This window comes from Jaculus jaculus, chromosome 6, assembly GCF_020740685.1.
Source record: "Jaculus jaculus isolate mJacJac1 chromosome 6, mJacJac1.mat.Y.cur, whole genome shotgun sequence".
Lineage (NCBI taxonomy): Eukaryota > Metazoa > Chordata > Mammalia > Rodentia > Dipodidae > Jaculus > Jaculus jaculus.
The window spans coordinates 16,426,088-16,569,092 of record NC_059107.1 but is presented as its reverse complement, the minus strand read 5'-3'; the positions used below and the strand labels follow the sequence as shown (position 1 = coordinate 16,569,092).

The following is a 143,005-nucleotide window of genomic DNA, read 5'->3' as shown; positions in this document are numbered from 1 at the left end:
AATAAATAAATAAATATTTTAATGTATTTTTATTTGTGAGGAGAGAAGGAGGAATATGGAAACTTCAGGGCGTCTTGCTGATGCAAACCAACTCCAAATGTGCTACTTTGTGCATCTGGCTTTATGTACGTACTGGGGAATTGACCCCAGGGTGGCAAGCTTTCTTTGCAAGCAAGTGCTGAGCCATCTCCTCAACCTAAAATTATTTTTACTTATTTGTGTGTTTGTGGTGTGTGGTGTGTGTGTGTATGGGCATGCCAGGGCCTGTTGCCACTACAAACAAACACCAGATGCTTGTGCTACTATTTTTTTTTTCTTTTTTGGTTTTTCAAGGTAAGGTTTCACTGTAGCCCCAGCTGACCTGGAATTCACTATGTAGTCTCAGGGTGTCCTCGAACTCACAGCGATCTTCCTACCTCTGCCTCCCAAGTGCTGGGATTAAAGGTGTGTGCCACTATGCCCAATTTTTGTATCACTTTTTGCACCCGGTTTACGTGAATACTGGGGGAATTGAACCTGGGCCAATAAGTTTGCAAGCAGGCTCCTTTAACCACAGAACCATCTTTCCTGCCGCTCAGCCCCCACTTTTAATGGCCATGTTGCCATCTACCATATGGACACCTCACAACTTAGTCATCTTGTGCCCTGACAACAGACAGTTGGGTTAGGAAAAGGACACACATAAATAAGAAATACCACAATGTGATGAAAACTAAAACAAAAGCATTATTCAGCCAGGAGTGGTGGTGCACGCCTTTAATCACAGCACTCGGAAGACTGAGATAGGAGAGTCGCCCCGAGTTCGAGGCCACCCTGAGAATACATAGTGAATTCCAGGTCAGCCTGGACTAGAGTGAGACCCTACCTCAACCTCCCCACACAAAAAAAAAAAAAAAACAAACAAACTGGGGCTGGAGAGATGGCTTAGCAGTTAAGGCATTTGCCTGCAAAGCCAAATGATGTAGTTCGATTCCCCAGGACCCACGTAAACCAGATGCACAAGGGGGTGCACACGTCTGGAGTTCATTTGCAGTGGCTGGAGGCTTTCGCACGTCCATTCTGCCTCTCCCTCTCTGCCTCTTTCCCTTTCTCTCTCTAATAAATAAATAAAAATAAAACAACAGAAAACACAGCATTATTCAGGACCAGGTATTCACATGATAGTGTTATTTTTAGTGAATGGGATGAGGCTGAAGTTGCACGGTAAGTTCCACGTCATAAACTACTGGACGATAGTGAGAATTCTACAACATGCCACTAGCTCAGGAAAAAAATTCACAGTATAGGGCTGCGGACATAGCCCCTTGGAGACTGTGGGCTGCTTACTGAGGGAGATGCCGTGGGTTTGGGCACTAGTACTATACCAAAAAATAATTCCAGCCGGGTGTGGTTGTACAAACCTTTAATCCCAGCACTGGGGAGGCAGAGGTAGGAGGATCGCCGTGAGTTCGAGGCCACCCTGAGACTACATAGTGAATTCCAGGTCAGCCTGGGCTAGAGTAAGACCCTACCTCGAAAACCAATGTGTGTGTGTGTGTGTGTGTGTGTGTGTGTGTGTATTTCCCAAAAATATGGTTTGGCACCAGGCATGGTGGCACACACCTTCCTTCAATCCCAGTAATGGAGAGGCTGAGGTAGGAGAATCTCTGTGAGTTCAAGGCCAGACCGAGTCTACAGGGCAAGTGACAGGTCAGCCTGGGATAAAGTGAGAACCTGCCTCAAAAAATGAGAGGGGGGAAAAAAAGTCAAATAGAAAGTGCAATTGGTGGGCTGGTGAGATGGCTGGGTGGTTAATGCCCTTGCTTGTGAAGCCTGAGGACAAGGCGGCACATGAGTCTGGAGTTTGTTCGCAGTGGCTGTAGGCCCTGGCACACCCATTCTCCCTCTCCCATTCTCTCTCTTTGTCTCAAAATAAATAAATAAAACATTTTTACAAAGTGCAATGGTCTGGCTAGGGGCATTTTCCCACTTCTAGAGGTGAGTGGACAGTCTTTAAGATCCCCAGCTGCAGGATCTCCCAGGACCATCTCTGGCAGCACAGTGAGTCTCTGCTGGAAGAGGGCAGAGTGATACCAGGCAGGCAAGATCTCAAGTACCCACGATGACTTCTCAGGACCCACCGCTGGGTGTGCAGGAGGAAGACAGGGCAGCAGTCTAACAGCATCCAGGCAACCTCACCTTCCCAACTTACACCCAACACAAGCCATGACCCTTGAAAAGTGTTGCCTCGGGCCAAAGTCAGATGCCAAAAGGTCTTCCCACCCAGCAGGCAATTATTCATCGCCCACTCTCCTGCCGCTGGCTAACCGTGATTAATTCCTGTGGCAGCCACAGGAATCATGCCTAATGAATTTCTAATGAACTCATTTGGTGTTAATGCAGTGTGTAATTCTGCAGGACACTCATTATAATTTAGCCTTATTAAGCCTCGAGTTATTGGGAAGTACTATTGCACCATGCTCGTAAGCAGAGAAAAGTAATTACGCAGAGCAGGCAGTTTAATTATGGAAAGGATTGGACGTTCTGAAAAGGCCAAGAAGCAGACACTCTTGTTTTTCTCTCTTTGGGGTGTGCTGCTCTTAGAGGCGCGGGCTGTGCAGGCCTTGAGTGGGGGCCAGCATTCCCCCCTGACTCATCTGCTGTAATGGCAGAGTCCAGCAAGCTGTCCCTGTCCTGTCCCCAAATGGTCGTGGGCTGCCTAGGCCTGGCTTCCCACCACAGGAATGGATTCCTTCCCAACGGAGGTGCCCTTCCCAGTTGAAAGGTGACCTGCTCCACAGGTCACAGATAAGCTATCTCATCTGATCATCACCGCAGCCCCACTTAGCGTCACTGAGCCTCTGCGGTAGATAAGGAGACGGAGGGTCACAGAGGGGAAGTGACCGAGTTCCGGGGCTGCTGACACCAGGACCGGAACCCGGCCCAACCCCCGCCTGCTGGAAGCCCGGTGAGTTCTCTTTCCAGCACCCCTCTCCTTTGTTGCCTGCCACGCACACCTGACTCGCCCTTCCCCCAGATCCAACGTTTCTCGGGGTTGAAGCCCTTTCTAATACTTTTCAAAACAATGTTTATTTATGCATTTATCTCAAGCACGGCCGGGGAGGTGGGGAATGGGGCGCCAGGGCCTCCCGCAGCTTCACATGAACTCTAGATGGGAGGCAGAGGTAGGAGGATGGCTGTGAGTTTGAGGCCAGCCTGAGACTACATAGTAAATGCAAGACCCTAACCAAAAATTTAAAAAAAAAAAATTTTTTTTAAGTAAAAAAGAGAAAAAAAAAAAGATGTAGAGCAATTGAGGAAGACATCCAATGTTGATCTTGGGCCTCCACATGCACATGAACACACATGCATACTTACCCTGCACACAAATATGCATGTACCACACACACACCGTTTCTATGATTTCTTATGATTCTGTGGGTCAAGAATTTGAGCAGGGTGTGCTTGGATGTTCAAGTGCACCTCGTGGCATGGACTGGTCTACCTGCAGCTAGCAGCTGTTCTGAGCTGGTTTCCCCCATGTGTGCACACCAGTGATCCTCCCATCTCTTCACGTGTCTAGCCTGGGCTTCCTTCCAACATGGTGGACATGGTGGTTTCAGGATGGCTGGACGTGTTTTTTTTTTTTAATATTTTATATTTATTTATTTATTTGACAGAGAAAGAGGGAGGAAGAGAGAGAGAGAATGGCACGCCAGGGCTTCCAGCCAATGCAAATGAAGTCCAGACTCTTGTACCCTCTTGTGCATCTGGCTAACGTGGGTCCTGGGGAATTGAACCTGGTTCCTTTGGCTTTGCAGGCAAACGCCATAACCACTAAGCCATCCCTCCAGCCCTGGCTGGATTTCTTATGAAGCATAGGTGGTTTCCACTCAGTCCTTTTCAAGCTTTGATTCAGGAATGTCAGAACAGGACGGGAGAGATGGCTCAGTAGTTCAAGGCACTTGCTTTTGAAGCCTGTTGGCCTAGATTCAATTCCCCAGTACCCACATAAAGCCAGATTCAAAAAGTGGCATATGCATCTGGAGTTTGCAGTGGCAAGAGACCCTGGTCCAACCATTCTCTCTCTCCAATAAATGAAAAATATGTTTTAAAAAAAAGAAGGGTAAAAACATGGCTTCTACCACAAATATTCAAGAGAAGGGGGCTGGAGAGATAGCTTAATGGTTAAGGCATTTTCCTGCAAAGTCAAATGACCCAGGTTCAATTCTCCAGGAACCATGTAAGCCAGATGCACATAGCTCATGCATCTGGAGTTCGTTTGCAGTGGCTGGATGCCCTGGCATGTCCATTCCCTCTCTCCCTCTCCCCCTCTTTCTCTCTCAAATAAATAAATAAAATACTTTTTAAAAAGATGCCCTTGGGCTGGAGGGATGGCTTAGCAGTTAAGGCGTTTGCCTGCAAAGCCAAAGGGCCCAGGTTTGATTCCCCAGGACCCATGTTAGCCAGATGCACAAGGAGACGCACACATTTGGAGTTCATCTGCAGTGGCTGGAGGCCCTTGTGCACCCATTCTCTCTCTCTCTCCCCCTCTTTCTCTGCCAAATAAATAAATAAAAATAAAATATTTTTTTTAAAAAGATGTCTTCAAGGCCGGGCATGGTGGTGCACGCCTTTAATCCCAGCACTCAGGAGGCAGAGGTAGGAGGATCACTGTGAGTTGAGGCCAGCCTGAGACTACAGAGCGAATTCCAGGTCAGCCTGGGCTAGAGTGAGACCCTACCTCGAAAAACCAAACAAAAAAAAAAAAAAAAAAAAACTGTCCTAGAGGAAAGTTGATCTTTCCTTTAAAAAGAGAGAGAGAGAGAGAGAGAGAAGGGTGGTCACAGGGTGGATGTGTGAGCACACAGGTTTTCAGAATGTGTGTGTTTCTGTTTGTGGGCGTTAATGGGAGTGTGGGTATCAAGGAGTCTGTACGTGAATTTGCATGTCTCCATTTAACACGCACTTAAGGACTGCGGGCATCTACGTAGCAAGGAGGTATTGGCGTGTGCACAGGTCTCACTGCTGTCCTGAGTTAAGGGCCAGTAGTCAGTGCCAGCACAATAGGGGAAGTTCACAGGACTGACCTTCCCTAGCGTGGCTGTCGGTCAGCATCCCAAGACAGCAAGTCCTGCCTGAGGCCACACACTAGTTATTACTGGGATCTTGTCCTTCGCGAACTGTCCAAGCAAGGCAAAAGATGCGGCCCTGTCACAACCCACCGAAGCTACCCTGTGGGGACTGCATTTCTTTAAAAATGTTTCAATATTTTATTTTTTATGTATCTATTTGAGAGAGAAAAAGACACAGGGAGAAAGAGAAGGGCCTCCAGCCACTGCAAATGAACTCTAGACGCATGCACCACCTTGTGCATCTGGCTTACCTGGGTCCTGGGGAATCAAACCAAGGTCCTTTGGCTTTGTAGGCAAGTGTATTAACCGCTAAGCCATCTCTTCAGCCCAATTTTTGTTTTATTTATTAGTTTATTTATTTGCAAGCAGAGACAGAGAATGGGTGCAGTAGGGCCTCCAGCCACTACAGACTCCAGATGCATGCGCCACTTTGTGTATCTGGCTTTTCATGGGTGCTAGGGAACTGAACCTGGGTCGTTAGGCTTTGTAGGCAAGTGCCTTTACTGCTGAGCCATCTCTCCAGTCCTACATTTCTTTTTATTTTATTTTATTTTTATGTTAGAGAGAGAGAGAGAGAGAGAGAGAGAGAGAGAGAGAGAGAGAGAGAGAGAATTGACTACCAGGCCCTAAGCACTGAAATCAAACTCCAGATACTTGCACCACCTAGTGGTCATGTGCAACTTTGCGTTTGCCTCACCTTTGTGCATCTGGCTTATGTGGGATCTGTAGAGTCGAATGTGGGCCCCTAGGCTTCGCAGGCAAGTGCCTTAACTGCTAAGCTGTTATCTCCAGCTCCCTACATTTCTTTGTCTTTCTTTCTTTTTGTAATTTTGTTTTTGTTTTTTGAGGTAGGTCAAGCCATCTCTCCAGCCCATCACCTGGCTTCTCTTTTGTTCCCCACAGTGTATTTCCCAGTAAAGAACGAAACATGATGGTGCTGGGTGTAGCAGTACTGGGCTCCACACTCGGGAGCCTCGAGGCCAATCTGGGTGACAGAGCGAGACTTTGTCTAGAAGTGAGAATGCAACTGGGATTGGTGACGCGTGCCTTTAGTCCCAATGCTTGGGAAGCTGAGGCTGGAGGAGCTGCAGGTCAGCCTAGGCTACAGTGAGAGAGGCCCCGCCCTGAAAGCGGGGGTGGGGGAGTAGAAGGAGGGAGAAAGGAAGGAAGGAAAGTGATGGAAAGAAAAAAGAGGCCAGTAGCCAGGCGCGGTGGTGCACACCTTTAATCCCAGCACTTGGGAGGCAGAGGCAGGAGGATCACTATGCCTTTTAGGCCAACTTGAGACAACAGAGTGAATTCCACATCAGCCTGGGAAAGAGCGAGATCCTACCACAAAAAGAAAGAAAGAAAGAAAGAAAGAAAGAAAGAAAGAAAGAAAGAAAGAAAGAAAGAAAGAAAGGAAGAAAGGCAGACAAAGAAAAGAGGGAGAGAGAGATCCAGGCACAGCATTTGAGGGTTAAGACAGTAGGATTGCTGCAAGTTTGAAGCCAGACAAGACTATACAATAAGACTTTGTCTCCAAAAGCTAAGAAAGAGAAGGGGGGGGGGGAGGGAGAGAAAAGAAAAAGTACAATGGCCGGGCGTGGCGGCGCACGCCTTTAATTCCAGCACTCGGGAGGCAGAAGTAGGAGGATCGCTGTGAGTTCGAGGTCACCCTGAGACTACATAGTGAGTTCCAGGTCAGCCTCAGCTAGAGTGAGACTCTACCTCAAAAACAAAAAAAAAATCTAAAAAAAGAAAGAATGAATGAAAAAGTACAAAGACAATTTGAAGCCACTGCAGAGGAGGAAGAAGGCATGAAGTGGGCATGCCAGTATGCCAATCACTGTGTCCCTGTGGCCTTTCACTCAGATGCCATAGTGAACTCCCAGAACTAGGACTATAAGCATATGCCACCACGCGAAAGGTCATACCTCCTCGTGTTTTATTCTGTCTGTAAGTTTGTGTCTACAGGATTAAAGCCAGCCTCCACTGATGGTCAAAGAGAACTGCTAGATGCTAGTAGAAAATTTCTTATTTTGTTATTTTACTTTTCCTTTAACCCCCATTTCTCCTGTGTGTGTGGATGTATGCGTATATGTATGTGTGTATATATGTCTGTATGTGTGCTTGTATGTATGTGTATACGTATGTTGTGTATTTGTGTGTGTGCGTGTGCGTGTGTGTGTGTGTGCGTGTGTGTACTGATCATCCCACCTCCTTATGAGTTACACCACCCATCATCCCCACCTGTTGCAGTCCGGTTTGCATTGCTGGCAGAAATCACCCAACCAAGAGTAGCTTTTGGGAAATAGAAGTATTTATTTTGGCTTACAGACTCTAGAGGAAGCTCCATGATGGCAGGAAAAATGATGGCATGAGCAGAGAGTGGACATCACCTCCGGGCCAGTATAAGGTGGACAACAGCAACAGGAGAGTGTGCCAAATACTGGCATGGGGAACTGGCTATAACACCCATAAAGCCCGGCCCCAACAGTACCCGGCCTCCAGGAGGCGTTAATTCCCAAATGTCCATCAGCTGGGAACCTAGCATTCCGAACACCTAAGCTTATGGGGAACCCCTGAATCACACCCTCACAGCAGCAGTGTTTGAGACCCCGTCCTCCCCACCCTGAGGCTAGGCTTGAGGGGACAGAGGGTATTGCCTACCCAAGAGGAAAAGGGGAACCCTTCTATTACACGAAACGTCCCCCACGGGCTCCTGTGTTTGAACACTTGGTCCCCAGCTGGTGGCACTTTGGGGGGAAGGCTATGGAACCTTCAGAAGGCAGAGGAAGTGGGTCACTGGGGACAGGCGCTGAGGTTTTATAGTTTGGCCCATGTCCTGTTCCCTCTCTGTTGCTGCCTCTGGCTGCAGTGACACCAGCTAGCTTCCTGCTCCAGGTGGTCGAAGGTATCCCCTTAAAACTGTCAGCCAAGCCAGGCGGGGTGGCACACACCTTGAATCCCAACACTCGGGAGGCAGAGGTAGGAGGATCGCCATGACTTCCAGGCCAGCCTGAGACTACATAGTGAATTCCATGTCAGCCTGCGCCAGAGTGAGACCCTATCTCGAAAAAAACCCAAAAAAACCTGTCATCCAGGGAATGGAGAGATGGCTCAGCAGTTAAGGCGCTTGCCTACAAGGCCTAACAACCCATTTGATTACCCAGTACCCACCTAAAGCCAGATGCACAGAGTGGCAGGCACATTCATCTGGAGTTCATCTGCAACAGCTGGAGGTCCCTGTGTGCCCATTCTCTCTCTCTGTGTGTTTGCAAATATATAAATAAAAATATATTTTTAAAAAACTGTCAGCCAGAATAAACCCTTTCTTTCCTTAAACTGCTTCCAGTCAGGTATTTTGTCCCAGCAATGAATAAAGTAACTCATAGATCTTCCAAGAGAAGTCCACCCATCCATGGCCTAGGAAAATACAGGTGAGGCACCCGGGAACAGTCCTGTGACATCACCTGGTAACAAAGACCTTTCTGCAAAAGAAAAGAAAAGTTGTCTCCTGTGGCTTCTTTCTACCATATCAGAGAGAGTTGGGGTTTGGGGGTTCAAAGATTGGGGTTCTAGATCTAGGTTTGCACCTCAGCTGGATGGTTGGTGCTGTGGTGTGGATCAACTCCAGGCAGAATGCTGCCCTGACAGACTGAGCTCTGAGAGTTCAGGGAACCTGTCCAACGTCATCAGAGAAGAGGATTTTTTTTTTTTTTTTTTTTGAGGCAAGCCCAATAGACTGGCCTTTTTTTTTTTTTTTTTCTTTAATGCAAGAGAGAGAGAATTGGCATGCTAGGGACTCCAGCCACTGTAATTGAATGCTAGTCGCGAGCGCCACCTAGTGTGCATGTGCGACCTTGCACACTTGCATCATCTTGTGTGTCTGGCTTACATGGGACGTGGTGAGTAGAACATGAGTCCTTAGGCTTGACAGGCAAGTGCCTTAACCGCTCAGTCATCTCTCCAGCCCAGAAGTGAGGATTTTGTTTGCCTTGGTTTGGTTGTATTTTGGGGTTGGTTTTGGTTTTTCGAGGTTGGGTTTCTGCTCGAGCCCTGGCAGACCTGGAATTCACTATGTAGTCTCAGGATGGTCTTGAATTCATGGTAATCCTACCTCTGCCTCCCAAGTGCTGGGATTAAAGGTGTATTGTGGTTTTGGTTTTTGTTGTTGTTTGTTTTTGAGAGGGGGGTTCAAGGTAAAGTCTCACTCTAGTGATCTAGACTGGCCTAGAACTCACTCTGTAGCCCCAGGCTGGTCTCCTACCTCAGCCTCAGGAGTGCTGGGATTGAAGACACACACCACCATGCCTAGCTGAACTCAAGTTTAACACTGTATTTCACTTTGAGGCAGAGCCTCAGTTTGCCCCTCAGCGAGGAAAACCAGCCCTTCCACCTCAGGAAGCAAGGTGCTGGGTGACTGCTCAGTCAGGGGGCAACTGGCAGGGGCCAGGCGGGCAGGGATATGGAGTCCCTGTGTGGGGAAGACCGAGTCTCCTACTTCTTACAGGAAGACCTGTCTTTCCTCCGCAGGTGTCCCAGGAGGCCCTGGGCTGTGAGCTGCCTGCTGGGCAGAGACCCCACTGTGACATGTCTACCCCAAGGTGCATTTGCTAAAGGAGGTTAAGGTAGGAGGGAGAGAGAAGAGAGGGAAAGGGAGACCCCTGGAGAGTAGAGGAGAGACAGTGAGAGCAGAAAAGGATAGAGACGCAAGAGAGGAAGAAAGGCATGGATGACAAAGGCAGGCCCAGGCCCAGGTGGGCTGGGACTGCCCCTGAGCCAGATGCTGTGAACTGGAGCGCCCTCTGGTGGTCTCCTTCATATAGCCCAGCGCAGCAGGAGCTGCTGACCCAGGGGAGGGGACAGGGGGACTACCTGCCTCACTGCTCACTGCCGTCATTTCTAGTGGTTGGCATACCATCCGCTACCCCAAGGAAGCCAGTCTGATGACATTAACAACCGGACTCCCACAAGAGCGTAACAGAGATAGCTAGAAGAAAGCCAGCGCTCTAGAAGCCGCGAAAAGTCTGTTAGTGTCATGGGAAATGGGTGTACCAAGTCCCCAACGTCCTCAGCCCCGGGGAAAAATTTCATTAGCCTCAAGTGACTTCTTTCCAAGTCAGCAGCTGCTGCTTCCTCGTCCCATCGCTGCCGTCATCCCGTTGAGCAGACACCACGGAGCCAGACGCGATGATGTCAGCGTGGAGGTGCGCAGCCAGAGCTGGAGACCGTCGGAACACCCATTCATTCATTCACTCACTCATCTACCCCATCAATGCTTGCTGAGCCCCCACTGTGAGTAACACCACGGACTTAGAAGGCACAGAAAGGACAGAAAAGCCAGTGTGGTGACACGTGCTTTTAATCCTCGCACTTGGGAGGAAGAGGCAGGAGGATTGCTGTGAGTTGGAAGCAGAGTTAAGAGGATCACTGTGAGTTCAAGGCCAGCCTGAGACTACATAGTGAAATCCAGGTCATCCTGGGCTACAGTGAGACCCTGCCTCATAAAAGAAAAGAGGGCTGATGGGTTGCTCAGTGGTTAAGGCATTTGCCTGCAAAGCCAAAGGACCCAGATTCAGTTCCCCGGGACCCACATTAGGCCGTGGCGCACCCATTCTCTCTCTATATCCCTCTCTCTCTCTCTTTCTCTATCAAATAAACAAATAAATAATATTTTTAAAAAAGAAAAGGAGTCAGGAATGGTGGCACACACCTTTAGTCCCAGCACTCGGGAGGCAGAGGTAGGAGGATGCCATGAGTTCAAGGTCTGGGTTACAGTGAGACCCTACCTCAATAAAACTAAACAAAAAAGCAAGCAAACAAACCAAAAAAAAAAAAAAAAAAACCAGGGCTGAAGAGATGGCTTAGCAGTTAAAGTGCATGACCTGCGAGGCCCAAGAACCCAGGTTTGATTCTCCAGGAACCACATAAGCCAGATGTACATGGTGGTGCATGCACCTGGAGTTCATTTGCAGTGGCTGGAGGTCCTGGTGCATCCATTCTCTCTCTGTTTCTAGTAAATAAATAAATATTTTTTAAAAATAACACAGGGGGCTGGAGAGATGGCTTAGTGATTAAGGCACTTGCTGGCAAAGCCAAAGGACCTAGGTTCGCTTTTTCAGGATCCATGTAAGCCAGATGCACAAGGGGGCGCACGTGTCTGAAGTTTGTTTGCAGTAGCCAAAGGCCCTGGTGCACCCATTCTCTCTCTCTGTCTCGACCTGCCTATTTCTCTCTCTAAAATAAATAAAAATAAAATAATATTTTTTGAAAAGAAAGAAAAGAGAGAAGAAAAGGAAGAGAGAGAGAGAGAGGAAGGCAAGAACCAGATGTGGTGGAACATGTGATGGCAAGAAGAGACTAACCTAGGCGACACTGTGATACCATGTCCAAAAACAAAACAAAAAGGAAGTAAGGGAGGGAGAAGGGTGGATCGGAAGGAAGGAGCCAGGCAAGCATCTTGGCACTCAGCTGCCTTTCCAGCACGGTGATCAGGAGTGCGAGGCCACGCTGGGTAGAGACCCTGGTCACAAAATCGATGTTAGAAAAGGTTGCGGATTGGCTGGGCGTGGTAGCGCATGCCTTTAATCCCATCGCTTGGAAGGCTGAGGTAGGAGGATTGCCCTGAGTTCGAGGCCACCCTGAGCTGGAGAGCGGATTCCAGGTCAGCCTGGGCTAGACAGACACTCACGAAACAAGCAACAACAACCGAAAACGCTGGGGTGCAGCTCACTGGCAAAGAACTTGCGTGGCATGCTCAAGGCGGGTTGGACCCTCGGTAAGGAGGGGAGAGTACAGTGAGGCAGCATGCAGGTGTTCGACGGTCATTTTCAGACCAGGCGGGCAGGGAAAGGCATGTTTGCACAGACATCCTAACGCCGAGGGTGCGGGACCGGGAATAGCAGAGGCGTTTCAGGGAAGGTTCAGCTTGTACAAAAGCTGGGTGACAGGAGCTTAGCATATTGGAGGCACAGATGGAAAGACTGTGTGTCTGGAGCTTAGTGGGGAAAGAAAACTGAGAAGAGCCGGGTGGGCCACGGAGACAGTGCCAGAGACCAAGGCAGCCACTGGGTGGCTCTGAGCACGGCCTGTGTGCGTGTGTGGTGGTGGAGGTGGGGTCTGATTCCTGCCCGATGACACAGGACGCACGCCAGTCCTTGCCTTGCACCTTGTCTGAGGAAGGGTCTCTTGTCATTGTGTGTCCCGGGCTGGCCTGGCAGCTTCAGGGGATTCTCCAGTCTCCGCCTCCATCTTGCCTTAGGGTCACTGGGATTACAGATACTCCACTATCCTGTCCACCTTCCCACAGGATCTGGAGATCTAAACTCAGGGCATCATGCTTTTTTACTTGAGCAAGCACTTTATCCTAAGCCTTTATTTATTTTTATTTATTTATTGGTTTTTCGAGGTAGGATCTCACTCTAGCCAAGATTGACCTGGAATTCACTATGTAGTCTCAGGGTGGCCTCGAACTCATGGAGATCCACCTACCTCTGCCTCCCGAGTGCTGGGATTAAAGGTGTGCGCCACCACTCGATTAAAATGCTTGATTTGCATTTTAACAGAACTTTCCATCTGCTCAGTAGAATTTTTTTTAAGCTAGGTAGTGTGAGGCTGCAACTAGAAGACCAGGGAGGAGGAGGTGATGGCTGAGAGCCAGGTAGACAGAATCAGGTCCTGATGCATGTGGAGACCCAAGGTTGATGTCAGATGTCTTCCTTGTCTGCTTCACTTTACTTGTGGAGGGGAGTCTCTTTCTTGAATCCAGGGCTCCTGATTGAGCCAGTCTTGTTAGCCAGTGCACCCCAGGCATCCTCTGTCTCTATCTCCCCAGGGTGGGGGTTACAGACCAGACACCATGATCACCCAGCTTTTATGTACATGCTGTGGATACAAACTCCTGTCTTCACGCTTACACAGCAAGCACTGCATCCTCCGAGCCACCTCCCCAGGCCCAAATCCAGAAGGATTTTACCCACCCTTCCTTCTTTTTTTGCAGGGGGAAAAGGGTTTCAAGGTAGAGTCTCACCCCATCCCAGGCTGACCTGAAACTCACTCTGTAACTCCAGGCTGGCCTTGAGCTCATGATGATTCTCTTATCTCAGCCTACCCAGTACTGGGATTAAAAGCGTGCACCATCAAACCCAGCCTTTTGTTTTAACTTTCTTTCTTTTTTCCCCCTTTCTTTTTTTTTTTTTTAATATTTTTCATTTATTTTGCAAGTAGAGGGAGACAGAATACAGACAGATGGACAGAGGAAGAGAGAGAGAGAGAATGGGGGCACCAGGGCCCCAAGCAGCTGCAAATGAACTCCAGCTGCGTGCGCCCCAGTGAGCCCCTGGCTTGAAGTGGGTCTTAGCGTGGTTAGTCAAGTGCCTTAACCGCTGAGGCATCTCTCTGCAGCCCCTTATTATTATTATTTTTAAGGTAGGAAGAGTTTATTTTGGCTCATGGCAGGGGAAGGCATGTGACAGGAGCTTAGAGGGCTTTCTGAAGGGTTTTAAAAGCAGGGTGGACAGGACCTGGAAAGCTCCCTTGCAAGTAGACAGGGATCAGCTTGGGACATCTCTGAGATCACTAAGGACCCTTCAAGACCCTCCTTAGACCGGAGGGGCCATGCATCTTGTGTCTGTCCAGACGCAGGGGTCCTGGGGTCCCCAGGTGTTTTGAGACTCCAGCCATTTGAGTCCCTCTCTCCCTCTCCCCTCCCCTCCTCCTGCCGGGTCCTGCGTCCCCTCTTCCTGCGCCCTCGCCCCCCGCAGGCAGCCTCGGCTCCTGGCGCGCGCGGAGGCCGGCTCTGGGACGCGGCGGGAGCCGCACTGCTCCGGGCTCGCTGCAGCTTTCCTCCTCCCCGAGCGCTTGCCTCTCCGCGGGAGGCACATTTCTCTCCTGGGGACATCTGACAATTTCTGGACACGTGTTCGGTCCTTATTCCCGGCAGAGAGCTGGGCTGGGCTGAGCCCCGAGCCTGCGCAGGGCGTGCCCCAGGTCACCCGAGGTCAGCAGTGCGGGGCCGGGACCCCGCGCCGGGCTGCTGAGAGCCGGAAGGGGGTGTCCGCTCCTCTGGGCCGCTTCCGGGGGAGCTGAGCTTCTGTACCGACTCTGCACCGTCTTTTCCATTTGCTCGGAGCTGGGAAGTCATAGAGCCTGTGGCGTAGCTGGCCTCTCTCTAGTAAAAGGGGCTTTACAGCCCGTGTCCTTGTTGGGCAAAGGGGCATGCTGTCTCCAGTGCCAGCTGTCTTCCCGGGGAAATGTGCACAAGAGTGCAAGGAAAACTGCCTAGGCTGAAGTAGTATGGGAGGGGGTCCAAACTTCCCAGCCCCGGGGACCCTCTCTCGGAGAGCCTCTGAGGCCCTCTGTGTCCGTCCTGGCAGGGCCACCACGTGGGGCTGCACACGTCTAGGGACCGCCGCTCCTACTAAGAGTAAGACCGGGTTAGTAATCAATCAGGATTTTTGTGGGTTTTTTGTTTTGCTTTGGTTTGGTTTGGTTTTTCGAGGTAGGGTCTCACTCTAGCCCACGGTTAACCTGCAATTCACTATGGAGTATCAGGATGGCCTCGAACTCACGGCAATCCTCCTACCTCTGCCTCCCAAGTGCTGGGATTAAAGGTGTGCACCACCGCGCCCGGCTCAATCAGGTTTTTGGTTTGGTTTGGTTTTTCGAGGGTTTCTATCTAGCCCAGGCTGACCTGAAACTCACCATGTAGTCTCCGAGTGGCCTCGAACTCATGGTGATCCTCCTCTGCATCTCAAGAGCTGGGATTAAAGGCATGCTCCACCACACCCAGCTAGCGATCAGGTTTAGTCTCAGGTATGAACATGCGCTGCTTAGCAGACCAAATTCCAGGGAGAGTGAGGTCTGCCCAAAGGGCTAAGGGAATGCTGTACCTGTTGTCCCCTGTCCTAAGACATGATAGGAAATGGGACTGGACTAAATGTCTTGCCCTCCCCACACCTTGCAAGCCAGAGTGGTGCCTCAAAAGTGAAACTGTTGGGCTGGGGATGGGGCTCAGCAGGTAGAGTGCCTGCTTAGCATTCACCTGGTCATGGACATGTGGTGCACACCTGAAATCCAAGCACTGGGACATGGCATCGTGAAGATCAGAAGTTCAAGGTCTGCCCGGTATGGTGCTGGGATGAAGGAGGATCACTATGAATGTGAGGCCAGCCTGAGACTACATAGTGAATTCCAGGTCAGCCTGGGCTAGAGTGAGACCCTACCTCAAATCACTTTAAAAAACTTAAAAGCTGCGTTCCTGTCTTAGATCATTCTGCTAGCTAGAAGTCGAGGTTTTTTGTTTTTTGTGTTTTTTTTGTTGTTGTTGTTCGTTTGTTTTGTTTTCATTTTTTTTAACTTTTTTTTAAAATTTAATTTATTAGTTTTCTTTTCAGTAAATACAGGCAGTTTGGTACCATTGTTTAGGCTCATCTGTGATCTACCCCCTCCCATTAGACCCTCCTTGTTAATGAAAATGGGTCGTGCATTGTGGAGTTAGCCCCCAGTTATTGGTATGATAAATGTCTCTGAAAATCATGACCCAACATGTAACTCTGACATTCTTTCCGCCCCCTCTTCTGCAAAATTTCCCTGAGCCATGTTGGGTTCATTTTTGGTCTGCCTCAGTGCTGAGGTGTTGGGGGCCTCTGAGGCTCTGGCTCTCTGATTTGGTAGGAGTTGATTTTTCTCTGCGTTGGTCTCCTTCCCCTTTGTGCTGGTATCCGGTTCACAGGAAAACATCACCCTTGCTTATTTCGCCAGTTGTCCTTAGTTTCAGTTGGGCCCCTTTTGAGGTATGTTGGGGCAGCTCTCTTCTTAGGATCTGCATCTATCTTTTTTTTCTCCTTGTTGTCTGTAGTGCAGCTAGGCGGTCGCCATCTTGACCAGAACTCCTCTTTTTTTAACTTTTTTGAGGTAGGGTCTCACTCTAGCATAGGCTGACCTGGAATTTACCATTTAGTCCCACGCTTGAACTGTCCTATCTCTGCCTTTCAAATACTGGGATTATGTGCACAGCTATGCCCAGTTTATTTAATTAATGTATTTATTTAAGATATACATAGAATAGGTGTATCAGGGCCTCCAGCCACTGCAAACCAATTCCAGATACATGTGCCCCCTTGTGCATCTGGCTTACCTGGGTACTGGGGGATCGAACCAGGGTCCTTTGGCTTTACAGGCAAACACCTTAACCACTAAGCAATCCCTCCAGCCCTCTTTTTTGCTTTAATTTTTTTAATTTAGAAGTCATTTTAAAAATTTTTAATGGCTGGGGAGGATCCAAAGAAAAGTAAACTTTCTTTTTTTTTTTAAAATTATTTATTTATTTACTTGAGAGCGACAGACACAGAGAGAAAGACAGATAGAGGGAGAGAGAGAGAATGGGCGCGCCAGGGCTTCCAGCCTCTGCAAACGAACTCCAGACGCGTGCGCCCCCTTGTGCATCTGGCTAACGTGGGACCTGGGGAACCGAGCCTCGAACCAGGGTCCTTAGGCTTCACAGGCAAGTGCTCAACTGCAAAGCCATCTCTCCAGCCCAAAAGTAAAATTTCTTGACACCCAAGTCTTACAAGAAATCCAGGTGGGAATCCGGGTGTGGTGGCACATGCCTTTAATCCCAGCAGTTGGGAGGCAGAAGTAGGAGGATCACCGTGAGTTCGAGGCCACCCTGACACTACATAGTGAATTCCAGAAGAGCCTGAAACCCTACCTCGAAGAAAAAGAAAGAAAGAAAGAGAGAGAGAGAGAAATCCAGCTGGCATAGCTGGCGTGGTGCGACATACCTGTAAACCTAGCACTTGGGAGGCAGAGGCAGAAGGGTCAGGAGTTCAAGATCAGCCTCAGTTCCATAGCAAGTTTGAAGTCAGTCTGGGCTTATATGAGACCCTGTCTCAAACATCAAACTAAGGAGAGAGGGTGAGGAGGGAGGGAAGGAGGATGAAAGAAGGAACTCAAATGCAGTCACCATAAGTGAACTTCTGTGGAAATACATCTACGCTTTGTTCCTTTCTGTCTTAGCCAGATGCTTTTGTAAAAATGGTAGACTTTGAGTCCGTGTAACAAGATCAGGAGTGGCCAGCACAGCTCAGAACATTTACCCTCTGAACCTTGAGAGAAAACTGCAAATGTCTGCCAGAAAGTGCTGTGGTTCACCGATACCTTTCTCCCCAAGGAAGCCACAGGGTAAATGCCATCTGGGATAACATCTGAGTCCTTGGGAGGAAAGAGTTTTAAGTACAGACAAGAAAGAACCTTGAAGAAATAGAAATCCAGTCCAGCCCCTCCTTTTAGATAAGATCACATAAGGCCCAGAGGCCACCCAGCACGTGGCTAACAGCCAGAGCTGGTACTGCCTCCCTCTGGGGGGTAGACACAGACCAAAGCGGGGAGTCGCAGCATGAACCCAGGAGCTGGCAGCCTCTTTTGTTCAGCTGTGATTCTGTGAGGAAAGAGGAGGTACAGATTCCTCTCATGCTTTTTTTCTTGGCACAACACCCACGTAGACAACATAAGAAAAGCCCTCTATTTCTCTACTCCCCTGCCTCCTTCCGAAGCAGCCCCACGGTCTATCGCTCCATCAGCCTGCTACCTGGACATAGCAAATACAGTCTCTCTCTCTCTTTTTTTTTTTCCAAAGTACAAGAAGACAGACCCAGCTTCCCAGGGCTCTGAAGAAACATTTGATCTGCCAATGGTTAGGGAAACCAGCTTAGGGCTGATGAGAAACCAAGAGGAATGGCTGAGAAGATAGCCCTGAGGTGCCTCATGGCTCTTCACCCCATCCTCATCTTTTTTTTTTTTTTTTTTTTTTTTTTTGTGGTGGGGATGGTGTTCAAGGTAGGGTCTCACTCTAGCCCAGGCTGACCTAGAATTCACTATGTAGTCTCCGGGTGACCTGGAACTCATGGTGATCCTCCTACCTCTGCCCCCTGAGTGCTGGAATTAAAGGCGTGCACCACCACTCCTGGCTGAAAATTATTTTATTTATTTACAAGAGAGAGAGAAAGAGAGGATGGGCACACCAGGGCCTTAAACAAACTCCAGACGCATGAGCCACCTTGTGCATCTGGCTTTAAATGGGTCCTAGGGAGTTGAACCTGGGTCTCTAGGCTTTGCAGCAAGTGCCTTAACTATGGAGCTGTCTCTCCAGCCCTTCCCCATCTTGGTTTCCCCCCTATGGGAAAGCTGTTTCCTTCCTGGGTGTATAGAAAGGGCTGCCCTGGAAGAGTTCAAAAGGCTGCACTCTGTAGCCTGAGGAGATGATAAAAATAACTGCTTAGGTGGTGAGTTCCTGACTAGCCAGGGCCACAGTGACACACGGTCTCAAAACAAAACCAACATTTCAAGTTGGTTCTAAGGGAGTGGCTGGGAAGAGTTGGCACCCTCTGGATTCCCAGTTCCTCGCTAGAAACCTGCTGGATCCTCCCCTCCCGGTGTCTGGACATTCTCTGTCCTTTCCTGCTCTGAGACATGTCAGGCCCCTCTCTCAAGTTCCGAGTTAATTCCCTAGCACAATAACAACAAAAACAAACAAAAAAGCACCTCCCACGGCTGGAGGACCACCCCAAAGTCTGGTATATAGACCAATACTGGAAGTGCCAATCACACATTCCATATCAGGACAGGTTATGGGTTCCATTTGGTTGATGGACAGCTTTGTCACTCTTGAGGAAGCTGTATTTTGGGGTTGTCCTTGTTGCTTCCTCTTTGATAGTGCCTTTGTCTTCTTTGTCATTCTTGGAGACAAGGTCTCACTCAGCTCCAGGCTGACCTAGAGCCTTTTACAGACCAGAAATCTCAGCTAGTTTTGATCATGGAGCAATAAGAACATTCCACAACAAAAACAGGCTAAAGGAATATATGATCACTAAAGCAGCTCTACAGAAAGTTCTTGAAGTGGGTTAGAGGGACGGCTTAGCAGTTAAGGCGCTTGCCTGTGAAACCCAAGGACCCAGGTTCGATTCTCCAGGTCCCATGTAAGCCAGATGCACATGGTGGCACATGCATCTGGAGTGCGTTTGCAGTGGCTAGAGGCCCTGGCATGCCCATTCTCACTCTCCCTCTTTCTCTCAGTCTCTAATAAATAAAGAAAGAAAAAAAACAAAAGAAAGAAAGAACTTGAAGTGATCTTCCATGCTGAAGAGAAAGGAAAGCACACACATGAGGAAATAGGAAAAACTAAACCATACTCAAATAACAGTTAATGAAAGAGAGTAAAGGGGGCCGGGCGTGGTGGCGCACATCTTTAATCCCAGCACTCGGGAGGCAAGAGGTAGGAGGATCACTGTGAGTTCGAGGCCACCCTGAGACTACATAGTGAATTCCAGGTCAGCCTGGGCTAGAGTGAGACCCTACCTCGAAAAACCAAAAAAGACAGAGAGAGAGAATAAAGGGAAAACAGGAAGCACTATAAAACAAGAAGAATGGCAAGAATAAATACATACTTGTGGTAGTTTTAATATATGGCCCCAATATATTCAGTGTTTTATTAGCTTGTAGTTTTGATCTGCAGCCACTTGGCTGGAGGAGGTGTCACTGGGTGGATCTAACAGCCCTAAGGTGTGGTGGTGGGTTTGAGATTTCAATAAAGATATGCCAAGCTTGCCTAGCTGGAGTTCCTGAGGTGTGCTGTGCTGTGTGGCTTTTGGTTTTTGGCTTGTGCTTCTCTCTGTGATTGGTCCTGTGAAAGCAGGCCAGCTTCTGCCATTATGGAACTTCCCCTGGATCTGTAAACTTCAATAAATATCCCTTCCTCCATAACCATGCCTAGTCTGGAAATTCTTCTCCGTGAACCTGAAGCTGTCTGCTACAATACCTTCCAATAATAACTTAATATCAGTGGCTTCAGCGTCCCAACCAAAAGACACAGGCTTGCAGACTACATTAAAAGGCAGGATCCTTCTGTTTGTTGCCTCCAAGAAACTCTCCTCTCCATAAAAGACGGACACTATTTTAGGGTAAATGGATGGAAAATGGTATTTCAAGCAAATGAGCCTAGGAAACAAGATGATGTTGTTATCCTAATATCTGACAGGAGAGACTTCAAACCAACATTAGTGAGGAAAGATGAAAAAGGTCAATTTATATTGATTAAAGGAACACTCCAACAGGACATCACAATCCTAAACATGCATGCACTTAACATGGGGCTCCCAATTTCATCAAACATTATTAGACTTAAGGTCACAGATAATACCAAGCACAATTGTAGTTGGTGACTTCAATATCCCATTCTCATTAATTGATAACAGAGAGACATCTGGATTAAATGATGTTTTACAACAAATGGACCTAATAGATATCTACAGAACATCCCATCCAAATGCTACAGAATACACATTCTTTTTTTTTTTAATAATATTATTTTGTGTTTTAGTGTATTTATTTTTTAAGAGAGACAGAGAGAGAGAATGGGCACACTAAGGCCTCCAGCTGCTGCAAACAAACTCCAGAGGCATGCACCACCTTATGCATCTGGCTTATGTGGATCCTAGAGAATTGAACCTAGGTTCTTTGGCTTTGCAGGCAAGCACCTTAACCACTAAACCATCTCTCCATCCCAGAAAATACTTTCTTTTTAGCATCACATGGAACATTCTCTAAAATAGACCATATAAATTAGGACACAAAGCAAATCTTAACAAATAAGGAAAATTGAAATAATTCCTTGTACTCTGTCTGATCACAATGGGATTAAACTACACATCAACAATAAGAAAAACCATAGAGCATACACAAAGTCAAAGAAACTGTGTAGTATATTACTGAATGATGAATGGGTCATTAAAGAAATCAAAAAGGAAATAAAATATTCATATAATCAATGATAATGATAACACAACATACCATATATTTTGAGACACAATAAACGCAGTCCTAAGAGGGAAATTTATAGCTTTAAGTGCCTATTTTAAGAAATTAGAAAAGTCTCAAATAAACAACTCAAAGCTTCGCCTTAAGGCCTTGGAAAAAGAACAAGGCAAAACAAAATTCAGTAGACAGGAAGAAATAATAAAGATTAGGATAGAAATTAATGAAATAGAAACAAACAAACACACAAAACAGTACAAAGAATCAATGAGGGGCTGGAGAGATGGCTTAGTGGTTAAGGTATTTACCTGCAAAGCCAAAGGATCCTGGTTTGACTCTCCAGGACCTACGTAAGCCGGATGCACAAGGCAACGCATGCATCTGGAGTTCATTTACAGTGGCTGGTGGCCCTGGCATGCCCATTCTCTCTTCTTCTCTCTCTTTTTCTCTCTCAAATAAATAAATAAAATATATTCTAAAAAAAGAATCAATGAAACAAAGAGTTGGTTCTTTGAAAGGATAAACAAGATTGATAAACCCTTAGTAAATCTGACCAAAAGAAAGAAAGAAGAGGTACAACTAAATAAAATTAGAGAAGAAAACGGCACCACTCAGAAAATCATAAGGATCTACTTTAAGAAAATATACTCACTAAGTTTGAAAATCTGAAAGAAATGGGTGATTTCCTAGATTTATATGACCTACCAAAAATTACATCAAGATGAAAGAAACCATTTAAATCACCTATAATAAGTACAGAGATCCAAGCAGTTATAAAAAATATCTCAACTAAAAAAAGTCCAGGGCTGGAGAGATGGCCTAGCAGTTAAGGTGCTTGCTTGCAAAGCCAAAGGACCCAGGTTCAATTTCCCAAAACCCACGCAAACCAGATACACAAGGTGGTGCACGCATCTGGAGTTTGTAGCTGCTGGAGACCCTGGTGCAAGTATTCTCTCTCTCTCTCTTTCTCTATCTATCTATCTATCTATCTATCTATCTATCTATCTATCTATCTATCTGCCTCTTTGTCCCCCCCCCAAATAAAAATAAAATATTCACTTACCTGTGAAGCCTAAAGACCCTGGTTCCAGGCTTGATTCCCCAGGACCCACATTAGCCAGATGCACAAGGGGGTCCACACATCTGGAGTTTGTTTGCAGTGGCTGGAAGCCCTGGTGTGCCCATTTTCTCTCTCTTTCTATCTGTTTTTCTCTCTGTGTGTCTGTTGCTCTCAAATAAATAAATAAAAGTAAAAACAAAAAATTAAGCCAGGTGTGGTGGCGCATGCCTTTAATCCCAGCATTTGGGAAGCAGAGGTAGGTGGATCCCCATGAGTTTGAGGCCACCCTGAGACTACATAATGAGTTCCAGGTCAGCCTGGACTAGAGTGAGACCCTACCTCGAAAAACCAAAAAAAAAATAAGTCCAGGCCCAAGCCAGGCATGGTGGCACACACCTTTAGTCCCAGCACTTGGGAGGCAGAGGTAGGAGGATTGCCATAAGTTTGAGGCCATCCTGAGACTACGTAGTGAATTCCAGGTCAGCCTGAGCTAGAGTGAAACCCTACCTCAAAAAAAAAAAAAAAAAAAAAAAAAGTCCAAGCCCAGATGGATTCACTGGTGAATTTTCCCAGACATTCATGGAGGAATTAACACCAATGCTTCTTAAACTTTCCCATAAAATAGAAAAGTAAGGAATACTACCAAACTCCTTCTACAAAGCCAGCATTGCCCTGCTACCAAAACCAAAGACAGAAAAAAGAAAGAAAATTATAGACCAATAGACCAATCTCCTTCATGAACATAGATGCAAAAATTCTCAAAAAAAGATTGCAAACAGAATACAAGAACATATCAAAAAGATCATTCACCCTGATCAGGTAGGCTTTATTCCAGATATACAGAGATGTTTCAACATACATAAATTGATAACTGTAATACACTACATAAACGGACAGAAGGACAAAAATAATCACATGATCATCTCAGTAGATGCAGAAAAGGTATTTGAGGGCTGGAGAGATGGCTTAATAGTTAAGAACCCAGGTTCAATTCCCCAGGACCCACGTAAGCCAGGTGCTCAAGGTGGGGCATGCACCCTGGAGTTCGTTTGCAGCAGCTGGAGGCCCTGGCACGCCCATTCTCTCTTTCTCTTTCTGCCTCTTTCTCTCAAACAAATAAGCATATAAATAACTATTTAAGGCTGGGCGTGGTGGCGCACGCCTTTAATCCCAGCATTTCGGAGGCAGAGGTAGGAGGATCGCTGTGAGTTCAAGGCCACCCTGAGACACCATAGTGAATTCCAGGTCAGCCTGGGCTAGACTGAGACCCTACCTCAAAGAAGCAAAAAAAAAAAAAAAAAAAAAAAAAAAAAAACTATTAAAAAAAAATTCAACATCCCTTCATGGTAAAAGTTCTAGAAATAAAAAACTGGGAATAGAAGGAACACATCTCAACATAATAAAGGCTACTTATGCCGGACATGGTGGTAGGAGGATCTCTGTGAGTTCGAGACCACCCTGGAGACTGCATAGTGAATTCCAGGTCAGCTTGGATTAGAGTGAAACCCTACCTTTAAACACCCCCCCAAAATAAATAAGTAAGTAAAGGCTATTTATGACAAACCTACAGCCAACATACTAAAACTTGAAGCTTTTCCACCAAAATCAGGAACAAGACAAGGATGTCCACTGTCCCCATTTAGCTACATAAAAGGGATACCAATCGGAAAGGAAGAGATCAAATTATTATTGTTTGTAGTTGATATGATTCTATATATAAGGGACCCTAAAGACTACCAGCAAACTGTTAGAGTTGATAAACACTTTTATCAACATAGCAGGATATAAAATAAACACATAGAAATCAGTAGCTTTCCTATATACTAACAACAAACATGCTGAGGATGAAATCAGGGAATCACTCCCATTCACAATTGCCTCATAAAACAAAACAAAAACCTTGGAATAAACCTAACCAAGGAAGAGAAGGATCTCTACAATGAAAACTTTAAAACACTCAAGAGAGAAATTGCAGAAGACACTAAGAAATGAAAAGGCATCCCCTGCTCTTGGATTGGAAGAACCAATATTGTGAAAATGTCAAACTTACCAAAAGCAATCTATACATTTAATCCAATCCCCATGAAAATTCCAATGGCATTCTTCACTGAACTAGAAAAAAGAATCCCAAAATTAATTTGGAAGCACAAAAAACCCTCAAAAATCCAAAACAATTTTGAGCAACAAAAGTAAGGCTGGAAGCTGGGCATGGTGGTACATGCCTTTAATCCCAGCACTCAGGAGGCAGAGGTAGTAGGACCACTGTGAGTTCAAGGCCACCCTGAGACTACATAGTGAATTCCAGGTCAGCCTGAGCTACAGTGAGACCCTACTTAACAAAACAAACAAACAAACAAACAAAAGGGCTGGAGAGATGGCTTAGTGGTTAAGTGCTTGCCTATAAAACCTAAGGACCTGGGTTGGAGGCTTGATTCCCCGGGACCCACGTTAGCCAGATGCACAAGGGGGTGCATGTGTCTGAAGCTTGTTTGCAGTGGCTGGAGGCCCTGGTGTACCCATTCTGCCTCTCTCTCTCTCTCTCTCTCTGCCTCTTTCTCTCTCTGTAACTCTCAAATAAATAAACAAAAATATTTTTTTAAAAAGTAAGGCTGGAGGTCTCACCATACCTGATTTTAAGCTATACAACAGAGCCATAGTAACAAAAACAGCATGGTGCTGGGCATGGTGGCACATGTTTTTAATCTCAGCATTTGGGAGGTAGAGGTAGGAGGGTCCCATGAGTTTGAGGCCACCCTGAGACCACACAGTGAATTCCAATTCAGTCTGAGCCAGAGTGAGACCCTACCTTGAAAAAAACAAAAGAAATAAAAAGAATGTAAACCAAAAGAGGAAGGGCCAGACTGTTTACAATACAATCATTCAGACACTACCTTCACAAAACCCTCATTATAGGAGGAAACGATGATAACCCCAAAATAAAAGAAGAAATATGATGGATAGTGAATTTGTGAAGGGGAAAATGGGAGGGGGAGGGAATTATCATGGTTTATTGTCTATAATTATGGAAGTTGCTAATCAAAGTTTAAAGTGCTAGAACAATGGTTTAGCAGTTAAGGCACTTGCCTGTAAAGCCAAAATATCCAGGTTTGATTCCTCAGGACCCACATAAAGCAGCATGCACAAAGTAGCACATGCATCTGGAATTCATTTGCAGAGGCTGAAGACCCTGGTGTGGCCATATTCTCTCTGTCTCTCCATATATGTGTGTGTGTGTGTGTGTGTATGTATGTATATATATACATACATACATACATACATACATACACACACACACACACATATATATATATCTGCCTCTCTCTCAAATAAATAACTAAATAAAAAATGCTTTTTTGTTTGTTTTTTTGAGGAAGGGTCTCGTTCTAGCTCAAGCTGATCTGGAATTCACTATGTAGTCTCAAAGTGGCCTTGAACTCATGGCAATCCTCCTACCTCTGCCTCCTGAGTGCGGGGATTAAAGGTGTGCACCACCATGCCCGGCTAATAAAAACCATTTTCAAAAAGCTTACAAATAAAAAATAAGGGCTGGTGAGATGGGTTAATGGTTAAGGTGCTTGTCTGCAAAGCCAATGGACCCAGGTTTGATTCCCCAGGACCCACAAGAACCAGATGTACAAGGTGGCACATGCATCTAGAGTTTGTTTACAGTCACTGAAGACCCTGATGCACCCATTCTCTCTCTCTCTCCCTATACATATATATACATATATATGTATATATATATATATATATACATCCATACATATCTGCCTCTTTCAAATAAAGAAATAAAATATAAACAATACTTTTTAAAAATGGAAAAGTATGGCGTATGTATAATATTAATATTAAAAATAATTAGGCTGAGAGATGGCTTAGCCATTAAAGGCCTCCTGCTTGCAAAAGCCTGCTAACTGGGTTCAATTCCCAGTACCCACATAAAGCCAGATCCCCAAGATGGTCACCAGGCATAGTGGCACACGCCTTTCATCCCAGCACTTGGGAGGCAGAGGTAGGAGGAGGATCACTATGAGTTTGAGGACACCCTGAGACTACATAGTGAATTCCAGGTCATCCTGAGCTAGAGCAAATCCCTACCTCAAAAAAAAAAAAAATGGCGCATGTGTCTAGAAGTTGTCTGCAGTGGCAAGAGGACCTAGTGTACCCATTCTTTTTATCCTCACAAATAAATTTTTTAAATATATTAAAGCTGGGTGTGGAGGCACACACCTTTAATCTCAGCACTCAAGGAGGCTGAAGTAGGAGGGTCTCCATGAGTTCAAAGCCAACCTGTAGCTACAGAGTGAATTCAATGTCAACCTGGACTAGACTGAGACCCCACCTCAAAAGAAAATATATATATATTTTTAAATAGGGCCAGAGAGATGGCTTAGCAGCCAAGGTGCTTGCCTGTGAAGCCTAAGGACCCAGGTTCCATTCCCCAGTACTCACATAAGTCAGATGCACAAGGGGGTGCACTCATCTGGAGTTCATTTGCAATGGCTGGAGGCCCTGACATGTCCATTCTCTCTATCTGCCTCTTTCTCTCTCAAATAAATAAATTAATTAAATATTTAAGAAAATAATGAGATCTAGCTTGGCATAGTGATTCATACCTTTAATGCCAGCACTGGAGAGGCTGAGGTAGGAAAATAACTGTGAATTCCACATCAGTCTGGGCTAGTGAAACCGTGGTAAAAGGAGACACAGGTAGGAGGATTGCTGTGAGTTCGAGGCCACCCTGAGACTACATAGTGAATTCTAGGTCAGCCTGGGCTAGAGTGAGACCCTACCTCAGAAAAACAAAACAACGACCAAAAAAAAAAAAAAAAAGATAATTACTTCAAACAAAGCTTAATTGTCCCAAACCTATTCCTCCCTGGATTTCTATTTTTGTTTGTGTTTCAGTGCTGGGGACCCAACCCAAACCTTAGCACATGCTAAACCATCTCTCTACCATTGAGATACAACCCCAGTCCTTCCTTACTTTGTGGGGGGGGGAGGATAAAGTCTCACTGTGTAGCTCCAGCTGGCCTCCCACTAGAGACTATCTGCTTCCTCAGAGCTGGGATGCCAGGCATGTGCCACCACACCTGGCTCCAGGAATCTTATCAGTGGTGGAAGATCAAGCAGGAGACTGGAGGTTGACACCATGCTCAGACAGACCATCTCCTGTTCCAAGACTTGTTCCATGGGAGACTCGATCTGTGTAAAAAGACAGCCTTTATTCACCACATAGTTACTGACCTCATTGTCCCAAGCGTCTTGTTGGCACCATTCCCTAGAAGCCCAATTCCAATTCCCCATTCCTGCCTGCAGCACCTGTCCTTTCTTGAGTATGTAATCACACGCGGGGGTTCACCTGTTCATCTGCCTCGTGTCAATTCAAGGCTCAGCACAGCCCAGGGACCTAGAAAGGGTAGGAAGCCATTTTTGGCTCACCTACCCCACCACAGTCCCATCTTCTTCTAACCCTCCCCCCCAAGCCCCATTAAACCCCTTCCCTGCTTAAAATATTGGCAACTCTTGTCTGGGCGTGGTGGCGCACGCCTTCAATCCCAGCACTTGGGAGGCAGAGGTAGGAGGATCGCTGTGAGTTCGAGGTCAGCCTCAGACTCCATATTGACTTCCAGGTCAGCTCTGAGCTAGAGCGAGGCCCTACCTTGAAAAGCCAAAAAATTCAAAAAAAAAAAAAAAAATTGGCAACTCACTTTTTTATTTAACTGTGCAGACTGGAGAGTAAAACAAAAACTAAAGCCCAGTCACTTCCCACTGTGCTTAAAATAACAGCTCCGTGCCGGCCTGCAGGCCCTCTTCCATCGGGCTGGGCGCCAGGTCCCTCCCGGGTTCTTCGCTTCGCTCCTCCAGCCCCGCAGGGATCTGTCCCCGGGCGATGACCAGCCTGCACGCCTCTCTCTGCCTCTGCGGCTCTCTACCTGCAGGCCCCTTGTGTGATCAGCCAGTCTACCGGCAGTCTCCCCGAAATCCTGGGGTGGGGTGGGGGCTCGGGGCTTGTGGGCTGTGATCGTGGTTCATCACGGCGCTCAGTTCTGGGCTGTTGGGTGAAGGACAGAAATGTGTCGCTCTGTCATATGCTTGGCTCCAAGCACTTGCCCTGTATTATCTGAGTGACAGCCGCAGCGACGGCCTCCAGGGAAGCTGTAGCTCTGCTGGTTACAGTGGCCTGGCCAAGGTCACGCACCTAGGAAACGAAACAGCCTGTGTCCAAGCCAGCCCGCCTACCCCGAACCACGTGAGCAGCTGCCCTGGGGGAGCCGGGCTCCACCGTGACCCCTCCACTGAGTGGACAGGCGACGCAACACCCGGACCGGACAGCATGCCACCATGACGGATGCTTGCAGCTTCGAGCAGCTCCCGAGTCTGCTTTTGGAGTGGGGGAAGGAGAGTTACCCCACTGCGCACTGGGTGTAAGGTACTGGACCCCAAAGCTGCCGGCTCGGGGCCTGGGAGGCAGAGTGGGAACATCCCAGCGACCGTCGCACCCTGGAAGCCGTGTCAGGCTCTCCCCCCGGGGTGGCTCTGCTATCTTGTGAGAGCCACATCTCTGGCTGGCCGCCACCAAAGTGGCTTCGCTCATCAATCATGCCGCTGCGCTCTGCCTAGCTGAGTCTTGGAGGACGACCATTCTGCAAAAGATGGAGTAGGCCTCGTGCCCTGGGGGGATCCAAACCCCCTGTGAAGGAGGTAGCGGAGGTCCAGAAAGACTTTAGATCTGAGGTTTGGAAGGACCCTTCTTGCAGTTAGGAGAGGAGGCAGGAGCAGAATTGCCTTCTGCAAATCAGGGAGGGAAGAGATGCAAAGAAAATGGCTGGTGGCCCATAAACGGTGGAGGGGGCGTTGGTTGCCCATTGCAATAGAAACGCAGTCTCCTCTGGTGCCCAGCAGTTTCCCACAGCCCCAGAGAACAGGCTGGCAGCTTAGGAAAGCCAGCAAGTGTAGTCCCTGATTGATTCCTAACTTGCCAGCATCTGGGGCTTCCTGCATTCTCTGATGCCCCAAAACTTCTTTTTCTTTTCTTTTCTTTTTTTTTTCTTCCCAGGTAGGGTCTCGCTTTAGCCCAGGCTGATCTGAAATTCACCTATGTAGTCTCAGGGTGGCTTCAAACTCACAGAGATCCTCCTACCTCTGCCTCCCGAGGGCTAGGACTAAGGGTGTGTGCCACCAAGCCCGGCTGGATGCCCCAATACTTCGGAATCGAGGGCCTGAGCTTCTCCATCTTCCCTACTTCCTTCACTTTCTCACATCCAGAAGCTTGGGGATGGAATCTGTGCTCTGAAAAAGAGAGAGAGAGAGAGAGAGAGAGAGAAAGTATCCCACTGGCGGAGGGCAGGGGTGAGGGGGAGTGACGCCAAAGATGGGCGATGACAAGCCAGACTCATGAGTGACAGCCTTGAAACTGAGAGTCTCCAAGTTTACAGCTATGTGACTTTGGCCAAGTAAGGAAAGATACTCTTTAGACCACAGATTTTTGTGTCAGTATCTGGTCCTTGTATATTTACAAGTAAGAAACTTTTTTAAAGATTTATTTTGTTCATTTTTATTTATTTATTTATTTATTTGAGAGTGACAGACAGAGAAAGAGAGAGAGAATGAGCAGGCCAGGGCTTCCAGCCACTGCAAACGAACTCCAGACGCATGCGCCCCCTTGTGCATCTGGGAATCGAACCAGGGTCCTTAGGCTTCACAGGCATGCGCTTAACTGCTAAGCCATCTCTCCAGCCCTTAAGATTTATTTTTATTTATTTATTAGAGACAGAGAGAGAGGGAGTGAAAGGGAGAGAGACTGAGAATGAGCATGCCAGGGCTTCCAGCCACTGCAAACGAACTCCAGATGCATGTGCATTGGCTAATGTAGGACCTGGAGAATCAAAGTTGAGTCCTTTGGCTGCGCAGGCAAGTGCCTTAACCCCTAAGCCATCTCTCCAGCCCCATTTTCTTTCTTTATTTCCTCCTCTTCTTCTTCTCCTTCTTCCTCTTCTTCTTCTCCTTCTTCTTCTTCCTCTCCTCCTCCTCCTCCCCCTCCCCCTCCTCCTCCTCCTCCTTCTGCTTCTTCTTTTTAATGAGGTAGCTCTTTAGCCCAAGCTGACCTGGAATTCACTGTCATCTCAGGATGGCTTTCAACTCACAGTGATCTTCCCACCTCTGCTTCCCCAGTGCGCCAATGTGCCTGGCTCTAAGAAACTCTTACTTTTTTTTTTTTTTTTTTTTTTTTTGGATTTTTCAAGGTAGGGTCTCACTCTAGCCCAGGCTGACCTGGAATTCACTGTGTACTTTCAGGGTGTCCTTGAACTCTCTGCGATCCTTCTACCTCTGCCTCCCGAGTGCTGGGATTAAAGGCGTGCGCCACCATGCCCGGCTCAGAAATTCTTACTTTTGAATTGGTAGTACTCGTGTTAATATCAATATTCCAATATGGAAACACAAAAATTTACTGGCCGGGCATGTGTTGGTTTACACCTGTCATCCAGGTACTTTGAAGCAAGTGCCTCTAGCCACTGGACCATGTCCCTAGTCCCAACTCTAGTACCTGAGAGGCAGGGGGATTTCTACAAACTGACAGCCTGAGGAAGTGAAACCCTGTCTTTAAAATATAAAAAAGCCAGGCGTGTCACCTGTGGGGTTGTACCTGCTCCTACAGCAGCAGGTGGTAGCTATTTCCTAGCTTCTTATCAGGGTCACGTGGAGTGAGGGAATGAGGAGAGCCAGCAGGGGAGAGGCGATGCCGTGTGCAAAGGGACATGGGGAGCCAGGACGCTCACCCCACGTGATGGCCTCTGACTTTTAGCAACTGCTGTATTTCCTTCTCTTGGATCTGAAAGAGAGGCTGAGGTGATTCAGTGTGCTCCCACTCCCCTCAGAGCAGAGCTTGCCTTCTGTAGCAGGTCCCAGGTGTGCAGGGGTCTCTGTAGAAGCTTCTAGGTGTGCAAAGGCTAAAAGGAAGCACCTTAGTGGGGCGTGGTGGCGCATGCCTTTAATCCCTGATGCTCAGCCTGAGTTCGAGGCCACCCTGAGACTACAGAGTGAATTCCAGGTCAGCCTGGGCTAGAGTAAGACCCTACCTTGAAAAAACATTAAAAAAGAAAAGAAGTATGCACCTAACCCTGCTTTTCAGATATCCCAGAACATGTACAAAAGCGGGTCACTACTTTTGTGCACACTGACCTCTCATCTAGGTTTCTTCATCCAGAAAGAAGACAGGCTTGGTGTCATGTGCCTTTAATCCCAGGCAGAGGTAGGAGGAACACTGTGAGTTTGAGGTCAGCCTGGGCTACAGTGAGATCCTACCTCAAGGAAAAAAAAAAAAAAAAGAAAGAAAAGGCAGCCTGGAGAGGTGGCGCACACCTTTAATCCCAGCGCTCGGGAAGCAGAGGTAGAAGGATCGCCATGAGTTTGAGGCCACCCTGAGAATACAGAGTGAATTCCAGGTCAGCCTGGGCTAGAGTGAGACCCTACCTAAAAAAAAAAAAAGAAAAAAAAAGGAGGGAGAGGAGTACCCAGCACCCAGGCTTGACATGAAGATCAGTTAGACTGATAGTTTGCTTAGAATGATGTGGTACGTAAGCATGATATTAACTAACACTGGGGTTGTTCCTTATTTAATCTTTTCGTTTTGGTTTTTCAAAGTAGGGTCTCACTCTAGCTCAAGCTGACCTGGGAGTTACTCTGTCGTCTCAGGCTGGGCTCGAACTCATTGATTCTTCCACCTCTGCCTCAGGAGTGCTGGGATTAAAGGCGTGCGCCACCACGCCAGGCTTGCTTATTTAATCTTCAAAACTTTTGTGAGAAAGATGGAGGGAGGCTGAGACAGACCGAGAGCGCTGCTATTGTCGTAGTAACTGAAGCTGGAGGAGATAAAGTGACCTTTCCGAGGTCGCATAGCTGTGGAGATGGACTTCAAATTAGGTCAGTCTGATCACCGTGCAGCTGATCCAAATCATACTGGGTCGGCAGGCTGGAACCTCAGAGGTGTTTTGAGGCTCCTTGTTCACTGGGGGACACTGGGTGGTTTGGTCTGCCTACCCCTATGTCCTTCACCGCCCCCCCCCCCCAGCCCATCCCTGAAGACTAGGAATTTTTGCCTATAGTCTCTCTTGTATTAAGTATTTTGAGATGTACAAATTAAATTGATAAAACAGATTAGGCAGAGAAAAAAAAAGCAAACAATGAAAATAAACAGATTTAGGGCTGGAGAGATGACTTAGCAGTTAAAGTGTTTGCCTGCATATCCAAAGGACCCAGCTTGGATTCCTAGTACCCGTTAAAGCCAGATACACAGGGTGGTGTGCAAGTCTGGAGTTCCTTTGCAGTGGTTAGAGGCCCTGGTGTGACCATTCTCTCTCTCTCTCTCTCTCTCAATAAATAAATATTTTTTAAAAAATAAAAAGACTTAGGGCTGGAGAAATGGCTTAGCAATTAAGGCACTTGTCTACAAAGCCAAACGACCCAGGTTCAATTCCCCAATACCCAAGTAGGGCCAGATATACAAGGTGGCACATGCTTCTGGAAGTCCTTTGCAGTGGCTAGAGGCTCTGGTGTGCCTCTTTCTCTCTCTCTCAAAAAAAAAAAAAAAAACTGGGTGTGGTTGCGCATACCTTTAATTCCAGCCCTAAGGAGGCAGAGGTAGGAGAATAGCCATGAGCTGGAGCCCACCCTGAAACTACATAGTGAATTCAAGGTCTGCCTGGGATAGAGCAAGACCCTGGTTTGATTCCCCAGGACCCACATAAGCCCAAGATGCACAAGGTGGTGCATGCATCTGGAGTTTGTTTGCCCATTCCTTCTCTCTCTCTCTCTCTTTTTCAAATAAATAAATAAAATATTTTAAAAGTAAAAATAAAACAGATTTAATCATGTATCCACAGAAATTCATACAAAAATGTGACTCAGGCCAGGCATGATGGCACATGCCTTTAATCCCAGCATTCAGGAGGTAGAGGTAGGAGGATCGCTGTGAGTTCGAGGCCACCCTGATACTACATAGTGAATTCCAGGCCAGCCTGGGCTAGAGTGAGACCCTACCTGGAAAAACCAAACAAAAATGTGATTCAAAATGGCAGCTAGGAAGCCAGGTGTGGTGGCGCACGCTTTTAATCCCAGCACTCGGGAGGCAGAGGTAGGAGGATCACTGTGAGTTCAAGGCCACCCTGAGACTACAGAGTTAATTCCAGGTCAGCCTGGATCAGAGTGAGACCCTACCTCAAAAAACCAAAAAAAAAAAAAGCCAGGCGTGGTGGCGCATGCCTTTAATCCCAGCACTCGGGAGGCAGAGGTAGGAGGATCGCCGTGAGTTCAAGGCCACCCTGAGACTCCATAGTGAATTCCAGGTCAGCCTGGGCTAGAGTGAGACCCTACCTCGAAAAACCAAAAAAAAAATGGCAGCTAGGAATATAGCTTAGTGGTAGAATGTTTTCCTATTATGAATGAGCTTTTGGATTCAATCCTCACAATAAAAAAAGAGGATAGTTATATTTTGGGGTTCATATGCCATCTTGTTTTTAAAGGCAGGGTCTCATTCTAGACCAGGCTGACCTGAAACTCCCTCTGTACTGCAGCCTAGGCTGTCCTGGCTTGAACTCACAGGGATCCTCCTGAGCTTCCTGACTGCTGGAGTTTCAGGGGTGAGCTGCCACACCCAGCTTTAGGTACCATTTTAGTAAAGGAAGGGGTGGAAGAAAATAGAAATGAAAGACTTTTAGGAAAGATAAGTAGGCCCCGAGGGACAAGATAGGAGTCAACATGGTAATTTTATGACATTGTCTGGGTGTGGCGACTTCCAGTCTCCAGTTATCAAAGCCAGTCTCCCCAAGTTGTTCTTACCAGAAGCTCTATGACTTTTTGCTTTGGTTTTTCAAGGTAGGGTCTCACTCTAGCTCATGCTGACCTGGAATTCACTATGTAGTCTCAGGGTGGCCTCGAACTCACAGCTATCCTCCCACCTCTGCCTCTCGAGGGCTGGGATTAAAGGCCATCACCCACCATACCTGGCTTCTATGACTTTTAAGTTCTTTTGAGAAGCTCTGCTTCTAGATAATAAAAGATTTCAGGAACTCGGGCCTGGGCGTAACTCAGTGGTAGAATGCTCGCTTAGCATGTGCAAGACCCTTGGTTTGCGACCCAGCATCACAATGGGGAAAAAAAAATAAAAGGAACTCCAATGTCTTCTGCTCAAAGCAACTTTTATGGCACATTAGTACATCTGGACTCTTTCACTGAAAAGTCTCAGGATTAGATACTGACCATAGGATCCATTGATCAAGGATCCTTGAGCTCCCACCATTTCATCAAGCCTCAGGGCCCACTCCCTCTTTGTGTGAGTGTGTGTGTGTGTGTGTGTGTGTGTGTGTGTGTGTTGTATTGGCAATCCTCCTGCCTCTGCCTCTGAAGTGCTAGCATGTGCCTCCACACCCAGCAACTTTTTTTTTTTTAGTTTTCTTTTTGGTTCATTTTTTATTTATTTATTTGAGAGCGACAGACACAGAGAGAAAGACACATAGAGGGAGAGAGAGAGAATGGGCGCGCCAGGGCTTCCAGCCTCTGCAAACGAACTCCAGACGCGTGCACCCCCTTGTGCATCTGGCTAACGTGGGACCTGGGGAACCGAGCCTCGAACCGGGGTCCTTAGGCTTCACAGGCAAGCGCTTAACCGCTAAGCCATCTCTCCAGCCCACACCCAGCAACTTTGAACTTCAGATCCTCCTGCCTCCATGTCATCAGTCTGTGGTCCTCCCTCACCCTCTCCAGTCCTGCGCTGTCCTTCTCGGTGATGGTTTCACTCCTGGGCACTCTCCTCCCATGACAGGGCCAGATGGCCTCCAACACATCCTCATATGCATCAAGGGGAACACTTGGCAATTTTTCTTTTCACAGGAGTTCTAGTACAATTCCTTGGATCGGGTCTCACTGGACTTAGCAGGGGAAGAAATCTGCTGATAGGCCTGGCACTCCTGCCTGCTTGTTCTGGAGCCTGAGAATGGAAAGTCAAGGTCAATTTCCCCTGAACGCATGGACTGGTGGTGGAGGAGTGGCTTCCTGAAGGATAGGAGCTTGCCTCTGCGGAGCGAGCAGAGTGGGCGCTGGGCAAGGAACACCACGTCTCCCATAGAGAATTCTACAGGGGGAAAAGCTGAGTTATAATCATAGAGTTATAGTCTCTGATGGTAGGAGCTGAAAGGATCTCTTAAAAATAGGTTCATTTGGGGCTGGAGAGATGGCCTAGGGATTACGGTGCTTGCCTGTGAAGCATAAGGACCTAGGTTCGATTCCCCAGTACCCACATAAGCCAAATGCTCAAGGTGGCACATGTGTCTGGAGTTCATTTGCAGTGGCTAGAGGATCTAGTGAGGCCATTCTCTATCTGCTATCTTTCTCTCTCAAATTAATAAGTAAAATATTTTTTAAAAAATGGATTCATCTGGGCTTTTGTGCCTTTTGTGTGACAGCTACTTGCCTAGTGTCCGGGGAGCCCATCGGAGCCCTGGTTAATGCCCAGCAGCAGGGACTCCTTGACAGTTCTCCATCTTCCTCACTGTTCTTCACTGGAAGATTCTGGGTCACAGCTGCCCACCAGCTTTAAAAACACCGATTACAGAGATTGAAGACTGCCGGCTCGCCGTTAACAACCGACTGTGCTTGGCCTTCCCACTGTTGAGGAGAAGCTCAGCTCAAGCCTGTTCCCAGCTTTAGAGGTCAAGGCAAAAGGGTTGCTGCCGATTTGTGGCCAGCCTGGGCTACATAGGGAGTTCCAGGTCAGCCTGGGCTTTACTGTGAGACTCTGTTCAAATTAATTAATTAATTTGAAAGAAAAAAAAAAGCCAGGTGTGGTGGTACATGCCTGTAATCCCAGTACTTAAAAGGTAGAGGTAGGACCTCTGCCTCCCAAGTGCTAGGATTACAGGCATGTGCCACCACGTCCAGCAAGCATGTGCTTTTTTTAAAAAAAAAAAATTTGTTTATTTTTATTTATTTATTTGAGAGTGACAGAGAGAAAGAGGCAGATAGATAGAGAGAAAGCGAGAATGGGCGTACCAGAGCCTCCAGCCACTGCAAACAAACTCCAGACACGTGCGCCCCCTTGTGCATCTGGCTAACGTGGGTCCTGGGGAATAGAGCCTTGAACCGGGGTCCTTAGGCTTCACAGGCAAGCGCTTAACAGCTAAGCCATCTCTCCAGCCCGCATGTGCTTTTTAAATCAGATAAATACAACTACTTAGAAGGGTACCATAAATTGGAGTTTACTTTCAGAATAATCAGAAAAAAAAGGTTAAATATGTTCATGCATATGTGGATAAAGAACTGGTGTCTACACAAAACTTACATTATTTTCCGGGCTGGAGAGATGGCTTAGTGGTTAAGATGCTTGCCTGTGAAGCCTAAGTACCCAGGTTCGATTCTCCAGGTCCCATGTAAGCCAGATGCACAAGGTGGTGCATACATCTGGAGTTCATTTCCAGTGCCTACAGGCCCTGGTATGCCCATTTTCTCTCCTCTCTCTCTCTCTCTCTCTCTCTCTAATAAATAAAAACAAATTTAAAAAAAAAGGCGGAGGTAGGAGCATGGCATGGTGTCGCACACCTTTAATCCAGCACTTGGAAGGCAGAGGTAGGAGGATAGCCATTAGTTCATCCTGAGACTACATAAGTGAATTCCAGGTCACCCTGGGCTAGCTCCAGATCGTACCTCAAAAAACCAAAAAGTAAAAATTTAAAAAATATATATAGATATTTAAAATTAAAAAAAATATATATATATATGGCTGGAGAGATGGCTTAGCGGTTAAGCGCTTGCCTGTGAAGCCTAAGGACCCCGGTTCGAGGCTCGGGTCCCCAGGTCCCACGTTAGCCAGATGCACAAGGGGGCGCACTCGTCTGGAGTTCGTTTACAGAGGCTGGAAGCCCTGGCGCGCCCATTCTCTCTCTCTCCCTCTATCTGTCTTTCTCTCTGTGTCTGTCGCTCTCAAATAAATAAATAATTAATTTAAAAAAAGAAAGAAAACAACAACAAAAAAGGTGGAGGTAGGAAGATCAGTAGTTTAAGACCAGATTCAACCCCATAGCAATTTCAAGAGTAGCCTAGGTTTATAAGACTAACTCTCTCTCTCTCTTTCTCTGTCTCCACACACACACGTGCACACACACACACACACACACACACACACGTACTACATACATACATACATGCAATATTTTAAAAAATTTAAATGAAAACAAATGAATAAAAACACTCGGGTGTGGTGGCGTACGCCTGCTGTCCCAGCACATGGGAGGCTGAGGCAGGAGCTCCAGACCACTTGGGCTACAGAGCGAGTTCCAGGTCAGCCTGGGCCGGAATGCAAAGCTGCCTCATCGACGCCCCTACTCCGCCCTGCTTGGGGGACGGGGGACGGGGGACGGGGGGGGGGGGGGGGGCTGGAAATCACAGTTCAAGACCTCAGCTACACAGTGGATTTGAGATCGGCCTGGGTTGCATGAGACTTTGTCTTTAAAAAAGTCAAGAGAGATGTCTTAGCTGTTAAGCGCTTGCCTGTGAAGCCTAAAGACCCCGGTTCGAGGCTCGGTTCCCCAGGTCCCACGTTAGCCAGATGCACAAGGGGGCGCATGCATCTGGAGTTCGCGCACCCATTTTCTCTCTCTATATATATATCTGCTTCTTTCTCTGCCTGCCTGTCACTTTCAAATAAATAAATAAAAAATAAACAAAATTTTAAACAATCAAGAGAAGGCAGCTGTGGAGGTATTCGCGCTCCTGTCTCCTTGCCAGCGCCGCCGGGGTGCCCTCCCAGAACCGCGCCAGCCGCTGCCAGCGTCGCCACCTCCCGGAAAGGAGCCGCGCCCAGCGGGGGCGCCGCCCGGGGGCCCTGGGCGCAAGAGACTACTGCAGAAGCTGATGACCTTCATGATGTCTGGTGACAAAGGAATTTCTGCCTGCCCTGAGTCAGACAACCTTTTCATGGATAGGGACCGTGCATGGAGCCGCTGGCGCAGCGTATGGAGAGCTGAGGTGTGAACTCTCCCTGGAGCTCCCCAGTGGTTACCCTTACAACGCACCCTGCCGCCGCCCCATCGTGGACCCAGGGTAACATCTGCTTGGACGGCCTCATGGATGAGAGGGTCAGCCCTGTATGACTCCAGGCCCATCATGCTGTCCATCCAGAGCCTGCTAGGAAAACGCAGCATCGACACACATGCTGACGAGCTCTGGGAAAATCTCACAGCTTTTAAGAAGTACCTGCGGAAAACCTACTCAAAGCAGGTCTCCAGCCAAGAGCCCTGACCCCAGCTGTCCAGCCTCTCTTTCTGTCGTCTTTGTAGTTTCCTTAGATGGTCTGTCCTTTTCCTTGATTTCTGTATGGACTCTGTATCTTCAGCTGTGGTTTTTTTTTTTTTTTAATTAAGTCTACTTGCGCCCTTGCAATGTATATTAAATAAATATTAAAAAAAAAATCAGGGCTGGAGAGATGGCTTAGTGGTTAAGCACTTCCCTGTGAAGTCTAAGGACCCAGGTTCAAGGCTCGATTCCCCAGGACCCATGTTAGCCAGATGTACAAGGGGGCACAGGCGTCTGGAGTTCCTTTACAGTGGCTAGAGGCCCTGGCGCGCCCATTCTCCCTCTCTCTATCTGCCTCTTTCTCTCTCTATAACTCTCAAATAAATAAAAAATAAAAAATAATTTTAAAAAATCAAGAGACGCAGGGTATGGAGGTGCAAGCCCTTAATCCGAACAGAGGTAGGAGGATCACTGTGAGTTTGAGGCCAGGTCAGCCTGGGTTACAGCAAGACCCTACCTCGAAAAAACAAACAAACAAAGAACAACAACAAATCAAGGACTGGAGAGATGGCTTTAGCGGTTAAGCGCTTGCCTGTGAAGCCATGTTAGCAAGATGCGCAAGGGGGCCCACAGGTCAGGAGTTTGTCTGCAGTGGCTGGAAGCCCTGGAGTGCCCATTCTCTCTCTCTCTCTCTCTCTCTCTCTCTCTCTCTCTCTCTCTGTCACTCTCAACTAAATAAAAATGAACAAAAAAATTTTTATATCAAATAAAAATAATAAATAAAAATAAAATATTTTAAAGGCTGGGACAAAAGGTGTGTGCCCCCATGGTTTCTCTACTTTGAAAATGCTGACGTTTTGGGTCTCATCATTTATGATGCAGGGCTACTCTGCGCATTGTAAGATGTCCATCAGAAGCTGGCCATGGTGGCCTATGCCTGTAATTCTAGCTCTGGAGAGGCTGAAACAGAAGGATCACAAGTTCAAGGCTAGGTCTCCAAAAAACGGGGGAGCACGGTTTTGAGAACCATGAGCCCCACCTGGCTGGGAGGAGCAGTGCTGTAATTGACCAGCAATGTGTGCATCTGCCTACCCAGCGCTGGGATTAAAGGCATGTGTCACCATGCCTGGTTTGCGACAGAATCCTAATCTTATTATGTAGTTTGGGCTGGTCTGGAACTCACTTCATAGTCCAGGCTGGTCTCTAGCCTGAACCAGTTTTCCTGCCTCTGCCTTCCAAGTGCTAGGATTAAAAGCATGAGCCTGGCGCAATTTCAGTTGGAAGCTCAGCTGGCAGGTCATCAGAGCACTGCTCTATACCACCCCGACATTTATCCTTAACTGAAGCTGGTTGTGTGCTTATAAAACAGATGTCTAAGAAGCTGCTTTTGCTATAAAGCAATGGCCTGGGGCTGGGATATGGCTCAGTTGGTAGAGTGCCTGGCTGGATTCAATCCCAGAAACTGCAAGAAGAAAAAAGGGGTGGGGAGAAGGGGCTGGAGAGATGGATTAGTGGTTAAAGCACCTCCCTGCAAAGGTAAAGGTAAAGGAGACAGGTTCTAATCCTCAAAACCCATGAAAGCCAGATGCATGAGTCTGGAGTTCATTTGTAGTCTTGGAGGCCCTGGCACACCAATTCTTTCTCTCCCTCTTTCTCTTGCTCTTGAATAAATAAGTAATAAAGTGTTTTTTAAAACCGGGAGGGCTGGAGGGATGGCTTAGCGGTTAAGGCATTTGCCTGCAAAGCCAAAGGACCCAGGTTCAATTCCCCAGGACCCACAATAGCCAGATGCACAAGGAGGCGCATGCCTCTGGAGTTCATTTGCAGTGGCTGGAAGCCCTGGCATGCCCATTCTCTCTGTCTCTCCCTCTCCCTCTTTCTCTATCAAATAAATAAATAAATAAAAATAAAATATTTTTTAAAACCAGGAGTGGTGGCGCACGCCTTTAATCCCAGTACTTGGGAGGCAGAAATAGGAGAATCGTGGTGAATTTGAGGCCAACTGCAGACTACAGAGTGAATTCCAGGTCAGCCTGAGCTAGAAAAACATAAAGCAAAACAAAACAAAATATTTTAAAAATCCAGTTGTGGTGGCACACATCTTTAATCCCAGCACTTGGGTGGCAGAGGTAGGAGGATCACCATGAGTTCAAAGCCCTCTTTAGTGAATTCCAGGTCAGCCTGGGCTACAGTAAGACCCTTCCTCAAAACAAACAGACAAAAAAAGTTAAAATGAAGCTGGAGAGATGGCTTAGCAGTTAAGTGCTTGCCTGTGAAGCCTGAGGACCCAGGTTCAAGGCTCGATTCCCCAGTGGTACCCACATTAGCCAGATGCACAAGGGGGCGCAATACGTCTGGAGTTCATTTGCAGTGGCTGGAGGCCCTGATGCACACATTCTCTCTCTTATCTATCTGCTTCTTTCTCTGTCTGTCACCCTCAAATAAGTAAATAAATAATAAACAAAAAAATTTTTAGAAAAAGTTAAAATGATAAAATCTTTCAGGACTAGTAGCACAAGCCTGTAGTTCTAGTTATTCAAGAGGCTGAGGCAGGAGAATCAGAAATTCAAGGCCTGTGTCGACAATTGAGTAAGACCCTGTTTCAATTTTTTTTTTTTAAAAAAAAGGGCCTGGGGATGCTTGTCTAGTATGTGGGAGCCCATCTCCCCATTTATTTATTTTTGAGGTAGGGTCTCACTCTAGCTCAGGCTGACCTGGAATTCACTAAGCAGTCTCAGGGAGGCCTTGAACACACAACAATCCTCCTACCTCTGCCTCTCAAGTGCTGGGATGAAAAGCGTGCACCAGCATAACCGGCTATTTTATGTTTATTTGCAAAGAGAGAGAGAAAGGACAAACATGGGCATGCCAGGACCTCTAGCCACTGCAAACAAATTCCAGATGCATGCATCTATCTGGCTTATGTGGGACCTGGAGAATAGAACCTGGGTCCTTAGGCTTTGCAGGTACACACCTTAACTGTTAAGCCATCTCTCCAGCCCACCAAGATCACTTTTGGAGATCTTATATAGCACAGGGTCAGAGAGAAATGATTTGCTGGAGGGGTGCTCTGGGGCAGAGTATGCATGAAGCCCTGAGTCCAATCCCTAACACCAAAAAATGACTTGAATTATCACATTTTTTTTTTTCTAGAAGTGGTTTCATGAGGAGGAACCAAGGGTTAAAGAGCAGCAGGAGCAGGCAGAGCTGGCTGGAAGGTCGAGCGGACCAGAAACGACTGGCCTGGAAACTTTTAGAAGACTACTCACCCTTAGTACTTACTAGGTTGGCTCTTGCAGCCCACCTGGCAGACCCTCTGCCAACTGGAATACAGGGCAGGCGCTTCCAGGCCTGAGCTATTTGCTCTTGGCGTCTTGACCTGCTCTGCAGCTGCTAAACCAGCTCAGCGCTGTGTGAACCCCACGGGGCGCACAGAAGTCAGTGAGCCAGGCCCTCGCAAGGCTACCGCCTTAGTTAGTGATTTCTTCCCTGTGCCCAGACAACACAGCCCTGGCACCTGCGCTGAGGCAGCCCTGGCCGCACAGCTTCTCTGCACATTGTGTGTACATGTGAGTTTAAAAGAAGACCTTTGGCAGTTCCTTAGGCCAACCCACATTTCACAAGGAAGCCAACACAAGGCAAAGGAGCGAACAGACTTCCAGGGCAGTCTGGGTAGGTTCTGTCCAACCCTCCCATACCTGAAACTGGGCCAAGTTAGTTCCCCCCAGAAGTACTGGGCCCACCGCAAAATAAGTATAGCTTTCTCTTAAGAACCTGATGGAGGTTTTTTTTGTTTGTTTATTTGTTTTTGTTTTTGTTTTTGTTTTTTTGAGGTAGGGTCTCACTCTAGCCCAGGCTGACCTGGAATTCACTATGGAGTCTCAGGGTGGCCTTGAACTCATGGCAATCCTCCTACCTCTGCCTCCCAAGTGCTGGGATTAGAGGTGTGTGCCACCACGCCCGGCCTGATGGAGTTTTAAAATTATTTATTTGCAAGCAGAGAAAAAGAGAGAGAGAGACTGGAAATGAATGGGCATGCCAGGCCCTCTAGCTACTGCAAATGAACTCTAGATGCGTGCACCACTTTGCGCATCTGTCTTTACATGGTTACTGGGGAATCGAACTGGGGTTGTTAGGCTTTGCAGGCAAGGGTCTTAACCGCTGAGCCATCTCTGTAGCATCCCCCCTCCCCAGTCCTCTTTTTATTATTTTTATTTTTATTTAAAAATAGTTATTTATTTATTTGAGAGCGACAGAGAGTGAAAGAGGCAAATAGAGAGCGAATGGGCATGCCAGGGCCTCCAGCCACTGCAAACGAACTCCAGACGCATGCGCCCCTTTGTGCATCTGGCTAACGTGGGTCCTGGGGAATAGAACCTGGGTCCTTTGGCTTTGCAGGCAAATGCCTTAACCGCTAAGCCATCCCTCCAGCTCCCTCTTTTTATTTTATTTATTGATTTATTGGTGTTTTCAAGGTAGGATCTCACTCTAGCTCAGGCTGACCTGGAATTCACTGTGTAGTTTCAGGATGGCCTTGAACTCACAGCGATCCTCCTACCTCTGCCTCCCGAGTGCGCCACCATATTCAGCTTTATGTTTTTATTTTGAGATAGGGCCTCACTAAATTCCCCAACTGTAATCCCAGCACTTGGGGGGTGGAGGTAGAGGAGTATTACAAATTCAAGGCAGTCTGAGTTCCAAGCCAGTCATGGTTACATAGTAAGACCTTGACTCAAAAAACAAACAAAAGAATAATCTTATCACCCCTAAAATAAATCTCTATTCTGCAGGGCCTCGTGTCACAAGCCTGTAATCCTATCTGCTCTGGAAACTAAAGCAGGAACATCATAAACTCATCATAAACTGCCTGAACTACAGAGTGAGTTCAGAGCCAGCTAGGACAAGATGGGGCCTTGTCACAACATACGCCTTCAACATAGAATGGAAGAGAAAGGCTGGGGACACTGCTCAGCGGTAGAATATTTGCATCGCATGCCCAAGGTCCTAGCTTACTCACTTTCCCCAAATTTCCCCTAGGCCAACAGGCACCTAGGTTCTGTCTGGGTAGATTTGCATAAACTAGGCATTCATTCAAATGGAGCAGTCCTTTGTGTTCTTTTGGTATTAATAGCCATCTAATGGGTGTGCTGTCTCCTGGCACTTTTGATTTGCATTTACCTGGTGCTCAAGTACAAGTATCTTTCTTTGTTTATTTATTTATTTGAGAGCAACAGACAGAGAAATAGGCAGAGAGAGGGAGAGAATGGGCCTGCCAGGGCCTCCAGCCACTGCAAACGAACTCCAGGTGTGTGCACCCCCTTGTGCATCTGGCTAACGTGGGTCCTGGGGAATCCAGCCTGGAACCGGGGTCCTTAGGCTTCACAAGCAAGCGCCTAACCGCTAAGCCATCTCTCCAGCCCCAGTATCTTTTTTTTAATCACTTTTCTTCCCTTTGTTTATTTTATTTATTTGAGAGTGACAGACAGAGAAAGAGGGAGAGAGAGAGAGAGAATGGGCATGTCAGGTCCTCCAGCCACTGCAAACAAACTCCAGATACATGTGCCACCTTGTGCATCTGGCTTATGTGGGTCCTGGGGAATCAAACTGGGATCCTTTGCTTTGCAGGCAAGCGCCTTAACTGATAAGCCATCTCTCCAATCCACAAGTGTCTTTTGTATTCTGTTTTCAGGCTGACCTGGAATTTGCTATGTAGAAGGAGAATGGGCTGCACTTGGGAATCTAGCTACTGCAAACAAACTCCCAAAGGCATGCACCACTGCACGTTTGGTTTTATATGGGCACTGGGGAATCATTAGGCTTTTCAGGGAAGCACTTTAACCCCTGAGCCATCTCTCCAGCCCTCTTTTGTATTTTTTGTTTTTAATTTTTTTTTTTTTTTTGAGGTAGGGTTTCACTCTAGCCCAGGTTGATTCACTCTATAGTCTCAGAGTGGTCTTGAACTCACTTCCATCCTACCTCTGACTCCCGAGTGCTGGGATTAAAGGCGTGCGCCACCATGCCCGGCCCTCTCTTTTGACTAGTAGTTTTAAGAGGAAACTACTTTAAAATTTTGCAATAACAGAAACCATTTATGAAATGCCAAGCATGATACTGCCTTGTTGTCTTCAAAAAAAACCTATGTTTATTTATTTATTTATTTGAGAGAGAGAGAGAGAGAGAGAGTGATATGTGTGGGCCATGGCCTCCAGCCACTGCAAATGAACTCCGGACACATGTGCCACTTTGTGCATCTGGCTTTATGTGGGTGCTGGGAAATGAAACCCAATCTTTTATGCTTTACAAGAAAGCGCTTTCAACCTCTGAGCAAACTCTCCAGACCTTGCTGTTTTTTTGTCCCCCGCCCGCCCCCAGGGTAGAGTCTCATTCTAGCCCAGGCTGACCTGGAATTCACTATGTAGTCTCAGGGTGGCCTCGAACTCACAGTGATCCTCCTACCTCTGCTTTCCCAGTGCTGAGATTAAAGGCGTTCACTACCACACCTGGCCTCTTTTATTCTTTTGGAAAAAAAAAAAGAAAAAAGGATCTTTAGGGCTGGAGAGATGGCTTAACAGTTAAGGCATTTGCCTGCGAAGCCAAAAGACCTAGGTTCAATTCCCCAGTACTAACGTAAGCCAGATGCACAAGGGGCATGTGTGTCTGGAGTTTGTTTGCAGTGGCTAGAAGCCATGGTGTGCCCATTCTTTGTCTATCTCTCTTCTCTCTCTTTCTCTCTGCTTGCAAATAAATAAATTTAAAAAAAAGAATGCATATTTCTTAAAAACAAATCTTTAGCTGGGCATGGTGGCACATACCTTTAATCCTAGCATTCAGGAGGCAGGGGTAAGAGGATCGCTGTGAATTCAAGGCCAGCCTGAGACTACATAGTGAATCCCAGGTCAGCCTGGGCTAGAATGAGACCCTATCTGGAAAAGCCAATATATATATGTATATTCACATATATATTTACATATATATTTACATATACGTGTGTGTGTTTACCATCAGGCTTTGTATGAGTGGCAGGACACTGAAAACAACTACATTTGACCACTGAGCAATTTCCCTATCCTGCCCCCTTTTGAGAATGGGTCTCCTATGTCTCGGGTCTCAAATTTGTTATGTATTCAAGTATGATCCTGAAGTCGTTATCTCCCTGCCTCAACCACCCAGGTGCTGGAATTATAGGAATGTACCACCGTACCTGTTCTGACTGCTGTTTTACATACCTTCCTTTCTCTCTTTTTTCTTTTTTAAGTAAGTAATTTTATTTATTTATTTATTTGAGAGAGAGAGAGAGAGAGAGAGAGAGAGAGAGAGAGAGAGAGAGGGGGAACGTGTGTAATTGAGAAAAGCAGATAAAGACAGAATGGGCGCCAGGGCCTCTAGCCAATGTAAATGAACTCCAGATGCATGTACCACCCTGTGCACCTGGCTTTATATGGGTCCTGGGGAGTTGAACCTGGGTCCTTCGGCCTTGCTAACAAGTACCTTAACCACTATGCAATCTTTCCAGCCCCCTCTCTCTTTTTGACTTATGAAGTGAACACATTTTACATTGTAATTGTTAATTGTTAAAGAAGTAATTTTTTATCAGTGTGGACTAATTATGCAAAGTAATGAGTTTCCTGGTGATACTTCACATGTGGCTGTAACACATGTACACAGTGCACCTTGATCACATTCAGCGATGCAGCTCCTCACTTCATCTTCACAGGGACCTCACGAACCGTTCTGTGATGTTGTTTCTGCTGGTGGAGAAACAGGGAGAGGCCAAAGAAGTTAAGTAACTTGAGTGCAAACTTACAAAGCAAGGAAATGGCCAGACACGTGTCACAAAGTCTGAAGTCATGGCCTAGACTAAGGAGCTCTCATGACATTCTTTTATTACTATTGTTATTAATTAATTAATTAATTTAAGGGGGTTAAAGAGGCAGATAAAAAGAATGGGCACACCAGGGCCTCCAACTACTGCAGACAAACTCCAGATGCACAACCCACCTTGGGCATCTGGCTTATGTGGAATGGATCCTGGGTTCTTAGGCTTCACAGGCAAGCACATTAATGGTTTTATTTTATTGGTTTTTTCTGAGGAAGGCTCTCACTCTGTCCCAGACTGACTGGAATTTACTATGTAGTCGCAGGATGGCCTTGAAATCATGACAGTCCACTTACCTTTCCCTCCCAAGTGCTGGGATTAAAGGTGTGTGCCACGGGCTGGAGAGATGGCTTAGCGGTTAAGCGCTTGCCTGTGAAGCCTAAGGACCCCGGTTCAAGGCTCGGTTCCCCAGGTCCCACGTTAGCCAGATGCACAAGGGGGCGCACGCGTCTGGAGTTCCTTTGCAGAGGCTGGAGGCCCTGACACGCCCATTCTCTCTCTCTCTCCCTCTATCTGTCTTTCTCTCTGTGTCTGTCGCTCTCAAATAAATAAATAAATAATTTTTAAAAAAAGGTGTGTGCCACCATGCCTGGCTCTTATTTCATATATATATTATTTATTTGAGAGAGAGAAAGAGGGAGAAAGAGAGAGAGAGAGAGAGAGAGAAAGCGCAAGCATGGCCATGCCAGTGTTTCCAGCCTCTGCAAACGAACTCCAAATGCATGTGCCACCTTGTGCATCTGGCTTATATGGGTCCTTGGGATTAGAACCAAGGTCCTTTGGCTTTGCAGGCAAGAGCCTTAACTGCTAAGCCATCTCTCCAGATCCCTCTTCTTATTTTAGTGTATTTCCCTGACTAACATCTCCTATTGGACTTTTACTAAGGGCCACTTGAGTTGAAATAGATAGCCTTCATTTATTTATTGCTATTTTCAGTCTTTTCCATTAAAAAATCAAAAAACAAAAAACTGGAGGCTGGAGAAATAGCTTAGCAATTAAGGCACTTGCCTGCAAAGCCAAAGGACCCAGGTTCAATTCCCCAGGACCCACATAAGCCAGATGTACAAGGTGGAACATGCATTTGGATGCACAAGGCGACCCACATATCTGGAGTTTGTTTGCAGTGGCTGGAGGCCCTGGCACACCCATTCTCTCTTTCTCTCTTCCTGCCTCTTTCCCTCCCTCCCTCCCTTTCTCTCCCTCTAATAAATAAATAAAAATAAAATATATTTAAAACAACAAAAAAACCACAACTGCACCCGGGCATGGTGGCACACGCCTTTAATCCCAGCACTTGGGAGGCAGAGGTAGGAGGATCACCATGAGTTCGAGGACATCCTGAGACTACATAGTGAATTCCAGGTCAGCCTGGGCCAGAGTGAGACCCTACCTTGAAAAATAAAAAATAAAAAAAACCCTGGAATTCTGGGGCTGGGATTCAGACAGTATAGTGCCTGCTGTAAAAATGTGAAGACCAGGCTGGAGAGGTGGCTTAGTGGTTAAACGCTTGCCTATGAAGCCTAAGGACCCCGGTTCGAGGCTCAATTACCCAGGACCCACGTTAGCCAGATGCACAAAGGGGCACACGCATCTGGTTTGCAGTGGCTGGAGGCCCTGGTGAGCCCATTCTCTCTCCCTCTCTCTCTCTCTGTCTGTCGCTATCAAATAAATATATAAATAAATAAATAATGTGAAGACCCAAGTTTGATCCCTAAGAAACATAAAAATGGTGGGTGCAGGACTGGAGCGATGGCTTAGTGGTTAAGGAGCTTTCTGGCAAAGCCAAAGGATCCATACTTGATTCCCCAGTACCCACAAAAAGCTAGATACACAGGTGGTACATGCATCGGGAGTTTGTTTGCAGTGGCTGGTGGCCCTAGTGCACCCATTCTCTCTCTCTCTGTCTGTGCCCCTTGCTCTCTCCCTCTTTCAAAAAAATAAATAAATAAAATATATTTTTAAAAAGATGGGTGTGATGGTGTGCTTGTAATGTCAGCACAGGGGAGGCAGAAATAGCCCTGGAACTCACCTACCAGCCATTCTGGCTGCTTTGTGAGCTCCAGGTCCTATCTCAAAAACAGGTGGATTGGGGCTGGAGAGATGGCTTAGCAGTTAAGCACTTGCCTGTGAAGCCTAAGGACCCTGGTTCAAGGCTCAGTTCCCCAGGTCCCACGTTAGCCAGATGCACAAGGGGTCGCACACATCTGGACTTCGTTTGCAGTAGCTGGAGGTCCTGGCCCACCCATTCTCTCTCTTCTTTCCCTATCTGCCTCTTTCTCTCTCTGTCAGTATCAAATAAATTAAAAAAAATTAAAAAAAAAACCAAAACAAAACAGGTGGATGGGCTGGAGAGATGGCTTACTGGTTAATGGACCTTGCCTGTGAAACCTAAGAATCCAGGCCCAGAATCTACGTTAGTCAGATGCACAAGATAGTCTATGTGTCTGGAGTTTGTTTGCAGTAGCTATAGGCCCTGATGCTCCTACTGTCTTTTGCTTTCTTTCATAAAAATAAAATTTAAAAATTAAAAAAAAAAAAAAACCAGGGCTGCAGAGGTGGCTTAATGGTTAAGGCGCTTGCCTGTGAAACCTAAGGACCCAGGTTTGATTCCTCAGTTCCCACATAAGCCAGATGCACAAGGTGGTGCATGTATCTGTAGTTCATTTGCAGTGGATGGAGATCCTGGTATGCCCATTCTCTCTCTAAATATCTGCTTCTTTCACTACCTCCTCCTTCAGATAAAATAAATAAATAATAAAATTATTCTCAGGTGGCACCTGAGAAGAACCACAGCCAAGGTTGCTCTCTGGCCTCCACATGCATCCATGTGCTTCTGCAATACATTTGAACATGCATATTTGCACACACACCAGTATGCGCACATACATACATATTCATGCACAAAACCAAAACCTGTCTGGAACTCTATGTGTTTACTAGCAGAGTGACCTTGGAAGGGCCTTTTGAACCTAATTTAAAAGTAAAATGGAGCAGGGTGTGGTGGTTCATGCCTTTAATCTCAGCACCTGGGAGACAGAGGTAGGTGGATCGCTGTGAGTTCAAGGCCACCCTGAGACTACATAGTGAATTCCAGGGTGGCCTGGGCTAGAGTGAGACCCTACCTTAGAAAACCAAAAAAAAAAAAAAAGAAAGAAAGAAAGAAAGAAAAAGAAAAACCAATAAATAAATAAATAAAAAAGTAAAATGTTATAATAATAGTACTTGTCTTATTGTAAGGATCACGAGATGATATTCTATATTCTATAGGGCTTGTACTAGGGACTGGTATATGGTGCTCAATGACTCTCTCTCTCTCTCTCTTTTTTTTTTTTTTTAAGTTTTTGTTTTTCAAGGTAGGATTTCATTCTAGTTCAAGCTGACCTGGAATTCACTATGTAGTCTCAGGCTGGCCTTGAATTAACAGTGAACCTCCTCTGCCTCCTGAATGATAGGATTAAATGCATGTGCCACTATACCTGGCCTCAAATACTCTTTGTTTGTTTTAGATATTTTATTTATTATTTGAGAGAGAGAGGAAAAATGCAGATAAGAGAGAATGGGTCCGCTAGGGCCTCTAGTCACTGCAACAGAACTCCAGACACACCTTGTGCATCCTGCTTTACCTGGTATTGGGCAATCGAACCTGGGTCCTTTGGCTTTGCCAGCAAGCACACCTTAACTGCTAAGCCATCTCTTCAGCCTTCCATTATACTTTGGAATTTTATTTTTACTTCAACTTTAGGTAACTTTTCTTCCTTCTCTTCTGTAGGCATTCTGGATGCCTGACATCTTTTGCAGTAAAGGGTTGACTGATTCTGGGGAGCTATCTAAGAGAAATGGGTGGGGACTGAAGACTTATTTTTTTTACTTTGGTTTCTCGCGGTAGGGTCTCACTCTAGTTCAGGCTGACCTGGAATTCACTCTGTAGTCTCAGGGTGGCCTCGAACTCACAGCGATCCTCTTACCTCTGCCTCCCAAGTGCTGGGATTAAAGGCATGCACCACCAGGCCGGGCTACTTTTTCTTATTCTTTCACTGTAACAGCAAGCCAGTCATACCCTTTCCAGTGGATTTGGATACCACAAACATGTAAAGAATGCACCCACTTAGCCTACCGTACAAGGTACCTCTCCTGTTTCTTTAGAATCTACCTTCTTGGGAAATCAGTAGGTTCCTAGAAAGTGTAAGTCCTTTGTTACTGAAAACTGAAGTCAAGGAAAATACTGTGGGGGTCATGAGGTTGTGGAGAAGGTCTTGGGTGTTCTATCCTCAGCACCTAGTAAGGCCACTTGTAAAAAAAAAAAGGTGTTCAAAAGTGTTCACAGAATGATTTTCAAACTTTGCTCGTCTTTCCCACAGAAACCTGGCGTGGCCACACTCCATCGCAAGCAGGTCGGCGCCTAGAAATAACATTTATTCTAAGGCTCTCTGCGCAAGGATTCTTGGGAAATGCTTCCCTCCCGCATTCTCCCGCTACTCCTCCCTTGGGGTCGTCTTTGAAAGAATTGGCCCGACACGTGATTCCCTATAATAAGCAGGAACGCGAGCCAATCACAATGCAGAATTTCCTTTCCGACCAATGGTAAGAGGCGGCTAGCCCGTAGCGCCCGCCTTCCCCAACTCCTCCTCTTGGATTCGACATTTGACAATTCACTTGACCAATGAGAAGTTCGTACTCTGGGTGCGGGGGCGGGACTAAGTGGGTGACGGACGTGCGCGCGCGGCCAATGGGTTGACACACGTGCGGGAGGGGTGTGAGGACGGAGCCAATGGCGCGGTGCCAATAACGAGCATCAGGGAAAGGGCGGGACGAAACTGTTAGCGGGAGGGAGGGAGGGAGGGAGGGAGACAGGGAAGGAGGGGAGGCCTAGGGAAGCGAGCAGCGCCGCCGCCGCCGCCGCCGCCGCCGCAGCCCGAGTCGGAGGAGGGAGAAGCCAGGAAGAAAATGGCGGCCGTGGCTGCAGAGGCGGCGGCGACCGCGGCGTCCCCGGGGGAAGGGGGCGCCGGCGAGGCCGAGCCGGAGATGGAGCCCATTCCGGGCAGCGAGGCCGGCACGGACCCTCTTCCGGTCACGGCCACAGAGGCGTCCGTGCCGGACGGCGAGGCCGACGGGCAGCCGTCCGCCCCTCAGGCCGACGAGCAGCCGCTCCTGCCGCCGCCGCCGCCGCCGCCGGGGGAGCTCGCCCGCAGCCCCGAGGCGGCGGGGCCGGAGCTGCTGGAAGCGGACAAGCAGCCGGCGCGGGCGGCCGAGCCGGCGGCAGCCGCGGCTCAGGAAGGGGGGCCGGCCCTCGCCGCGCCCCCGGCCCCGCAGCCCGAGCCGTCGCCGGCTCGCGACGACGCGACCAAGCCGCTGCCGCCGCTCGTGCCGCCGGCCGGCGGGGACTCGGCCGTGTCGCTGCTCTTCCCGGGCTCCGAGGTGCGGGTCACGCTGGACCACATCATTGAGGACGCGCTCGTCGTGTCGTTCCGCCTCGGGGACAAGCTCTTCTCCGGGGTGCTCATGGATCTGTCCAAAAGGTACCGCCCGTCCACCTCCCAGCCCCCTCGGCGCCCAGGTCCCCAGGGACCCCCCGGGCGGACCGCCTCTGCACCCCTGTCGGTCCCAGGCCCCCGCCGCCCGCTTGCACCGCTTGCACCGCCTGCACCGCCCTCCGCTGCTGCTGCCGCTGCTGCTGCTGCTGCTGCCGCTGCTGCGCGGGATGCGCGCTCCGCGTGGGGCCGGCGTGCGGCCGCAGAGGGCGGTCCCTGCCCCAGGTGTGTGCCCGTGGGCCGATGCCACTGGGCTCACCCCATACTGGGGCGGGCGGGTTCATCATGCAAAATGCGGATGACTTTATTATTTATTTATTTATTTGCAGAGAATAGGGTGCTGGGCGCGGGCGATGCTTGGGAAGTACTTGCCTGTCCTCAAATTAACCTTTAACTTCGGCGCGGTTGCAGAATCGGATGTGTGCGTTGGGGGGGTTCCCCAAAGGTTCCCTGTCAACATGAGCCCCGCTTTAACTGTTAATTGTTAGTGCTGGAAGTAATTCCCTATAGGTAACTCTTCGATAAGCAAGTGTATTTTCCTAATTCTAGTCATAATTTGAAGTAATGAAGGAGAGATAAGGAGGCATGTTTAAAACCTGTAATAATAGCTACGTGGTGTGGCACAAGTGTTCGAATGACTTCTTTTTTCTTTCTCTTGCAGTACTGGGGATTGAATCTCAAATGACTTCTCATACTGTATTTACCGCTAAATTTTATGTTTTGACTAGAAAGTTGAGCTCACCTACAAACTTGTGTCTAAGCCAGTACCTTTCATCTTTTGGTTTATATTGTTATGAGCACTGCTTTGAACAGGTAAAGAAGTGTGTTTGCAGTTTAGATGTAACCTTTTTATTCTCTTCTTTTGCAGATAGGAAGTGCAGAGACTCCCATTCATGGCTCTCCATTCTGTTTCCTGCAACAGCACACACACTGTGGTGTCTCACCTATGTGGAAATGGCTTGCTAGTAGTTATTTGTGGTGCTGGAGCTCCACGAGGCCCTTCTCTCTCTCTCTCTCTTTTTCCTTTTCCTAGGTAGGGTCTCGGAGACACTCTGGCTCAGGCTGACCTGAAATTCACTGTGTAGTCTTAGGGTGGCCTTGAACCCTCTGTGATCCTCCTACCTCTGCCTCCCGAGTGAACTTTTGTTCTTTACTAAGCAAGGGTGATACTGCTGTGCTGCACCTCCAGCCCTTGTATGTTTTACTTACTTATTTTTCAGTGCTGGGGATTGAACCAGGGCCTCTCCCATGTGAGGCACTTTTTCCACTGAGTTAGATCCCTAGCCTTTATTTTTGCTTTAAATTAAGTTGCCTATGCTGGCCTTGAACTTGCAGTCAGCCTGCCTCAGCTTCCCTAGTTGCCCCCACACCAAAGCCTGATTTTATGTTTTACTTTATTTATTTAATGTTTTGGTGTTTTGAGGTAGGGTCTCACTGTAGGCCCAGGCTGACCTGGAATTCACTCTGTATTGTCAGGGTGGCCTCGAACTCAACAGAGATCCTCTTACCTCTAGGACTGAAGGCATGTTCGACCATGTTTTACTTTTAATTCCTTGTCTTGTCATCAAGCCACAGAAATCCATCCTCCTTCTCCATTTGGGAAAAGCCATTTACAATTCATATGGTGGATGGTGGGGAAAGATAGGTGCCTGTGCAGTGGCTCTGTACCTTGTTCAGACTGAAGGTTTTTTTTCCTGTTGTGTTGGCTTTTCTCCAGTTTTTTTCCCTTGCGGTAGAGCCTTGCTGTAGCCCAGGCTGACCTGGAACTTCACTATGTAATCATAGGCTGGCCTCGAACTCACAGCAATCCTCCTACCTCCACCTCCCCAGTGCTGGGATAAAAGGCGTGCGCCTCCATGCCCATCTCAGTTTATCTTCTTTTCATTTTGGGTTAGTACTAGTGTTAGTACTTTGGTTTTCATAGTGAGAAAGCAGAATGAAATGTGTGCTTTCTCCTGGTGTGTTTAATTACAAGAGAGACACTTTAATGTGTATGCTATTGAATCAAACAGAAGAGGAGGCCAGTGATTGTGTGAGAATCTGAATTTCAAATCTGCAAAAGAAAGGTGCAGAAAGGTAAGTTTTTGGAAATAGAATGGATAGTGCTTTCCTGTTTTGAGGTGCTCATTCTGTTCATTTCCTTTAGTTTTGTTTCCTTTGATGGAGAACTGTAAATTTCAGTTTTGGTCTACTTTGCTAACTTTTAAAAAATTTTTTATTTTTTTTTGAGGCAGGGTATCCCTCTAGCCCACGCTGACCTGGAATTCACTGTGTAGTTTCAGGTTGGCCTCTAATTTACAGGGATCCTTCTACTTCTGCCTCCCAAGCACCACCACGCCCATCATTTTCCCTTTTTGAAAGAGTGGGATTTGGTCTCTGTTGCTCAGGCTGGCCCTCAAATCCAGTGTTCAGTTCTGCTTCTTGCCTTAACCTGCACAGTAGCTGGGACCACTGCAAGGTATATATCCAGCCTTCAGAATGGATTTATCTTTTCTTTCTTTTTTTTTTTTTGAGATAGGGTCTTGCTCTGAGCCCAGGTTGACCTCGAGCTCACTGTGTAGACTTAGGCTGGCCTCAAACTCATAGCAATCCTCCTGCCTCTTACTTCTGCCTCCTGAGTGCTAGGATGAAGTACTGTTGATAGATTGTACTGAGGCTGTGATTACTCTGTTACTCATCAGTCACTCTAACAATAATTTGTAAGCTATTTGAATTGGCCATTGAATTACAAGACTAGGTAAAAATGAGCACTTCCTATTGAATGCCCTTTCTGTGCCAGACATTGTTCCACATGCATTAGTGTTTGTTACTGTGGTGGTATTTTTCATTTCTACCAGAGGAAATTGAGGTTCATTTAATTTGGTCAGTTAGCTTGTGACCATCATATTTCTTTTATTACCATCATGTTTTAGTTGGGGTAGCAAGTTTTTTTTAAGAGTAAAAAGTAAGTAATTATGTATTTCTCCAGTTCACTGCTTATCTTAGGATATATAAAGGGTCTTGAGGGCAAGCAGGTTTCTTTAGTAGATCAACAGTCATGCCTCTGGATACTGGCGAACACACAAAGGGAGCGCTGAAGTTCAGTGGACAGAGCTGGGCGACTGTCAGTTCATTTCTGTAGTCTTCAGAAACGCTGGTTATTGCTAGGCATGGCGCCTTCAATCCCAGCATGTGGGAGGCAGAGGGAGGGTCATCCTTGAGTTCAAGGCCAGCTTGGGACTACAGAGTGAGTTCCAGGTTAACCTTGGCTAGAGTGAGACCCTACCTTGAAATCACCCCCTCCCCCCCAAAAAAAAGTTTAGTTACTGCTTTTATATATTTTAAGAATATTATTGCCGGGCATTGTGGCACACATCTTTAATCCCAGCATTTAGGAGGCAGAGGTAGGAGGATCGCTGTGAGTTCAAGGCCAGCCTGGGACTATATAGTGAATTCCAGGTCAGCTTGGGCTAGAGTGAGACTCTACCTTGTAAAACAAAACAAAACAACAAAAATATTCTTTTGTAATCAGAGAGTGAACAGTTTTTTATTTATTTTTTTGATACTGGGGATGGAACCCAGGGCCTCAAGCATGATTTTATTTTATTTTATTTTATTTATTTGAGAGAGAGAAAGTAGATAGGACCTCTAGCCATTGAAAATGAACTCCAGATGCATATGCCACCTTGTGCATCTGGCTTACATGAGTATTGGGGAATTGGACTTGGGTCCTTAGGCTTCACAGGCAAGCCCCTTAACTGCTAAACTATCTCTAGCCTTCCTCTTAGTTTTTATTTAGTTATTTATTATTTAAAAATTTATTTTTGTTTAGTTTTATTTATTTATTTGAGAGTGAAAGAGGCAGACAGGCAGAGTGAGAGAGAATGGGTGCACCAGGGCCTCCAGCCATTGCAAACGAACTCCAGAAACATGTGCCTCCTTGTGCATCTGGCTTACGTGGGTCCTGGGGAATTGAGCCTCGAACCAGGGTCCTTAGGCTTCACAGGCAAGGGCTTACCCACTAAGCCATCTCTCCAGCCCTCCTCTTAGTTTTTAAAAAAACATTTTTAAACATTTGTGTGTGTTTGTGAGAGAGAGAGAGAGAGAAAGAGGCAGGCTGTAGGGGTGCCAGGGCTTCTGGCCTCTGAAGATGAATTCCAGACCCATGCGCCTCTTTGTGTATCTGGCTTTACATAGGTATTAGGGAATGAACCTGAGCAGGCAGGCTTTGCAAGCAAGCTCCTTAGCTGCTGAGCCATCTCCCCAGCCCTTTTCTTTTTAAATCCCACTTCTCAGCCATGCTTAGTAACTAAGCCATAGCTCAAATATGGAAGCAGGTGTTGCTTCAGTACCCCTCTAGTCCTTTGAGGCTGATCTGTTTGGCACAGACAAGCACGGCACATACAAACTTGATGCCTCAGTTTACCACATACCAACTTGATGTCTCTTCAGTTGATGTACAATCACGTATTTAAAGACCTTCCAAAAAGGACAGACCCCCATTGTTGGCCTTACTTTGTAGCGATCCTGTCACATAGTGATTGCATAGTGGTCTTGTTTGTGTAAGTGTGAGCCATGGTGTTCTTGACAATGATAATGTTCCTCTGAATATACCCTTTAAGCCACACATGACTAAATGATCAAGTGTCCTGTGCCCCACCAGTCACTAGCCCAGGCTGACTTGGAACTCGCTCTATAGCCCTAGGCTGGCCTGGAACTCACAGCGTCTTCCTTACCATGCCTGGCCACTGTCTGTCATTTTCCTCCTAGGTATCTTGCTTTGCCCATAAATGACATAGCTTAAAATGAGGATATTTTGTGCATCTAGTTACAAACAGATTTTGTTTGGTATAGCATTCATTTGAAACCAAGTGCGTTTTGTAGTTTACTCTGAGCTCCTTGCTGCTGCTGCTTTGTAACCAGCCCTCTCATTGCCTGTGGCTGAGGTCATAGCAGTGTGTAAGGAGAGCGGTCTGAGAATGGCAGTTGACACTCATCAGGTAACCCTGTATATGCACATGCACCTGCACGATTTTTCTTCTGATAGCCTCCTTTTTTTTTTAAGTCTTGAAAAACATTTAAGAGGATGCAGTGGTGCATGCCTTTAATCCCAGCACTTGGGAGGCAGAACCTCGAGACTACACAGTGAATTCCATATCAGCCTGGAGTGAGACCTTACCTTGGAAAACCAAAAATAAATAAACAAATAAATATTATTTTGAGGGATAGAGAGAGAATGGGTGCAGCAAGACCTCCAGCCACGGCAAACAAACTTTAGATGCATGCCTAAAGTTGGGATTAAAGATGGTCACCACCATACCTGGCCATATCCTCCCTTTTTTAAAAAAATATTTTTGGGCCGGGCATGGTGGTGCATGCCTTTAATCCTAGCACTTGGGGGCAGAAGTAAGAGGATTGCCTTGAGTTTGAGGCCACCCTGAGACTACATAGTGAATTCCAAGTCATCCTGGACTAAAGTGAAGTCCTAGCCTGAAAAAACAAAACAACCCCTATCCAAAAAAATTGTGTGTGCGTGTGTGTGTTTGCAAGCAGAGAGGGCTAGAAAGAGAGAGAATGGGTGTGTTAAGGCCTCTAGCAAATTAACTCCAGATGTGTGCAATACCTTGTTCATCTGGCTTTTCATGGGACTGGGGAATTCAACCCTGGTCATTAGGCTTTGCAGGCAAGTGTCTAACCACTGAGCCATATCTCCAGCCCTTCTCATATCCACTTAATCTGAATTTTTTAATTTTGGCATGCTGTAAGCATTAATTGACTATTTTACTGTTTTTTCCACTGACTATTTTAGGCAGTATAGTGAATGAATGTTGTTCTTTCTGGTGAATCCCAGGCATATCCATACATATTTCAATTTAGGTTTTGAAAAGATATTGTAGAAAAAATAAGAACCATATCCATACTACCGTGATGAACCTGGGATATAATAGAGGTAGTCCTTTACCTCCTCAAACGCCTACCTAGTCAGCCAGTGCTAAAATGTCACAGACCTTGTAATAAACATCTCAAAATATCGGAGAGAAAAAGGAGAGAGAAAGAATATGAATGGATGAGTGAGACTGGGCACACCTTGCTGCAAATGAACTCAGGAACATGAGCCTTTGCTCCCAAGCCCAAGATTTATTTTTTTAATTTTTTTTTTTTTAGGTAGGGTTTCACTCTAGTCGAGGTTGACCTGGAATTCACTCTGAATTCTCAGGGTGTCCTTGAACTCATGGCAATCCTCCCACCTCTTCCTCCCGAGTGCTGGGATTAAAGGCGTGTGTCACCATGCCCTGCTAAGCCCAAGATTCTTTTCAAATTAGGGTTCAAACAAAGTTGATAGCTACAAATGTTAATGTTTACTAAAATGAGTATGGTAGTTCTTCCTGCTTGCAGACTTTCTCATCTCAGTTCACACCTGAAGGAACATTACTTTCTACCAAGACCAGGTGGTATTCTAGATCCTCCAGCCTCCACCTCCCTAGTGCTGGATTTCAGTCAGGTATGAACCATTATGCCTAGTCTGTGTTTTTGTTTTTTGTTTTGTTTGGAGATAGGGTCTCACTCTGGCCCAGGCTGACCTGGAATTAACTTTGTAGTCTCAGGGTGGTCTAGAACTCACAGTGATCCTTCTACCTCTGCCTCGTGAGTGCTGGGATGAAAGGTGTGCACCACCACGCCTGGCCCTGATCATAATTTTTTTCTTCTCAATTTTTTTTAATTAAACGTCCATGATTACAAACAATATCCATGATAATGCCCTCCCTCTCCCCACTTTCTCCTTTGAAACTCCATTCCCCATCATATCCTCTCCCCCCTCAATTTTGTTGTCATGATTTTTCCTCCTCTTGTGCTCGTCTTGTGTAGGTAGTCAGGCGCTGTGAGGTCATGGATGTCCAGGCCATTTTGTCTTGGGGGGAGCAAGTTGTAAGGAGTCCTTCCCTTCCTTTGGCTCTTAACATTTCTTTCTGCCACCTCTTCCATAATGGACCCTGAGCCTTAGAAGCTGTGATAGAGATATTGCAGTGCTGAGCATTCCTGTTATTTCTTTCCAGCACCATGATGCCTTCTGAGTCATCCCAAGGTCAGTGCCATCTGAAAAGAGAAGATTCTCTTCCAAAAGTGAGAGTAGCATTAGTATAAGGGTATGAACATTAAGAGAAGTGCTTACTGAGCAGTTTGATAAGCATAGCCAGACAGCAGCAGACAGACGTTACACCCCTTGGGCTCATGACTACCCCTCTTTTAAGTTTTCAGTATCAGGGATATATTCCCTCCCATGGAGCAGGCCTCCGGTCCAATTAGAGGGCAGTTGGTTTCCAGCATGATAAACGTGCCACTATTGCACCTGTTGGCTCATTTGGCCTGGCTGGCCATATATAAGGCTTGCAGTGTCCACTGTTGAGTATCTTCCCTGGTGGTGATTTCTCTCCCATTGAACTGTATGCAGAATGGCTTCTTCCAGCTTTCTGTCAGCTGGTGGTTTACATGGAGGAGGTTATCAGCTCAGTTCCAGCAGGATTTCTCAGGCCTTGCAGCCCAAGTATGTAGAGTCTTCAGCAATAGGGTCTTACCATAGATTCCTGGTGGGAAACCAAGGACCTTGGCAGTGGCCTATAACGTTTTGGGGGCATCAGGGACCTCCCTGGCCAATAACTCACTGGAAGGTATCCCATCCTTAGCCCTGAAAATTTTCTAGCAACAATCTGTGGCTCCTGAGTCTTCCATTGTCCAAAAAAGTAGGTTTCCATATGATTTATTTATATCCTTTTAGATTTTGATTAGCCCTCCCTCCACCTTTCCTTTACTCAATCTCTTCCCTGACCTCACTTGGGCCTTTTCACCTCCATTATTATTCTACTTACATATATACAAGACCATCCTATTAAGTGCCCCTCTCCCTTCCTTTCTCTTCCTTTATATTTCTTTTCTAGCTTACTGGCCTTTGCTACTGAGTTTTGCTACTCACACAGAAGTCCAGTCATCTGTAGCTAGGATCCACATATGGGAGAGAACATGCAACATTTGGCTTTCTGGGCCTGGGTTACCTCACTTAGTATAATCCTTTCCAGATCCATCTATTTCCCTGCAAATTTCATAACTTCATTTAAATTAAGGTTTTTTTTTTTCTTCAATTTCCTGGTTCCTGGTTATTTGAGGGAGAGAGAAAAAAACGAGAATAGGCACACCAGGGCTTCTAGCTCACTGCAAATGAACTTCAGCCTCATGCTCCACCGTGTGCATCTGGCTTATGTTGGACCTGGAGAATTAAATCTGGGTCCTTAGGCTTTGCAGGCATGGTCCTTAACTGCTAAACCATCTTTCCAGCTCCCTAATTTTAAATTTGAGAAAGACAGAAGAGGCAGATACAGAGGGTGAGGGTGAATATGAGCATATTGGGACTTTCTGCTGCTGCAAAGAACTCCAGCTGGGTGTAGTGGCACATGCCTTTAATCCCAGCCCTTGGGAGGCAGTGGTAGTTGGATTGCTTTGAGTTCTGTGAGTTTGAGGCCACCCTGAGACTACAGGTGAATTCCAGGACTGCCTGAGGTAAATCAAGACCCTTCCTCATTAAAAACAAAAACACAACAACAACAACAAAAACACATGCACCACTTTGTGTATCTGGCTTTATGTGGGTACTTGGGAATCAAACTGGGCCCATCAGTTAAAAGCAAAAGTCTTTAACTGCTGTACTATCTCTCTAGCCCTAGATTTGAGATTTTCTTTGTAAACCTGGCTGGTCCTGTACTTGTTATGTAGCCTGGGGTAGCCTCAAACTCAGAGCACTTCTCCTGCCTCTGACTTCCAAGTGTTGAGCATGTAGGTATTCATCAAGCTACACTCTGTTCAGGGAGATTTTACGTTATTCTCATGTTTAAGGTAGCTACAAAGGCAAACTGGGGGTGGTGGGGAGATGGCCCTCATGGTTAAAGGTGCTTGCTTGCAAATCCTGCTGGCTTGGGTTCAGTTCCCTAGCCACCCATGTAAAGCCAGATGGGCATTTGTTTGTAGCAGCAAAAGACCCTGACACATACATACACATATAACCTTTAAAAATAGTATAAAGCCTCTTTGATATTCTGAGAAGTCTTTCTGAATACATTTTTTGACTTGACACGAATTAATGAATTAAAATATCCTGAGGTGCTGGGTGTGATGGCCCACACCTTTAATCCTAGCCCTTGGGAAGTAGAGGTAGGAGGATAGACATGAGTTCAAGGCCACCCTGAACCTACATAGTGAGTTCCACGTCAGCCTGAGCTAGCATGGGACCCTACCTCAGAAAACCAAAAAAAAACAAACCTGAAGTAACACTAACTGTAAATAAAGGTTTGGGCCTAGAGAGATGGCTTAGCCATTAAAATGCTTGCCTGTGAAGCCTAAGAACCCGGGTTTGATTCCCCAGTACCTGTGTAAGCCAGATGCACAAGGTGGTGCGTGTGTCTGGAGTTTGACTATAGTGGTTGGAGGTCCTGGCATACCCATTCTCTCATCTGCCTCTTTCTTCCCCCTCCAGTGAATAAGTAAATAAAATGTTAAAATAAAAGGTTTGTAGCTGGGAGTGGTGGCGCACACCTTTACTCCCAGGCCTCCCAGGCAGAGGTGGGAGGATCGCTATGAGTGAGGACACCCTGAGATGACATAGTGAATTGCAGGCCAGCCTGGACTAGAGCAAGGCCCTACCGCAAAAAACCAAAAGCAAAACAAAAAGTTTGTATATTGTTGTAGTTAGTTGATTTTAGGGTTGATATATGTAGAACATATTTGCCTAGTTACTTTAAAAAGTTACAATTTCTTTTGAAAAATCACGAGATTTTACTGTTTAGGTTCTGAAAGCAATTTATGGAAAGCTTACTTATTTTTAAAGGAAATATAAACCAAGACAATGATTTCTTTTCTTTACAGAGACATGAATGTATGGTGCAATAGCCCTACTTTGGGGAAAATAAGCAGCCATTCTGGCGGAGCAGTGAGTAGTAGTGTCAGTAGTGTATATGAACGTGTCCAGGTTGAGGACTTAAGTCCTCAGGTGGTGGTGTCCTTGAATACTGTGTGGAGTTGTGCTTATTTCAAACACTTGAGTCTTCTCTTTGTGATTTTTCTGCTTATAATTTGAAGTGTTAAGGGCTCCCATACCAAAGTAGCAGAGGCCAGTGCCAGTCATTGTTCTGACCCAGGCAGCTCAGGTGCTCCCTGCCGTGCCGCACCTATGGGCTCTAGTGCACACTCTGCTCTGATTGCAAGGTGGGGACTGTGAGGCACTGGTTGGAAATTAAATCTAGTGTGAGTCCGAAAGCAAAGAAATAAACATATACTTAGATACATGCACACATGCATTGTATGCCTGCTTTTTTCCCCATTTTTTTTTCAAGGCAGGTCTCACTTTAGCCAAGGCTGATCTGAAACTCACTCTATAGTTCCAGCCTGGCCTCAAACTTACACTGATCCTTGATCCTTCTACCTCTGCCTCCCAAATGGTAGGATCAAAGGCCTGTGCCACCACACCACTTTTTTCTTTTTCTTTTGAGGCAGACCTGGATCTCAGAGATCTTCCTATCTCACCTCCCCAGTACTGGGCCTAAAAGCATGTACCACCACTCACTGCTTCAATTTTTTTTTTTTTTTTTTTGAGGTAGGGTCTCACACTAGCCTAGGCTGACCTGGAATTCACTCTATTCTCAGGGTGGCCTTGAACTCATGGCGATCTTCCTACCTCTGCCTCCCAAGTGCTGGGATTAAAGGCATGTGTCACTATGCCTGGTAGGACTGATTTTATATTGACAAAAAGTAAAAGGCTGGAGAGATGGCTTAGCAGTTAAGGTGCTTGCTTACAAAGCCTAAGGACCCAGATTCAATTCCCCAGTACCCATGTAAGACAGGTGCATAAAGTGGTGCATGCATCTGTGGTTTGTTTGTAGTGGCTCAAGGCCTTGGCATGCCCATTCTCTCTTTCTGCTTCTATCTCTCTCAGCTAAAGTAAATAAAGGTGAAACATATTCTTAGTTATATATGCCTGTAAAGTAGTAAAGTGTATTTCTTTTTTATTTTTTTTTTCATGAGCCACCACGTCTGGCTTGTAAAATATAATTTCTTTTCTTCTTCTTCCTTTTTTTTTTTTGGTTTTCAAGGTAAGGTCTTACTGTAGCTCAGACTGACCTGGAATTAACTCTGTAGTCTCAGGGTGGCCTCAAACTCATGGCGATCCTCCTACCTCTGCTTCCCATGTGCTGGGATTAAAGGTGTGTACCACCACACCCTGCTCAAAGTAAATTTCTCATTGGCTCCATTTTCCCTGGAATCCTGAATTAATACAGACACATTGCCAGAAAGAAGCTTGCTGTAATAGCCAGCAGATCTTAGCAGACAGTAAGGGAAGGTTACATTCCTGCTAGACAGATAATGATTCTGCTAAATATTCTGCTAAATACTCTAACATGCATAGATAGGGATGTGCAGCTTGGCAAGCAGGTCCAGCTTTTCACTGTGCAAGGAGCCTTTCAAGCTTAGTTGCCCACTGCAGGCTTAGTGGTCCATCATCTTCACCACTTTCTCTTTGAACCAGTGTGTATGGTTGCCTTTCTTTTTTTTTTTTTTTTTTTGGTTTTTCAATGTATGGTCTCAATCCAGCTCTGAGGCTGACCTGGAACTCAACTCACTCTTGTATGTTTCTGCTCTTTGGGAGAATGCCTAGCTTTACTTTCTCTGATTCTTAGTAGCTGAATGGCTGCTGTATGCTTGCCCTTTCTGTTCTTCTTCTTCTCCTTCTTTTTTTATTTTAACACATTTTATTTATTTATTTGACAGAGGGAGAGGGAGAGAATGGGCATGCCAGGGCTTCTAGCCCACTGCATGTGCCCCCCTGTGCATCTGGCCTATGTCAGTCCTGGGCAGTTAAACGATGGTCCTTTGGTTTTGCAGGCAAATGCCTTAAGCATTACTCCATCCAGGAATGCCTTCTTTTATTTTTTGAGACAGTTATGCAGTCCAGGCTGGCCTTGGAACTTGAATGCTGGAATTACACGTATCTGCCACCATGTCCCAGTGCCTATTTATTTATTTATTTGAAAAAGAGAAAGAGGCAGATAGAGAGAGTAGGTGTGCCAGGGCCTTTAGCCACTGTAAATGAACTCCAGACACATGTGCCACCTTGTGCATCTGGCTTACATGGGTTCTGGGCAATCGAATCTGGGTCCTTTGGCTTCAAAGGCAAATGCCTTAACTGCTAAGCCATCTCTCCAGCCCTCCTTTTTTCCTTTATTTTCTTTTTTCTTATTCTTGTAACTCAGGCTAACTTTGAACTCAGTAGTTAAGCCAAAGCTTGCCTTAAACTCTGATCTTCCTGCCTCTACTCCCTAGTGCAGGGATGACAGGCTTGCTAATTTACCAACCCTATTCTAATACCCTGTAGTATTTGTCCAAGCCCCAAGTTTCTGTGTTTTTATTTATTTATTTGAGAGGGAGAGAGAGTGTATAGGTGTGTCAGGGCCTCTTGCTGCTGAAGACAAACTAACTCCAGACTCATGTCATTTTGTGCATCTGACTTTATTTAACATGGGTACTGGAAATTGAACCTAGGGCAGCAAGTTTTGCAAGCAAGTCCTTTTAATTGCTGAGCCATCTCCCCTTCCCTCATGTACTATTTTTTTTTTTTTTCCCTGAGGTAGGATCTCACTCTAGCCCAGACTAACATGGAGTTCACTATGTAGTTTCAGGCTGGCCTCAAACTCATAGCAATCTTCCTACTTGTGCATCCCAAATGCTGGAATTAAAGGCGTGTGCCACTACATGCCTGGTTCTTTTTTTTTTTTTTTTCTCTCTCTCTAGGGTTTCACTCTCATCCAGGCTGACCTGGAATTCACTGTGTAGTTTCAGGGTGGACTCGAACTCAGGGCAGTCCTCCTACCTCTGCCTCCTGAGTGCTGAGATTAAGGCGTGCACCACCACACCCAGTTTTTTTTTTTTTTTTAAGGGTCTTATGTAGCCAAGTCTAGCCTTCAACTTGCCATATAGCCAAGGATGACTTCTGACTTCTGATTCTCCTGCAGCCTCCACTGTTTGGGTTCTAGGTAGGTTTTATGTATTGCCAGAGTTTGCATTGCTAGACAAGCATTCACCAACTCAGCTACATCCCTGTTCTCTTGAATTAGTGATTCTCCCCAGCAGTCAGCATCATGCCCTCTTCTATTTCATTTTATTAAATATATATATATGTTTATCCCCCCCCCCCTCGGTAGGGTCTCACTCCAGCTCAGGCTGATCTGGCATTCACTATGTCATCTCAGGATGGTCGCAAACTCATGGCCATTTTCTTAACTCTGCCTCCCAAGTGCTGGGATTAAAGGCATGCACCACCATGCCTGGCTTAAAAATATTTTTATTTTATTTATTTTGGAGAAAGGGACATAGAATGGGTTCACAAGGCCTCTAGCCACTGCAAATGAACTCCAGACACATGCGCCACCATGTGCATTTGGATTACATGGGTTCTGGAGACTCAAACCTAGGTTCTTAGGCTTCATAGGCAAGTGCCTTAACCACTAAGCCATCTCTACAATCCAATTTTTACTTATTAGAGACAGAGAGAGGGGGAGAGAGAAAATGGGTGCACCAGGGCCTCTAGCCACTGCAGATGAATTCTGGACACATGTGCCACCTTGTGCATCTGGCTTTATGTGGATACTAGGGAATCGAACCTGGGTCCTTTGGCTTTGCAGGCAAGTGCCTTAACTGCTGAGTCATCGTCCCAGGGCTTATTTATCTATCTCATTGCTTTTTTTAAAGGTAGGGTCTCATTCTAGCCCAGGCTGACTTAGAATTCACTATGTTATCTCAGGGTGGTCTTGAACTCATGGTGATCCTCCTACGTTCGCCTCTGGATTGAGTGCTGGGATTAAAGGTGTGCACCTCCACCCAGGTCTTTTTTTTTTTTTTTTTTTTTGAGAGAGAAAAAGAGGCAGAATGGGTGTGGCAGGGCCTCTAGCCATTGCAAACTCCAGACCCATGCACCACCTTGTGCATCTGGGTTATGTGGGTCCTTTGGTTTCACAGGCAAATGCCTTAACGGCTAAACCATCTCCCCTCCCCCAAAATACTGTTCTTTTTTCCATGACAATGTAGTGTTACCCTTTGTTGAAACAAGTATATGTGACTCTTTATCATTTAACTTATTTTACAATAATTTCAAACATAGCAGAGACCTCTTGAAAATGGACTTTTTATTTATTATTGTTATTGGAAGCAGAGTCTCATTGTAGTCGAGGCTGACCTGGAACTCAGCTAGTAGCCCAGCCCAGGCTGGCATCAAATTCAGGGTAATCCTACTTCAGCCTTTTCATTGTGGGGGAGAAAAAGGCATCACCGTGCCAGGTTTGAGGTTAACTGTTGACCAGACCAGTCTCACAGAGATGGACTGTGAACCAAAGTTAGCCTCACTCTTCCCCTCTTCTAGACAGGTTCTGACTGTCAGGAGAGGTTGTTTCTGAAGGCATTTGCCTGAAATACAGTAAATCTGAGGATTATTATTATTACTTTTTTTTTTTTTTTTTTTGGTTTTTCAGAGTAGGGTTTCACTCTAGGCCAGACTGATCTGGAATTGACTATATAGTCCCAGAGTGGCTTTGAACTCACAGTGGTTCTCCTATCTCTGCCTCCCTAGTTCTGCCACCACACCCGGCTCTGAGGATTGTTTTTCAGGTCATTAGTTGCATGTAGTTTTTCTTTTCTTTGTTTCAGATATTTTATTTATGAGGTAGGGGTCAGAGGCAGATAGAGATAATGTCTCCCTGAGACTACATAGTGAATTCCAGGTCAGCCTGGACTAAAATGAGACTCTACCTCGAAAAACAAAAACAAAAAGAGAGAGACAGAGGAGAGAGGGAGGGAGGGAGGAAGGAAGGGAGCGCGCGCGTGCGTGTGCCAGGGCCTCTAGATACTGCAAATGAACTCCAGACACATCCAACACCTTGTGCATCTGGCTTTATGTGGGTCCTGGGGAATTAAACTTGGGTCCTTTGGCTTTGCAGGCAAGTGTGTTAACCACTAAACCATCTCTCCAGTCCAACATATGGTTTTTCTTGCTGTAGGAGAGTTCATCTTCTTTGGCCTGATGGCTGAGAGAGAAGTTTGGTCCAGAAAAGGCACTCAGTCGTATTTCAGCTAATTGCTATTTTTTTTCTTCCCCAGAGCATTTAATATTGATAGCTAACAAATTGCAATGTGTCTGGGTTTGTGTGTGATAGGGCTTCGGGCCCCTTGCAAAAAAATTGAGCAACAGATGCTGCATCATTTTTGTCTTGGGTTTTAACCCTTCCTCTAGCCCAGGCTGGCCTTGAATCCATGGCCATCCTGCTAACTCAGCCTCCCTGTGCAGGGATTAAAGGCATGTGCCATCATGCTTGGCAGCAGCTTCACTCTGTGTGCAGCTTATGCCAATTGCTTTACAAAGATCCCCTGCCTGCATTTACAGCTTGGCAAAAAGAATTAGAGGGAAGAAAATGAAAATTAGTTATGCACTGCAAGACTTTTGTAAACAAGAAGGAAAACATAACTGCAGGTCAGAGATGAGTTCATTGAGGTTGCTGTGAAGTTAATGCTCATGAGCACTGCCAGCATTAAAATATTCTAATTTATTTATTTGAGAGAGAGAGTGAGCAAGAATGGGTGCTCCAGGGCCTCCAGCTGCTGCAAATGAACCCCAGATACATGTGCTGCCTTGTGCATCTGGCTTATGTGGGTCCTGGAGAATCAAGCCTGTGTCCTGTATCTTTGCAAGCAAGCACATTAATCACTAAGCCACCACTCTAGCCCTTTAAAAATATTTTATTTTGGGAACATGTCTGTAATACACTTAAGAGGCAGAGGCAAGTAGATCCAGAGTTCAGTGTTAGCCTTGGCTACATGACAAGTTTAAGGCCAGCCTGGGCTATATGTGACCATATCTCAAACAACAAAATATTTATATAATCCATAAATATGTGTGCCTCAGGGCTTGAGAGATGGCTTACCATTAAGGTGCTTGCCTGCAAAGCCAGATGCACAAGGTGGTACATGCATCTCGAGTTCATTTGCAGTGGCTGGATCCCTAGCATGCTCATTCTCTTTCTCTCCCCACTCCCACACCTCTTTTTCTCTCAAATAAAAATTATTTTAAAGAATTGCCTGAAAGTAGTTAGTTATTGGTAAACATTTTGGTTATTTGAAGTCTTCCTTGGGAAAGGAATGTAGATAATGGTTCTGAGATTCACACAAAGCATCACAAATGCAGGTATAGGATCTCTTGGTGATAGGAGAGATCATGAGTAGACAGAACTATAAAGCTTGTCAGGACTTACTCTTTATTAAAAAAAAAAATCTATTATTTTTTTACTAACAACTTCCATGATTGTAAACAATATCCCATAGTAATGCCCTCTCTCTCCCTTTTTTTTTTTAAATTTTTATTTATTTATTTATTTGAGAGGGACAGACACAGAGAGAAAGACAGATAGAGGGAGAGAGAGAATGGGCGCGCCAGGGCTTCCAGCCTCTGCAAACGAACTCCAGACGCCTGCGCCCCCTTGTGCATCTGGCTAACGTGAGACCTGGGGAACCGAGCCTCGAACCGGGGTCCTTAGGCTCCACAGGCAAGCGCTTAACCGCTAAGCCATCTCTCCAGCCCTCCCTTCTTTTTTGAAACTCCACTCTTCATCATATCCCCTCCTCCTCTCAATCAGTCTCTCTCTTTTTTTAAATTTTGATGTCATGATCTTTTCCTGCTATTGTGATGGCCTTGTGTGGGTAGTATCAGGCACTGTGAGGTCATGAATATCCAGGCTATTTTGTGTCTTGAGCACGTTGTAAGGTGTTGTTTTTTTTTTATTTTTATTAACATTTTCCATGATTACAAAATATATCCCATGGTAATTCCCTCCCTCCCCACCCAGGAATTTTGCCCTTCCTTTGGCTCTTAAATTCTTTCTGCCACCTCTTGTGCAATGGACCCTGAGCCTTGGAAGGTGTGATAGAGGTATTTCAGTGCTGAGCACTCCTCTGTCACTTCTCAGCACCATGGTGCCTTCTGAAGGACTTACTCATTTGGTCAAGCCTAGATGTGCCAGTAGAACTCAAATACCTTAAATGAACCCTGAAATTTAGAAAATGCTTGGCTTTTATTCTTTTTCCTGTGGCTTAGTTCCTACCTCCTGAGTGCTGAGATCACCCCACCATGCCCATCTTAGAAAATCACTTTCATACTTGTTACAATAGTCTGTCTTGGATATTGACTTGAGTAGTCACATATTATGTTGGTTTCACTGTGCAATAGACTGAGGGTTCATTTTCAGTGCTATTTCTTGTCGTGACACAAAGTAACGATAAGATGCCAGTATTCTCTCCCATTCAGATTTTTGGCACTTGTTGCCTAATCAAAAGATAACTTTTAAAAAAATAGTTTTATTTATTCATTTATTTGAGTGAAAGAGAGCATGAGAACGGGCGTGCCAGGGGCTCCACCACTGCATGCGAACTCCAGATACACGCACCACCTGTGCGTCTGCTTATGTGGATATTGGGGAATTGAACCAAGGTCCTTTGGCTTTGCAGGCAAGTGCTGTAACTTTTAAGCCATCTCTCCAACCCCAAATGACAGGTTTTTGTTTGTTTATTTTTTATCTTTTTGTTCATTTTTATTTATTTATTTGAGAGTGACAGAGAGAGAAAAAGAGGCAGACAGAATGAGAGAGAGAGAGAGAATGGGCACGCTGGGTCTTCCAGCCACTGTAAATGCACTCCAGAAGTGTGCGCCCCCAGTGCATCTGGCTAATGTGGGTCCTGGGAAATCGAGCCTCACACCGGGGTCCTTAGGCTTCACAGGCAAGCGCTTAACTGGTAAGCCATCTCTCCAACCTGAGATAGCTATTTTTGAAAACAATTTTGGTTTTGTTTTTTCAGGGTAGGATCTCACTCTGGCCCAGGCTGACCTGGAATTCACTATGTGGTCTCAGGATGTCCTCGAACTCATGATGATCCTCCTACCTCTGCCTCCCTGGTGTTGGCATTAAAGGCGTGCACCACCATGTCCGGCTCCGAGTCTTTCATTATTTTTCTCTGCTGCCTTCACAGCCAGCCTCTGAGTTTGGGGAAATTGCGCCCTTGCCTCTTTCTCACTGTAGGGTACTGGGATTACAGATGCCTGCCATAGCAGCTGGCTTTTATGTGCATCTGGTGATGTGAACTCAGTTACTCATGCTTGCAAGGCAAGTGTTTTGTCTCCAGGAAGTACAAAGACAGTGCAGGGGTCTCTTACATCTTTACTCCCCCTAAGTTATTTTTGTTTTTTTTGTGTGTGTGTGTGAGGCTGAAGATTGCACAAAAAAACAAAAGAATACACCAAGAGCATGCTAGTTAAGCAGTGAGCTATATTCTCAAGCCCCCTTTTAGGGTATTGTCATATAGCCTAGGCTCTCATTGAACTGCTTCCTCCTGCCTCAGCCTCCGAGCGTTGGGGCTCCAACTGTACCTCCACACCTCACCCCTGGGCCTTGCACATGCTCTGCCTTCAAGCTGTAGTAGCCAGAGTTCGCTGTAATGGTTCAAAAGAAGACTAAGGGTTGCAATGGATCACAATATGTTAGTGTCATGCTGCAACAAAAGGAGGTACTTAGCATGTTACTTAGATGAAAGACAAACAAGGGATGCCATTCAGATTTTCACCTCATCATGTGCTCATTAAGATGTTCCCCTGCCAAATGTACTCTTGGGAGCACTGATGTGGAGCAGACCTGGCCTTACCTCAGGAGAAGCTAAAGTAAAGTCGCTTCATGGGAAATTCAGGTCATGGTTCACTGTAGAAGAAAGTCTGAGCATTCAGTACTGGGCAGAAGCAGAAATATCAGCATTCAAGCATTCCAGGGGATCACAGTAAAGTTAGGGTTTAAATGATTACAGTCATGGTGCTATTTTTTTTATTTTTTTATTTTTGCAGGGGACAGTGCTGGGTCTCAAGTACAGGGCAAGGTCTCTATATCCCTAGCTTGGTTTCTTTTTTTCGATTTTCCAAAGTAGGGTATCACTCTAGCTCAGGCTGATGTGGAACTCACTCTAGTCCCAAACTGTCCTCAAGCTCACAGTGATCCTCCTACCTCTGTCTCCCAAGTGCTGGGGCTAAAGACATGTGCTACCACATCTGGCTGCTTTCTAACTTTTGAGCATAATTTAAAATACATACGTTTATATTGCATAATTTGAATGTTTTCAGTTTTTAATTTTTTTTAATTTATTTATTATTGGAGAGGGACAGACAGAGAAAGAAGCAGATAGAGAGAGAGAGAATGGGTGTGCCAGGGCCTCCAGCCACTGCAGACAAACTCCAGACATGTGTGCCCCCTTGTGCATCTGGGTAATGTAGGTCCTGGGGAATCGAGCCTCAAACCGGGTTCCTTAGGCTTCACAGGCAAGCGTGTACCTGCTAAGCCATCTCTTCAGCCGTTTTCAGTTTTTGAGAGGGTTTTGCTCTATAGCCCAGGATCATCTCCTCTCAGCCTTCTTAGTGCTAGGATTACAAGTGCATACTACCTTGCTTAGTTGAAAGTAATTCTTTTTAAAAAATATTTATAGAGCTGCTTGTGGTGGTACATATCTTTAATCCCAGCACTTAGGAGGCAGAGGTAGGAGGATCATGATGAGTTCAAGGCCAGCCTGAGATTACATAGTGAATTCCAGGTCAGCATGGGCTAGAGTAAAACCCTACCTTGAAACACCAGACATAAAGAAATAAAGGTTTATTTATTTATTTGAGAGAGAAAAACACATAGCAGATAGGGAATGGGTGCCCTAGGGTCTCCTGTAACTGCAAAGAAACTCCAGATGCAGGTGCATGCGCCATCTTATGCATCTGGCTTACATGGGTTTACTGGGGAATTGAACCTGGATCCTTAGTCTTCACAGGCAAGTGACTTAACTGCAATGCTATCTCCCAGCCCTGAAAATGCCCCCCCCCCCCCCAGGAAGGGTTTCACTCTAGTCCAGGCTGACCTAGGATTCACTATGTAGCCTTCAGGTAGCCTTGAACTCACAGCAGTCCTCCTATCCCTGCCTCCTAAGTGCTGGGACTAAAGGTGTGTGCCACCTTGCCTGCCCTATTATTTATTTTAAATTTATTTATTTGAGAGAGAGAGAGAATGGGCCCACTAGGGCCTCCAGCTGCTGCAAACAAACAACAGATGCATGTGCCACCTTGTGCATCTGGCTTACATGGGTATTGGGGAATCGAACCTGGGTCCTTTGGCTTTGTAGGCAAGTTGCCTTAGCCACTAAGCCATCTCTCCAGCCCAGTAATGGAGATTTTGATACTTGGAGAAGTAGTAGGTTCTGTTTCTGTTTTGCTTGCATTTGAGCATGAACTGGTTTCAGGAAAGGTCGATGAAGTTAACATGACACATTGCTTGCATTTAAGACACTGAATTACAGATGGCAACTTACCGGCTTCCTTTTTTCTTCCGTTTTTTCCCCCTCCCCAAAGGTTTGGGCCCCATGGGATCCCTGTGACAGTATTTCCTAAAAGGGAATATAAGGATAAACCGGAAGCCATGCCACTCCAAAGTAATGCATTCCAAGAAGGGAGAGAAATCAAGCGTGAGGTGAATGGTGCTGCTCCTGACAACCCTTCTCCAGTCCCGCGTCCAGAGCTGAGCCTGGCCGAAAGCCGGTGGACTTGCAAGCCACCTCCTCTCTTCCATGAAGGGGCTCCTTACCCTCCCCCCTTGTTTATCAGGGACACATACAACCAGTCAATACCTCAGCCGCCGCCTCGCAGAATTAAGCGACCCAAGCGCAAGATGTACAGGGAAGAGCCCACTTCAATAATGAATGCTATCAAACTAAGACCCAGGCAAGTCCTGTGTGACAAGTGTAAGAACAGTGTTGTTGCTGAAAAAAAGGAAATAAGGAAAGGTAGTGGTGCGACTGACTCTTCTAAATATGAAGATAAAAAGCGGAGAAATGAAAGCGTAGCTACTGTGAACAAAAAACAGAAAACTGACCATAAGGTGGACGGGAGAAGCCAAAGCGAGAGCCAGAGAAGAAGCGCCGTGGTTCGGGTGTCCAGCATAGGGCACGGCCGAGGCCGGGTGGTGCGCGTGCCCGCTCAGGCCAGCTCGGGGAAGGCTCCGCTGGGTACCAAGAAAGTCCTCCAGAGTAAGAACATGGATCACGCGAAAGCTAGAGAAGTACTGAAAATTGCCAGAGAAAAGGCACAAAAGAAACAGAGCGACACCTCCACCTCCAAGAGCGCCCACTCAAAAGTCCACTTCACACGCCGCTATCAGAATCCTAGCTCAGGGTCCCTTCCTCCCCGGGTCCGCTTAAAACCGCAGCGGTACAGGAACGAGGAGAATGACTCTTCTCTGAAGACGGGGCTGGAGAAAGTGCGGAGCGGCAAGCTGGCGTCCAAGCCGCAGTCCCGCTGCAGCTCCACCCGCTCAGCAGGTGAGACCCCTTCAGGAACCCCGAGTCCCTCCGCAGCGGGCCCCGACGAGGCCGGCAGCGGCCGCGGCAGTGAGGGGCAGGCTGCCCGCGGAGTGCAGGTGCCTGGTGAGCAGGAGGAACCGCAGACGTTGGGCAGAAGGGGCGGCAGAAGCAACCTCTCTGTTTACCTGGCCCTCAATCAGAAGCAAGCTGACTCTTCGGGGGCTTCAGTGTGCAGCGCTGATAGCGCGGATGACCTGAAGTCCTCCAACTCCGAGTGTAGCTCCTCGGAAAGCTTTGCCTTTCCTCCAGGCAGGATGCACGTACCTGCCGCCACCTCCTCCAAGGAAGAGAAAAGGCGCAGTAGTTCCTTGAAAATGAAAATCTTTTCCAAAAACGTCTCTAAGTGTATCACACCAGATGGCAGGACCATATGTGTAGGGGACATTGTTTGGGCCAAGATATATGGCTTCCCTTGGTGGCCAGCCCGCATTCTTACCATAACTGTGAGTCGGAAAGATAATGGCCTTTTAGCCCGACAGGAGGCTCGTATTTCATGGTTCGGGTCTCCAACAACATCTTTCCTCGCCCTTTCACAACTCGCCCCTTTTTTAGAAAACTTCCAGTCCCGCTTTAATAAGAGGAGAAAGGGCCTGTACCGCAAGGCCATCACAGAGGCCGCTAGGGCTGCCAAGCAGCTGACCCCTGAGGTGCGCGCCCTGCTGACCCAGTTTGAAACGTGAGCATGGACAGTAAGGTAGGCGAGAGCATTGGAAGGCGCCATTTCCACTCTAGTTAGGAGTAATTTCTACGAAAGATCTGGCCAAGCCGGAGAGGTCTCCGTTGGCTTTTTATACTTAACTATGTAGCCATTTTTTTAGACTAAAACTGAACATTCACTCTGATCAAATTTTGTCTTAAGGAAGTGTAATTTTAGCAGTATTTTCCACTTTTGAAATCTCAAACCATCCTAAGGCATAGAAGCCATAGCCTCAAATGAAACTGAATCTTTACAGGGACTGTTAATCACCATTTGTACCTATTACTATACACACACACACACACACACACACACACAAATTATTGCCTGTCACCATGTGACACAGGGTGCATATTGGATTTAGGAAAGGTTGGTGGGCTTGGGGAACAGTGGATATTTAATGACTACTTGTTTTTATAGTTAGTGAACATTAGACTTTCTATGCACATAATAGTATACAAGTCTGGTAACTGGGTGTTTACTCTGAACTGAGATGCTTGCTATTTGGTTCTAGGTTGGGGCAGTAGTGGGAATTAAAACTGTCAAGACCAGGCAGGTTTGAGTCATCACTTGTCTGATCTGATGGGGCTATAACAAACTTTCAAACTTTTGGTTTGGGAGTTTAGATAGGTTTTATTTTGGGCAACAGTTGACTGCTAAATTTGGTCAGATTTCTCCTGACTGGTTAGCCCTAAATTCTTAGGATACGTCCTCGTAAATTACACTTTGTAAATGATGTGTCATGTGTAATTGTTGCATTTTGGATGTACCTAATTTGATAATTTAAAAGATTTCCATTTAAGGTATCTGTTTGCAGGTCAGAAAATGAGAAATGTAATTGTGTAATGCTTTGAAATGTAAAACAAAAACAAAAAACAAAAAGCTGTAAATAAAATCAACTAAATCCAAATTATTTGTGTGTGTTTCTCAAAAAGCTTTGAAAAATTTCAAGATGGTAGAAAACTATTTTTGTAGTAGTGATTAGAAAAGGTTAAACGATAAGCTTTGTTTTCTATTTACCCTATATCAGAGAGTATTTTATCTGAGAATAGGTAAAATTGAAAATTAAAAGGTGAATCAGATACTCATGAAGTGAGGTTTGTAGTTATAAAATCTGGTAATTTCTGGCTTTGCTAACTCCTCTCCACCAATTTCTCATAAACATGTAGGCTTTAATTTTTTCATTTTTAGCTTTAGTAATTTGTCATAATTTTTAAACATCTAAGCAGTTACAGTTGGTTTTCCTCTCTGGTTTTCTGCCTCAGGTATTACTACTGCTTTTGGGGCTAGTAACTTTGCTTTTGTACCTGTCCCTAAGATTTGATTTCCTACTTTCTAGTTTTAGCTTTGTACTGTTAGTGACAAATCTGATTGCCTGTGGAGGCAAGCTTATCAAAACTGAGTTGCTTTCATACTTTTTGTGTCTTAAATTTAATTTAGTTTGTGGATTTCTAAATAATCCAATTGAAATACATTAATTTCTTACTATGGAGTTAATAAAGATTAATGAAAATTAGAAATCAGTCTGTCAGCTTCCTTAAGCTAGACATTTCCAATTTCTGCAAAAGCAAGCAGAATTTCTTCTGGGAACTTGGTCAATGCTTTTTGATTTTAATAAACACACAATTTAAAAAGTTGTTTCATTGCATAGCGCATATTCTTTCCTGCAAACAGAAACTCCTTTGAAGTTATTTGATGACAGGTTCAGAGAAGTTCACAGTGTGATGGAGAGGTGAGAAGGGGAGTATATACAAAGTTTTCTGAGTGTTTTCAATGAATGAGCTTTTCCATTGAGGTGTTTTTGAAAGTTTGAAATCGAAGTTCAGAAAGATTTAAAACTGAAACTGGGTGAACTGAATTTCAGTAGTAATTTTGACAGCTCTTGCTAGTCAAATGCTTTGGCAAATATGCTTTTATGGCATAAACCACATTTGGGCTATTTCAGAAGCCATTATGCCCACATTTTGGAGGTGGAGGCAGGAGGATTGTACATATGAGGTCAGCCCTAGTTACGTAGCAAATCCTTTTCTGAGAAAGGAAGTGCTATATTCAAATAAAAATTTCTCAGGTAGATCCACTGTCTAGTAACTGCTGTAGGTGGATATAGAGATAAGTTGGGTAACTGGCTGCCTATTTTCTTTGAGCTACTAAAAAAGTACTTTTTGTAGGGAGATAGCCCTAGCAAAAGAAAAGGCTCAGAGAAAAATGGCTTGAGAAAGGCTGAGGAATAGCACAAACCAGTTGAAGAGCTGTGAGAACTAAGAATTGCTTTAGAAGTGTAAACATCTGTCTGCTCATTTGTTACAACTACAGACCAGGAAGCTGACTGCTCACTTCTCATTTACAAATGTGCAACCAGAGACCTAAATGATTCTTGTGAGGTAGTGGGGAAGTTATGATTTACTAGTCTGAGGTCTATTTCTGTGACCTGATGGTTTTTCCCCTAATACTTTAAAATTAAGATGAAAAGAATTTTAATCTTTAAAATTCGTAGTTGGGCATGGTGCATGCCTTTACTCCCAGAACTTGGGAGGCAGAGGTAGGATTGTCATGAGTTCAAGGCCACCCTCAGACTACATAATGAATTCAGGTCAGCCTGAGCTTAGAGACCCTATCTCAAAAAACAAAACATATATATGTATAGACAGGGAATGGGCTCACCAGGGCCTCCTGACATTGCAAACAGAATCCAGATGCATGTACTACTTTGCATATGGGTACTGGGGAATCAAAAAAAAAAAAACACAGGTCCTTAGGTGTTGCAGGCAAGTCATTGAGCCATCTCTCCAGCCCATTTAAAAATTTAATTTAAAAAAGTTTAAAAATTTTTAAAATAATCTTGATATGTAGCCCAGGCTGGCCCCAAACTCAGCAGTCCTCAGGACTAATCTCATGAGTACTGAAGTCACAGGCATGTGCCACCACATCCAGCCAGCCAAGAAGCTATCTTAGAGACAGGATTTGTAGATTAGTACTATGTAAACAGGAATTCAGCTGTGAATACTGCCAGCAGAGAACTTGGAATTGATAAAAATCAGCTTAGAAACCTATCTTAGTGGATCTGATTTTCGTAATTATGAAGTACTGAGTTTTAGCTTTATTTAAAGAGATAGTGTCCTACAACTGGTTATGTTGAAGGAAATGTGCTCATTTAAACATTGTAAGGTGGCCAGTTTTCCTTTTACGGAATAACAGTTAGGAATTGGAAATCAGAAACTAACAATATGGATTTACAATTAGATTTTCTTGTTTAAATTGTATTCCCTTTGGCCTCCTTTTATGAGAACTCGGAGCATGTTTACAGAAGTCTAGAAAAGTTGGTGATAATTCAAAGATTTGTGTCCAGTGATGGCCTCTAATGGGTTTGCTAGAGCAAGTGGAGACTTTCTCCAGTAGTACAATTTCAGTTTTGCTGTGGGACTCTGCTGTTACAGCTGTTCATCTAATAGAAACATCTGGAGTTTCAACTAAAGGTGTTTCTGCCCTGTCAGTTGTCCTGAGAAAGTGGGGTTACAGTATCCATGCTACTTATGTTCCCTATATCCGACTTAGCGACAGGCTCTTCTGCTTGCTAAACCTGATTGATGTGCACGTACTCTGCGTTCCTTCTTTCAGCTGCGATTGATAGCATTTACATTAGTTCGGCAGGGTATTTTCTTACCTTTTCCCTAGGTCAGAGAAATACTTTATTCTTTTTTTTTAATTATTCATTTATTTGAGAGAGAAAGAGAGAGAGACAGAGAGATGGACACACCAAGGCCTTTAGCCACTGCAAACGAACTCCAGATGCATGTGCCCCTTGGGCACCTGGCTTATGTGGGTCCTGGGGAGTCGAACCTGGGTCCTTCGGCTTTGCAGGCAATTACCTTAACTGCTAAGCCATCTTTCCAGCCCTTTCTTTGCTTTTTTTGAGACAGGGTCATACTATGTAGTCCAGGTTGGCCTTGAATTTATGGCAATCCTTCTCCCTCAGCCTCCTGAGTATTGGGATTACAGTGAACATGTGCCACTATGCCATCTGTTTTTAAAAGAAAAAAAAAATATTAATTATTGGCCTGGAGAAATGGCTTAGTGGGTAAGGCACTTGCTTGCAAAGCCAGAGGACCTACGTTCGATTCCCCAGGACCCATGTCTCTTTCTCTCTGCTTCTTTCTTTCTTTCAAATAAATAAAAATTTTAAAATATTTTATTTATTTGAGAGAAGAGATAGAATGGATGCACCAGGGCCTCTAGCCACTGCAAACAAACTCCAGACACATGTGCCACCTTGTGCATCTGGATTTACATGGGTCCTGGGGAGTTGAACCTGAGTCCTTTGGATTTGCAGGCAAGTGTCTTAACCACTAAACCATCTTTCCAGCCCTTTGCCATCTTTTGCTCATTGATGTGATGGAGTCCTGAACTGATCTTCCTGCCTCCACCTCCCAAGTGCTAGGATTGAAGACCTACATCACCACTCCCAGTTTTAAGCAGTTCTGGGAATTGAACTTGGGTTATGTTAAGCACTCTACCAAGTGAGTTACATCTCCAGCCCCTAAATTTGCCATCTTAAAATGAATTTTAACTTACAGGTTTGGTGATGTTATGTACATTCATAAGTTTAGCCATCACTACCCATCTGTAATTTGGGTTTTAAAAAATACTGTGGTTTTTGATTTTTATTTACTTATTTATTTTGGTTTTTTGAGGTAGGGTCTCACTCTGGTCCAAGCTGGCCTGGAATTAACTGTAGTGTCAGAGTGGCCTCGAACTCAGCGATCCTCCTACCTCTGCCTCTCTATTGCTGGGATTAAAGGTGTGCACCACCAAATATATATATATATATATTCTATTTATTTGAGAGAGAGAAGAAAGAGAGAGAATGAGCATGCCAGGGCCTCCAGCCACTGCAAACGAGCTCCAGATGCATGAGCTCCCTTGTGCATCTGGCTTATGTAGGTTCTGGGGAGTTGAACCCGGATCCTTTGGCTTTGCAGGCAAATGCCTTAAACTCTAGGCCATCTCTCCAGCCTCCCTCCCCCTCCTTTTTTAAACAAGGTCTCATCTGGTAGCCCAGTTTTTGGCCTGGAACTTTTACTGTGTAGCCCAGGCTGGTTTTACATATAAACAATCCTACCTCAGCTTCCCAAGTGCTGGGAGTACAGGCATGAGCTACCATGCCCGGCTTGGCTTCTCCCCCGCCCCCCAACCTTTTGTTTTTGTTTTTTCCAGGTAGGGTCTCACTCTAGCCCAGGCTGACCTGGAATTCACTATGTAGTCCCAGGCTGGCTCAAACTCAGTGATTCTGCTACCGCTGCCTCCCGAGTGCTGGGATTAAAGGCGTGTGCCACCAAGCCTAACTTCACCTGCTTTTGATAGAATCTTAAATTTGCTGGAATTTTTCTAGATAGTATATGCGTGTAAAGTCCTAGGAATAATTTTCTAAGTGACCATTGATTGAACTAAGGGGTCAGCAGTGTGTACCTTGCAGGATTCCTTGGTAGTCTTGTACAAGAGATAATACTTGGGCTAGAGAGATGGCTTAGTGGTTAAGGCACTTCCCTGTGGAGCCTAAGGAGCAAGGTTTGATTCCCTAGCACCTATGTAGGCCAGATGCACAAGGTGGCCCATGCATCTGAGGTGTTTGCAGTGGCTTGAGGCCCTGGTGTGTCCATTCTCTCTCTGCTTCTGTCTTGAGAGAGAGAGAGAGAGAGAGAGAGAGAGAGAAGAAGAAGAAGAAACAATACTTGCTAACAATTCTAATGATGCCTTCATACTTAATTGGAACTGCCCCTCGGTAAAATTCTTAGGTGAATTAATGTGGCTGCATTTACCTGTAAGAGTAGGTTTGGGGCTGGAGAATGACTCAGTGGGTAAGAGTGCTTGCTGAGGGCTTTCTTCTCCCTGAGGTTGATTTACCCACATAAGCAGATGACCATGCATGCGTGCAAGCCCAGGCCGGTGGGGACAGGAGACTGCAGAATCACTGGGGCAGTGAGAGACTTCTCTGGCCTCCACACGGGCAAGCGTAAGGCAGGTGCACCTGCATACTCAAGTGCAGCGAGCACACACCGCAGACCACACAGGTGAAAGAAGTAGGTTTTAGTTAAAAGTGTCCCTTTGAGTAATTTATTAGATAAAACCTTTTTTGGGGGGAGTTTTCAAGTTAGGGTCTCACTCTGGCCCATGCTGACCTGGAATTCACTATGTAGTCTCAGGGTGGCCTAGAACTCAGGAAAATCCTCCTACTTCTGCCTTCGAGGGAGGTGTGCTGGGATTTAAGGTGAGTGCCAGGCACCTGCCCGGCTCTAGATAAAACCATTTAAGTTGAGTAAGGAAATTTATTTGTCATAACTCATTATTTACATGTCATAATACTTATTGTCATATTTATTTGAGAGCGACAGAGAGAAAGAGGCAGATAGAGAGACAGAGCCACTGCAGACGAACTCCAGATGCCTGTGCCCCCTTGTGCATCTGGCTAATGTGGGTCCTGGGGAATTGAGGCTCGAACTGGGGTCCTTAGGCTTCATAGGCAAGTGCTTAACTGCTAAGCCATCTCTCCAGCCCTACTATTTCTTTTGAATCCTCTCCCCAATGCCAATATCAGTACAGTTAATGGTGAACAAATATGCCTTAATATAACATGGATAACTAATGTTTTGTTTTTGTTTTTGTTTTTGTTTTTGTTTTTGTTTGGTGTGTGTGTGATTTTTTGAGCTAGAGTCTTGCTCTAGCCCAGGCTGACCTAAAACGCATGGATTCTCCTACCTCTGCCTTCGGAGTGCTGGGATCAAAGGCATGTGCCCCCACACCCGGATTTTTATCTAGTTAGTTAGTTTTGGAAGTAGGGTCTTGCTCTAGCCCAGCCTGACCTGGAATTTGTCTCAGGCTGGCCTTAAACTCACAGCAGTCCTACCTCAGCCTCCCAAGTGCTAGGATTATAGTGCTCACCACTATACCTGGCCAGCTGACTCTTTCTCAAAAATTTATTTTATTGGGCTGGAGCGATGGCTTAGCAGTTAAGCGCTTGCCTGTGAAGCCTAAGGACCCCGGTTCGAGGCTCGATTCTCCAGGACCCACGTTAGCCAGATGCACAAGGGGGCACACGCGTCTGGAGTTCGTTTGCAGTGGCTGGAGGCCCTGATGCGCCCATTCTCTCTCTCTGCCTCTTTCTGTCTGTCACTTTCAAATAAATAATTTTTAAAAATTTATTTTATTTATTAGATTTATTATTTTAAAGATATTTATTTATTTATTTGAGAAAGAGAGTGGGTGTGCCAGGGCCTCTAGCCAGTGCAGAAGAACTTCAGATGCATGTGCTACCTTGTACATCTGGCTTTATATGGGTTTGGGGAATTGAACCTGGGTCCTTTGTCTTTACCAGTAAATGTCTTACCCAGTAAGCTATCTCTCTAACCCTTTTAGGAATTTCTTTTTAAATTTTTTCTTGGAGAGAGTGGGGAGAGGGTTTTGATGTAGGGTTTAACTTTAGTTCAGGCTGACCTGGAACTCTAGCCCCAAACTGTCTTCAAACTCACAGCAGTATTCCCACCTCTGCCTCCCGAGTGCTGAGATTAAAGGTGTGCGCCACGTAGCCCTGCAGGGCCTGCAGTGGTCCTTCCTGCTTCCAGAAAGCAAGACATAGATAGGCACATAGTACTGTGAATGACTCCAGACCAGTCTTCAAACTTGGTTTAAATATAAATTAAGTTTTTTTTTTTCAATTTCCTGGTTGTCTTGAAAAGTTTTCCTAAAAAAAAAAAAAGTTGAGGGCTGGAGAGATGGCTTAGCGGTTAAGGCACTTGTTGACAAAGCCAAAGGACCCAGGTTCAATTCCCCAGGACCCATGTAAGCCAGATGCACAAGGTGGTGCATGCATCTGGAGTTTGTTTGTAGTGGTTGGAGGCCCTGGCGCACCCATTCTGTCTCTCTCTCTCTGTCTGCCTCTCTTTATCTCTCTCATTAAATAAATATTAAAAAAAAAAGTTAAGTTGAGTCGGGCATGGTGGTGCATTGCCTTAATTCCAGCCCTCTGGAGGCAGAGGTAGGAGGATTGCCATGAGTTCGAGGCCACCCTGAGACTACATAGTGAATTCCAGGTCACCTAAGCTAGAGTGAGACCCTACCTCAAAAACCCACAGGAGAAAAAAAAATAAAAAGTTGAGGTCTGGAGAGATGTCTGAGCAATTAAGGCTTTTGCCTGCAGAGTCAAAGGACCTCAGTTCAATTCCCAGGACCCACGTAAGCCAGATGTGCAAGGTGGTGCATGCATCTGGAATTTGCAGTGGCTGGAGGCCCTGGTGTGCCCATGCTTTCTCTCTCAAATAAATAAGATTTCTTTAAAAAATATTTTTAAAAAGTTGATGGGCTGGAGAGACTGCTCAGTGGTTGCCTGCATAGACTAATGATGTGAGTTTGATTACCCAAGACCCACATAAAGGCAAATGCTCAAAGTGGACTCTGTCTGAAGTCCATTTGCAGAGACTGGAGGCCCTGGCCTGCCCATTCGCTTCTCTTTCTGCTTTCAAATAAATAAAATTTTTTTTAAAAGTTGAATGATGGGCATGGTGGTGTACACCTTTAATCTCAGCACTAGGGAGACAGGTGGGAGGATTGCCATGAGTTTGAGGCCCTGAGACTGTGTACTGAATTCCAGGTCAGCCTGGGCTAGAGCAAGACACCACCTTAAAAAAAAAAAAAAAAAGAAAAAAAGAAAAAGAAAAAAGAAAAGCTGAAGCCGGCCTAGGGAGATGGCTCAGTTGTTAAAAGACACTTGCTTGCAAAGTCTGTCTGCCTACGTTTGATTCCCCAGCACTACATAAAGCCAGACATAATAATAGTGGCAAGAAACCCTGGTGTTCCAGCCATGCTGATAAATAAAGTTAAAAATTTAATTTAAGCATGGTGCCACACTCCTATCATCCCAGTGTCGTGAAAGGTGGAAGCAGGATAACCTGGAGTTAAGGCTGGCTTCAGCTGCGTAGAGCCTGGATTACGTGAGACCCTGTCTCAAAAGAAAGGAAAAAGCAAACAGAATAAAGTTGAAAGCAGTTATTTGAACATGAAGTTTTCTTTTACCATGAGACAGTGATAATTATCTCTTCATATTGCCTTAAAAGGGTGAGTCTTCACCAGAAATGTGACTAGAGTTCATAGCTTCTGTCATAAGCTAGATGACTTGGTGTACACTTGTCATCTCCGTACTCAGGGTACTGAGGCAGAAGGATCACAAACTGTAGGTCAGCCTAGGCTACCTTAGTAAAAAACTTAAAAAGAAATAAATACCCTCTCACCCCCCAAAACCATTAATTCTATACCAGTAATAGAATCTATAAGGAAAGCCAAATTCTTCAGAGTTGAAGTGTTAAGGCTACTGTTTTTTTTATTTAAAAAGAATTTTTTTTTTGGCTTTTCGAGGTAGAGGCTCAGGTGACCAGGAATTCACTATGAGTCTCATGGTGGCCTGCAACTCACGGCGATCCTCCTACCTCTGCCTCCCGAGTGCTGGGATTAGAGGCGTGTGCCGCTACCCGCCTGTCCTATCTTAAAAAATAATAATAATAAATTGAAATAAAGAGACAGGTCTGGTGGTAGAGTGAGACTACTTCAAAACAAATAAACAAACAAAAACACACACAAAAAGCCCAATACTTATGCGTGAGAAGGAAAATACTTAGTAGCAGAGGCTAATAAGTTAAAAAGATATAAAGGGAAGAGAAAGGAAGGGAGGAGGGTACTTAATAGGTTGATATTGTATATATGTAAGTACAATGATTGAGATGGGGAGGTAATATGATGGAGAATGGAATTTCAAAGGGGAAAGTGTGGGTGGGGGAGGGAGGGAATTACCATGGGATTTTTTTTATAATCATGGAAAATGTTAATAAAAATTTAAAAAATAAATAAAGATAAAAATAAAAAAAATTAAACTTGAAAAAAAAGCCCAATAAATAAATAAATTATAATTTTTGCCGGGCATGGTGGCACACACCTTTAATCCCAGCACTCGGGAGACAGAGGTAGGAGGATCGCCATGAGTTCAAGGCCACCCTGAGACTCCATAGTGAATTCCTGGTCAACTGAGCCTCTACCTTGAAAAACCAAAAATAAATAAATAAATAAAATAAAATAAATAAATTATAGTTTCAGTACACGGCCTAGACTTACCTCAAATTTCCTGTCTTGCCTCTGCTTCCCATGGGCTGTCATGGGCAGGGGCAGACCTGCTGGGCCTGAAGTAGAGTTGTTTTGTTTTGTTTTACAAGGTAGGGTCTCACTTTAGCCCAGGCTGACCTGGAATTCACTATCTAGTCTCAGGATGGCTTTGAACTCATGGCAATCCTCCTACCTCTGCCTCCCAAGTGCTGGGATTAAAGGTATGTGCCACCATGCCCGGCTCTGAAGTATAGTTTTTTTTGAAGTGTAGTTTTTTGATCAGGTGTCTTTTTGTTGTTGAGAATCTGTCATGATGCATAGCAAGTAAGTTCCTTTGTCCTTTCTAATACTTCTTTAAGGTAACTTGGTTCTGTCCTGTACAGATAATGATTTGATATCAAGTAAAAAGCCAGACGGGGTGGTGCTGTGCTGTAACCCTAGCGCTTTGGGGGTGGAGGCCTGGCATGAGATGGGGGGACCCGATCTCAGAAGTAGAGCAGGGACACTCCAGACAACTGTGAGCATACCTTGGCCAGGCCAGCAGAGGAGTTGAAGCGCTGACATTTTCATAGTAGGGTTTGACCACAGGGTTTTCATTTTTTGTTGTTGTTGTGTTTGTGAAGTAGGGTCTTATGTAGCCCAGGCTGACCTGGATTTAGTCTCAGGCTGGCCTCGAACTCAGTGAGCCTCCCGACTGCTGGGATTAAGGGCGTGTACGACCCTGCCAGCGACAACAGGCTTTTATTGAACAGGCAATATTCTCTCTCACTTTTTACGCGCATGCTTGAAAGCAGAAGCTTTGAGCCCGATGCACGAGCCTGACTTGGTCTGCAGCTTCCAGGCTGTGTGATCCTAGGCAGGTCACCTCAGTGCCACCATCTGTGAAACGGGGAGAATGATAGGATCACCTAAAGGTGATTGTGAGAAGTGAAGTATTAAGACAGTAGGAAAGAGCCTGGCACAGACTAAGATAAAAACTTGCTGCAGTCACCAACCACAGAGAAATCTCATCTGGTAGTTGTTAATATCTTTCAAAGTACGGTCCTCAGCATAAATGAAAAGTGTTACTTAGGCCTTTAGTAGTAGTGCTGTTATCCACAAGTATCTTGAAGGAACATGAGCTCCATCTTTTATTTTTATTTACTTATTTATTGTTACAGCCTAGCTTGAACTCTTAATTCTCCCCTACCTCTTAACCGCTAAGCCATCTCTCCAGCCCTCCCCTACCTCTTGAATGCTAGCATGACTCACTGGTTTTAACTGACATTTATGGAAGGTGACTGTGTTGATGGTCATGGGGATTGTGTATGGTAGAAGGAAACCATGATTACCATTCACTGCAGAATCAGGCTTACGGTGCTATCTTGTGCTCTCCCATGGCTTCTCAAGGCCAGCACAGAGCAAGAGTAGAATGATCATCTACCGTGGCTCCTCATCTCGTCTGGTCTTGGGAGCTAAGCAGGGCCAGGCCTGGTTAGTACATGGATGGGAGACATGGTCATCTAGCCAGCCACCACCAAGGAAGCCCTGCATGGCCCACACCCTTCTCAGCATTCACAGTCAGCAGAGTCCTACTAGATCTTTACCCTTGTCACCTTCCAGTACATTGGCTGACTGGCACAGATTCTCTATTCCCTTGGGGCCTTGTTGCTTGGCAAATGGCAAAAAGTAGACATTCATTTGAATGCTTAAAAAAATTTTTTTTTGCTTTCATTTATTTTATTTATTTGCAAGGAGAGAGAGAGAGACAAAAGAGAGACCAAGAGAATGGGTGTGCCAGGGCTTGTAGCCACTGAAATTGAATTCCAGATGCATGCACTACTTTGTGCATCTGGCTTTATATGGATCCTGGGAAATCAAACCTGGGTCGTTAGGCTTTGCAGGCAAGCATGTGAACCTCTTAGCCATCTTTCTAGCCCACGAATATTTGTTCTTCGTTGGTGTTTCAAAGTAGGGTTTGCTCTAGCCCAGGCTGACCTGGAATTCACTAAGGAGTCTCAGGATGGCCTCCAACTCACGGCGATCCTCCTACCTCTGCCTCCCGAGTGCTGGGATTAGAGGCGTGTGCCACCATGCCCGGCTGGTAATACTCGTTTTAAAATTTGCTACTGGCATGATTATTTCTGGTGTCTGGATGGAGGGAAATAGGTGACAGACATGTGAGCCATACTTCCTGAAGGGTAGTCACTCTTAGCCATAATTTATGTTTTGAAATGCTGTTGATTACAAACTTGTGACGGCTCTCCCTGCCTTCAGTGTACATTTCAGCACAGGGAGCAGGATAGCTTATTGAGGGTCCTGGTATATTGGGAAGAACTGTGTGTAATTTGTCTAAAACTTGGAAAACAACTGGTTAGAAAAGTGGCACTAAGGCTAGGAAGCCAGGTCTGCCATAAATGAGGTCCCATTTGCGTTTCCTGTGTTTCATGTTGCTTCACACTGTATGACCATTTACATTGTTCACTGGGAAATAGGCACATGTGTATAATGTGAGCTTTTAACTTTTTATTTAATTTTTTTTAATTTTACTTTTATTTATTTGATAGAAGGAGAGAGGGAGAGAGAATGGGCACACTAGGGCCTCCAACCACTGCAAAATGCATGTGCCACCTTGTGTATCAGGCTTACATGGTATTGCAGTCAGGTTCGCATTGTTGGTAGAAATCACCCAACTAAGAGCAGCTTCTGAGAAAAAGAGGTTTATTTTGGCTTACAGGCTCGAGGGGAAGCTCCATGATGGCAGGGGGAAACGATGGCATGAGCAGAGGTTGGATATCACCCCCTGGCCAACATAAGGTGGAGCATAGCAACAGGAGAGTGTGCCAAATACTGGCATGGGGAAACTGGCTATAACATCCATAAGCCCGCCCCCAACAATACACTTCCTCCAGGAGGCTTTAATTTCCAATTGCCATCAGCTGGGGAGCCTAGCATTCAGAACACCTAAGTTTATGGGGGCACACCTGAATCAAACCACCACACATGGGTACTGGGGAATGGAGCCTTGAACCTGGATCCTTAGGTTTCACAGGCAAGCACTTAACCGCAAAGCCATTTCTCCAAAGCCTGTCCTGGAATTTACTATGTAGTCTCCAGCTGGCCTTGAACTCAGAGCCATCTTCCTACCTTTGCCTCCTGAGTGTTGGGATTAAAGGCATGTGCCACCACACCTGGCTTATGCACCCTCTTGACTCTCCTAGCTTACATTCCAAAGGTCAGTTTTTATTATATGCTATGGCTTCTGATTTAGAATTTTAAGAAACAGTTATTTTAAGTGCTGAATATTATATAAGTCAGTGATCTCAGTGTTGACTGTTGTTGTGATAGGTGAATTGTTGCTTATTTATATATTAAAACCAGGGAAGCATGAAAGCAAATGTCATTAAAAGTAAGACCTGGAACCGAGTGTAGTGGTTCACACCTATAGTTCCAGCATTCAGGAGGCTGAGGCAGGAGGATTGCTTTGAATTTGAGGTTATCCTATCCTGCAGAATGATTTCCAAGCCAGGCTGGGCTACAGTGAGAAGACCTAATCTCAAATACAACAGAAAACATTTAGAATAGTATCCCATTTTAATGGTGCCTACTGGTGTTTTAGAGCTCTGTTCTACTGCCTGAGTGAGAAAGCCTGTGAAAACTGATGTCCTAAAGGCGGTGCATGGTGGTCGTGGATTGTGGTAGAAGGGGCTTCTGTCAGTTTTGGTCACTGGTCAGGAATGAGGTAATGTGGGTAGGGATGAGGACTTCAGCCCTGTGGATTTTCAAGATGAAGTGGGTGTTAATGGTAAAGTTGCTTCTTGTCAAGGACATGAAATGTACGTTAGCCCTTCCCCCCTGGTATGTTTGTGGCAGGTCTGTGGCTGAGGGGACTTGGCCCACGAGTGCCCTTTTCTGGCTGCAGCTGGCCTGTCCATGTGGCTCCTGAGGCTCTTGGTCAACACCAGGGTTTGTGGTCTGAAGCTGACAGGTTATCTAGAATAAATTCATGAGGAAAATTCAACTGAATTTTGGTCTTCTTATTTTTTTTTTTTTTTGTAAAATAGATTAAAAAGAACTCAACTGCTCTATTTTTAACTCGGTTTTTTCTACCATAGGTCTCAACCAATGGCAGCTATCACACCAGACAGTGGCGAGTCCTGCTGCTCCCTTACAGTGTCTGACAGCACTGTGGATTCAGACCGGGAGGGTTGAAGTTAACAGTGATGCGGGCAGGTCTGTCTGTGTTGAGCCTTGCCACGAAGTGAAGAAGGCACCACGTCACCCCGTAGTCACCCCACAGTAGCTTAGGATAGACTCAGAGAACGCCTTCCCTCTTTTTCTTTAGTTGGTAGCTGGGGGTTTTTCACATAGGTGGTAAATTTTAATGAGTGAAAATAACTTTCGATTGATAGCATTAAGTGTGCTGACGTGTTTCCATGGACTGAGGGCAGTCTTGTGATTGTTGGATGTCACATTGCTGAATCATGTTAGATATCAACTGTTTTTTTTTTGTTTGTTTGTTTTTGTTTTTGTTTTTCAAGGTAGGGCCCCATTCTAGCCCAGGCTGACCTGGAATTCACTAAGTAGTCTCAGGGTGGCCTTGAACTCACAGTGATCCTACTACCTCTGCCTCCCTAGTGCTGGGATTAAAGGTGTGCGCACCACGCCTGGCAGCAACTGATTTTCCTTGAATGTCAGATACTGGGTTTCTCTTTTTCAGTCTGTCATGGTACTGTTCATCACGCTGACTTTTTAGATAGTCAGTACTTATTACTGTGTATATAATAAGATTCTAGCACTGGTGATGTTGCTCAGTTGGTAGACTGTTTGCCTGGCATTCACGAAGTTCTACCACACATAGCCTTGGCGTGGAGGTATGTGCCTATGATCCCAACACAGGAGAGCTGGGCTGACAGAAATGTTCAGAAATCCAAAGTCAGCTGGGTGTAGTGCACATGCCTTTAATCCCAGCATTTGAGAGGCAAAGGTAGGAGGATTCAATGTTCAGTGCCACCCTGACTGAGGCTACATAGTGAATTCCAGGTCAGCCTGGGCTAGAGTGAGACCCTACCTCAAAAAAACAAACAAGAAATCCAAAGTCATTGGCTACATAGGGACCTCAGGGCAGCCTGACCTACTTGAGACCCTGCCTCAAAAACAGAGAGAGGAAAAAAAGGCGACTATTAAATCTATAAGAATGTGCATGTGTAAGAATATCTACATATCTTCTCAGTTAATCTCAAAGTTATATCTACATAAAATGAGTCAAAATTAGAGGGAGAGCCAGGTGTGGTGGTGCCCACCTTTAATTCCAGTACTCAGGAGGCAGAGGCAGGAGGATTGCTGTGAGTTTGAGGCCAGCCTGCGACTGTGGCTTGAGTTTCAGGTGAGCTAGGGCTAGAATGAGACCCTACCCTTGAAAAAATGAGGGTGCTAGGCATGATGGTGCACGCCCTTTGTCCCAGCACTTGGGAGGCAGAGGTAGGATCACCATGAGTTCGAGGCCACCCTGAGACTACATAGTTAATTCCAGGTCAGCTTGAGCCAGAGTGAGACCCTACCTTGAAAAACAAACAAACAAACAAACCCCAAAAACAAAAACCAAAAAAAAAAAAAATGAAGGTGGTAGCAGTACTAAACTGTGGTTGTGAACTGTTTCTGTAAGTGCATTTTTTCACTGGTTCATTGATAATACTTAAAACAATGTTAGTTTGGACTCTGACATGGTGGGAAAAGTTCAAGGGCTTCATTTGTTGCTGTATTCCTTTTGAACTTAGGGTCTTTTATTACTTCTTTAAAAAATAAATATCTAGTCTTCTGGCATGGGTGGGCCAGGGCATTGGAAAGTTGCTGTGGCACAGGAGCTGTGATTTGAAAGCTGCTTTAGAGAAGCATGCTGTGTCTCCGAGACTGGGTCTGGCTGTGCGCTGTGACCTGTGGTGGAGGGGCAGCCGCTCTCAGGTGATCCTGGGAGGGAATAGTGTTTATAGATTTCCATACCTATCCTCAGAGCCCTGCTTTCCTGCTCTGGTCATCAGTGAACTTGAACAGTCTCATTAAGGTTGAAGCCAGACTTGGGGTCACAGACAAGGTGCTGGCATTTGATTCCAAAGTAGTGTGAGTCTAAATTTATTACTATAACATCCTTAATTGAAAATTTCACTTTCACAAAGTAAAAGTTTCTCAGTGTTGAAAATGAATTTTAGAGCACTGTTATTCCTTCTCTTCAGAAGCAGCAAACACACTGGCTTTTCATCTCCATGTGTACAGTATTTACAGCTAGAATTTCATTTATTTCATTTTTTTTTAAATTTATTTATTTATTTTGGTTTTTCAAGGTAGGGTCTCCCTCTATCTAGCCCAGGCTGACCTGGAATTACTAGGTAGTCTCAGGGTGGCCTTGAACTCACTGTGATCCACCTACCTCAGCCTCCCAAGTGCTGGGATTAAAGGTGTGCACCACCACACCCAGCTTATAACATTTCATTTTTAGAAAGAAATATTGGCTCAGGAGATGGCTCAGTGGTTGGCCTCAGTTCTGCTTCCCAGTACTCACATAAAGCCAGAGGCACAGAGTGGTGCATGCATCTGGAGTTTGTTTGCAGGGTCAGGAGGCTCTGGCATGCCCATTCATTCATAATTCTCTCTCTCTCCTTGCAAATAAATATTTTCCTTTTAAAAAATGAAATGTGATAGAGTGACTCATAACATTTGTTTTATAGGTTCTGACTCAACAAATGAATCCAGGTAATGCTGGGAAGTTAACCAAACCCATAAGTTTGTCTAGTCGTGGGAAAGAAACTTACTTTGAGGTGTTTGGAAATTAGATATTGGAAAGGGTAGGGGGAGGGTTTTTTTTTTTTGCATTTTGTTTATTATCCCTTAGTATTCCACTGTAATATCATTATCTTTCTAAAATTTTTTGTTTATTTATTTATTTATTTGAGAGCAACAGACAGAGGGTGAAAGAGGCAGAGAGAGAGAAAGAGACAGAAAGAGAATGGGCGCACCAGGGCTTCCAGCTGCTGCAAATGAACTCCAGACGCGTGCGCCCCCTTGTGCATCTGGCTAACGTGGGACCTGGGGAACTGAGCCTCGAACCAGGGTCCTTAGGCTTCACAGGCAAGTGCTTAACCACTAAGCCATCTCTCCAGCCCTCATTTTTAAAAAAATATTTATTTATTTGAGAGAGAGAGAGAATGAGCATGCCCAGGCCTTTAGCCACTGTAAATGAACTTCAGACTCTGGCTTTCTGTGGGTCCTGGGGAGTCAAACCTGGGTTTTTTGGCTTTGCTGGTAAGCACCTTAATCTCTGAGCCACCTCGCCAGCCCAAATACCATTATCTTTGATTTAAAATGCATTTGACCAAAAAAAGTTATCTTTTACGTGGATCACTTCTTTTGGAATTTAAACGTTTATTAGTAAGTACTCGGGATCCCACGTTGAGAGGCATAACCAGGATTATTGAGGATTTCAGTGGACTCTACTATGTGGAGGTTGGCAGCGTTGGGCATTCTGGTTGTGCTACTCCTCAGTACTCTCTATAAGCTGGGCTCTAGAAGTGGGCGAAGATCGCTTCTCCTGGAACTCAGGGTACAAGGGATCAGTCTGACCTGTGTGCACACGCTGTCCTGATGCCTCTGGGGGGGGCCTGCACGGTGCATAACCTGGAGCTGGTTTTCATGCCGTGCGTCAGTGTGCTGCTCTTTTTCTGTGTTTTGAGTACAATTACGAAATAGACAAAAGTCAATTTACTTAAGACCATAGGCAGCCAGGTATGGTGGTACCTCCCTGCATTCCTAGCACTTTGGATGTCGAGGCAGGAGGATCAAGAGTTGAGGGAAGCCAGGCGTGGTGGCACACGCCTTTAATCCCAGCACTTGGGAGGCAGAGGTAGGAGGATCGCTGTGAGTTCAAGGCTACCCTGAGAATACAGAGTGAATTCCGGGTCAGCCTGGGCTAGAGTGAGACCCTACATGAGAGCCTATCTCAACAACGAAACAAACTGTTAGGCTAACTATGCTGGAGGAAGGCTGCTGCTGTTCCCTAGTGTCCAAACCAGCATCTCCAACTCGTTGTTTCAACATAAAGAACAAAGATGAAATTCTGCTGCTAGGCAAATATTCTTAAGCACATATAACCAACAAAAACCCAATTCCGGGCTGGAGAGATGGCTTAGCGGTTAAGCGCTTGCCTGTGAAGCCTAAGGACCCCGGTTCGAGGCTCGGTTCCCCAGGTCCCACGTTAGCCAGATGCACAAGGGGGCGCACGTGTCCGTTTGCAGAGGCTGGAAGCCCTGGCGCACCCATTCTCTCTCTCTCCCTCTATCTTTCTCTCTGTGTCTGTCGCTCTCAAATAAATAAATAAAAAATAGGCAAAACAAAATTTAAAAACAAAAACAAAAAACCCAATTCCTTGTGAGGGTGACAGCCATTTTACTTGTGCTAGGATTTGCTTTGATATGTATATACAGATTTGGAGGGGCAGTAAGTTGTGTTCTCAAATTAATAACATAATTGGCTAACTTATGTGCAATCAGGTATGATCCTACAGTCTGGCCTTCTTTGCCTCACAGTGCCCCATGCTTAACTCCATTTCCTTCCTTTTGTTTACTGTATTTCAGCACAAAGGCATTAGCAGTCTGCTGGCTTCTGGGACCTGTACACAGACAGCGACAGGACCTGCACACAGTGACAGCGCCAGTGTCAGACTGAATGAGACCAGAGCCCTGAGGCTGCAGTAGGACGTGCATGTTAGGGCAGTGTTCAGACCCGTCAGCTGAAAGGGGTGTTGCACATCTCACTGACCGAAGACAAGGTATTAGGGAGCATTTTCTTTCTGAGATCAACTGCGGCAGGCAGTGCGTTCTGCACGGAGGAGAAGCCGTGTGAGCGCCGTGCTGGAGCCCACTGAGCGAGCGTTACGTCGGGAACCCTAGACAGCAGCCGCTTCTGACGGGAACAGTGCGGACGAGCCTGAAAGGCGCCAATGGTGCAGAAATATTGAATTATTTTCCTACTTAACTTTTGTGCTTTCTCCAAGGTTTATGGTAATCATTTCTCATCTGGCAAGGTCTGTTCAGAGTGGCTCTCCTAGTGTTCCCTCTGGGTGCCCGAAACCAGGAGAGGTGATCCAGGAGCATGCCAGCCAGTGGGTGGCACGGTGCCCACCTGCATACAAATGTGGATCTTCTCTTTACTACAACAGGGCTGTATTATCTTGAATATATGTTTGCTTGTTAGGACATATTAAGATGTATTTATTTGCCACTAGTATTTAACATTTTGTGCACATTTTCCTAATTATCTTTTTATATTTTGACTCCAAGTGGATAGGCTAGTGTTGATCTTGGAATGAAAGTGAACACTCCAGGAGCTCGTTCTTCATTCCAGAGCTGGAAACTTCCATTATCGTCTCCGTCTCATTGATTCGTCCTGTTCAGAAAAGGTGACAGCATCTGAGGTGCTCTGGACTTTGTCCCAAAGAAATTCTTACAGGTGTCAAATTGGACTTGGTTCTGGGGGACAAGTGGCAGAAACAGATCCATAAAGACAGCCTGAACGTAGTATGCATGGAGTGTGAATTCTTAATAGAGAACACAGGTTTTTTTCTTTTTAAATCTCTTCTAAATGCATATTATGAAAAAATTCTTAATCTTTCTTTTTTAATGAATGGAGAAAACTAGATGGACCTGTTAGTACTACATTTCTAAAGCATTTTATATTTGATGGTGCCGTACTTTTAATAATAAAACTGAAGTTTTTTAGTGGCAATACTGATTTATTTTTTAAACCAGAAGGATAATAACACCATATTGATTACTTACTACAAAAAGAAAAAAAAAAAAGGAAAACAATGCCAATCCCCACCCCCCCCAAATTCATTTGAAGCAACACAACAGATAAGTGCACACTTGGGCCAATGTTCAAACTTCCCACAGTCTTACCAACCCACCAACCCCAGCTCAGGGTTAACAAAAGGTTCTGGGTAGTCTTTACATGATGTTTCATAACTCAAGAAGAAAAGGCACGCAGTCTGGAGTCTAGTGAACTTAGAGAAGTCTGGACTGCATTCTAAAATACCCTTTTGGAAAATTCTATATCATGAAGTCATTATTATGTATCTTATCAGATTGGCTCAGGAACTGTAGCAGCAGGGAACCGTGAGCTATTAAGGAGCCGCTTGCTGTGCTGTGTGGTACCCTGCTGGGGATGGCCCAAGGCAGGCTTGTCCGCCTCTCTGACGTCCCTGAACATGAGCAGTACCTTCAGCCTCACTTTGAGCACCAGCTCTCCCATGCCATGGTAGAATTACACATGGATTGTATAATGAAGATTTTTAAACTTTAGAATTCTTTATTTGTAGAGTGATGGCATGGACCAAGAAATAATATTAAAGAGGCAAAAAAAAAAAAAAAATACCCCAAAACTGGGAGAGGTGAAGTTTTCAGTATCTACATGTTTTTTTCTTGTTACAGATTTGCAAAGGTGTTTTATTACAAACCAGATTGTCTTTCCTTCTTCCTTCCTTCCCTCCCTCCCTTCCTCCCTTCCTTTCTTCCTTCTTTCTCTTTCTCTCTCTCTCTTTCTTTCTTTCATGACACTTGGTGATGTTTAAATCTTGACCTACCATGTTGCAACTTCACTTACTGCTTTGGTTGCTTAATATTTAAGCTTTGCTTCCTGCTACTTTTTGTCTGTCTCGTCTGTCTTTCAAATCTTCACAAGCCTATTTCATTTTGTAGACTTGAATGACATTGTTTCTCATCTTAACATGCTCAGAGTTAAATGTTAAAAAAATGTTGTGAGACATTTATCCAATAAAGTCTTTGATATTTTTAAAAATTTAGTCATTTAAAAACTTACTTTGTAAGGGTTTAATTTTTTAAACTTTTTTATTGACAAGTTTCATAATTATAGACAATATAAACCATGATAATTCCCCCCTCTCCCACTTGCCCTTTCACAAATCCACCCTACATCAGACCCCCTCTTCCTCAGTCTCTTATTCTGATGTCATCATCTTTTCCTCCTATTACGAGGGCCTTGCGTAGGTAGTATCAGGCACTGTGAGGTCATGGGTATCCAGGCCATTTTGTGTCTGGAAGAGTGCATTGTAAGGAGTCCTACTCTTCCTTTGGCCCTTACATTCTTTCTGCCACCTCTTTCACAACGGACCCTGCGCCTTGGAAGGTGTGATAGGGATGTCTCAGTGCTGAGCACTCTTCTGTCACTTCTCAGCACCATGGTGCATTTTGTGTCATCCCAAGGTCACTGCCATCTGAAAAGAGAAGCTTCTCTAACCAAAAGTGAGAGTACCATTAATATAAGTGTAAACATTAAGAAAAGTGCTTACAGGGCAGTTTAGTGGGCATAATATATGCATTTAGTCAGCAACAGGTGTTACACCTCTAGGGCTTATGACCGCCCCTGTCATAGGCTTTTGACTAGGTTTTCAGTATCAGGCATGAGGTCCCTCTCAGAGCAGGCCTGTTGTCCAATTAGAGAGCAGTTAGTTTCCCTCATAACAGACATGGCACTAATGTAAGTAAGGGTTTAGTTTTGAATTTTTTTAAACAGTACAATTCACCCAATTTTTGTGCGTTACAAAGCTGTTTTCAGTGGCAGTGTTGCCAGGGAGAACAGCCTGTAAGTTTCTAACATTGTTAGACTTTATGGGACCTTTGTGACTAAAGATAGAGGACAGGTGAACAGTCCAGTTTGGACCTTGCCCATGAAATCCTGCTTTTCTGATGGAAAAACCACTTGCCCTTCAGAGTTGAGAGGTATTGGTAGTTTATTTATTTATTTTTCTTTTTTAATAGAGAGAGAGAAGAGAGAAATAGGCAGGAGGAGAGAGAGAGAATGGGCACGCCAGGGCTTCTAGCCGCTGCAAACAAGCTCCAGTTGCGTGTGCCGCCCCCTTGTGCATCTGGCTTATTTGGATACTGGGGAATTGAACCTGGGTCCTTTGGCTTTGTAGGCAAGTGTCTTAACATCTAAGGCATCTCTCAAGCCCAGGTAGGTTTGTTAACTTTAAGGTATACATAGCTGGGGTGGTGTCCCACATGTCATGCCAGCACTTGAAAGGTGGAGGCAGGAGGACAGTTGTTCAAACTCATCCTCAGCTACTGAGCAATCTTGAGACCAGTCCGGGTTATGCGAAAGAGACCTAGTGTTAAATGAAAATGGGCTGGGGAGATGGCTCAGTGGTCAAAGGCACTTGCTAGTTCCCAAGCATTTGTGACCCCAGTGCACAGGTGACAGTGGGAGGCAGAGGCAGGACAGTCTGGAGCTCCCGAGCAGCTAGTCTGACGTCCCTCTGTAGTTGTGTACTTCGCACCACCAGAAGAAACCCTGCCTCAGAGAAGGTGGAGCAGACACCTCGGGGTCCTCTGACCCCCCACGATTGCTGCAGCACCCATACCCGAACACACAAATGAATTATTATTTACTTATTTATTTATGAGATACGTTATTACCCTAGCCAATGACCTTGAACTCAGTGATTCTCCTACCTCTGCCTCCCAAGTATTGGCATTCAAGGCATGAACCGCCATGCTTGGCCAAACAAAAAACCAAAGCAAATGTAAAAAAAAAAAAAAAAAAAAAAAAAGATTTATTTGTATGGGTAAACTTTGTGGTTTTTCTTTTCTTTTCTTTTTTTTTTAATCCTTTCCTGATTATTGAACTCATTATCATTTGCAAGCAGAGAGAGAAATTCAGTACAAAAGAGAGGGAGAATGAGTGGGCGCACCAGGGCCTCCAGCCACTGCAAAGGAACTCCAGATGCATGCGCCACTTTATGCATCTAGCTTTATGTAGGTACTAGGGAATTGAGCCTGGGCTGTCAGGCTTTGCAAGCCAGTGCCTTTAACTGCTAAGCCATCTCTCCAGCCCCTTCTTCCTATTTCAGCAAGGAAGTTCTTTAGAAGACTGCCTGTTATTACAGAGCGTGCCTGGAGTCCCAAGCCTCACGCATTCAGTTTATCTAGGAAGTATACGTAGGACGCCACTGGACTCTGGCTGCACTAACACTTAAGTTTCTCAGTGGTGAAAGTGGAACTAGAAATGCTCATCCTGGAGGGCCTTTGGGAGACACTGTTGTGTCTGTACTGGCAGGGGGAACAAAGCCAGGTGTGTTGTGCACACCTTTAGTCCCCTGCACTAGGGAGGTCGAGATGGGAGGATCGTCAGTAGTTTGAGGCCACCCTGAGATTATATAGTGAATTCTAGGTCTTACAGCGAGATCCTACCTTGAAAGACAAAAATAAAAATAAAAATAGGGAGGGGGGCAACAAACCAGGCCTGGTGGTGCACACCTTTAATCCCACCACTTGGGGAACCTGGGCTAGAGTGAGACCCCCCACTTTGAAAACACAAAACAAAAGAATGAGAAATGAGTGCTGAAGCAATGTAATGTCACTGGTGCTGGTCCTCAGGCCAGTGCAACTTCATTCAGTTCATACTAATTCTTCTTTTTGCCTTTGGAAAACACTTCACATACAAAGCAGGCTGAGAGCTGGGAAGATGGCCTAGCAGTTAAAGGCACCTGCTTGTGAAGCCTGCCCTCCCCAGGCTTAGTTCCCAACTCACACACATAAACCAGCTGCAAAAAGTGACATGTCTCACATTTGCTTGCAGTGTCAAGAGCTCCTGGCGCGCACACACACACATACTTAAAAAGTAGGCCATTATTTAGCTTTTATATCTGATGCCTCCCTCTTTTTATTTGGTTATTTATTTATTGGTTTTTTGAGGTAGGGTCTCACTTTAGCTCAGGCTGACCTGGAATTCACTATGTAGTCTCAGGGTGGCCTCGAACTCACTGCGATCCTCCTACCTCTCCCTCCCGAGTGCTGGGATTAAAGGTGTGTGCCACCATGCCCGGCTTGATTATTTATCTGTAAAGTTTTGGTTTTATTTATTTGAGAGACAGAGAGCCAGACAGATAGAACAGGCACAGCAGGCCTCTAGCCAATGCTAATGAGCTCCAGATGCATGTGCCACTTTGTGCATCTGGCTTACGTGTGGGTGCTGGGAGAATCAAACCTGGGTACTTAGGGTTCACAGGTAAGCAAATGGCTTAACTGTTAAGCCATCTTTCCAGCCCCCCTCCCTTTGAAAATATTTCTTTCTGGGCTGGAGAGATGGCTTAGTGGTTAAGCGCTTGCCTGTGAAGCCTAAGGATCCCGGTTCAAGGCTGGATTCCCCAGGACCCACGTTAGCCACATGCACAAGGGGGCGCACGCGTCTGGAGTTCGTTTGCAGTGGCTGGAAGCCCTGGTGCGCCCATTCATTCCCTCCCTCCCTCTCTCTCTCTCTCTCTCTCTCTCGATCTGCTTTCTTCTGTCACTCTCAAATAAATAAAAAAAAAATAAAGAATTAAAAAAAATATTTCTTCTCTCTTTTTTTGTGCTTTGTTTAAAAATATTTTTACTTATTTACTGGAGAGAGAGAGAGAGATTGGCAGATAGAGAGAATGGGCACATCAGAGCCTCCAGCCATTGCAAACGGACTCCAGACGCATGTGCCACCTTATTCATCTGGCTTGCATGGGCCCTGGGGAATTGAACCTAGGTCCTTAGGCTTCACAGGCAAATGCCTTAACCTCTAAACCATCTCTCCAGCCTAAAGAAATTATTATTATTATTATTTTCCAAAGTAGGGTTTCACTCTAGCTCATCTGATCTGGACTCGCTATGTAGTCTCAGGGTGGCCTCAAACTCAAAGAGATCCTCCTACCTCTGCCTCCCGAGTGCTGGGATTAAAGGCGTGCAGCACCACCCCTGGCCCCTTTTTGAGACAGTGTTTGTATGTGGACAAGGTTAGCATTGAACTTGCTTCAGTCAGGCGTGGTGGCACACACCTTTAATCCCAGCAAGACCGTACCTCAAAAAAAAAAAAAAAAACCAGAAAATTTGCTTCAGTTCTCTTGCCTCCACCTCCTGAGTGCTAGGGTTAGTTGTGTACCACCACGCCTGGCCTTCTCAGGGGGTTCAGCTGTGTACACATCAGTCTCCTGTAGTGATGGGTCCCCATTCCAACTAACTGCTTGTTCAGGCACTTTGGTATCCACAGCACTGCACCTATAAGACAGAATACTGTCAGAGGAAGAAAGCACAGTGCCTTGTAAAGCCAGTTTGCAGAAGCAACTTTTTTTTTTTTTTTTTTTTTTTTTGAGGTAGGGTCTCACTCTAGCCCAGGCTGACCTGGAATTCACTATGGAGTCTCAGGGTGGCCTCAAACTCAAGTTGATCCTCCTACCTCTGCCTCCTGAGTGCTGGGATTAAAGGTGTCTTTTTTTTTTTTTTTAAATAGTGTCTCATGTGGTCCAGGCTAATTTCAACTCAAATTTGCTTTGCTTGAGCTGGAGAGATGGCTTAGAGGTTCAGGCACTTACCTGAGAAGGCTAAGGACACAGGTTTGATTCCCCAGAACCCCCGTAAGCCAGATGCACGTGATGGCACATGTATCTGGAGTTCGTCTGCAATGGCTTGAGGCCCTAGTACACCCATTCTCTTTCTCTCTCATAAATAAATTAAAAAATTCTAACCAGGTGTGGTGGTGCACACTTTTAATCCCAGCATTTAGGAGGCAGAGGCAGGAGGATTGCCCCATGTATCAGTTTGGCACCGCCCCCCCACTTGCCACAGTAGGACAGTGGTGTTTGGGGTGTTCAGGTCCAGGTGTTCACATTTGGGACGAATGATTTCCTTAAGAGTCCTTCCCCTTCTTCACATCTGCCCTGATGACTGAACCACAGGTGGGCCGGCCTGCTCAGCAAACACCTGGGAGCTGGGCTGAGGAACGGGGAGCAGCTGTGGGGTGTGGGCTGCGGTGGCCGAGGCAGGTCCGGCTGCGCTGCTAGTTCCCCCAGTGAAAGGAAAAGAAAGCCGGGGCTATTTATAGTTCTGGCTTCTTAGCTTGCAGTCTGGGGAGGGTCTGAGAAAATCGTAAGGTAATCTTAGAAAAATAAGCCACATATCCCATCACATTGCTGGCAGAAAATACCCTACCAAGAGCAGCTTGTGGGAAAAAGGTTTATTTTGGTTTACAGACTCAAGGGGAAACTCCATGATGGTGGGGGGAAAACCATGGCATGAGCAGAGGGTGGACATCACCTCTGGCCAACATCAGGTGGACTACAGGAGAGTGTGTCAAGCACTGGCAAGAGGAAGCTGGCTATAATACCCATAAGCCCACCTCCAACAATACACCACTTCCAGGAGGCTTTAGTTCCCAAAATTGCCATTAGCTGGGGGTGTAACTTTCAGAATACCTGAATCAAACCCCCACGCCTAGCTTTAATACTTACAGGGAGATTACAGTTTTTGATTTGTGAATTTTATTTTTATTTATTTATTTATTTAAATTATTTTTATTTATTTATTTGAGAGCAACAGACAGAGAGGGAAACAGGCAGAGAGAGAGAGAGAGAGAATGGGTGTGCCAGGACCTCCAGCCACTGCAAACGAACTCCAGATGTGTGCACTCCCTTGTGCATCTGGCTAACGTGGGACCTGGGAAACCGAGCCTCGAACCGCGGTCCTTAGGCTTCACAGGCAAGCACTTAACCGCTAAGCCATCTCTCCAGTCCCTGATTTGTGAATTTTAAAAAGGACATTTTAGGACTGGGAGATGGCTCTGTGGGTAAAGTGATTTGCCGTGCAAGCCTGACAACCTGAGTTGAAATTCACAGCACCCTCTAGAAACCAGGCCTGGTGGCTCACTCTGATCCCAGCACAGGAGGCAGAGGCTAGCTAGGTGGCTAGCTTGTCTAGCACAATTGGTGAGCTCCTGGCTCAGTGAGAGAACTTGACTCCAAAAATAAAGATGGAAGGCGGGAGTGGGCTCACACCTTTAATCCCAGCACTCAGGAGGCAAAGGTAGGAGGAGCACCATGAGTTTGAGGCCAGCTGGAGACTACAAAGTGAATTCCAGGTCGGCCCGGGCTAGAATGAGACCCTACCTCAAAAACAAAACAAAACAAAAAAACCACCACCATAACCCAAAACAAATAAAAACAACCCAACACTCTGTGCAAGCCTAAGGTAAGCCATCATGGAGTTTCCCCTCGAGTCTGTAAGCCAAAATAAACCTTTTTCCCACAAGCTGCTCTTGGTAGGGTATTTTCTGCCAGCAATGTGATAGGATATGTGGCTTATTTTTTTTTTTAAGATTACCTTACAATTTTCTCAGACCCTCCCCAGACTGCAAGTTACGAAGCCAGAACTATAAATAGCCCTGACTTTCTTTTCCTTTCACTGGCTTTCACAGAGAAAACGCTGAGGACCCACAGAAACATCCCACTTGGGAGGCAGAGGCAGGAGGAGCGCCATTAATTCAAGGCCACCCTGAGACTACACAGTGAATTTTAGGTCAGCCTGGGCTAGAGAGAGACCCTACCTCAGAAAAAAGGTGGGGGGGGGGGCTGGAGAAATGGCTTAGCTGTTAAGCACTTGCTTGTGAAGCCTAAGGACCCTGGTGGGAGGCTCGATTCTCCAAGACCCACATTAGCTAGATGCACAAGGGGGCGCATGCGTCTGGAGTTTGCGTACAGTGGCTGGAGGCCCTGGCGCACCCATTCTCTTTCTCTCTTTCTCTGCCTCTTTCTCTCTGTGTCTGTCGCTCTCAAATAAATAAATGAACAGCAACAAAAAAAGAACAAAACAGATCTGTAAGTTTGTAATGTGCTAATTCATGCCTGAGCACATGCAGTGCATCCTACAGGCACAGCTGGCAGGGGAAGACTGCTGGAGATCTCGTGAACACAGCCGTCGCGGTGGTCCATCGTAGTATAGTCTACCACCAATCCTGCAGCCCAAATACACAAAAGCTTAAAAAACTCATTTCAAGCCAGGCATGGTGGTGCACGCCTTTGATCCCAGCCCTCACGAGGCAGAGGTGGGAGATCATTGTGAGTTTGAGACCAGCCTGAGACTACATAGTGAATTCCAGGTCAGCCTGGGCCAGAGCGAGATCCTACCTCAAAAACAAAACAAGGGCTGGAGATGGCTTAGCCGTTAAAAGACTCTTGCCTGCAAAGCCTAAGGACCCAGGTTCGATTCCCCAGTATCCACATAAAGGCAGATGTACAAGGTGGCACATGCACTGGAGTTCCTTTGAAGTGGCTAGAGGCTCTGGCACACCCATTCTCTTATCTGCCTCTTTCTCTTAAAAAGAAAAAAAAAAAAAAAAAGAAAAAAATTCAATGTAACTCAGGAGGAGGATAATGGCTGAACTGCTCTGCTTACCTCCAGGGCTGTGGGGGAGTTGCTGACTCACTGGGTGGTCTGTGCACATGGTGACTTCAACTAGGTAGGTAGGCTGTTTCTCAGGAGGAAGAACTATGCCACTCTAGATGTGCATCAACTTTTAGACTTTCTAAGTGCAGTTTTCAAGATGAGCATGGATTGTGGTCTCAAGGCAGGCACATGCTCCTCCTGAAGTCCAAAGAGATGCTATTCTTTTTTGTTTTTGAGGTAGGGTCTCGCTCTAGCCCAGGCTGACTTGGAATTCACTATGTAGTTTCAGGGTGGCCTTGAACTCAATGTGATCCACCTACCTCTGCCTCCTGAGTGCTGGGATTAAAGGCATGTGCCACCACACATGGTTTGTAATATATTTTTTTTTTTTTTTTACTTTTTTTTTTTATTTGAGAGCGACAGACACAGAGAGAAAGACAGATAGAGGGAGAGAGAGAGAATGGGCGCGCCAGGGCTTCCAGCCTCTGCAAACGAACTCCAGACGCGTGCGCCCCCTTGTGCATCTGGCTAACGTGGGACCTGGGGAACCGAGCCTCGAACTGGGGTCCTTAGGCTTCACAGGCAAGCGCTTAACCGCTAAGCCATCTCTCCAGCCCTTGTAATATCTTTTAATACCAAATTTCCAAGTCTTATAAACTGGTAGGTTTTGGTGCTAAGAATATAAATATGGGACTGGGAACACGGCTCAGTGGATAAAGCACTTGTTGCAGAAGCTTGAGGACCCAAGTTTGGATTCCAGCACCCACATAAATGCCTGGCCTGTAATCCTAGCACTCAGGAGGGTTCTCCAGGGTGAGCTGGTTAAGTCACTAGTGCAGTCAGTCCCACTGAAAGACCTTGGCTCTGTAAGTACAGTGGAGAGCAGCCCTGGCCTGGAAGTTGCTGAGCCCACTTTAGATGCCAATGAGGTCAAAACCTCTACAATGCCGGGAGGCTATTTGCTATCTTCCTGTCGTGAGCGGAGCAGGACTTTCAAGATACATGACGTGGAAGCAAGCGACACTCCTGCTATCACCACCAGGAACACAAGAGGCCAGCAAAATGAAGATTCCCCTCCTCCAAAAACATGTCTTTGCTTTACATATCTTCATTAATTCATATCAACAGGTTTCTTGCTTTTCCGAAGGAGGGTCTCACACTTGCCCAAGCTGACCTGGCTATGTTGTCTCAGGGTGGCTTTGACTCATGCCAATCCTACCTCTGCCTTCCCAGTGCTGGGATTAAAGGTATGTGCCACCATGCGGCTTCTTTATTTTTTTTTTTAATATTTAAACCAAAAGAGGGGTAGGACTGCTTACAATGCAATTGTTTAGACACAAAATGGCCTCAATATTCATGTCCTTTCAGTGCCTGGCACTACATTAACAAGACCCTCATAACAGGAGGAAAAGGTGATATCAAAATAAGAGACTAATGGAGAGATGATGGTGAGTGGATTTGTGAAGTTCAGGAAAGTAGGGGAGGGAATTATCATGGTTTGTTGTCTATAATTATGGAAGTTGCCAATAAAAAAGTTAAAAAATATATTATTTGCAAGCAGGAAAGAGACACAGAGAGAATGGGTGCACCAGGGCCTCCAGTCACTGCAAACAAACTCCAGATGCATATACCACTCTGTGCAGCTGGTTTTATGTGGGTACTGGGGAATAGAGACTGGGTCATTAGTTTGCAGGCAGGTAAGCAGGCACCTTAACCCCGAGCCATCTCTCCAGCCTCACAGTAACATGTTTGCTTAAATAAATGTTAGGCCGGGCGTGGTGATGCACACCTTTAATCCCAGCACTCGAGAGGCAGAGTAGGAGGATGGCTGTTCAAGGCCACCCTGAGCTAGAGTGAAACTCTACCACGAAAACCAAGAGGACAAAACACGGTGGTGGATGCGCGTGTGCAGAGGCAGAGGGCGACAGTGGGGTGCCCCTGTACCACTCCTCTGCTTTGTTTCCTGAGACGGCACTCTCACTGAGCTTGGGTTTATGGCGAGCCGTGACCCTCACGTCTCTCCCACACGGAGTCAGAGTTAAGGGCAGCTACGCCATGCCAGGCTTGCCGCGAGCCCTGCACCTCCCATCTCTCCCTTCGGTGCTGGGGCCACGGGCCGGCACGGCATGCCAGGCTTTTCCAGGGCTGCTGGGGTCTTTGAAACCAGAAGTCCTTCTGGAACTATTATAGCGACAAAATTCACAACACAGCCCAGGCTGTCACAGAAAAAGCTTTTATTACCACAGAGGAAACCAAGGAATGCTGGAGCCCCTGGATGGCAGCCTCTGAGCGTGTCAGCAGGGAGGGTGGCAGGAGGGGACCCTGTACATCACGTGTGGCCGTCACGCGACTGACAGGCTGAGTGGCGGGGAGAGGCCTTCGCTGGCCAGCGCACTTGCGTGACTCCAGTAGGTCAGCGTCGACAAGTGGCTTTCTCCTGGACAAAAGGACAGCCAGAACCAAGGACAACAGCTGCACAGGCACCACCTTAAAATGGAAATCAAATAAGCCCCCGGCATCAGGAGCACATTCCACCCATCGTAAGACATGAGCGAGACGGCGGCACAGGCACGTGGCTGACTACGTAGCCTTTCTCGTAGATAAGATGCTTTGAAACGTTAACTGGCAGGGCCTTGCCCCTTGCAAAGGGCACACGACTTCCTAGTGGGAGCTCAAATTACCGCTATATTTGTTATCTATTGTTGTTGGGATTCTGAACAAAATTGATGGAGTAGGAGCCAGTGGAGGAATCCTGTTTGATCTGGAAATTTTCTGTGGAGAGCCCAAAAGGCCGTAGAACCAAGTTCCCAAGATCTTTTAGTTTGCCTGCAATGCAAAAGAAAAAAAAATAATAAAACTTGAGCGACGGCAGGAATGAACAGAAGCAGGAAGCCACTAACCAACCTTCCTTCTTGACTCCTCACAAAATATAAGCTACAGAAATGCCAGTCCTTCCCCTCAGTGGTACTGTCACCTACTCTTGAGTCTCAGTGACAGTGGCTCCCTCCAGAGAGAGAAAAGCCCCCTGCTGGCCAGAACTACCAAAGGATCTGGGCCTACAGGGTGTACGCAGAGGCGGTTAATCACAGCACCCAGCAGGGTGCGGGCGCCATGCCACGCCGGGCCCCGAGGCCAGCGCTCCCCACCGGGCCTGCTCTCCGTCACGCGCACACTTCTGAGCACCTTCGCCTGCACTGAAGACCTCGCGCACGCACACAGCCACCGGTGTCCCCTGCTCCAGCTTCAGACTTGACCTGCTCATCACCTGGTGACTTCATGCAGTCAGGTCAAAGCCGAGGACACCCCAAGAACAGCCGGGGTTCCTCAGCTGCCCATGGGAGCTTGCTGGCACTGCCAGGTGACCTCAGAGACCCGTAAGGATTTGTGGAGCAGTGGGATGGACTATTTCAAAGAAGGAGATCTTGACTGGGATAAGTTGGATATAAGGTTTCACTCTTTCTACTGCATTGTTACTACTTTTTGTTTATTGGTGCTCCCAGGCAGGGTCTCACTGTAGCCTAGGGTGAACTGGAACGCATTGTGTAGTCTCAGACTGGCCTCAAACTCACAGCAGAATCAGGCCTAGTGACCTGTGGTTGTCATGCCACAGAAGGCCACAAATAGCTTCAGAACAGAACTTTCAAAGTTGGCCAAGTGACTATGGGGATGTTTGACTGTTGGGTTAATAAAGACTATGGGGGCTTTTAAAGTTGGACTGAATGCATTGTGTTTTACATCATGGATGGTGTTTAGTTCATGGGAGCCAGGGGCAGAATGTAGTGGTTTTAGTCAGTGTCTCCCCCCCCATAAACTTATGTATTTTGTGCATCTGGCTTATGTATGTTCTGGGGAATTGAACCTGGGTCCTTTGGCTTTGCATGCTAGTGCCTTAACCACTAAGCCATTCCTCTAGTCCTTAGCTGATGATAATTTGGGACGTGGTGCCTTGCTAGAGGACGTGTGTTGTTGGGTGTGGGCTTAGGGATGTTGTAACCAGCTTTCCCCTCACCAGAACTTGGCTCATGCACCTGCTGCTCTTGTCCACTTGCTGTGGCACAGGTGATGCCCAGCGTCTGCTCCTGCCACCCTTTCCCCTGCCATCTTGAAGCTTCCCCTTGAGACTTAAGTCAAAATAAATCCTTTCCTCCCATGAAAAAAAAAAAAAAAAAAAAAAAAAGTTGGCCAAGTGAAGACTGCATGTGAAGCACGTGGCTGAAGGGCGCGTGGCCGTTCCAGTCACTGCTGATGGCCACGGTGTAGTCACCATCAGGGGAGACTGACCCTCATTATGCACTCACACACATGAACTGTCTGCCTGCCTTTTTTTTCCCCTGGATTTTTTCAAGGCAGGACTCACTCTAGTCCAGACTGGCCTGGAATTCACTCTGTAGTCTCAGGCTGGCCTTAAACTCACAGCGATCCTCCTGCCTCTGCCTCCCAAGCGCTGGGATTAGCAGCGAGCACCACCACGCCCGGCTGTCGGCCTGCTTTTAGAGTTGGGCGAGCGCTCAGAGAACCAAGCGGCCTCCCTGTACCCGAGACAGGCTCACTTATCACAGCAGTCTCTGCCACACCTGCTGCGGGCCCCTGTGCCTCCCCACCCCAACAGCAACCAGATTGCCTTGTTTCCACCCGTAGCTTACCTGGCACTGTCATCCAGCATGGACGTGCCAGCATGAACCTACTAAGATCACACCACTGCATTGGAGCACCAGCAGCAGAGAACACAGACTGCTTGTCCGCCAAGCTGCTTAGGCCAAAGCCTGCTGCCTGGTGCAGACTCAGTGCTCATCAGTATGGACTTCTCTGCCTCCAAGCAACACTCTGTCCCCAGAACCCACGAGGTTCATTATGAGTAATACTTGGGACACCCTGACTTGGCAAGATGAAGTTTACCCTTCAGATAAGCAGGAATGCTCTGTGTGCGCACGCGCATGTTTGGAGACAGGAACTTGCTACGTACACCCCACTGGCCTTGAACCTGTGGCACTCTTCCTGCCTCTGCCTGAGAGCTGGGGTTACAGTTGTTATAGGTTCGGCTTTCATCACGTATATCGCATCTCAACGGACAGTGGAATGAATGCCATCCACATGTGGGACACTCTCCCGACTTCAGACCCTGTGACAAGAGAAGCTTGGTACTTCCTGCACACTCATTCTGGGCAAGGTGACAACCTGCAATGAGTTGGCTCTGTTCCTTCAGTGGCAACTTGTCAAAAAATGACACCTGGCAAGCAGCAGCTCACCACAGAGCTCTCTGTGACATGAGGCCTGGTGAACTGGAAGAACCCCATTCCCACACGCTGGCTTTCTCATCTTTCTCTGCTACAGCACAAAGGGAGAAAAAGAACACTCGGCGCCCGACCGCCTCACTGTGCACAGGTGTCTCTCCAAGCAGAGCCAAGACCCTGCCACAGGTCCCTACGCCCACACTGGTGGCCTCTTCAGTTTCCTCACTTTGTAGTCAATGTGCACATCAGGGGTCATCAACCTTGACAGCGACTGAGTGAGACAGAACACCTGAGGCTGTAAAAACAGAGTGCTGGGCAACTCTCTCCTGAGACCCTCATTGCCCTGGCCCCACTGGGGAGGTCACATTTGCTGGGCCTCTTTCTTTGGCTCTGGTGTGTACAATGCTGTTCTCCTAAGTGCCTCCCTTTCTTTTTAATCCTCTTGTTGAAAGTCTGTATTAAAATATCTTTGGGTTGGAGAGATGGTTTAGTGGTTAAGCGCTTGCCTGTGAAGCCCAAGGACTCTGATTTCAGGGTCGATTCCCCAGTACCCACATAAGCCAGATGCCTAAGAGGCACATACATCTGGAGTTTGTTTGCAGTGGCTGAAGGCCCTGGTGCACCCATTGTCTCTCTGCCTCTTGCTCTCAAATAAATAAGGATAAAAACAGAATTGCACCTTTAATCCCAGTACTTGGGAGGCAGGGGCAGGAGGATTGCCATGAGTTTGAGGTTACCCTGAGACTACCCAGTGAATTCCAGGTCAGCCTGGGCTACCAAAACCCACACCTTGAAAAACTAAACACACACACACATACACACATATCTTTAAGAAAATTCCATCTCTTAAAAAAAAAAAGTTCTGGGGGCTGGAGAGATGGCTTAGTGGTTAAAGTTATTTGCCTGCAAAGCCCGATGGCCCAGTCTCAATTCCCCAGTACCTATGCAAAGCCAGATGCACAAAGTAGCACATGTGTCTGGAGTTTGTTTGTGGTACCAGGAGACCCTATGTACCCACTCTTTCTCTCTCTTAAATAGCCAGGCATGATGGCACTCAAATTTAGTACCAGCACTCAAAAGGCTGAGGTACGAGGACAGCTGTGTGTTCAAGACCAGCCCAGGGCCCAGCTCCAGCCCTTTCTCCTATTTACTTCACATTCTTTTTTTCCTGTCTTCTCTTCTCAAGCCCTAAAAATTTTCAATGAAAATTTTCCTCCATTCTGACACTACTGACTGTAATGACCGAATCCTGAATGAATTGAAAACGTTAAGGTATGATTACTCAACAGAGAAACTTAACTGTACTTATGAATTTATGGGAATAGAGGCTGGTGGTATTTTAAGTTGGAAGCTTACTTGAATTCCAGAATGAAAGAAAAATTTCCAAGAAAAATAAAGTGGAAGCTTGGTTGCTGAAAGAGCGGATACCCAAATTAAGTCACGCTACTCTATCAGAAATAAACATGACTAAGAGAGCCAGGCGTGGTGGTGCATGCCTTTAGTCTCAGCACTCAGTAGGATGAGGAGGGAAGAGAGTTGTGAGTTCAAGACTGCAACACAGTGAGTTCCAGGTCAGCCTGGGTTAGAGTGAGATTGCCTCCAAAAATAAAATAAGGGCTGGAGAGATAGCTTAGCAGTTAGGTGTTTATCTGCAAAGTCAAAGGACCCAGGTTCAATTCCCCAGGACCCACATAAGCCAGCACCTGGAGTTCATTTGCAGTGGATAGAGACCCTGGTATGCCCATCCTCTTTCTCTTATCTGCCTCTCTCTCCCCCAATCATAATAATTTTTTTTTAAAAGCAAATAACCAAGAAATCATTAACCCCTCATATCTCTGTAAATGAAGGTCTCAAAGGTATCATACACACATATCTTTGTTCTCTTAGAGTGGTGAGAGATCAAATCCAGGACTTTACTTCTGGGCTACACCCCAGCACCTCAAGCGATGTGGAGTGGATAGAAGGACTGACGCCCACCCTCGTTTCCCAGCTGCTGTGGGTGGCAGTAAAGGAGGCAGGCAGCTCACCTAGCATCTCTTCCTTCAGTCTTTCGTTACGTTCTTCAATTTGCCTGGGTAGTCTCTGAGGGAAAAAGAGAAGCAAGGGTGTGGTGAAGCATCCTTCCCTTTTCTTTTATATTTGAAAAACATTTAAACACATGATGCATGATCCTATAAAGTAAGTTAAAAAAAACACACGTATGAGTCGGGCGTGGTGGCGCACACCTTTAATCCCAGCACTAGGGAAGTAGAGGTAGGAGGATTACTGCGAGTTCGAAGCCACCCTGAGACTACAGAATGAATTTCAGGTCAGCCTGCACTAGAGTGAGATGCTTCCTCCAAAAACCCCGCAAAAAGCAAAACAAAACATGTATGTGTCACGTGTGTGCGACATCCAAGACAGGAGCATTGTCTAGTTCACTTTTAGTCTCAATTTCTAAGAATTTTTTTCTCAGAGACAGACAGGTGTTGCTCTGTAGCCCAAGGCTGGCCTTGAACTTGCCACAATCTTCCTGCTGCAGCCTCCTGGGTGCTGACAATACAAAGATGTGCCACAATGCTGGGAACCTTTTGTTGTTGCTGTTGTTTTTGAGGTATGGTCTTGCTCTAGCCCATGCTGACCTGGAATTCATAGTCTTCAGACTTGTCTCAAACTCACAGTTTGCCTCCTGAGTTCTGAGATTAAAGGCATGAGCCACCATTTTGCCAGCTCCTGGGAACTTACTGTCTCTTTCTCTATTTTTAAAAATTTTTATAGACAACTCCCTGGGAACTTTTAAATTGGTGTTTATTTGCCATTTACTGCAATGGATTTCATAATAGCTTTTTTTTTTTTTTCCAAGGTAGGGTCTAGCTCTAGCCCAGGCTGACCTGGTATTCATCTGTAGTCAGGCTGGCTTTGAATCTGCCTCCCAAGTGCTGGGATTAAAGGTGTGCACCACCACACCTGGCTCATAATGACATTTTTTGTTTAAAGGATATATTCTGGCCATATTTACTTTATCAGTCTCTCGTGTCTGTCCATTCCCCCACATTTTCAATTCTTAGTTTAACTCTATCTACAGTAAAAGGAACTCAAAAGAGATTTGGAGACTAAGCCACACACGGTGGCACACACCTCTTATCCCAGTACTTGGGAGGCTGAAGCAGGACTGCTGAGAGTTTGGCCAGGGTTACACAAGACATCTTGTTTCAAAGATGCCCAAACAAAACAAAGTGATGACTTTATAAGGAAAAAAAAGATTTCCTCAAATGAAACACATCAGGGTGTGGTGGTATGCGCCTTTGATCTTAGCCTTTGAGTCAGAAAGAGCCTAAGTCTGAGGCCAGACTGGGCTACAGGGCAAGATCCTCTCAAAACCAAAAAAGAGGGCTGAAGAGATGGCTTAGTGGTTAAGGCGCATACCTGTAAAGCCTAAGGACCCAGGTTTGATTCTCCTGATGCACATAGTGGCGCATGCATCTGAAGTTCGTTTGCAGTGGCTAGAAGCCTTGGTGTGCCCATTCTCATCCCCTCTCTGACTGTAATAAACAAACAAAAATAAAAGCTTAAAACAAAAGGAACAAAAAAGAAGGCTGGAGAGATGGCTCAGCGGGCAGCAGTACTTGCTAGACAATTATGAGGACCGACCTAAGTTCAGCTCTCAATATTCACACAAAGTGAATAAACTGAAGCCTGGGCTAGAGCAAGACCCCACCCTGAAAGGCCAAATAAAGAACAAGAAAAACAAGGCAGGAGAGAATCAATGTGAGAAGCTTTTCAATCGTCATCTAGCTCAGGGCTTCTTAACACTGTCACCACTGCCACGGTGGGCGGGACAGTTCTCTGCATGAAGGGCTTCTTAGCAGCACCCCCAGCCCTTACCCACTGCATGACAGCTGCACCCTCCTAGTCAGGACAATTACAATGTCTTTGGAGCATGTGTGGAGGCAGAGGTAGGAGACAATCACCATGAGCTTAAGGCCAGCCTGAGACTACACAGTGAATGCCGGTCAGCCTGGGCTAGAGCAAGACTCTACCCTGGAAAGAAAAAAAAAACGAAACAATGTCGTTGCGCATTGCCAAATGCCCCAAGAATCACAAATGTCCTGGATTTGAATGGCTTCTGGCCACATCAGGTCTGTAAGTGGGCCCACACTCGGATCACAGTAGTAACTTCGTTACAAACTCTCAAGGGTTGGGGACATGGCTCTGTGGCAGAGCGCTTGCCCACTATGCATGAAGCCTCAGGTACCACAATGAAGGTAAAACCACAAAACAAACCGGGTATGGTGGTGCACACCAATAAGCCCAGGATGGGGAGGCTGAGGCAGGACCACTGCAACTGCACAGTGATCACCCGGCCACCAGGGACATACAGCAAGAGCTTGCCTGAACCCCTGTCCCCACAACTTGAGCATGTGAAAGCCAGTGCTTTTTTCAAACTTATTTAAATATCCATTATCTTTTGGGCAATAACACATAAGCATTTCTCTCTCTCTGCGGTACATACTTTAGGAATATGTAGCGACCTAGAAATAAATAAGGAGTGGTGATAAAAACAGTCAATCTGGAGCTATTATGGGGAGAGCACATGACAATAACATTTAGCTTATTAAAAACTGAGATAAAGCTGGGCGTGATGGCTTTAATCCCAGCACTTGGGAGGCAGAGGTAGGAGGATTGCCATGAGTTCAAGGCCATCCTGAGACCACATAGTGAGTTCCAGGTTAGCCTGGGCTAGAGTGAGACCATACCTTGAAAAACAAAAACAAAACAAAAGTGAAGTAAGTTGGGAATGGGGAGATGGCTCAGCAGTTAAAGGTGACTGTTTGTAAAGCCTGATGGCCCAGGTTTGATTCCCCAGGAGTCATGTAAAGCCACATGCACAAAATGGCACATGCATTTGAAGCTTGTATTCAGCAGCCATAGGCCCCGATGTGTTCATACCAGCTGCTCATAAGTAAATTAAAAAAAAAAAATTAAAATGAGATAAACCAGGTAAGATAAGCCAGATAAACTCATGCCTTTAATTTTAACACTTGGGAGGCTAAGGTAAGAAGATTGCAGCGAACCAGCCTGGGCTAGAGTGAGCTCCAGGTCAGCCTATGCTAGAGTGGGACCTTGGGTAAAAAAACAACAAAAATAAAACAAAGCAAAAAGATAAAAAAGGAAAAAAAAATAAGTGAAATAAAAATAACCATGAAGTTTGGAAACAAAAGGATGTCTGTAAGGACAAGAATGAACACAACAGCAGCATTCTGAGAAAGGCTGACGTGGGAACTTAGGATACAGTCAACTGGAAACCACTGCACATCTGGTAACAAAACCGACACCTGGTGAGTAACGAAGGAAAAGGAGGGGTAGAAAATGATGTTACCCTTAAGCTACAAAGACTCTGGCCTAACTGTGTAACTACAGTGGGCAAATCTCCAGAAGGCAACAGTGAAATGCATTTCTTGTCAGCCCAAGTCATTAAAGACTTACATGGGCCACTTTTTAAAAGTTTACTTATTTTTTTTGAGGTTAGGGTGACCTGGAATTCACTATGTGGTCTCAGGGTGGCCTCCACCTCATGGCAATCCTCGTACATCTGCCTCCCAAGTGCTGGAATTAAGGGCGTGCTTATTTTTTTGAGAAGAGGTTCATTTATATCACCCAGGTTGGCTTGGAACTCCTGGTTTATCTGCCTCAGCACTGGGATTTATAAGCACAGGCCACTTTCAGAATGGAGAGTAAATGGTACGTGGAGACTGTGGGTGGCTAGGAACCACACCACACTAAAGACCGATTTCCAAGGGGTCCGATAATGCACACCTTTAATCTTGGCACTCTGGATGCAGAGGTGGGGGACCACTGTGAGTTTGAGGCCAGCCTGGTAGTACAGAGTGAGTTTCAGGTCAGCATGGGCTACAGTGTGACCCTGCCTCAAAAATAAATACAGAAAATAAAATAAGATAAGCAAAAAATAGGCAAATAAAGATCTCTCTCTCTCTCTCACACATAATTTATTTACTTTTTAGTTTTTTGAGATGGGGTCTCACTGTAGCCCAGGCTGACCTGGAATTCCCCATGTAGTCTCAGGGTGGCCTTGAACTCACAGTGATCCTTCCACCTCTGCCTCCTGAGTGCTAGGATTAAAGGCATGCGCCACCACGCCTGGCTCCTAACTCTCATATATTTTGATAACCAAACAAAAGGGATAGAAGAAAACTCTTTTTTAAAACACTGAGCTTTACCATACAAGCTTCTCTTGCTTGATGTACAGAGGGGTCTTTCTCTAGTACAGATTTGTAGTCTTCCAGTGCTTCGTCCAGCTTGTCCGTCTGCTCGTACAACTCCGCTCTCCGCAGCAGTGCGCGGATGTAGCTGGGGTTTAACTGAATTGCTGTGCAAAGAGAAGAAATAATTGTTACCACGAACAGAAGGGACCTGTGTATCTATAACTATATCAAATTCCTCCACCAGTCGTCCTCAGAGTGTATGGAAGGAGCCATCTGTCAAAGCCCACACCCGAGGGGGCAAGCTTTGTCCTTAATAGACTTTGAGGGCTGGAGAGATGGCTTAGCGGTTAAGGCACTTGCCTGGGAAGCCTAAGAACCCAGGTTTGATTCCTCAGAACCCATGTAAGCCAGAAGCACATGGTGGAGCATGCATCTGAAGTTCATCTACAGTGGCTAAAAACCCTAGTGTGCCCATTCTCTCTCTAATTAATAAATAAATAAAACTAATTTACAAAGACAGAGTTTCATGAGCCAGACAGACCTGCTGCTGCACCTGCTCTACCATGACAGAGCACCACAGCAGGAAGACATGACATGTGACACACGGGGTGGCCTGAGAGATGGCGCAATGGTTAGAGCATTTGCCTATAAAACCTAAGGACAAGGTTTGATGTAAGCCAGATGCACAAGGTGGCGCATGTGTCTGGAGTTTGTTTGCAGTGGCTACAGGCCCATTCTCCCTCTCTCTGCACCTTTGTCTCAAATAAAAATAAATAAAATATTATTAATTTAAAAAAATCTGTGGACACGCTAGGCGTGGTGGTGCACACCTTTAATCCCAGCACTTGGGAGGCAGAGGTGGGAGGATCACTGTGAGTTCGAGGCCACCCTGAGACTCCATTGTGAATTCCAGGTCCAGCCTGGGCTAGAGTGAGACAACCTCGAAAAACCAAAAACAAACAAACAAAATCTGTGGACGCTGACATTTTGTTCTTCACTCCTCATGAAATGATGCTTTTCTTTTAACTAAATTTCTGACTATCCAAAAATATACAAATCATTCTTAGTTTGTGGGTTATATAAAAGTAAGTGGTAGCTAGACTGGCTTGTGGCTCTGGACTGCCACACCTGGGGCTCAGCTTTATGTCCTGTTAAGTGTTTACTAATCTTTTCCCCAGCCCAGCACAGGCCAGAACACAGCTTAAGCACACCGGGAATGACAGACTTGGATTCTCTCAGAAAGTGCTTAGACAGCCTCACTGAGGAGACCGAGATGGACAGGCCCAAGCAAGGAGCCAGGCTGTGTGCAAGGCAGGAAATTCAAAACCAACCAAACAAAAACAGTGACCCCACTCCTGGGAGCGTCTACAAGAGCTGAGATGAAAGAAAAATGTAAATGAAACTTGGGTATCCTACAGAACAGGCTTGCTTCATTGTCTAGATCCTATAACTCACCTACAGAACTGTCCCAAAACAAACCTGACCCTCACCCCCGATATGTCCCTTCCCTACCACACAGATAGGAACCCTGTAACAGCAAGAGGACTTTTAATTTGAATCATAAAAGGAAAGAAGTTTGGAGGCCCCAAGAAGTAAATCCTGCTCTGCATTGAGTTCTATGTCAAGGCAGCGTGGCGGCAGCTCTTTGCAGACTAACAATTCACTCAGAAGCATGCCGACTTGAAGCCTACTCACTCCCATCCTTAGAAAATGCTGTGCCAAAGAGCCCAGGAGGAGGGCACACTGCCTGATGTAAAGCTCTGTATGCCAAGAGAACTAAAGCAGTACCTTTGCTGCAGTCACTGATGGCCATCTCCTTCTTGTCCTAAAAGGAAAGACAACATTAATACGTGTTCCTCTGCTTTTATCTCAGGGGCGCAAAGGCCCAGTGACAAGGCTGATTGCTGGGAACTGCTTATGCAATATAAAACAATGTTAGTAAGGGGCTGGCTCTGATCTGAAAGCATTTGGATCACACATGATGAAGCCATTTCTTGAGTTGAGACATAGGCAAGCCATGCTACCTTAGACTGCCAACATTGAGAAAAATTCTCTGGTCAATAAACAGAGCTCTAGCCAGGCATGGTGGTGCACACCTTTAATCCCAACACTCGAGAGGCAGAGGTAAGAGGATATATATATATATATCTAAGTTATTTATTTATTTATTTGTTTATTTGAGAGAGAGAATGGGCACACTAGGGCCTCTAGCCACTGCAAACGAACTCCAGATATATGCATCGCCTTGTGTATCTGGATTACATGGGTCCTGGGGAATTGAACCTGGGTTCTCTGGCTTTGCAGGCAAGTATCTTAACTGCTAAGCCATCTCTTCAGGCCCCATTTCCCCCCACCCCCGAAGTAGGGTTTTACCGTAGCTCAGGCTGACCTGGAATTCACTGTGTAGTCTCAAGGTGGCCTCGAACTCACGGCGATCCACCTCCCTCTGCCTCCCTAGTGCTGGGATTAAAGGCGTTTGCCATCATGCCTGGCCCTCCAAAATTATTTAAAAATTTTTTTATTGGCAGCTTCCATAATTATCGACAATAAATCACTATAAATTCCCTGTCCAACCTCACTTCCCCTTCACAAATCCACCTTCTATTGTATCTCCTCCTCTTCTCAATCAGTCTCTCTTTTATTTAGATGTCATCATCTTTTCCTCCTATTATGAGGGTCTTGTGTAGGTGGTGCCAGGCACTGTGAGGTCATGGGCATCCAGGGCATTGTGTGGCTGGAAGATTGCACTATAAGCAGTCCTAGCTTCCTTTGGCTCCTACATTCTTTCTGCCACCCCTTCTGCAAGGGATCCTGAGCCTTGGAGGGTGTGACAGAGATGTCTCATTGACACTCCACCGTCACCACTTCTCAGCACTATGGTGCCTCCTGAGTCATCCTACTGGCATTCGTACTTTTGAGAGAAAAGCCAGATCCTTAGGAACAAGCACCTTTAACTCAAGAGCTTTGGCGTGTCTGCGTTTGAGTCTCGAGCGCGCCCAGCCCAGCAGCAGCAGCTGTGACTGTTTTGGGACCCGCGCTACTCGGCTCCCCGCTTCACTGCCCTGCCCTGCTTCAGTGCAGGCGCCTTCCTTTCCCGAATGCGCTCACTCCGCTACTTTAATGAGGAGTGTTCGCAGGACTCTAGCTCAAGTTTTTCAAAACACTTTCCCAGCCTCTATGCCCTTTTCATCAGTGAGAACACGGACAGGGAAAGAGAACCTGCAACTTAGAGCCCTTAGGCTATGATCCACAGTATAGTCACGTGTTTAAGAAGAGACCAATGACTCGTACCTGCTTCATCCTTGCAGCAGCTCTATTTGAAAACAGAATGGACCTGTCTTTCTGGAAGCAGGACGGGCATAGCTGAATGGCCTGGCTGTAAGACCTTTCGGCTTCGATGTGATCTGTGGGTGAGAAGTTCAGAAAGGGTGAGCACCATGAGCCAGCCCCAACACTGCTGCGCTCCTGGGGTCTCGGAATGCAAAGCTTCCTGTTCTTAGCACTAAGGTTTCAAATGAAAGATGGGCCTAGTCTATCATTCAATCTCCAGCACTGGGGGAAAAAAAAAATATATATATATGTATATACACACACACACACACACATACATATATATATATATCACATAATACATACACATCTCATCATACAAAGAAATTTATCCTAAAAATCTCTAGAGGAAAATACTAATGTTTTTCTATTCCTAAAGTATATGCTCTTTGAGATGAGACAGAAAGCCATCACAATATTAAATAATTTCCCTAAGTTATTGGAAAGAAGCTCAACTTATTCAGAAGCAAATACAGGAAATATGAAGAAATGAGGAACACCTTTCCACTGAAGGCATATTTGGTTCTGGGTTTAATCAGTTTGTTCCTCCAGTGGTTCGTGTGCTGCAGATGGGAGTGCTGAGAGGGGTCCGCTGGGAAGTTCATGTGTTGGAGATGGGGACTTTGAGAGTGGGGCCACTGGGAGGTCCTTAGGTCATCAGAGGTGCTACCCTGGAAGGGAATCCTTGTCTGCAGAAGCAAGTTCTCAGGACGGCAAGTTGTCACAAAGTCTGAGCAGACCCCGAGTCTCTCCCACCGCTCCTGTTTAGTTTGAGGTATGATTCCTTCCTCTCACCCCATCACTGGCTATAGGGTACTCACCAGAGGAGGCACTATGCTTTTTTGGACTTTTAGCCTCCAAAACTGTGAATTAAGTAATAAACAAAACTTTTTTTTAAAATATAAAGTTAGCTCGCTTTCATATATTTTGTAACAGGAACTACAAGCTGATACAACAAAGGAAAAGGCACATGGAAGAACACAGAAAGTCGCTGGGTGTGACAGCACATGCCGGTGGCCACAGCACACGGGCTAGGTAGTGGGACGTTGCTTCAACAAACAGTAAGAACGGGAGGTGAAGGCCTAGCGCTGCAGTGACTGGAATGCGGACTCCACTTTTACACTGATGCATCGAGGTTAGGCATTTCTGAAGCAATGCATGTGTTACCCCAACATCTACATTAACAGATTCTGACACAAAATGATGCCAAGAGATGCGCGGTGACTGAGGATGATCCACAGCTGAGACAAGACAGCTCCAGGCGCGGGAGAGCAGCGCACAGGGGAGCAGCTAGACACGGCAGCTGCTTCCAGGGCTCCTTGGTGAGTCCTCAGCTCCAGAACAGAACGAGGTCATGTGACCAGGCCTCAGTCCATCAGCTCTTACCTCCTTTCTTGAACTGCTCATTCCCCTCCTCCTTCAACTTAGTGCTCTCTTCTCTTCTTTTCTGAAAGATATTAAAGAAGGATTCAGTCTCTCACAGTACTATAAATGAACAAAAAGGCAAGCTTTCTTCATTCTCTAGATTATAGACAGCAAGTTAACTTTTTAAAATATTTTTACTGGCATGGTGGCACATGACTTTAATCCCACCACTCGAAAGGCAGATGTAGAAGGATCATTGTTAGTTCAAGGTCAACCTGAGACTAGCGTGAATTCCAAGTCAACTTGGGCTAGAGCAAGACCCTGCCTTGAAAAAACAAAAATAAACAAAACCAAGGTTGGGCGTGGTGGTGCACACACACCTTTCACCCCAGCACTTGGGAGGCAGAGGCAGTAGGACGGCTGAGAGTTCGAGGCCAGCCTGAGACTACACTAATCACAGTATATTACAGTTATGGAAGTTAATCATTAAAGGACCTCTCTTTATGGGCTGGGTTAAAGGAGCACATTCTCTCCTCTTGGCTTCTTCTAACAACTCAAATTCACAGGTGGCCACAGGCACGTAGCACACATCACAAAGACAGAGCACATGTCACCCTGCAGAGTAAAGTCGGCTCGTGCTGAATCTGTGTGCACTTTCTACCAGGAACATCATGACGATGTGGATGCCATAAGTCAGAATGGAAGAAGTATTTGGAGGCCTGGCTTCCATTTTTGGACAGTTAAAAAAAAATTATTTGTAAGCAGTGAAAGAAGACAGAGAATGGGCATACCAGGGCTGCCAGCCACTAAAAACGGACTCCAGACACATGTGCCACTTATCAAACTCAGGTAATTAGGTTTTGCAGGCAAGTACCTTAACTGCTGAGCCATCTCTCCAGCCCTGACTTTTTTTTTTTAAAGAATTTTTATTTTATTTATTATTTATTTATGAATGAGAGAAAGAGGCAGAGAGAAGGGCGGCGGGAAAGAATGGGCATGCCAGGGCATCTAGCTATTGCAAACAAACTCCAGACATATGTGCCACCTTGTGCATTTGGCTTACATGGGTACTAGGGAATTGAACCTGGGCTCTTAGGCTTCATAGGCAAATACTTTAACTGCTAAGCCACCTCTCTAGCCCCAGTTGGGGTTTTGAATGCCAAGAACAAACTATCCCAAGCAAGTGATTCTTGGGAACAGATTTACTGGGATGAGACCAGGAACCCTGAGAATCAATGGGAAACAAAGCCTATGCTAAGACAGCTAGCTAGGGTGAAAAGTGATGCTCCTAATTCAAAAGGCAGAAAACAGGGCTGGAGAGATGGCTTAGCAGTTAAAGCACTTGTCTGCAAAGCCTAAGGACATAGGTTTGATTTCCCAATACCCACATAAGCCAGATGCACAAGTTGGCACAAGCATCTGGAGTTTGTCTGCAGTGGCTAGAGGCCCTGACATGGCCATTCTCATTCTCTTCCCCTCTCAAGTAAATAAATGAATAAAAAGAGCAGAACAGCTGGATATGGTGGCACATGCTTTTAATCCCAGCCCTCAAGGAGCAAAGGTAGTAAGATTGCTCTGAGTTTGGAGGCAGCCTGAGACAACATAGTGAATTCCAGGTCATCCTGGGCTAGAGACAGACCCCACCTCAAAAAACCACAAAAAGAAAAATAAAAAAACAGAAAATGTTAGCATGCTTTTAGTCAAAGCCTGGCCAATATAGGATTGTAATGGTGGCAGATCAATTTTAGCCATCCCCTTTTCTGGTCTCACTTGATCTACACTCAGGGTCTTGGTCCGAAGAATCCAGTAGGCCACACATAGGTCACATGGCTTGATGACAGTTAGGAAGTGGAGTGACAGACCCAGCTGCTGCCACCTGACAAGATGACAGCACAGGAGAATTCCTCGGAACAGAAAGAGGGGCTGGATGCTGACCATCCAAGGAAACCCCTGAAGAAATACAGTTGACAGATATTTTAGGAAAGGGAGACGGCGCAGTGGACAAGGTGCTTGCCATGTAAGCATGTGTCCCAAGCTTTAGACCCCAGGAGAATTTCCCAGAAGCACGAAGACCAGGTGGCCTGGCAAACCCAGGGGTGAACAACACAGAGAATGAGACGCTGCCTCAGGGAGGTGAGACAAGGACTAGCCCTGGAAAGCTGTTCTCCAACTCCACGTGTGCTCACACGCACACAGACACCATGCACACACACCACAGAAAGAGAAGGCATCTGGTCACTGCAGTGCATGTCCATCCTTTAAGAACTGTTTCTTCTGTTTTAACTCTAGCTTCAACCTCCTTTCTGTTCCTTTTTTCCCTGGCTTTTTTGAGGTAGGGTTTCACTCTAGCCCAGGCTGACCTGGAATCGATGATGCAGTCTCTCGGCGATCCTCCTACCTTTGCCTCCCGAGTGCTGGGATTAAAGGTGAGCACCACACGCCCTACCTTTGTTCCATGATGTGCTCTTCAAAGACAACTCGTGGGCAAGGTTCTGCAGAGAGGTGCCAGAGCCGGCCAGCTGACGGTCCCAGGGGAGATCTAACAAGCCAATTATTCCTTGGTAAATTTACAACACGAGGTTTCCAATGGGCAAAGATTAGATACTCAGAGAAGAATCAATCAGGGCCAGTCTGAGAAATTTCTCCATTTCTTTTCTTCCTTTTTTTTTTTGGTTTTTGAGGTAGGGTCTCACTCTAGCCCAGGCTGACCAGGAATTCACTATGTAGTCTCAGGATGGCCTCGAACTCACAGCAATCCTCCTACTTCTGTCTCCCAAGTGCCGTGATTCAAGGCGTGCACCACCACGCCAGACTCCCATTTCTTTTTTTTTTCTTTTGAAATATTTTGTTTATTTATTGGAGACAGAGAGGAGAATGGGTACCCCAGGTGTCTTCAGCCACAACAACTGAACTCCAGATGCATCTACCACCTTGTAAGCATGTGGCTTACATGGGTACTGGGGAATCAAACCTGTGTCCTTTGGCTTTGCAGGCAAGTGCTAAATGCTAAGCCATCTCTCTAGCCCTCTCCATTTCTTTATAATTAAGAGGACTGAAAGTTGAACCATCAAGACAAAGGTTCTAGAATATAATCATGAGGGCAACATTCGGCTGGTAACTTGTGACCGAGCACAGAGCAGACCCCGGAAGGAGCTGCCGCAGCCTGCCACACACCGTGTAAAGGAGGGAGGGTTAATGCCACCACCGTGTTCAACATCTCCTAGGAAACAGCTAAGAATAACGCTCTGCAGAGAAAGCTGATCTTCCAGCTATGCCGAGAGCTCGACTTCATCCCAGAAAAAAGCCTGGCGTTTGTTCTGCTGCCTGCACACGCTTTCTCTAAAGGACAGTGGACGCAGAGGGCGCCGGGACCAGAGGTCCTCACACGCTGTCACAGGGCCGCCCTCACACGTCAGCTGGCAGCACCGACCTTCTGCAGCACAGCCGGGCATCGGTCTCTCCGGGAGTTCTGTTCCGCGAGCAGCTTCTCATCCCCGCACAGCTCCTTCTACTTTCATAGAAACGGGTTCAAGACCATTCTAAGGCTCTTTTCCCAGCACTCCTTCCCTTCACCAAAGACTCAGAGGGAAGTAGTGACTCTGTAAGTCATCACAGGAACTGGCAAAGAAAGTCCCCAACAGCGAGTGCCCTTGCTTGCTGACCGGAATCCCTCCCTCCTCAGGCAGTCACTGGTCCTGGGCCTCACCATGTAGGCCAGGCTAGCCCCCAACTCTCGATGCATGCTGAGATTACAGGTGTGAGCCACCACTCCTGGCAGGTAAAGCTACACACTTTTGGCCCAGAGCAAGTTCAAGGCCTGCCTAAAAATTTTAGCAAGAGCCTATCTCTCTCTCTCTTAAGGCTGAGGGTGGATTTGACTTAGTGGTAAACCATTTGCCTAGCATATGTGTAGTTCTTGGTTTCAATCCCATCACTGCAAACAAAACACAGAAACAAATTCTTACTCTTTATTCTACATCAAATTTTCATTCCAAACTTTAGCTTCCATCTTACCCCCAGGCCTTCTCCTCTAGTCTGATCTCATTACTGCCTTCCAACGTGGGCCTGCGCCGTCTCCACTGCACCCGTGCTGCTTCTCACACCCACGCGTGGCCTCATCTACACGTCCACCTGTGGAACAACCCTCCCAGCTCCCTTTTCCAAACCCCCAGACCAAATTTCCCTTCCCTCTGACAGCCTCCCTTCCAGGTGGCTTCTCCCTCATCATCTTTTTTTGAATACAGACTACATATAGTATCTCTAATTTCAGACTTTAATTCTGCCTTATAGGCTTTATAAAAATTCTCAACAAAGCACTGAGAAAGATGGGCTGTTACTATATAAATAATTTCCCAGGTTGTAGGGCTAAGAATGGGGCAAGATGGCTCTTGTGAAGGCTGCGCTCAACACATACACTTATGGGGTCTTTCACACTACATGCCAGGTACTCAGCCCCCCCAAATTTCCTGCCCAAGCCTTCACTGCCCCAACTCCATAAGCCTTTTACCTGGGTTTGTCTTCCTCAGAGTAGAGTGTTCTACAGGTATATGCAATATTTCAGTTACAGTGTTTTGTACTTTGCCTGTCTTGGACCTGGAATTGGCCTTTGCTCCAAGGACTCCTGGGTCCTTTCAATATGAACTGGTATTTTGAGAACCCTGGTTCCTATACAGATGCTCCCTGACTTAGAAATGCATAACAGCCTTGAACTACCAAACATTATAGCCACACAGCATAATGCAGGGAACTGCTGGCCCGCCCACCCTAGTGACTGTGTGGCTCCATGGGAGCTACAGGCTCCCTGAATCCTGTCAAAGAGTGCCAAATTCCAAACTCCAAAGAGCATTCCTGGGACAGGAGACAAAAGAGGATAATGTGATAAGAGGAAGACCAAATTACAGTATGTTCATATATTAAAATTCCCAACAGGATAAAATAAGATGTAGAGTTTCTACTAAATACATTACTACTTTCACATGATTTTAAGTTGAAAAATCATAAATAAAACCACTTCAGGTTGGAGACTATGTACTTACCTACCAGGTCTATTCTACAACAAACAAGGCTTTCAAAATCACTACACAAATATCATGATCAACAATAATCTACTACAGCAGGGTGCAGTGGCTCACACCTACAAACCTGATAACTCAAGATGTTGAGGCAGGAGGATCCCTTTGAGTTAAAGGCCAACCTGGGCTACACAATGATCCTGCCTTCAAAACACACACACAAATAAAAAAACAAACAAAACCTTCTATGTAGCTGGGTGTGGTGAGAATCACCCTCAAGTTCAAGTAAACAAGCCTGGTTCACACAGTAAGTTCCAGACCACCTAGGGCTAAAGAGCGAGATCTCGTCTCAAACAAACAAAACCAAACCCAACATTTTCTATTTACTGAGGGTACTGTACTGGCTGCTAAAAAATGAATGAATTTCCAAAATCACCTGAATTAATAGTATACATGTCTTTTGTTTTGTTTTCTAGGTAGGGTCTCACTCTAGCTTAGGCTGACCTGGAATTCACTATGTAGTCTCAGGGTGGCCTTGAACTCATGGTGATCCTCCTACCTCTGCCTCCCGGGTGCTGGGATTAAATGTGTGCAACACTATGCCCAGTATTTGACCCAAGTATCCTTCCATAATAACATTAAATAGCCAAGGTCTTAAAAATTATGCACTGTGGTCGGGCATGGTGGCGCACGCCTTTAATCCCAGCACTAGGGAGGCAGAGGTAGGAGGATCATCAAGTGTTTGAGGCCACCCTGAGACTACATAGAGAATTCCAGGTCAGCCTGGGCCAGAGTGAGACCCTACCTCCAGAAACAAAACAAACAAAAAAATTATGCACTGTAAATCAGGTAATAGTGATTCACACCAATAATCCTAGCAGGCTGAGGTAGGAGGATTGCCATAAATTGGAGGCTGGCCTGGGTTTTAGTCAGTTTCAGGTCAGCCTCAGCTGAAGTGAGACCCTACCTCAAACTAACAACAACAACAAAAAAAGAAATCATACATAAAAAATGTACATTGCAGGGCCTGGAGAAATGGCTCAGTGATTAAGGCACTTGTATGCAAAGCCTAATGATCCGGGTTCAATTCCCCAGTCCCCACATAAAGCCAGATGCACTAAGTGGCATAAGAATCTGGAGTTCGTTTGCAGTGGATAGACGCCCTGGTGTGCCCCTTCTCTCTCTGTTTGCAAATAGATAAATAAATAAAATTGTGCATTGCTTTTTAGTTCTGTACAGAAGATGAGTTGCAATTAACCATGACTTGACTCTAACCTTACCTTGTAATTTCCCATTTTCTAACACAGCAATCCTATCTGCTTCTACTACCTATACTAGATGCCGGATGGCTGTGTCATGCCCACACACAGTATCTACCCGAGTCGAAACTTCATACATACTGGATTCATAGTGAGTTTTCACACCAGTCCTTGTACAAAGCAGCTGAAGTGTGTGCAGAGCACTGGTCTGTGCCAGACAGCATGCTATGAACTTTACAAGGAGAAATCCACTAAAACAGTAAACAAGCCTAAATTCTATTAACTGGGACACATACACACATGGCTAGAGAACTTTCAGTATTTCTGAGTTTTAGTGTAGCCTGGAAAAAAATGGGAAAAAGTACTCTTCTATTCCCTCATCAACCAAGAATGATCCAACAAAGATTCTGCAATTTAGTAGGTAGCTAGAATATTCCTTTTACTTTAGGTCAGTGAGTACAAGATAAATGTCTATTCTGGAGACTTGGAGCTTACAAGTGTATATCCTACCATTCTTAGACTCTTTCACTGGGTAATTTAAAAAGTAACTTTAGGAATCCCATGGTCGGAACGTGTTTGGCAGCTACATGGAGAAGACCAAGAGGCTCTCTCACACCAGCAAGTTTATTTCCTTATCACCACGTATTGGCGGGGCTCTGCTGCCCCTTGCGGCTTTGTGAAGTAACTGCAGCAAAGCACCACAGCACTGGTTTTCCCTCAAGCACAGCCAAGAGGGAAGAGTAAAAAAGCCCACACGAGCCTAAGCACTAGACCACAGAGGCGAATGAACACCTTCGGTCTCAGTCCTGCCCAGTGGCTGAGAAGCCTACACGTGGAGTACAAACAGCCAAAGGCATCAGATGACAAATCATTCTTTTTTTTTTTGGTTCTTTGGCTTTTCAAGTTAGGGTCTCATTCTAGCCCAGGCTTACTTGCAGTTCACTATGCAGTCACAGGGTGGCCTTGAATTCAGCGATCCTCCTACCTCTGTCTCTTGAGTGCTGGGATTGAAGTGGTGAGCCACCACACTCAGCTGCCTGGCTTTTTGTAATGGAAAAGAAGTCCCTTAAGAATGATTTGTAGCCAGAATGAAGGTTAGGTTCTATCTGTAACTTAGATTCAAAGATACTCCTTGTAACCTTAAAAGGCCTGTGACTGGTGACAAGAAAAAAAAAATTGTGTGTAAATCGAGTGATGCGTGATTTCAAAGGTATTAAGACTGAAAACTTCTTTTGGTTGGTTGGTTTTTGTTTGTGTGAGGCAGGGTCTCACTCTAGCCTAGAATGACCTGGAATTCACTATGCAGCCCAGGCTGGTCTTGAACTCATGGCGATCGCACTTCAGCCTATGGAGTGCCAATATACTTGGTGTCTTACCCTTCTAGTAAAAAGAAGATAGACAAGAGCTGGAGAGATGGCTTAGTGGTTAAGGCACTTGCATGCAAAGCCAAAGGACCCAGGTTTGATTCCCAGAATCCATATAAGCCAGGTGCACGAGATGGCACATACATCTGTAGTTTGTTTGCAGTGGCTGGAGGCCCTGGAATGCCCATTCTCTCTCTCAAATAAGTAAAAACTAAGATTCCATTTTCTGTCCCCAGAGCCCATGGTGGGTGATGAGCTGGTGGTGGATGCCATCTTTGGTTTCAGCTTTCAAGGTAACATTGTGGTGCCATTCCGCAGCCTCCTGAGTGGACTCAGTGCGGCCAGCATGGACACTCCCCTGGGATATGAGGAGATGGAGGGAAACTGGAAGGGTCCAGCCAGACTTGCTCATTTCACTGACAACGTCTAAAGTCTGCAGACCAGTTCACTCATCATTGCCATTTCTTGGTGGTTTGTTTTGTATTACCTGCACTGCAGAAGTACAACCTGGCCTGCCATTCTCCTCTGACACTGAGCGTCTACTATCTACAAGAGGGAGGAGGCAAGCTTCTCCAGTAAAGACTTGGTACACCTACTCAAAAACAGAAAAGTGGGGCTGGAGAGATGGCTCAGGCGTTAAAGAGCTTGTCTGCTGAGCCTGACACCAGTACCCATGTAAAGCCACATGCACAAAGTGGCACATGCATCTGGAGTTCATTTGCAGTGGCAAGAGACCATGGCACGTCCATATTCTCTCTGCAAATAAATAAAACATAAAAAACAAAAACCAGGAAAAAGGGCTGGAGAGATGATTCAGTGGTTAAGGCACTTGCCTGCAAAGCCTAAAGACTCAAGTTCAACTCCCCAGTATTCATGTAAAGAAAGATGAACAAAGTGGGCCATGCATCCGGAGATCATTTGCAGTTGCTGGAGGCCCTGGCACACCCATTCTGTCTTTGGTGGCCTTGAACTCACAGTGATCCTCCTACTTCTGCCTCTCCCTAGTGCTGGGATTAAAGGCATATGCCACCACGCCCAGCCTCCCTGCCTATTGCTCTCTCAAATAAATAAATAAATAAATAAATAAATAAATAAATAAATAAATAAATAAGGGCTGGAGAGATGGCTTAGCAGTTAAGCGCTTGCCTGTGAAGCCTAAGGACACTGGTTCAAGGCTCGATTCCCCAGGACCCACGTTAGCCAGATGCACAAGGGGGCGCAGTGTCTGGAGTTCGGTTGCAGTGGCTGGAGGCCCTGGCGCGCCCATTCTCTCTATTTGTCTCTTTCTGTGTGTCTGTCGCTCTCAAGTAAACAAAAAATTAAAAATAAATAAAAAATTTAAAAATAAAATAAAAAAACAGGAAGGAAATGTCCATTTTCCAAAACTCAATTTAACAAACATAAATCCACTTAGCTGGGGGCAGTGGCACGCACTAACCCCAGTATTCAGGAGACAAGAGACAGGAGGATTGCTAGCAGCATGGGCTTTACAGCAAGACCCTTTCTCAAAACAAACCAGAAACAAATGTGTTGTACAGCCCACATTCTGTCCCACCAGTCACTCTTAGACGGTGAGCAAGCCCACTCGGTACGCTTCTCCTAATGCTGGATGTGGTCAGTGTGGCTTACACATCTGTATGTGGCTCTCTGCCTGCCAAAAAATTCTGGACACATTCATGCTACATCAAAATTCTAGGCTTGGGAGATAGCTAGGTGCTTGCGAAGCATGCCAGCCAGCGTTCAATTCCCCAGGACCCACATAAAGCCAGATGCACAAAGTGGTGCATATGTCTGGAGTTCATTTGCAGGGGTAGGTGCCCTGGCATGCCCATACTCACTCTTTCTCTCTCAAATAATAATAAAGAAGACCTATGGGACTGCTTGTTAACACAGAAGATGCCTAGCAGTCACCTCAGGGGTCAGTAGCTAATAAGATTCCCATAATTCACAGGCACCATTAAGCATGAAACCAGTGAGCTACCCAAAGGGATCTTCCTCCATCAACATAAGCAGCACAGAATGCCATCTGCCTTTTCCTTTTCTTTTCTCTTTTTTTTCAAGATAGGGTCTTGCTCTAGCCCAAGTTGACAAGGAATTCACTATTGTAGTTTCAGGGCGGCCTTGAACTCATGGTGATCCTACCTTTGCCTCCCAAGTGCTAGGATTAAAGCCTTGAGCCACATGTCTGGCGCCCCATCTGTCTTCTCTACTAGCAAAGAACGTAAAAGACCCCACACACTCTCAAATGCTTTACAGCAATAGCTTTATTTCCCTGGCTTAAACTCAGGACCAGAAACCTAGAGTTCCTTCCAGTTCCTAAATCCCAGAGTTGATTCATTCACTTGCTGGTAATGTACATTAGCTCCAGCTGTGGGTATTACAGTAAGTTATTTAAATGGATACTTGAGTCGAAATGAACTTACATGACAGGAAAGAGAAACAAGATCTGAGCTTGCTCACGGGTTAGCAGTCAGTCTCAGTTCAGTTACAGAAGGGATTGTATGATCTGGAAATAATCATGAGAGTATTCCCTGCAGACATCCAAGTTACAACCCGGGTAAGACTGAAAATGATGTAATGAGGAGGCAGAAACATGGAAATCAGCATCAAGTGTAGGAAAAATGAGAGGGTTGGAGAGACTGCTCCGTGGTTAAGGTGTCTACCTGCAAAGCCAAGCGACCTGAGTGAGTATCCACCCAAATCCGGGTACCTGGAGTTCATCAGCAGAGGCCCTGGTGTGCCCATTCCCCCTCTCTGCTTGTAAATAAATAAATTTTTGTGTTTTCTTTTTCAAGGTGGCATTTCACTCTGGTCCAGACTGACCTGGAATTAACTATGTAGTCTCAGGGTGGCCTTGAACTCACAGTTATCCTCCTACTTCTGCATCCTGGCTTTTAAATAAAAATATATTTCTTAAAAAAGAAAGGGGCCGGTTTTGGTAGTGCATGCCTTTAATCCCAGCACTTGTGAGGCAGAGGTAGGAGGTTCGGATCACCTTGAGTTTGAGGCCACCCTGAGACTACACAGTTAATTCCAGGTCAGCCTGAGCTAGAGTGAGACCCTATGCCAACAAACAAACAACAACAACAAAAACACAAAAGTTTCTCAGTGGGTGGTGGTGGTTGAGCGTAGCATGTTCACACTGAGGCCAGACTCGGGGAGGATGGTGCCCTGGAGCCCGGTCTTGCTGGGTCGGGGCGGGAGGGGACTGCGCGGGGACCCGCCATGTTGGAGGTGACCCGGAGTCTGCTGCAGCACCGGGGCACCAGCTGTAGGAGGTGCGGACTTCGACTCCTGCAGCCAGCTGGCGGAGGCGACAGATGAGTACCAGATATTAGCAAGACGTCTGCAAAAGGAGGGCCAGGCTCAGCACAATTCTGAATTCGCAGAACAAAAGGAAACCACAGGCAAAATTGCAACATGCTTGGAACTGAGAGCTTTACAGTCCCCAGTCCAAAGAAGAATTTAAACTGGAGGACCTGAAGAAACTAGAACCAATCCCAAAGAATATTCTTAAATATAATAAAGAATTTCCACTTGATGTTCAGCCTGTCCCGTTAAGAAAAATTTTCGTACCTGAAGAAGAGAACGTGGAATATGAAGAGGATGAAGAAGGGGGTGGTGCTGGCACAGCAGATTTTTTTCCTGCTAGAGTTCCTGGTACTTTGCTACCCAGGTTGCCATCAGAGCCAGGAAGGACCTTACTCACTATCAGAATTGAGAAAATTGGTGTGAAGGATGCTGGGCAATGCATCATCCCTATGTTACAGTCAGTGTGAAGGATGTGAATGGCATAGACTTAACTCTGCTGCAAGATACTCCTGTGGCCTAAAGAAGATATATATATTCATTTAAAAAAAATACTTCTATGTTATTTATGAGGGAACAAAGAAGTAGAAAAAGAGAGGGGAAAGGAGAGAAAGAGAATGGGCACACCAAGGCCTCTAGCCGCTGCAAACAAACTCAAGACGCATGCGCCACCTTGTGCATCTGGCTTACGTGGGTCCTGGGGAATGGAACCTGGGTTCTTTGGCTTTGCAGACAAGTGCCTTAACCACTAAACTATTTCTCCCGCCCGTATGTTCATTTTAATGTGGACGCTGAGCTCCAGAAGCACGTTGAAAAATTAACCAAAGGTACAGCTATCTTTTTTGAATTCAAACACTACAAGCCTTTGGAGGAGGTTTACCAGCACCAAGTGTTTTGCTTTCATGGAAGTGGATGAAGTTAAACCTGGGCCCATTGTAACAGAACTGTTACAAGAAACCCACTGACTTTAAAAGGAAGAAACTGCAATCATTGACCAAAAAGCCACTTTATCTTCAACTACATCAAACTTAGCATAAAGAGTGATTCAGATAACAAATAACCTGAACTTCTGTGAATTCTGTGGCTCAGCAGACAGCAGGATAGCTCTGTGGAGCATGTTCACCCCTGGCAGACAGGCCATGAGCCCACCCATGCCAGTGGCCTGCAAGTCCAACGCGGAACTCTACCACAGAACCCGGAGTTCCGCACACCACTGACCTGTGAGACTCCTTTGGATGTGGGCTTAGTGCAGATTTTGACACATATGTTTTTCTTTTCTGTTAACTGTGCAATTGTCTGTTTTCTTATTACCACTACTCCTCCCTACATCCTGGAACAGTACTGTTGTGGTAGAGGTGTGCTGATCTTCACACTTAATACAGCACTAAGAATGTGCTAGAGTTTACTTCTGCTCCAACATACCCTCTTGAGTACTCTGGGTGAGGTGGTAGACTAGCTCTGAACTATTTGGAGAGGAGTTGGTCCAGTTACGCTGCCCAGGAATGTAAGTTTGTAATTGCGGTCGTGTGACTTCACCCTGATCCCGTGGTCCCCCGTTTAGAAATAGCGTGCCTTGGTCACATGAGAATCCCACTGGCAGTGTCCCCAGAGGTACAGTTGACCGTTTCCCCATGACCAGATTGTTTCTCCGAGTAAGCGCCAGCAGTCAGGTGGATTCACTGTTCTGCACTGCATCGCTGTTCTTTCTGATGGATTCTTGGGTAACAGTGGGGCCTTCTCAGAATAATGACAGATTTTTTATATGGGCTAGACGTCTTCTAGATTATGTAATCTAAGAACATTTGAGTCAGATGCTAATGAGATATTGCAGGAATAACTGCTGCTTTCTGACCACTGTGAAACCTTAAATTCTACATACCGCTTCTTACAGTGATGAGTATGTAAATCTGGAAAGATAGTCTTTTTAAAAATACAGGTAGATAGGACTGCCCTGTATTTCCTGTGTACATATACTGACACCCATCCACATGAAAACATTAGCTCATTTTAAATGGACTATTTACATTATTTTTGACTTAATAATTAGGCATAAATAAAACTTTCAAAGCACCTAAGAGGTGGGCATTTGTTACACAGAACATTAAGATTGTGATGGGCTTTCTGTGGACTAGATACACAACTGTGCATTTTAATATTCACTTTAAATGAACAATGTATGAGGGGGCTGCCCTGTCTTTTAAACTAGCGTAATGACCCTCATCATATGAGTCAATGCATTTGCCTTGTAAAATGTGTAACCACAATTGTTTCAGCTCTCACACCTCAAGAGCACTAGTCTTTACTTTCAGTTGTCTACTAAATCAGTTGTTTACTAGATAAATGTTAATTAAAAACTATAATGAGCCTGAAAGAATTTGCCACAAAATTAAAAAAAACAGAAAAAGAAAAACAAAAGAAAAATGAGAAGCAGCCAGACATGGGAGGGGCGGGCCTTTAATCCCAGCCTTCAGGAGAGTGAGGTGGGAGGCCTGGGGCTACAGAGTGAGTTCCAGGTCAGCGGGGATAAAACCGAGAGGAAGAGGGAAAGGACAGGAGGCGCTGTTTCAAGTTAGTCAAGCTACACAGTAAGACCATTTCTTCTTACAGAACCAAGCCCAGTCCTCCTGCAGTGAGCACTAAGAAGCACCCATGTGGACGCCTCACACAAACAGAGCTAACAGCAGCTGATGTGAGCAAACCTGGTGAAACTATTACATGTGCATTTTGGGGAGCTAGTGAGATGGCTCAGTGGTTAAAGGCACTTGCCTGCACAGCCTGATGGTCCAGAGTTCCAGTCCCTAATACCTATGTAACACCAGATGCATATACCTTTTAATCCCAGCACTTGGGAGGCAGAGGTAGAAGGACTGCTGTGAGTTTGAGGCCATCCTGAGACAACATTGTGAATTCTAGGTCAGCCTGGGTTAGAGCAAGATCCTATCTCCAAAATAAGGGGGGGGGGGGTGCGGATGTGAATCACACAGGTGTTTAGAGCTGTCAACAACCATCAGATTGTCATGACAGAACTTATATTCTTATTCTTTTCCATTACATGTAAATTATACCTGATTTTTTTTTTAAAGCAAGATGTATTGCTTTTTGGAATACTAAATTTATAAATAAAAAGTATCTTAAACATACTTGTAGAAAACATAAAAATATCATTTCCTGACCTAGGAGACCAAAGTTTTACTACATGGAGGGCAGGCAATATAGCTTTCATTTTCTTTCTTTTTAAAAATATTTTTACTGGGCTAGAGAGATGGCTTAGTGGTTAAGGCACTTGGCTGCAAAGCCAAAGAACCTCGGTTCGATTCCCCAGGACCCACGTAAGCCAGATGCACAAGGTGGCATATGTGTCTGGAGTTCATTTGCAGTGGCTGGAGGCTCTGGCGCACCATTCTCATTCTTCCTCTCTCCTTGTGTTTCTCTAAAGAAATATTTTTACTTATTTATTTGTGTGAGTGTGTGTATGTGTAAGAGTGTGAGTATGGGCACTGCAAACAAACTCCAAATGCACTGTGTGCATTGGCTTTATATGGGTCCTGGAGAATCAAACCTGGGCTGTCAGGCTTTGCAAGCAAGTTCTTTAACCCTGAGCAATCTCCCCATCCCTAGCTTACATTTGCAGATCCAGACAGCACTATCAAATCTCCTACAGTGTCAGCACAACGTACTTGAAGTATAAATAGAGGATTGTCAATTTTTTGGGGGGGGGAGGGGCAACAGGTTCTGCTATGTAACCCAGGCTAGCCTGGATCTCACTACATAACCCAGTCTTCCCTCAAATTTGTAAGTCTCCTGACTTATTCTCATTAAGATTACAGGCATCCACCATCATGCCCAACTACCTTTAAACAGGTATCTAATCATTTCTTTAAAAGATACATTTATAGCTGGGCGTGATAGTGCATGCCTTTAATCCCAGCAGAGGTAGTTGGATTGCCGTGAGTTCAAGGCCACCCGAGACTCCATAGTGAATTCCAGGTCAGCCTGGGCTAGCATGAGACCCTACCTCAAAAAACCAAAAAAAAAAAAAAAAAAAAAAACCCAAAAAACCAACCACACACACACACACACACACACACACACATACATACACGCACACACACACACGTATATATATATATATTTAGCAGTTAAGGCACTTGCCTGCAAAGCCAAAGGACCTCGGCGTTTCAATTCCCCAGGACCCATATAAGCCAGATGCACAAGGTGGCACATGTGTCTGGAGTTCATTTGCACTGGCTAGATACCCTGAGGCACCCATTCTCTCTCGCGGGCTCTTTCTTTCCCTCAAATAAATAAATAAAAATATATTTACACTTTAATTTATGAATTAAAGAATGGGCATGCCAGGGCCTCTTGCCATGGCAAACAAATTCCAGATGCATGTGCCACTTTGTGCATCTGCCTTTATGTGAGTACTGGGGAGTTGAACCCAGGCCAGCAGGCTTTGCAAGCAAGTGCTTTTAACCCCTAAGTCATCTCCCCATGTATGTTACTTGTATTTACTTAAGAGACAGAGTGAACATGGGCCCAGCCAGGCCTCCTACCACTGCAAATTAACTCCAGGTGTATGTACCACGTGTTCTGGGGGAATCTAACCTGGGTCATCAGGCTTTGCAAGCAAATACCTTTCACCACTGAGCCATCTTCTTAGTTCTTAATCAGTTTCTAAAGAGCATGTATTAGTTATAAGTACTTGATCTTTCTTTCTTTCTTTCTTTCTTTCTTTCTTTCTTTCTTTCTTTCTTTCTTTTTTTTGAGATAGGGTCTCACTCTAGCCCAGGCTGACCTGAAATTCATCTGTAGTCTCATGATGGCCCTGCCCTCACAGCGATCCTCCTACCTCTGCCTCCCGAGTGCTGGGATTAAAGGTGTGCACCACCGCACCCTGCAACTTTGCTTTCTTTCTCTCTCTCTTTCCTTCTTTGTGTGTGTGGTGTGCATGTATCTACATGCTTGTATGTGTGTGGCACATGTGTGTGTATAGGTGCACATGTTGACCAAATGACAATCTAGGGTGTTCAACTCCTCAGCGATGTTGTTCACGCCTTAGAGGTGGGGTCTGTCACTGATCTAAAGTCCACCAGTTAGGCTAGACTGTCCAGCCAGCGAGCTCCAGCAATCCACCTGTTCTTTGCTTGCCCAGGAGTAGGCATACAGGTTTGCCTTGACATGCAAACCAAACAAACAAACCCACTTTCATATTAAACCAAATGATGGGTGAGGGAGATTGCTCAGTGGTTAAAAGCACTTGATTGCAAAGACTGCTGGCCTGGGCTCAATTCTCCCATACCCACATAAAGCCAGATGCACAAAGTGGTGTATGCATCTGGAGCTTGTTTGCAGTGGCAAGAGGTTCTGGTATACCATGCTCTCTTTATTTCTCTCTCAAGTAGATAAACACAAATATGTTTTTTTGTCTATTTTTATTTATTTATTTGAAAGCGACGGACAAAGAGAGAGAAAGAGGAAGAGAGAGAGAGAGAGAGAGAGAGAGAATGAATGGGCGCGCCAGGGGGCCACTGCAAATGAACTCCAGATGTGTGCGCCCCCTTGTGCATCTGGCTAACGTTAGTCCTGGAGAACTGAGCCTCAAACTGGGATCCTTAGGCTTCACAGGCAAGCGCTTAACCTCTAAGCCATCTCTCCAGCCCAAACACAAATATTTTAATAAAACAAAATGATTACATAATGAAGTGTCTATCAGATGCATACCTATAACACCCATGCTCACAAGACTGAGGCAGGAGGATTGTGAGTTCAAGGCCAGGGTTATATATACAGACCCTATCTTAAGAAACAAACCAGGACAGGGTGGCACAAGTCTGAAATTCCAGTATTCTTGGAAGCTGATGCAGGAGTATCAGTAGGATGCTCTAAGTATGAGGTCATCTTAGGCCACACATAAGACCTGGTGTCAAATAAGAACCCAAAGAAAAGGAGAAAAGTGCCGAAGGAGAGAAAGAAATGCGACTTCTCCCTTTCCCATGCTCAGTCCCTTCACAGCGAAGTCTCTTTCCCACACGAGCCCCCACCGCCCACTTACAACCCACTGGCAATCTATCCCCCAAATTTACTGAATGAACTCTTCTGGTGTCATCAACCAACTAGTTCACATTCCTTGTAGGTAAACTCGGACTCTGTGCGAACTCTTCAGACTGCCTTGCTTGTGAGGTAAGAAGGACACAGGGAAGGAGAGTCCGTCTCTAGAAAAGGCGGCGTGCCCAGTTCAGGACCCAGCCCAGGGGCAGAGGAGCAAGAACACGCACATGTGCAGGAAGGAGCATTGTTATTCAATGCTTAATCATACTTAACCATCCAACAGAGCTGAGTTGGAGAATCATTCTTGCTATTATACATCAGGTGTGTAATCTTGGGCAAGTTACTTTACCACTCTAAGCTGTTTCCAGTCAGAGAAAGGTTAATGTAAAAAGGCCCACTGTATTAACCTAAATTAAGTAACCTTTTGGTTTAGTGGCTGCATCATAGTAGATATTCGACAAATGGCATCTCTATCATATATAAGGCAGTTCCTTGAGAGCCAGTCATTGTCTCTGTAATCACAATGCCACCATGGTATTCAGTCAAGAGGATGCTTGCAAGGGATTAACAAAACACAACTTATACCACAGTGGTAAGCAAATTCATACACCAGAAAACATGTTACAGAGCCCAGAAGTCCAAGACAAAGAACTCCAAGTTCAAGGATAAAATAGAAATTTCTTAGTTTAGCAGACGTGCTTGGTGTTTCCCTGCTGTGCTACAGATTTATCTCAGCAAGGACCCAAAGCAATAAGGACACGAAGGAGCAAGCTACTTTTCGCACAGAGGAGGTGGCCCATTATGCACTATTACGCCCATCTCCCTCCCCCCTTCTTTTTTTAACAATATATTTTATTTATTTATTTGAGGGAAAGAGAGAGAGAGAGAGAATATGAATATGGGCACGCCAGGGCCTCCAGCCACCGCAAATGAACTCCAGACATGCGCCCCCTTGTGTATCTGCCCTATGTGGGTCCTGGAGAATTGAATGGGAATCCTTTGGCTTTGCAGGCAAGCATCTTAACCACTAAGCCATCTCTCCAGCCCTCCCTGACAGAATTTGCATACATAGCCTCAAACTCACAATCCTCCAGCCTCTACCTCCAGAGTGCTGAGATTATAGACATGTGGTACCACAACCAGATTGTGTTTGTTTATTTTTTAAACGTACTTGAAAGCAGCTGGGGAAAGGGGGTTAGAATATATGGGTGCGCCAGAGCCTCCAGCTGCTCGAAACCAACTCCAGACGCATGCATCACCTTGTGCATCTGACTTACCTGGGTCCTGGGGAGTTGAACCCGGGTCCTTTGGCTTTTGAGCACTTTAATCACTGAGCCTCCTCTCCAGCCCCTACCTTAGTACTTGCTTTTGAAGACTATTTAAACCAGGTGTGCTAGTGCACACCTGTAACCCTAGCACTTGGAAGGAGGGGCAGAGGGATATTGGGAGTTCAAGGCCTGCTTGGGCTATGTAGCTGTAGCCAGGCCCTAACTCACAAAACAAAAACAAAGGGCTGGGGTTGGCTCAGTGGTTAAAGGTGCTTGCTTACAAAGCCTGCCAGCGGGTGTTCAATCCCTCAGTCGCCCACAAAAACCTAGATGGACGCTTGTTTGCAGTGGCTCACAACCAGCCAAACATGTGACAACACGGGGGGGTGGGTAGGACAAACTGCCATGAGTTTCAGGTCAGCCTGAGGTTACAGAGTAAGTTCCAGGTCAGCATGGGTTACAGTAAGAGCTTGCCTCAAAAAAACAAAACCCAAGGACCTTGGTTCGATTCCCTGGGTCTCATGTAAGCCAGATGCACAAGGTGGTGCATGCATCTGGAGTTTGTTTGCAGTGGCTTGAGGCCTTGGCACACCCATTCTCTGTCTCTCTGCCTGTGTCTTTCTCTCAAATCAATAAATAAAAATAAAATATTAAAAAAAAAAAACCTTTAATAAATACCTAAATGTATCATGTTCATTATGTAACAACCCTGCCCCACCCCCCAATTTCTTAAAAAAGAAAACAAGGGTTGGAGAGATGGCTTAGCAGTTAAGCACTTGCCCGTGAAGCCTAAGGACCCCAGTTCGAGGCTCTACTCCTCAGGACCCACGTTAGCCAGATGCACAAAGCAGCGCACGTGTCTGGGGTTTGTTTGCAGTGGCTGGAGGCCCTGCCGTGCCCATTCTCTATCTATCTCTATCTGCTTTTCTCTCTCTGTCTGTCTCTTTCAAATAAATGCATAATTTAAAAAAATTTAAAAAGCCAAACTAATAGAGTAAAAAAAAAATTTTTTTTTCAGTGTTTAAAGCTGGGCATGGTGGCTCAGCACTCAGAGGCAGAGGCAGGAAGATGGCTTCAAGTTCATTCTACATAGTGTCGTTCAGGTGATCCAGGGCTGCACAGTGAGACTGTCTCAAAACATCAAAAAGGGAGCTGGAGACATGGTTTAGCCGTTAAGGCGCTTGCCTGCTAAAGCCCAAGGACCAAGATGGATTCCTCAGTACCCATGTAAAGCCAGATACACAAAGTGGCACATACATCTGGAGTTGATTTGCAGCAGCTAGAGGCCCTGGGGCTCCCATTCTCCCTCCTTCCCTCTCTTTCCTTCCAAATAAACAGAAATTTAAAAAAAAATCAAAAGGATGTATGGGTGTGGTGGCTCACACCTTTAATCTCAGCACTGAGATAGGAGGCTCACCATGGAACCAAGAAAAACCTGGGCTACAGACTGAGTTTCAGGTCAGTCTGAGCTAGACTGAGACCCTCAAAATAGTAAACAAATAAACTCACAAATGAAACAAAAACCAACAAAAGTCTAGGAGGCAGGTTATGTATAGTAAATCTTCACCTGTTTCTCTTCATCGGGCATGTTTTTCTCCAGCTCCATCAGGTACTCTTCATCCAGTTCAGAGGAAGTCTCGCCATCAGTGCTGAGCTCAACCTTATGCGCTCCCAGCTCCTCATCCTCAAACGAGGCCCGGCAGTCGTGAAAGCGTTCTTCTTCTCCCTGGTCCTCAGGGGCTCGGGCTGACTCACTGTCCTTGAGCAGCTTGCCTGGGGAATGTTGCTTCTCAGGGTCTGCATCGGGAGGGTTGGTGCACTTTGGAGAATCTGTAACCTTCAAGCCACTGAGCAGGTCCTCTGGAACCTTACATGTCTCTGACTTCTCCCCCATGCCGAATTCGGTGAGGGAGGGGAGGCTGAATGTCTGGGAAAGAAAAGCATCTGTCATGCAATAGTCACTATCATGAACACAGTTTTAATTCTGCCTTTCACACCTAATGAAACCTCTGCACCAAGCCCCAAACACACTAACTGCCTTTCACTGGTATTATTAAAAAAGAAAAGCTAGGTGTGGTGATGCATGCCTTTAATTCCAGCACTAGGGAGGCTGAGGTAGGAGGACTGCTGCTGTGAGTTCCAGGTCTGCCTAGGCTAGAGTGAGACCCTATATCAAAAACAAACGAACAAACAAAAAATACCCAATTCACTGTTGGGTGTGATGGTCCATGTCTGTAATCTCATTATCTGAGAGATGGAGGCATTATCAGGAGTTCAAGGTAATCTTTGGCTATATATCAAGTACCAAGCTACTCCGGGCTACATAAAAAAACCCAGACTCAACCCCAAATAGTTTAGCATAACCTCAGTGTCAACCACCATTTTAACGGATAGCTTTTCCTGGTCAAAGAGGACACCAGAATTGCTTCTAACAAAAGAATTTCACCTGATACCAGATCGAATCCAGGGCCTGGCAGTATCTGCAAACATTCTACCACGGAGCTGTGCCCTCAGTCCCTACCCTAATTAAAAAAATTTTTTTTCTTTCTTTTTTGGTTTTTCAAGGTAAGGTCTTGCTCTAGCTCAGGCTGACCTGGAATTCACTTTGTAGTCTCAGGGTGACCTCAAACTCACTGTGATCCTCCTACCTCTGAGTCCCAAGTGCTGGGATTAAAGACAAGTGCCACCACACCCGACCGCCCCACTCTAATTAAAAGACGGACTTCAATGCGAGTTTTTCACGGTCTGCTGTTTGCACGCTAGCAAACTAGGCAGAAACCAAAGTGGTGGCAAGAAGAAACAAAACAGTCCTGATTTTTACTCAGGAAGAGCGACACGTTGGGGAATAGCAAACTACAAGTCCATCTTTGCCACCCCCGCCACAGAAAACCCCAAACAAGTTTCTTGTGGAGCTCAAAATGAAACCCATGTGTCCAAATCGTGCTCGTCAACTTAACAAAAAACGCAAGAGATGAAGCGCAGGTAGCTGACGTGGAGCCGGAGCCACAGTGCAGGAGGCCCAACTCCGGATCCTGGGCCCGGTGTGGGGTTAGATGGGGTGGGTGTCACAGAACCAGCATCGGAAGCAGGTTCTCCACCCTCGCCGCACGCCACCACCTAGGATGGTTAGAAAACCTTTCCGATTTCTAATTTTCTTGACTACTACTGTCGGGCCAGGGCACCTGCAATTCGGATGCGGAGTGTTCTAATGCTCAACGTGCATCCAATGAAACACGGGTGTCGGAAGCTGAGTCAGATCGTCCGCAGTCCCCGCCCCCCTCCCCGCAGCAAGATCACGCCCATGACCCCTGACGGTGTCGCGACGAAGTCCGAATTCGCCCTAGCTCGTTCCCAGAAAAAAAGTTAAAAACAGACAACGGCGCAGATCGCCTGCATGCCGAGGACTCCGTCCGAGAACAGGGACGCAGCCCTCGGGCGCCCGGGGTTAGGACGGGGTTCGCCCGCACCGCCCACAGCATCCCCGCCGCGAGACCCACGGGGATACGCACAGCCTCACAGCTCCTCTGCTCTCCACCTTCCCAGCTTCCCAGGCCTTCTACTTCCGCCCAGCCAGGGGCACTTCCGGATGCGCCGGCCAATGGCGTCGCTGTGCGCAAAGCGCTCTGGGAAATGTAGTGCGGCTGGGGGGAGACAGGGCGCCCACGGAGGGGCGTGACGTCATTGCGCGGGCCGGAGTGCGGGCGCAGGTGCTTGTCACTTGTTGAGAAACTCCTCCGCCGACGCTTCTCGCGCTGGCGATGGGGTGACGACCCTGCAATCGAAACCTTGTCCAAATACCCCAGTGTTCTCCACAGCCTCCTCTTCCAGGGGTCGGCTACCAGACCAACAGTTTTCATCATGCTAATTTATTATTTACGTCTTTGCACTCATTTTAAATGCAATAATTATTTGCTGGGGATGGAGAGATGGCTCAGCGGTTGAAGGCGCTTGTTTGTAAAGCCTGATGGCTCCGGTTCGATTCCCCCAGTACCCACGTAAAGTCAAAAGCACAGAGTGGCGCGTGGAATTGGTTTGCAGTCGCAGGAGGCCCCGCTGTGCCCGTAAATCCCCCTCCCCCGCCTCTCTCTCAAATAAATAAACAAAAATATTTATTTATTTATTTGAGAAGAGAAAGAGAATGGGTGCTTCATACTGGCTGGTCCTGAAATTCTTTTTTTTAAAAAGTATTTTATTTGTTTGAAATACTTAATTTGTTTATTTGAGAAAGAGAGGTAAATAGAGAATGGGCAATGCCAGGGCCTCTAGCCATTGCAAACAAACCCCAAGCCCTTGCGTATCTGGCCTTATATGGGTACTAGGGAATCGAACCTAGGCCCTTTAGCTTTGCAGGCAAACACCTTAATTACTAAGCCATCTCTCCATCATTTTTGTTTGTTTGTTTGTTGTTGTTGTTTTCAAGGCACCGTCTCACTCTAGCCCAGGCTATACAAGGAAAATTAAGGGGAAAAGATCCCTTCCAACCCAAAATCTTGGTTGATTTCTCTGTGTGTCTCCGTTTCTCTCTCTCTCTCTCTTAGATAAGGTCTTATTCTGTAGCCTAGGCTGTCCTTGAACTCACAGCAATCTGTATGCCTCAGCCTGCCAAGTGCCAGGATTATAGGTATTAACCACAACATCCAGCTTGGTTGAAGCCTTTTGCTTGATGGGAGTCAAAAAGTGCTGTGGAGATTACCTGCTGAGAGACAGCATTCATTTAATTATTTGAGGTGGGGGTGGGGGGAAGAATTGAGAGGGAGAGAGAGAGGGTGGGAGGGGGGGGAGAAAGGGCTCACCAGGGCCTCTAGCCACTGCAGAGGAACTCCAGATGCATGTGGTACTTTGTGAATCTGGCTTTACCTGGATCCTGGGGAATTGAACCCAGGTTGTCAGTTTGTGCAAGCAAGCACCTTTAACCACGAAACCATCTCTGTGGCCCTGGAAGTTATTTTTATTACCAATGACACGATTGAAGCTCCAAGAGGATGGAACGTTTTCCCCAAGGTTACAGCTAGTGGAGAGCAGAGCAGAGCACAGATTTCAAGCTTGGTCTAACCACAGAGTCCATGTTCTTCTTCTTCAAGGTAGGGTTTCACTCTAGCCCAGGCTGACCTGGAATTCACTATGTACTCTCAGGGTGGCCTTGAACTCATGGAAATCCTATCTTTGCCTCCATAGTGCTGGGATTAAAGGCATACGCCACCATGTCTGGCTCTTTTTTTTTTTCAAAATATATTTTATTGATTTATGAGAGAAAGAGGAAGGGAGGGAGGGAAGGAAGGAGAGAGAGAGAGACACAATGAGCTCGCCAGGGCCTCCAGCCACTGCAAAGGAACTCCAGATGCATGTGTCACTTTGTGCATTTGGCTTTACATGGGTACTGGGGGATTGAACCCGGGTCCTTAGACTTGGCAGGCACGTGCCTTAACCATGTAGCCATCTCCCCAGCCTCAGAATCCAAGTTCTTCTAGAGGACAAAGAAGCTGGGCAGACACAGTCACCTTAATTGAAAAAAAGGGAGAGATGCTTTGAAAGTGACTTATATCTATAAAAATACTTGTGGATATATATTTGGCAGAGCAATCCCATAGTTGTTTTTGGTGTTGGGCAAATGGCTCTGAGCCAGATGAAAAGAGGCTTCCCTTGCTCGTGGTGGATGGATGAAAGGACCAAACGAAATGGAGACTGGCAGTCTTGGAAGAAGTCACTCAGAAAGTGACCAAGCCTAGCGTTCTGCTGTGACCTGCCCCACCCCCATTCGTCCTCAACCTTGGACATAGGCCCAGAAAAAGGGAGACCTCAGAGCTTCTTCCATAAACAGAAGAATAGAGCTAGCATATTTGTCTCTCTAGGACACATCAGCTGGAACAAATAATTTATTCTGAGTCATGAAACATTTCCACCCCTTCTTACTATATTCAGTATCGATTCCTGTGTTAAAGTACAGTGTGCCGTGCTCCTGATACAAACCACTGTGCGTTCAAGTGGAAGGCCACCTTTCCCTTTCCTCTCTTTTCTTGTTTTGAGATGAAGTTTCACTCAAGCCCAGACTGAGCTGGAACACACCCTGTACCCTAGGCTGGCTTTGAACTCCCAGTGATCCTTCTACCTCAGCCTCCTGAGTGTTAGGCTAAAGATGAGCACCACCAATACGTGGTGTATGTTGTGTGCGGTGTATGCTTGTGTGTGTGAAGACACGCACGTGCAGTGCGGGTGTGTGCAGAGGCCAGAAGAGAGCCTCCCTCCGGGGGCTTCTGCATAGCTCACCTGCGGGCTTCCCTGAGACGAGACGGCTCTCTCTCAGCCCTGAGCTTCTACTGCTTCTGGCCAGCAAGAGCAGTGACTCTGGTCTCTGCCCCTGCAGAATGGGAGTACAGACATGTGTGACTGTGCTCAGCATTTTATTTATTTA

At 46.0% G+C, this 143,005-nt stretch overlaps 2 protein-coding genes and 2 pseudogenes across 7 annotated transcripts; 3 read left to right on the top strand and 1 right to left on the bottom strand.

The window, feature by feature from the left end:
• The first annotated feature begins 37,787 nt into the window (after positions 1-37,787).
• Positions 37,788-38,259, top strand: LOC123461409 (annotated as a pseudogene).
• A 12,780-nt stretch (positions 38,260-51,039) lies between these two features.
• On the top strand, positions 51,040-94,375 carry Pwwp2a (PWWP domain containing 2A). 5 transcript variants are annotated; one of them, XM_045152870.1, is made up of 4 exons: positions 51,040-51,645; positions 72,137-73,101; positions 88,072-88,189; positions 92,581-94,375. In XM_045152870.1, the coding sequence occupies exons 1-4, from the start codon at positions 51,074-51,076 to the stop codon at positions 92,669-92,671; spliced, it is 1,746 nt and encodes a 581-aa protein (XP_045008805.1). In that variant the 5' UTR covers positions 51,040-51,073; the 3' UTR covers positions 92,672-94,375. The 5 variants fall into 5 exon arrangements, with proteins under 5 accessions (XP_045008805.1, XP_045008807.1, XP_045008804.1 ...); XM_045152872.1 differs by lacking the exon at positions 88,072-88,189; XM_045152869.1 differs by lacking the exon at positions 88,072-88,189 and having other exon boundaries at positions 72,137-73,837.
• A 10,046-nt stretch (positions 94,376-104,421) lies between these two features.
• Positions 104,422-140,155, bottom strand: Ttc1 (tetratricopeptide repeat domain 1). Of its 2 annotated transcripts, none has more exons than XM_045152531.1 (8): positions 140,106-140,155; positions 138,164-138,523; positions 118,355-118,415; positions 116,930-117,042; positions 115,427-115,463; positions 113,654-113,802; positions 109,463-109,517; positions 104,422-105,030 (listed from the first exon to the last, which is right to left on the bottom strand). In XM_045152531.1, exons 2-8 carry the CDS (start codon positions 138,488-138,490, stop codon positions 104,897-104,899), a joined length of 876 nt encoding a protein of 291 aa, XP_045008466.1. In that variant the 5' UTR covers positions 138,491-138,523; positions 140,106-140,155; the 3' UTR covers positions 104,422-104,896. The 2 variants fall into 2 exon arrangements, with proteins under 2 accessions (XP_045008466.1, XP_004657542.2); XM_004657485.2 differs by lacking the exon at positions 140,106-140,155 and adding an exon at positions 139,779-139,926.
• On the top strand, positions 129,194-130,321 carry LOC101606368 (annotated as a pseudogene).
• Positions 140,156-143,005: the final 2,850 nt, after the last annotated feature.

Coding starts and splice junctions, on each gene's coding strand:
- Pwwp2a (XM_045152869.1), top strand. CDS start 51,074: ATGGCGGCCGTGGCTGCAGAGGCGGCGGCGACCGCGGCGTCCCCGGGG. Junction 51,646..72,136: donor CTCATGGATCTGTCCAAAAG/GTACCGCCCGTC, acceptor CCCTCCCCAAAG/GTTTGGGCCCCATGGGATCC.
- Ttc1 (XM_045152531.1), bottom strand. CDS start 138,490: ATGGGGGAGAAGTCAGAGACATGTAAGGTTCCAGAGGACCTGCTCAGT. Junction 115,464..116,929: donor CTGCTGCAAGGATGAAGCAG/GTACGAGTCATT, acceptor CTTTCCTTTTAG/GACAAGAAGGAGATGGCCAT. Junction 105,031..109,462: donor ACTGAAGGAAGAGATGCTAG/GTGAGCTGCCTG, acceptor TTTGCATTGCAG/GCAAACTAAAAGATCTTGGG.